General features: G+C 42.0%; 5 protein-coding genes, 1 long non-coding RNA gene and 1 pseudogene across 8 annotated transcripts; 4 read left to right on the top strand and 3 right to left on the bottom strand.

Moving 5' to 3' along the window:
* Window positions 1–8,794: 8,794 nt before the first annotated feature.
* LOC118388960 (uncharacterized) lies at window positions 8,795–15,607 on the bottom strand. The gene is made up of 3 exons (XR_004826642.2): window positions 14,809–15,607; window positions 14,143–14,261; window positions 8,795–14,010 (listed from the first exon to the last, which is right to left on the bottom strand). It is a non-coding gene; the product is annotated as an uncharacterized LOC118388960 (long non-coding RNA).
* An 11,512-nt stretch (window positions 15,608–27,119) lies between these two features.
* LOC118388959 (ubiquitin-conjugating enzyme E2 variant 1-like) lies at window positions 27,120–33,691 on the top strand. The gene is made up of 4 exons (XM_035778603.2): window positions 27,120–27,257; window positions 30,138–30,286; window positions 30,407–30,532; window positions 32,449–33,691. The coding sequence occupies exons 1-4, from the start codon at window positions 27,227–27,229 to the stop codon at window positions 32,593–32,595; spliced, it is 453 nt and encodes a 150-aa protein (XP_035634496.1). The 5' UTR covers window positions 27,120–27,226; the 3' UTR covers window positions 32,596–33,691.
* A 20,717-nt stretch (window positions 33,692–54,408) lies between these two features.
* On the top strand, window positions 54,409–58,705 carry LOC118389548 (transcriptional repressor scratch 2-like). Its single transcript, XM_035779446.1, has 2 exons — window positions 54,409–55,010; window positions 57,232–58,705. The coding sequence occupies exons 1-2, from the start codon at window positions 54,863–54,865 to the stop codon at window positions 58,062–58,064; spliced, it is 981 nt and encodes a 326-aa protein (XP_035635339.1). The 5' UTR covers window positions 54,409–54,862; the 3' UTR covers window positions 58,065–58,705.
* Window positions 58,706–74,886: 16,181 nt separating this feature from the next.
* LOC118388958 (transcription factor 15-like) lies at window positions 74,887–78,860 on the top strand. The gene is made up of 2 exons (XM_035778602.2): window positions 74,887–76,056; window positions 78,499–78,860. The coding sequence occupies exons 1-2, from the start codon at window positions 75,559–75,561 to the stop codon at window positions 78,562–78,564; spliced, it is 564 nt and encodes a 187-aa protein (XP_035634495.1). The 5' UTR covers window positions 74,887–75,558; the 3' UTR covers window positions 78,565–78,860.
* A 7,108-nt stretch (window positions 78,861–85,968) lies between these two features.
* LOC118388957 (casein kinase II subunit alpha-like) lies at window positions 85,969–110,905 on the top strand (annotated as a pseudogene).
* slc2a10 (solute carrier family 2 member 10) lies at window positions 103,559–109,481 on the bottom strand. 3 transcript variants are annotated; one of them, XM_035778600.2, is made up of 7 exons: window positions 108,980–109,481; window positions 107,863–107,945; window positions 106,210–107,466; window positions 105,915–106,037; window positions 104,440–104,575; window positions 104,226–104,325; window positions 103,559–103,962 (listed from the first exon to the last, which is right to left on the bottom strand). In XM_035778600.2, the coding sequence occupies exons 2-6, from the start codon at window positions 107,864–107,866 to the stop codon at window positions 104,226–104,228; spliced, it is 1,620 nt and encodes a 539-aa protein (XP_035634493.1). In that variant the 5' UTR covers window positions 107,867–107,945; window positions 108,980–109,481; the 3' UTR covers window positions 103,559–103,962. The 3 variants fall into 3 exon arrangements, with proteins under 3 accessions (XP_035634493.1, XP_035634492.1, XP_035634494.1); XM_035778599.2 differs by having other exon boundaries at window positions 103,559–103,922; window positions 108,980–109,479; XM_035778601.2 differs by having other exon boundaries at window positions 103,559–104,325; window positions 108,991–109,069.
* A 4,217-nt stretch (window positions 110,906–115,122) lies between the features above and the next one.
* On the bottom strand, window positions 115,123–140,177 carry LOC118388955 (serine incorporator 1-like). Its single transcript, XM_035778598.2, has 10 exons — window positions 139,738–140,177; window positions 136,567–136,728; window positions 135,681–135,859; window positions 131,536–131,615; window positions 130,541–130,678; window positions 129,922–130,091; window positions 121,020–121,110; window positions 120,453–120,654; window positions 119,941–120,186; window positions 115,123–118,269 (listed from the first exon to the last, which is right to left on the bottom strand). Exons 1-10 carry the CDS (start codon window positions 139,774–139,776, stop codon window positions 118,131–118,133), a joined length of 1,446 nt encoding a protein of 481 aa, XP_035634491.2. The 5' UTR covers window positions 139,777–140,177; the 3' UTR covers window positions 115,123–118,130.
* Between the last annotated feature and the right edge of the window lie 4,002 nt (window positions 140,178–144,179).

Raw genomic sequence — 144,179 nt, 5'->3', positions numbered from 1 at the left:
TCACTCAAAATTAAAGTGGAAAACCACACTACATGCTGATCCAACTTTGATTTATTGTCCTTAAAACAAGTCAAAATGAGGCCCAGTAGTGTGTGTGGCCTCCACGTGCCTGTATGACATTCCTACAATGCCTGGGCATGCTCCTGATGAGGTGGTGGATGGTCTCCTGAGGGATCTCCTCCCAGACCTGGACTAAAGCATCCGCCAACTCCTGGACAGTACAGTCTGTGTGCAACGTGGCGTTGGTGGATGGAGCGAGACATGATGTCCCAGATGTGCTCAATTGGATTCAGGTCTGGGGAACGGGCGGGCCAGTCCATAGCATCAATGCCTTCCTCTTGCAGGAACTGCTGACACACTCCAGCCACATGAGGTCTAGCATTGTCTTGCATTAGGAGGAACCCAGGGCCAACCGCACCAGCATATGCTCTCACAAGGCGTCTGAGGATCTCATCTCGGTACCTAATGGCAGTCAGGCTACCTCTGGCGAGCACATGGAGTGCGGCCCCCCCAAAGAAATGCCACCCCACACCATGACTTACCCCCGCCAAACCGGTCATGCTGGAGGATGTTGCAGGCAGCAGAACGTTCTCCACGGCGTCTCCAGACTGTCACGTCTGTCACATGTGCTCAGTGTGAACCTGCTTTCATCTGAAGAGCGCAGGGCGCCAGTGGCGAATTTGCCAATCTTGGTGTTCTCTGGCAAATGCTAAACGTCCTGCACGGTGTTGGGCTGTAAGCACAACCCCCACCTGTGGACGTCAGGCCCTCATACCACCCTCATGGAGTCTGTTTCTGACCGTTTGAACAGACACATGCACATTTGTGGCCTGCTTGGTCATTTTGCAGTGCTCCTCCTTGCACAAAGGCGGAGGTAGCGGTCCTGCTGCTGGGTTGCTGCCCTCCTAGGGCCTCCTGCACGTCTCCTGATGTACTGGCCTGTCTCCTGGTAGCGCCTCCATGCTCTGGACACTACGCTGACAGACACCGCAAACCTTCTTGCCACAGCTCGCATTGATTGATGTTCCATTCTGGATGAGCTGCACTACCTGAGCTGAGCCACTTGTGTGGGTTGTAGACTCTGTCTCATGCTACCACTAGAGTGAAAGCACCGCCAGCATTCAAAAGTGACCAAAACATCAGCCAGGAAGCATAGGAACTGAGAAGTGGTCTGTAGTCACCACCTGCAGAACCACTCCTTTATTGGGTGTGTCTTGCTAATTGCCTATAATTTCCACCTGTTTTCTATTCCATTCCACAGCATGTGAAATGTATTGTCAATCAGTGTTGCTTCCTAAGTGGACAGTTTGATTTCACATAAGTGTGAGTGACTTGGAGTTACATTGTGTTGTTTAAGTGTTTCTTTTATTTTTTTGAGCAGTGTATATCAACCGGAACAGTTGGCTTTTCAGTAGGACCGGGAGGAAAAATGGCTGCCTCTCTCTTTTACGCAAGAATGACTCTGAGAGCCATCAGCTGGCCACTTACGCGGGGAGGCCAGCCAAGCGTACCGGATGGACCGAAGGAGCAGACAGGGCCGACGACGCGCATCGTCCGTTCGCGTGCCTCGTCCCATACACGTGGCCTGTGTAAGCTGGCCGTAGAGGCTACTAATATTGTCAGGAAGAAGAAGAAAGAAGAAGAAGAAGAAAGAAGAAGACGATGACAACGACGAGGAGGAATAGATAGGACCCCGCCGAGCGTGAGCCCTCCGCCTACGACTGTAAGCCGGCCGTACAGAGGCTACTAATATTGTCAGGAAGTAGAAGTAGAAGAAGAACAAGAAGGAACAAGGAGAAGGAGAAGAAGATGAGGACCATGATGTGGACGACGACGACGAGGAGGAATACGACCCCGCCGAGCGTGAGCCCTCCGCCTACGACGCCTCGCAGTCCTTGTTTCAGCGCGGCTCAGGTCCTGGAACAGATCCTCCCGACTGGATGCCTGGGAAGCGGAACAAGAGGAGGGTGTTCCTGGAGCAGCTCGGAAAGGCACTCGTCAAGCCCTTGATCCAAAGAAGGCATCGTCTCCCCCGCACCCAAGCCGCGTCCGCACTTGTCAAAGACCTACAGAGTGCCACCGCCGAGGCTCGTCCGCCAGCCCGGGAGCAAGCCGCTGGCTCGGCCGACGCCCCGCAGGTGGCGAGTAAGAGGAAGAGGTGTCAGCTCTGCCCACCCAAGAAGGACGCCAAGACACACACCACGTGCTGTAGGTGTAAAAAATACATCTGCAAAGGCTGTTCACACGCAAAATTTTAAATAAAACTCCTAATATTCCATATGTGAGTGTACCCCTTTAAAGATATCTTGTCTCTGGGCAACATGGAAATCCCCTTAAACCCAAACGTTTACTCAAAGCTATAATGCACACAATTCCCTCTAAATGACACAAACCATTTTCTCTGTCACCCTCACTCACAACATCCTTGCCCGACTGCAAAAGTGCATTGTAAGTGATCTCAGCAACATGCGCTCAGCCCAGCCCAGACCGCAGCAACTTTCAACGAATTGTAAATCATTGTTGGCTAACTGCAGCAGCAGTAGTGTACGGGTTCGATCAACCAAACCAAACCCAATTTATCACAACTGTTGGATCTTGAATAGAACTTACAACATCAATCAGCATTTCTCAATCAAAATTGTACTGCCAGAAGTACAGAAAAGAGTGTACCTGAACAATGGTCAAATCAATTTGAGTAACGTTATTGTGTATCCAACGTAATGACGCAGTTTTACTTTCCACCTTCTTCTACCCCAAAATTTAAACATACCATGTACTTCGCTAAATTCATAAGAACATTTCGATGTGCACAAATCTAATTGTCTCTTCAGTATTATTTAGAATTCATCAGATTTAGGCAACTATCTCATCTTATTATTCAGCATTTTAAAATACGACTCCATTCCCAATAGGTTATTCCAGCAGATCATTTGGGAAACTCAATGTATTATATAGAAATTGCCTCGCCATTATTTTTGAATGAATTAATCTCTCAATTCAACCTAAACAAACTATTAAAACATTCAGTTCAGATCTTGAACAAACACTAACAACCGTATTTTTCCGGGCAAAACCTACAAATATTTGAATTACAATCTGAATTAATTTTAGTCTATCAGTGTCAAGGCTGAGATACGAACCCCAGTATCCCGCATTGTAGGCAAAAAGTTGACCTCTGAACCACCAACGCTATTGAGACAATTCCCAGAATATATTACAATTCAAAGGTCCAAGCTTTTCCCCAGCGAGGATTCTCCTTACTCTTTCTATCTACTCCGAACTGCTTTTATATGTTTTTCGTTTCAGTGTCTCCAGTATTTTACCAAGCTCCCCATCGACTGGGAGCCCGTTGGGCTCGGCAATACTGCCCTCTTCTGTCCATTCTCTGTATAATTTTTCCCCTCGTTTCTTCCAGTCCTTTCCATCTTTACCTCTGTTAGTTTCCAGTGTTGATTTCAATGTTTTCAACACCTTCTCAGCCTCCTGACTAGTCATTGTTAAGTATATTTGGGGTGTTTATCATATAATGTTTAGAATTATTTCCAACACCAATTCGCCACTTTTTATTTAACGTTGCTACCTCCTTAGTCAATTAACAGTATGTATGACTTCAAGAAATACCCGTAGGTCGTTCAAACTGGTATTAGCTATTCCCACTCAATACCCAATGTACTACATTCATTCAGTGAACTTATCTTATTTCCAATAAAAACCCATCTCATTACCCTTAGGTCATTCAAACTGTTATTGTGTGCCGACTAATAACTAATGTACCACAGTCACTCGATGAACTTATCTTATTTGGAATACAACACAGGTCTCTTGCCTGTACTATTATCCGTAGATCATTTAGCCCGTCATCAGTACGCCGACTGACTAATGTACCACAATCATTCGATTTGTCCTTGTCAAATCTTCATTCACACCAGTAAGTAGGCCGACTCACCCACACACCAACCAGTAGGTACGCCGAGCCACCGAGTACATTACATTCGCTGTTATATTGCCGTTCATCCACACTCACACCAGTAAGTTCGCCGACCCACCTTCATATAAACCAGTAGCTTCGCCGAACTACCTAGTACATTACATTCACTGTCATACCATAAAAGTGATCGATCAGTTCAAAATTGCATTTACCACTATGTATTCCCTATGATCCTTTACCAATATAAACTAATGAAATTTGGTCACTTACATCATACAGGTGTCTCACAAAAATACATTTGGATAATGCCAATATGCAGAACTTTAGTTTATTCACAATAGGTGTCTGCTTACCTTTTTAGTTGACCGGTCTAGTTTGTACACCGTTCAACGACAGCAATGGTCAATTGGCTGGCACGCCAATGTACAGCGAAGTCGTTCACCAGATCACGTTCAGGATAAGTATGACGCTGAGTCATCGATTGTATACTATACTTTTTATTAGCTAAGCAATAAGTGGTAAATGCAATTTACGTATAGACTGGGCATGGTTTAAACTCACTCAGCCTATCGTTGATTGTTGGCGCCCAAGCTGGTCCCAGCCCCCTAAGCGCTTCAGCGGTCAGTCGTTGTAGTTGTGTAGAATATCTATGTGCTCACACACTCAATACAGTTATCTCACACCTGGCTCCTGTTATCTAACAAAATAATGTTTGTTCTCGCAACACTACGTTCTGAATGTGCCCCCCCACAACTCATTGCACAGTTCCTGTCTTCATGTTATTCTGTATTTTTCCATCACGAGAAAGGCCCATGGCCCTGAAACTGTTAACAATGTCTCAAGTCAGCTATGTTGCATAACACATATACATACCCACAAAAGCCAACACTAAATAATATTCCATCACATATGATATGGTAAGGGCTATAGTGTATAACACAGAACCTCACACATCACCGTCTCACCCCGGTCTCCGTGATCTCACCTACCTCTTCGTTTATCATTCAGCTGACGCGCTGCTGTAACTGGCGAACTGCCTTTGCAACCTACTGCTGTCTTTCCAGATTGCGCGCTGTTGATGACGGCATGAGAGAGCCTAACATTTCCAGCTGAGGAACAATTTTAGGGTTTTCTAATAAAGTTTATAGTTTTAGACTGCAGTTGCAATTTATTTTACAAAAAATGATATCCAACCATACAATGTAGCTATTTTGAATCATTTTGTAATTAATCAAACCATTGAAATAGATTTTTGATGAATTTCAATGAAGAAGCTAGCTATCGAAACGTTTCAGCGTGTGTCGTGAAGTTAGCCTGCTAACGTCTTCATAGCTAGTAGCATGGAATCAGGACATGACCAAACTGTTGCTGAGATAATGGTTGTTGAAACTTCCGAGGAGAAAATAGGCATTGTCGCTCAAAAAAGGGGGTGAATGTGATTCATACCCGAATACCCCAACCAAGGAGCAACTTCCAAAGAAGCTGAGAAGTGAACCATCTACAGGACAACATCGTCCGCACCCTCATGGCTAAAATCAAAGAGAGCGCAGATGACATTATGGATTTGGTGAAAAAAAAGAACACTATCAGTATCGTTAACCTGAAGAAATCGATTGATTTCAATGCTGAGGAAGTAAAAACTCTGAAGCAGCAGAACGCAACATTAATATTCAAGTTGCAAAGCAGAAGAAACTCACTGAAATGGAGTCAAAGGTAAACGAGAATGACCGGTTAGTCGGAGATAGAGTATACTTTGCTGAAGCCAAGGCTTTTGTTAATGAAAGGGAAATTCACGCTGATTCCAAGCTTGATGACTGCTGGATTTATCAAGGGAGTTGTGCAGGACTGAGTTTTATTTGCATCTGATACAACTTTATATTTCTTGAGGAAAGAGCATTGTGTTTGTGTGAGCCAAATATTTTATATATACAGTGGGGCAAAAATGTATTTAGTCAGCCACCAATTGTGCAAGTTCTCCCGCTTAAAAAGATGAGAGAGGCCTGTAATTTTCACCATAGGTACACTTCAACTGACAGACAAAATTAGGGGGGAAAAATCCAGAAAATCACATTGTAGGATTTTTAATGAATTTATTTGCAAATTATGGTGGAAAATAAGTATTTGGTCAATAACAAAAGTTTATCTCAATACTTTGTTGCCAACAAAGGGTAGATAGCAGAGGTCAAACGTTTTCTGTAAGTCTTCACAAGGTTTTCACACACTGTTGCTAGTATTTTGGCCCATTCCTCCATGCAGATCTCCTATAGAGCAGTGATGTTTTGGGGCTGTTGCTGGGCAACACAAACTTTCAACTCCCTTCCCTCCAAAGATTTTCTATGGGGTTGAGATCTGGTGACTGGCTAGGCCACTCCAGGACCTTGAAATGCTTCTTACGGAGCCACTCCTTCGTTGCCCGGGCGGTGTGTTTGGGATCATTGTCATGCTGAAAGACCCAGCCACGTTTCATCTTCAATGCCTTTGTTGATGGAAGGAGGTTTTCACTCAAAATCTCACGATACATGGCCTCATTCATTCTTTCCTTTACACGGATCAGTCGTCCTTGTCCCTTTGCAGAAAAACAGCCCCAAACAAAGCATGATGTTTCCACCCCCATGCTTCACAGTAGGTATGGTGTTCTTTGGATGCAACTCAGCATTCTTTGTTCTCCAAACACGACGAGTTGAGTTTTTACGAAAAAGTTATATTTTGGTTTCATCTGACCATATGACATTCACCCAATCTTCTTCTGGATCATCCAAATGCTCTCTAGCAAACTTCAGACGGGCCTGGACATGTACTGGCTTATTAAGCAGGGGGACATGTCTGGCACTGCAGCATTTGAGTCCCTGGCGGCGTAGTGTGGTAGGCTTTGTTACTTTGGTCCCAGCTCTGCAGGTCATTCACTAGGTCCCCCCGTGTGGATCTGGGATTTTTGCTCACCGTTGTGATCATTTTGACCCCACGGGGTGAGATCTTGCGTGGAGCCTCAGATCGAGGGAGATTATCAGTGGTCTTGTATGTCTTCCATTTCCTAATAATTGCTCCCACAGTTGATTTCTTCAAACCAAGCTTACCTATAGCAGATTCAGTCTTTCCAGCCTGTTGCAGGTCTACAAGTTTACAACAGGTCTACAAGTTTATGGTGTCCTTTGACAGCTCTTTGGTCTTGGCCATAGTGGAGTTTGGAGTGTGACTGTTTTGAGGTTGTGGACAGATGTCTTTTATACTGATAACAAGTTCAAACAGGTGCCATTAATACATGTAACAAGTGGAGGACAGAGGAGCCTCTTAAAGAAGAAGTTACAGGTCTGTGAGAGCCAGAAATCTTGCTTGTTTGTAGGTGACCAAAAACTTATTTTCCACCATATTTTGCAAATACATTCATTAAAATTCCTACAATGTGATTTTCTGGATTTTTTTTCTAATTTTGTCTGTCATAGTTGAAGTGTACCTATGATGAAAATTACAGGCCTCTATTTTTAAGTGGGAGAACTTGCACAATTGGTGGCTGACTAAATACTTTTTTGCCCCACTGTATATATTTTATGGCAGGGAAATTTGCACTGACACTTAATGTTAGCTTGATGGCTATTCGTTTTACCAATCTATGGTACAATGTTATTTGCAATTGTATAAAAATATATATAATTTAGGTCAAACACTTGCGTGGTGCAAAGGACTGGTTTTATTTGCAACTAGGTAAGAACTTTTCTTTTTGTGAGAACCCGATTTATGTGAATGTATACAAGTTTAATATTCTTCATATAGTCACTGTGATGGTAAATGTCAATTTCTGTTTTATCTATTAATGCCAGGGGAATCCGTAATATTTTGAAAAGGAAATCTTTATTTTTGTATTGTAAGGGTAAGAGTGCCGACTTTTAAAATTGTATTCAAGAAACTCATACCTGTTCCACAGATACTGCGTTTTGGAAGTGTCAGTGGGGGAATACTATTTGGTTTTCATTTGGTACTAATCGGTCAGCAGGTGTCGCTGTTTTAAAAGGCAACTTTAAGGGTCATATTGAGTCATTAAGCAGATAATACTGGGTAGATGTCGACCGATTAATGGGAATGGCAGATTAATTAGTGGCTGATTTCAAGTTTTCATAACAATCAAAAATTGGTATTTTTGGGGCGCCAATTAATTTAACCAATATAACAGACATGTTTCATTATTTACTTGAGGCTAAATAGATTTGATTGATGTATTATATTAAGTTAAAATAAGTGTTCATTCAGTATTGTTGTAATTGTCATTATTACAAATAAATAAAAATAAAAATCGTACGATTAATCGGCATCAGCTTTTTTGGTCCTCCAATAATCGATATCGGCATTGAAAAATCATAATCAGTCAACCTCTACAGGGAGATGGATTATACCATTGGTAGATGTCAACCACGTTCAATTACTACCTCTTGTAAATACTTATGCTTCCAATAACAAGTTATTTTATTTAGAGACATTGAAAAAGTAAAATTATGTCTAAATTTCCATTGGCCAAAGAAATATTGGGTGGAGATTTTAATACAGTGTTACATGATAATCTAGATAGATGGCCTCCTAAGGATAGCAATTATGTTTGTGAGATAAGCGATATATGTATAAGGTTAGGTGTTCTATATATTTGGAGACATAAGAACACAGATAAGATTGTTTACATTAAGTACCAAAGATTTATCTATACAATCCTGTATTGATTTCTGGCTGATATCTGAAGATATGGCTGACAAGGTTGATACAGTCTCGATTGAACCATCTATTTTAACAGACCACAAAGGGATCTCAATAAAGATAAATATGCATGGTTTGTCAACAAAGAAAAGTTAGTAAAGGTTACTAGAAAATGAAGACTTTTACTAGAGAATTAAGTATTTAAGAAGGAGGTAGCATGAATTATTGATAAATACTGGAATTGTGCCTGTGTTATGAATACGTTTGGAAGTTACTGGGAGTTAATGAAATTTGATATAAGGCTTTTGGCCATTTCAATGGGGAAATAAATTGCTCGTACAAAGAGAAAGAAAGAATATGACATAAAGGGAATAATGGATTATACAACAAAAAAACTGAATTTACTAATCAGGAATTACTGGAGCTATGATCATTGCAAATACAGTTAGACTGTATCTATGAGGAAAAGGCCCAGGGAGCATTTGTAAGAACAAGATGGAAATGGATGGAAGAGGGAGAGAAAAATACAAAATATTTATTTAATTTAGGGGGGGAAAGGCAGGCGAAAAGACTTCCATATGTAAATGAATGATTAATAATACTCCCAGTGACAATCCAAAAGAAATCTCTCGGCATGTTGCCCAGTTTTATCAGAGTCTATACATCAGCCCAGTCAACATGGATCTTTTCTTAGAAAATGTAGCAAACATTGCTAAGAAGATAGATCATGATTTCAGGGATTTTTGTGATGATGAGTTATCTGAAATTGAGATAAAAGACTGTATTAAAAGCCTTAAGGACAATAGGTCCCTGTAACAGCTTTCTTCCTGGGAAGGAGAGGACCAAAGCGCAGCGAGTGTTCATCTTCTTTAATAATAAATCCCAACTGAACACTCCAAATTACAAAACAACAAATGTGAAAACTGGTGCATAGACACAAAGACAGGAAACAATCACCCACAAACCCCAACACAAAACAAGCTACCTAAATATGGTTCCCAATCAGAGACAATGACTTACACCTGCCTCTGATTGAGAACCATATCAGGCCAAACACAGAAATAAACAAACTAGACACAACATAGAATGCCCACCCTGCTCACGTCCTGACCAACACTAAAACAAGGAAAACACACAAGAACTATGGTCAGAACGTGACATTCCCCTGGAAATTATGGTTTAATAAGCAAGTTTTATGAAGCATTCAATGATAAATTGATTCCTTTCATTCTTGCTATGTTTCAAGAATCAATATAAAAAGGGTTGTTATCGGGTTCCTTAAAGCAAGGTGTAATTACTTTGATTTCCAAACCTAATAAGGATACAACTGGAGACCCATTAGCCTGTTGAATAATGATGGGAAATAATTTGCCCTTGTATTTGCTAAGAGGTTGAAACAAGGCTTGCATCATATAATTCATGAAGAACAATCTGGTTTTATGCATGGTCGACACATTAGTAATAACATCAGGTTGGTCTTAGATATGATTGACTAAAATGACCTCATTCTTGATGATAGATTTCTTATATTTGTTGATTTTATAAAGCTTTTGACACTGTAGAACACGTTTTTGGGGGTTTGGTGACATTTTTTTTTGAAAGCATTCTTAACTGTATATAGAGGTTGTTCTAGCTCTAAAATTAGCTCACGGGACATCCCAACGATTTGATATTGGCTGTGGCATTAGGCAGGGCTGCCCAATTAGTAAATTTTTATTGGTCACTCAAACTATGGCTCTTCATATCAAGCAAGGGAATTTTCAAGGTGTTTCAGCACTTGGCAATGAATTTAAACTATCTAAACTGGCAGATGATCACCATATCTTAAGAGACAGGAAGGAGGTTTCTAAAGCAGTTTCCTGTATTGAAGCATTTTCCTTAGTTTCAGGTATGAAAATTAATATCGATAAGTCAGTCTTATTTCCACTCAAGGATTGTGTTTTACAGGAAGTATATGTTATCCCAATTAAAGATAAGGTTACTTATCTTGGAATTGTTATATGCAAGGATGAAATACAAAGGAGTGAATTGAACTTTAACCCCATTATTGAGAAAACGAAGAAGAAGTTGAACCTCTGGTTGATGAGAGATATTTCATTATACGGTCGGGTTTTATTGTCCAAAGCTGAAGGGTTATCCAGATCAGTGCATGTCTCGTTATCACTTAACTTACCCCCTAAAATTGTAAAGGACTTAAATAAGCTTCTTTATAATTTTATTTGGAGGAACAAGCCTCACTATCTACGAAAATATATTCTCACAAATACCCAAGGACAAGGAGGTCTTGAGGTTTTAGATTTCAATACTCTAAATAATACTTTTAAAATAAATTGGATTCTGAAGTATGTTAAGAACCAGAACAGTATTTAGAATGTCTTCCCTAAGTATTTATTTGACTCCGTTGGTGGTTTAGAATTTTTGCTTCTATGTAATTTTGATAAAATCCCAGTAAAATTGGCCAAATTCCATAAGCAGGCAATTTTAGCTTGGATGTTAGCATATAACCACAATTTCCCCCTCACAGATAATATATATGGAACAACAAAGATATACAATCTAAAAATAAATAAGTCTATTTTTTGTCGTAATTAGTTTGATAATAAAATTATTTTGGTTGGTCAGTTACTGATTGAGGATGGATATCTACTCTTTCTTGATTAGTTTAATATTCCAATAACCCCGAAAGAATATGCAATTGTTTTTGATGCGATTCCAAGGGGGCATGTATCTCTTTTAAATTCCTCTGTGGTTGATTTAAGTAACATAGATTCACATGAAAATATATTCATTAGCAATATTAACATCAAAGATAAATGTAGTAATAAACTGATTAGGAATATTGTTTGTGATACTACAATTCCCTCAGCAAGATTATTTTGGACAAATATCTATGGTGATATACAATGGGGGAAAGCATGGAAAATTGCTAACAAATATTGTATTAGTAACAAAGTTATATTTAAAATGTTACATAGAATTTATCTTGTGAAACATGTTTTGGAAAGTTTCAAGCTAAATATAGACTATAACTGTTGTGATTTCTGTGGAATGGAGAAGGAGACAATTTTGCATTTGCTTTTAGTAGATTTTTTTTGGATTGACATACAGAATTTTGTTACGAAAAAATAGGACCGGTTGTACTATTTGATGGTTGGTTGATATAATGATTTATTTCAGAAATTCTGACATAGATAAAAATGTAGTAGATTTAATTCAACTGCTAATAATACTAGGTAAATTTCATATTCACAAATGCAAATGGTCTAATTCAAAAATCTAACATTTTTCACTTTATAAATGAATTTAAACAATATGGCACTACTTTAACTAAAATGAAAAACAAAAAGGCAATTAAAACGTGTTGTATTATTAATACATATGATTTGTTTGTTTCACGGCTTCAATAAGTAGTGAGTGCAGGAGTCAGGCGCAGAGAGCAGGGTAGTTCAAAAGATGTGGATCTTAAACAGTGGTGTCTTTACGATGTAATGACAAATGTTGGGGACAAAGACGGGATAAATATATAATCTATAATAATAATATCATCTATAATATATCATCTATCTATATTTTAATCCATTTTATTGAAACTTTCAGGCTTGTGCTGTTTCTGGAAAAGTTACATGAGTCTGTCCTAGTAATCTCTCCAGCCTGATGTTAAGGTTTTAAAATGTTTTGCAGAGGTTTTCTACAAAGCACTCAATGGATATACGTATGCCTGACATGAAGCTTCTCCGCGTCTCAGAAACGTATGCCAACTTTTCTCCACTTACTGCCCCTCTTGTGAAAACAATGGAAATGTCAGCTGATGTGCCCCTGGTTGAGTCCGCCTTTGGGCCAGTGCAAGCTGGCAGTGTGCTTTCCTATCTACTTCCACAGCCAAAGACCCGTGAAATTGTGAAGATTGCAGATGCCCCTTCTCCACTAATAGTTCCATTAGATGGCAACAGGCTTCAGTCTTCCCAGTGTGCTTACGTCCTTAGCCATCAGGAGCAGTTCCACGTTAAGGCATTAGAGACAACCTACGAGATGTCACACAAAGTCGAGGTTGCTACATGGGAGCAGAGCAGCAGCCTGGAATGGCATCCTCTCGTTTCCGAGAGGTTTTCCATGTCCGGGGAGAGACCTCAGCTTACCACCGAGCTGAGCGGATGTTCAAGGGATCTGGTGTGCAGACCGTGGAGATGAAGAGGGGGCTAGCCATGGAGCCAGTGGCTATACAGTAGTATTGCACACTGAATAATGTTAACTTCTTTCCGTGTGGCTTCGTAGTGCACCCAGATGCTCCGTGGTTAGAATGGAGAGCTGAAGTTGAAGAGATTTCATGCTTACTACTGGCAGGTGCAAGGTCAAATTCTTCTCGCAGGTTGTAGCTGGTGTGTTCTGTCATCTGTGCACAGGAGGACATCCTAGTTGAAAGGATATCTAAAGATCTACATGTTTCAAAAACTATAAGAGAGAAGGTTTAACACTTTTATGTTTACTACTACTTGCAGAAGTGTCTCTCACCTGAATGGATCCCCTGCATGGGTGCCGAGTTTAGTGGTTTTATGAAAAATAACTTGATGTTCTTGTGAAGAAAACTGCAGTAGAATATATTTGTTTAAAATAATGTATTTAAGCAAATGTTCAACAGTTCAGTTAATCAATTACACATCTCTAACATTGTATACAGTCTTGTATTCTGGCTATTCTGTGTTTACTAGATTTCTTTCCCCCACCCCTAAACTCATTGCCTAATTAAAGCCAATAAAAGATCCACACAAACTGATATTCACTACAACACAAATGATTGATGCATGTTGTAGATTAACAAATTATTATTTTGCTGCTAGAAAATAAACACATGTACATTTACACTGGCTTGGCCCATGCTCTGACCGAAGGTCCGTTTTGATAGTTGACCAACAGGCAAATAATTGGTTGATGGTGCCTGAGATGGTCAGGGGGGTGATTGTGTCAAACAGCTTGTGCTCCTTTACTCTGCAGATCATTCTTTCAACATGTACTCTCAGCCTGGCAATGGATTGGGTCTCCCTAACCTCATGCACAGATCCAGCACACAACGATGACATAAAAGTGACAGCTCCATGTGGTGACATTCCTAACATCTCACTCTTCAGTAGTAGTGAAGATGTTGTCTGGCAGCGGAGTTCAGTGCAGTCGATCACTATCTGGGTATCTGGATAGTCCTTGAACTCGGGTGGCAGGTGGGCTTTGATGGTTTCCCTGGGGATCCATATCCGTGCTGATCCAAGCAGACAGTAGAGGAAGTTGGCCCAAGAGATGATAATCCGTCTCACTGTCGATTGGTGGATGCTGAATCAATGGGCCAAATCCTTCTGCTTCAGACCCAGCGACAGATGAGTCATAAACAAGAAGAACTCGTCGATTGATAGCAGTGTCTGAACGAACGTAAAGAAAAACGTTTTAGTACAATATAGTCCTTACATTCGGTCCATAACAAAGAAGTTAATGTTTTAAAATTACAGTAAGATCAATTAAAATTCTAAGTAATTAATGAAGTTGTCCCTTACCGGTTTTCTTCGAGTAACACTTGTTTCAGATGGATTGGTGCTTGTGACTTTTAAACCTGGTCTCTGCTGGCTGCTCAGTCAAGTGCCAGAAGGCCATCGGGTGGGTGTAGCTTGCAAATCTAAAGACAGACCCACCAGAGTATTTGAACACTAAAAAACCTCATTACTATTATTGCCCATCTTCTCTAAGCATCAAGTAGCACTAGACATGACCAAGCTGCTATTGTAGCCTGTTTTACTTGTTACTGTAATTCTACTGTAATTCACAGCAGCTATCATCACATCAGTGAATTTGTTTTAAATGTTCTTTAAAATTGTAAACATTGGTTTACATTGGTTGTGAATTTGTTTTAAATGTTATGTTATTTAACCTGGGAAGTGGACTAAGTGTTAACCCCCAAAAATGCTCCCAGGATGTTGCAGCAAACAAGATTTGGTTCTTAGTCCACTTCCCAGGTTAAATAACATAACATTTAAAACAAATTCACAACCAATGTAAAGACAATATACATTCAATGTGCCTACTTATGCTACGATATGCTAGCCTAGTTTTAAATAACATTGAACATGTTCTTAAAGGTAAGATGGACTTTGGGATAATAATAATAATAATTCATAGTAAATAAAACAAAAGTAATGCTGGATAATAATAAATAATTCCTATACCTTGTGTAAAAATGTATATCCTCGTCAGAACCAGCAGATCGCTGTAAACCAAAGCCATGTTGAGCGGTCAGTTTCTCCAGCTTGGCTCAAAGCTCCTCAATTTCTCTTACATGCTCATGGTTTGTCATTAGGGCGTGTCAAGGGCTGCAGGTTCAGGGACTGCCCAGTAATCATGTGTCTGGACCTGATCAGAGACGGCACAGTCCATAGGCAGCAGCGCACCTTGTTATTCATCCTCCTCAGTTGGAGCAGGAGGTTTCAATCTTCTTTCCCAAACACCGGGTCTCTTTTGAATGTGCCAGTTCCATGCGAAGACTAGGTATTGTTGCCCCCCAATTTTTCCCTCAACAAAGTCACTCTCGATGAAATGTGTAGTACACACCTTTGTGTGTTAGGTGACAGTAAAGTTGTCACAACGTACTGCCACCAACCACCTTTTTCTCTCTGAGCTCTACACCGACCGGGAAACTATGGAAACTCACAATACCATTACATTTGGAAGAAACTGAACAATGTTCATTAGTGTTAGAGTTGCGTAAATTCAAATCTGATATCAGGATAAATATGACAATGAGTCACCGATTGTATACTATGTATTTTTTATTTGCTAAGCAATAAGTGGTCAATGCAATTTTCGTATATACGGACTCTCTGTCCCACCTCGCAGGGCAAAACAGAGAACTGACAAGATGTATGTAAACAGTATTCTTTATACTGTGATAGACAGTTCCAACCCGTCTGGCCTATCACAGTAGAGGCTGGGCGTGGTTTAAACTTGCTCAGCCTATTGCAGGCGCTCAGGCGGGTCCCCGCCTCTTGGCACTTCTGTTGATAGATGTAAGTGTTGCTGTGAAGAACATCCAGGCTCTCATGCTCCATACCGTTATCTCGCACCTGGCTCCTGTTATCTAACAAAAGACCGCTTGTTCTGCAACCCCACGCTCTGAATGTGCCCTGTCTTCTGTATTTTTCCATCATGAGATAGTCCCCTGGCCTTGACACTTTTAACAATGTTTCAAGTCAGCTATGTTGCATAACACATACATACACAAGCCAACAGCAGATAATATTCAATCATATATATGGTAATAGGCTATAGTGCATAACACAGAAAACTCATATTAGCACCCCATTCGCATGGCTGTAATTTAAATGTAGTCAACTATTTCAGTCAGAAATGCATCGACAACAGTTAGATAGCAAGCTAATGATAAAACAATAGCAGAAATCGCTCTGTAAGTCATCAACCCAGTAGGAAGTCAATTAGAAAGTTGGAGGCGGTATAATGCATAGAATAGAGCCTATTGGTTATATCTTCAGTCGCGTGCTGCATTCTGTTGTTATGTGAATGATTGGCAGAGCCTTGAATACAGACAGTAATGCTCCAAATGCGCGTCACTCATCGGATCTACACGATTCACGTAGGTCACCTATTTTGGATTCAAAACAGCGAATTATGCCAAGAGCTGACTAGTTTGTATCCCTGTGTTTAGTCATTGGCCCACTGTTACTGCAAGGAATTCTAATTGTTCACCCACAGGCTAGGGTTGGGGGTTATAAATTACATCCTGTCCCTTTGTTTGTGGAGGAATCACTGAAGACAGGGGAGAATGAATACTACCTCTCAGCATAACATCTATGATTTGTCCTTTTTGAATAAAACTATTTTTCTCCCCCTGATTCTCCCCCTAATTTGCCTTGGGGTCTGTGTTATTGGAGAGTAACGTCAACTGCTAACAACAGATTATTGGTAATGGTGAGAGGTTAGCATGTCTTGGGAGTATGTTCCTCTGTAACTTTCTCAATCATCATTATTCACGATTCATTCATAATCCTCCGTAATCATGGTAGCATCCACATAAATCAGAAACATACTCTATTCTTATTTACAATAAAATTACTCCAAAATGAAACAATACATTATTTACCATTCATTACCCTGAAATATCTCAATCATATCACGTGAAAGGAGTTCCCATAGGTCGTTTGGTGACCCGTTACTCTACTCAGAGAACCACGGTTATATCCGTAGCCCAGCATTTTCATGTATGTATTTATTCAAATGGAATACAGCTGGAGAATAACTTCAACATATACTCATAGCATCTCTGAATCTTTAGAAGGCTCCATAACATCAGCTGCTTCCCTTTGTTGCGTTTCCTATTAGGACTGGCCTGAATCCCAGACGATAAAGCTTCCTGAGCAGAAAGCAAGACTTACAACGGTTATCAGAATTATCTAAATTAGATTCTTACATTTGTTTGTCTTTATTGAAATTGCATGGCATGCACAAGTCATCTCCCGACATCCTGGGGACCTCGGTCAATGTCGAATATTGCAGTGCATCCGGTGTGACATTTGTTATATAAATATATGTAAACATTCATATACATAGTTCATATATTATACAGCGCCAAGCCAAACCGCCTGACTCAAGTCATCTACGTACCCCTGCTAAAACCGGAACTAGCTCACACAGCCAGCAATAAAACTACCCCCTAACTCTATCCCCTCAGCTCTGTTGTCTTACGACCCCAGGAAACAAAGACATTCCATCGCATGAACACATACACCCAGCCATAGTAAACTGCCCCTCTACCTCACGAACCCCTGACACAAACATCTATTATAAACACTCTTTCCCCCTTCTACTGGTCGGGTGCCCAGAACAGAAGACTGCTGTGCACCAATGGAGGTTTCTACTCTGGCTAGAGCGGGTCCGCCTCCAACTCTTCAGGACCAGTCAGAAGACCAACACGACAAGACTCCACCTATATATTCCATGTATAAAATCTGCTGTGACCAATGTCTAGCTCTCTTTTTCACCTGACTCCTTACCGAGTTATATGAACTAGATCCGTGCACGTAAAACTGCAGGACAAGATATCTTTGACCAATAAACTGCCTTTTTGATACACCTGATTCCACTCTGTCCAGCGTCGTTGATTTGCATTCCCTCTCCAGTATGAAACACTAACACCATGCTGAATAAGTGGTTATACAAGACAGTGTATTTCACAACAAGAGGATTTCAAACTAAACCAAAAAGAAGGGATGCAATCAATTTTTGACATGCGTTTTTCTGGATTTTTTTGTTATTCTGTCTCTCACTGTTCAAATACACCTACCATTAAAATTATAGACTGATCATTTCTTTGTCAGTGGGCAAATGTACAAACTCAGCAGGGGATCTAATACTTTATTCCCTCACTGTACATATAAAGAGCTGCGAAAACGCGGTCACTTGTCTGAATTGCTCTGGTCCATACAGCTCCCATACATCACTAAAGATGTCTGAGAAACATTTGAATTTGTAGCTTCCAGCTTCTCTGTCTGCAGGACTGTTTTGGGAGTGGGTGGTTTTGGAGCAAGAATAGTGTTGTGGTGCCATGACCTACCTGACTTTCGTTCCAGGATGGAGTAGCAGTCGGGTGTCTGTTTTGTTTGTCTTGTCCCATCCCGTGTATATAGAATTTTCTTTGTATATATTTCATACATATTTTTTTATATTTTTAATCTCAATTTCCATGTACGGACTGAACATACTCTCCTGCAACCCGCCTCACCCAATGTGGTTTGGATCTGCTTTTTTATACTTTAGAACCGGAACCCCCATCGGAAGCAAGCCAGCTAACTAGCTAGTAGTCAGTTAGCTACTGCTAGCGGTCATCACCGTTAACTTGGACATCAGCCAGCCTCAGCCTGATCAATTCCTGCTAGTCTGCACAGCGTGATTTCAACCCAGAGCATATCGGAATGCTTTTTCTATACCCCATCTCTGGATTCCTACCGCAAGCGCTGAACCTTTACTCCAGTTCATCGCAGCTAGCTAGCTGCTATCCGAGTGGCTACTCCTGGCTAACGTTTCTGTCCCGACACAAGCACCAGTTAGCCTGGAGCTAACCTCGTGCTAGGCCCATCTCCCGGGTAGCCGAAGAGATCCATCAGACAATACCTGGGTTTCAATGCCTCTTGCCAATTGGCCTGGACCCCTTGCTGCCGACACGGAGCCCCGCCGATCCATCACGACTGGTCTGCCGATGTAACCACCCGAGGGGGTTTCAACAGGCTCTTCCGTTGCGACGTCCCCCTGAGGCCCGCCTGCTAGCCCCGGCCTGCTAGCTGTCTGAATCACCGTGTCCCCAGCTCGCCTAGCTACTCACCTGGACCCTATGACCATTATGCTACACATGCCTCTCCCTAACGTCAATATGCCTTGTCTCTTGCTGTTTTGGTTAGTGATTTTTGTGTTATTTCACTGTAGAGCCTCCAGCCCTGCTCAATATGCCTTTGATAGCCCTTTTGTTCCACCCCCCACACATGTGGTAAGAGGCTTAAATGGTGCCTCCAGAGACAAAACCTCTTTCATCGTCACTCAATGCCTAGGTTTACCTCCACTGTACTCACATCCTACCATACCCTTGTCTGTACATTATGCCTTGAATCTATTCCTCCATGCCCAGAAATCTGCTCATTTTACTCTGTTCCGAACGCACTAGACGACCAGTTCTTATAGCCTTTATCCGAACTCTTATCCTACTCCTCCTCTGTTCCTCTGGTAATGTAGAGGTTAACCCAGGCCCTGGCGCCCATTCCCCAGGCGCTCTCATTTGTTGACTTTTGTAACTGTAAAAGCCTTGGTGTCATGCATGTTAACATTAGAAGCCTCCTCTCTAAATTTGTTTTATTCACTGCTTTAGCACACTCCACCAACTCGGATGTCCTAGCGGTGTCTGAATCCTGAAATTTCCTGAAATGTCCAACTATAACCATTTCCGACAAGATAGAACTGCCACAGGTGGCGGGGTTTCAATCTATACTGCAGAGATAGCCTGCAGAGTTCTGTCATACTATCCAAGTCTGCCCAAACAATTCAAGCTTCTACTTTTAAAAATGCACCTTTCCAGAAACAAGTCTCTCACCGTTGCCGCTTGTTATAGACCCCCTTCAGCCCCCAGCTGTGCCCTGGACACCATGTGTGAATTGATTGCCCCCATCTATCTTCAGAGTTCGTACTGTTAGGTGACCTACACCGGGACATGCTTAACACCCTGGCCATCCTACAATCTAAGCTAGATGCCCTCAATCTCACAAATATTATCAAGGAACCGACCAGGAACAACCCTAAATCCGTAACCATGGGCAGTCTCTTAGATATCATCCTGACAAACTTGCCCTTTAAATACACCTCTGCTGTCTTCAACCAGGATGGCAGCGATCACTGCCTGTGTGCATAATGAGTCCCCTCATCACGGTCAAATATTCCCTAAAACACTTCAGCGAGTAGGCCTTTCTAATCAACCTGGCCCAGGTATCCTGGAAGGATATTTTTTATTTATCTGTTATTTTACCAGGTAAGTTGACTGAGAACACATTCTCATTTGCAGCAACGACCTGGGGAATAGTTCGAGGGGAGAGGGGGATTAATGAGCCAATTGTAAACTGGGGATTATTAGGTGACCGTGATGGTTTGAGTGTCAGATTGAGGTTTAGCCAGGACACCGGGGTTAACACCCCTACTCTTACAATAAGTGCCATGGGATCTTTAATGACCTCAGAGAGTCAGGACACCTGTTTAACATCCCATCCGGAAGACAGCACCTGACACAGGGCAGTGTCCCCAATCACTGCCCTGGGGTATTGGGATATTTCTTTAGACCAGAGGAAAGAGTGCCTCCTACTGGCCCTCCACCAGCATCTGATCTCCCATCCAGGAACTGACCAGGACCAAACCTGCTTAGCTTCAGAAGCAAGCCAGCAGTGGTATGCAGGGTGGTATGCTGCTGGCAATTGACCTCATCCTGTCATTAGAGGATGCCTGGTTGCTCTTCAAAAGTACTTTCCTCACCATCTTAAATAAGCATGCCCCGTTCAAAAAATGTAGAACTAAGAACAGATATAGTCTTTGGTTCACCCCAGACTTGACTGCCCTCGGCCAGCATAAAAACATCCTGTGGCGTTCTGCATTAGCATCGAATAGCCTCCGCAATATGCAACTTTACAGGGAAGTCAGGAACCAATATACTCAGTCAGTTATGAAAGCTAAGGCTAGCTTTTTCAAACAGAAATTTGCTTCCTGTAGCACAAATTCCAAAAGGTTTTGGGACACTGTAAAGTATATGGAGAATAAGAGTAGCTCCTACCAGCTGCCCACTGCACTGAGGCTAGGAAACACTGTCACCACCGATGAATCTACGATAATCAATCATTTCAATAAGCATTTTTCTACGGCTGGCCATGCTTTCCACCTGGCTACCCTTACCCCAGCCAACATCTTAGCACCCCCTGCAGCAACTTGCCCTCCCCGCTTCTCCTTCATCCAAGTGCATGCTCTTCAACCGATTGCTGCCCGCACCCTCCCGCCCGACTAGCATCCCTACTCTGGACGGTTCTGACCTAGAATGTATGGACAACTACAAATACCTAGGTGTTTGGTTAAACTGTAAACTCTCCTTCCAGACTCACATTAAACATCACCAATCCAAAATTAAATCTAGAATCGACTTCCTATTTCGCAACAAAGCCTCCTTCACTCATGCTGCCAAACATACCCTCGTAAAACTGACTATCCTACCGATCCTTGACTTCGGCGATGTAATTTACAAAATGGCACCCAACACTCTACTCAGCAAACTGGATGTAGTCTATCTCAGTGCCATCTGTTTTGTCACCAAAGCCCCATATACTACCCACCACTGTGACCTGTATGCTCTCATTTGTTTATGTGTAACTCTGTGTTGTTGTCTTTGTCACACTGCTTTGCTTTATCTTAGCCAGGTTGCAGTTGGAAATGAGAACTTTTTCTCAACTGGCCTACCTGGTTATTATTAAATAGGTTACATTTGAAAGAAAAAATTATAATAATAAAAAAACAGCAGAGGGCGCTGTCTTTGGCCTCTTCAGGTGGGCTGGCGAGGGTCTGGGGGGTGGACACCCGGATGCTGGGGGCCTGGTTGGTGAGGGCCTGTGGACTGGCACTGTGCAGGGGTGACACCATGTCCTCCAAAGGAGACAAAAGGAGAGGAGACTGGGATGGCACTGTACTTATTTTATTTTTTGCTTGAATCACCTGATCATCATTTTGGCTGGTGTCTCCATGATGGTTCAAAAGGGTTGGTAGGAGAGAGAGATCGAGGGCGGGACACCACTGGAGAGGATTTCACTAGGGAAGGGTGTTTGGCAGGTGACCGGGGGAGAGAGGGCTGTTTAGCAGGAGAGCAAGACTGAGAGGAACAGGAGAGGGAGGAGAGTTGGTCAGAGGGTGAGGGGTCAGAGTTGGCGGAGGCATTCCGTTGGCTTTCAGTCGTTTTTTCTGTTGACAAGAAAATGTGTTAGTGCTAAATACTTTTTTCCCCGATCCCCAACCAATGGAGAAAAAGAATTGTGGCGTGGGTCATAATAATAGGAATGAGTAGGCCTAAATTAGAGGAACTTAGCTGTCTTTTCTAAACCTCAAATAACACAGCATAGACAGGTTACATTGAGTGACATATGCAAAAGCCGAACTTCATGTACATTTTATGTACACTTTTTATGCATTCGTCAATTAGAATGTACTTTTACTTTTCTTCTTACAACTAGGTCTAAGAGAAAAATACTACTCCAGAATTTAAGTAGTTGTTTATCGATTAAATGACCTGATTTCATACCTTTTTGCACCAGCAGAAACAAGACATGTCAATTACCAATGACTGGGCTAACCCAACCCCTACTTGCCTTTAACTTAACCAATCACATGTATTGCCTAAATGTAACCATTCACATTTGTTTGTGCCTTTATAACAAGATGGAGTAGGCTGCCAGATGGCTGACGTGTTTCGTGACATTGGCAAAAGTCAAACCATTTTCCAGAATGTCAGTTAAATGCATATGCATTCTTCAATCAACATTAGGTGCACAATAGTTGTCAAGTCGATTAGGTGAAATAACCTGGTTTAAGTCCCAAATACATATCAAGGTTGTATTATTAATTACAGTCGGATGTTTACATACACTTAGGTTGGAGTCATTAAAATTTGTTTTTCAACCACTCCACACATTTCTTGTTAAAAAACGATTGTTTTGGTAAGTCGGTTAAGGACATCTACTTTGAGTACATTTACATTTAAGTCATTTAGCAGACTTACAAATTGGTGCATTCACCTTATGACATCCAGTGGAACAGCCACTTTACAATAGTGCATCTAAATATTTTAGGGGGGTGAGAAGGATTACTTATCCTATCCTAGGTATTCCTTAAAGAGGTGGGGTTTCAGGTGTCTCCGGAAGGTGGTGATTGACTCCGCTGTCCTGGCGTCGTGAGGGAGTTTGTTCCACCATTGGGGGCCAGAGCAGCGAACAGTTTTGACTGGGCTGAGCGGGAACTGTACTTCCTCAGTGGTAGGGAGGCGAGCAGGCCAGAGGTGGATGAACGCAGTGCCCTTGTTTGGGTGTAGGGCCTGATCAGAGCCTGGAGGTACTGAGGTGCCGTTCCCTCACAGCTCCGTAGGCAAGCACCATGGTCTTGTAGCGGATGCGAGCTTCAACTGGAAGCCAGTGGAGAGAGCGGAGGAGCGGGGTGACGTGAGAGAACTTGGGAAGGTTGAACACCAGACGGGCTGCGGCGTTCTGGATGAGTTGTAGGGGTTTAATGGCACAGGCAGGGAGCCCAGCCAACAGCGAGTTGCAGTAATCCAGACGGGAGATGACAAGTGCCTGGATTAGGACCTGCGCCGCTTCCTGTGTGAGGCAGGGTCGTACTCTGCGGATGTTGTAGAGCATGAACCTACAGGAACGGGCCACCGCCTTGATGTTAGTTGAGAACGACAGGGTGTTGTCCAGGATCACGCCAAGGTTCTTAGCGCTCAGGGAGGAGGACACAATGGAGTTGTCAACCGTGATGGCGAGATCATGGAACGGGCAGTCCTTCCCCGGGAGGAAGAGCAGCTCCGTCTTGCCGAGGTTCAGCTTGAGGTGGTGATCCGTCATCCACACTGATATGTCTGCCAGACATGCAGAGATGCGATTCGCCACCTGGTCATCAGAAGGGGGAAAGGAGAAGATTAATTGTGTGTCGTCTGCATAGCAATGATAGGAGAGACCATGTGAGGTTATGACAGAGCCAAGTGACTTGGTGTATAGCGAGAATAGGAGAGGGCCTAGAACAGAGCTCTGGGGGACACCAGTGGTGAGAGCGCGTGGTGAGGAGACAGATTCTCGCCACGCCACCTGGTAGGAGCGACCTGTCAGGTAGGACGCAATCCAAGCGTGGGCCGCGCCGGAGATGCCCAACTCGGAGAGGGTGGAGAGGAGGATCTGATGGTTCACCGTATCGAAGGCAGCCGATAGGTCTAGATTCAGGATGAGAGCAGAGGAGAGAGAGTTAGCTTTAGCAGTGCGGAGCGCCTCCGTGATACAGAGAAGAGCAGTCTCAGTTGAATGACTAGTCTTGAAACCTGACTGATTTGGATCAAGAAGGTCATTCTGAGAGAGATAGCGGGAGAGCTGGCCAAGGACGGCACGTTCAAGAGTTTTGGAGAGAAAAGAAAGAAGGGATACTGGTCTGTAGTTGTTGACATCGGAGGGATCGAGTGTAGGTTTTTTCAGAAGGGGTGCAACTCTCGCTCTCTTGAAGACGGAAGGGACGTAGCCAGCGGTCAGGGATGAGTTGATGAGCGAGGTGAGGTAAGGGAGAAGGTCTCCGGAAATGGTCTGGAGAAGAGAGGAGGGGATAGGGTCAAGCGGGCAGGTTGTTGGGCGGCCGGCCGTCACAAGACGCGAGATTTCATCTGGAGAGAGAGGGGAGAAAGAGGTCAGAGCACAGGGTAGGGCAGTGTGAGCAGAACCAGCGGTGTCGTTTGACTTAGAAAACGAGGATCGGATGTCGTCGACCTTCTTTTCAAAATGGTTGACGAAGTCATCTGCAGAGAGGGAGGAGGGGGGGAGAGGGAGGAGGATTCAGGAGGGAGGAGAAGGTGGCAAAGAGCTTCCTAGGGTTAGAGGCAGATGCTTGGAATTTAGAGTGGTAGAAAGTGGCTTTAGCAGCAGAGACAGAGGAGGAAAATGTAGAGAGGAGGGAGTGAAAGGATGCCAGGTCCGCAGGGAGGCGAGTTTTCCTCCATTTCCGCTCGGCTGCCCGGAGCCCTGTTCTGTGAGCTCGCAATGAGTCGTCGAGCCACGGAGCGGGAGGGGAGGACCGAGCCGGCCTGGAGGATAGGGGACATAGAGAGTCAAAGGATGCAGAAAGGGAGGAGAGGAGGGTTGAGGAGGCAGAATCAGGAGATAGGTTGGAGAAGGTTTGAGCAGAGGGAAGAGATGATAGGATGGAAGAGGAGAGAGTAGCGGGGGAGAGAGAGCGAAGGTTGGGACGGCGCGATACCATCCGAGTAGGGGCAGTGTGGGAAGTGTTGGATGAGAGCGAGAGGGAAAAGGATACAAGGTAGTGGTCGGAGACTTGGAGGGGAGTTGCAATGAGGTTAGTGGAAGAACAGCATCTAGTAAAGATGAGGTCGAGCGTATTGCCTGCCTTGTGAGTAGGGGGGGAAGGTGAGAGGGTGAGGTCAAAAGAGGAGAGGAGTGGAAATATGACACAAGTAATGTTTCCAACAATTTCTTACAGACAGATTATTTCACAATTATAGTGGGTCAGAAGTTTACAAACACGAAGTTGACTGTGCCTTTAATCAGCTTGGAAAATTCCAGAAAATGATGTCATGGCTTTAGAAGCTTCTGATAGGCTAATTGACATCAGTTGAGTCAATTGGAGGTGTACCTGTGGATGTATTTCAAGGCCTACCTTCAAACACAGTCCCTCTTTGCTTGACATCATGGGAAAATCAAAAGAAATCAGCCAAGACCTCAGAAAAAAAATGGTAGACCTCCACAAGTCTGGTTCATCCTTGGGAGCAATTTCCACACGACTGAAGATACCACGTTCATCTGTACAAACAATAGTACGCAAGTATAAACACCATGGGACCACGCAGCCGTCATACCGCTCAGGAAGGAGACGCGTTCTGTCTCTTAGAGATGAACGTACTTTGGTGGGAAGATGCTGGAGGAAACAGGTACAAATGTATCTATATCCACAGTAAAACAAGTTCTATATCAACATAACCTGAAAGGCTGCTCAGAAGGTTGAAGCCACTGCTCCAAAAACGCCATAAAAAAAGCCAGACTACGGTTTGCAATTGCACATGGGGACAAAGATCATACTTTTTGGAGAAATGTCCTCTGGTCTGATGAAACAAAAATATCACTTTTTGGCCATAATGACCATCGTTATGTTTGAAGGAAAGGGGGAGGCTTGCAAGCCGAAGAACACCATCCCAACCATGAAGCACGAGGGTGGCAGCATGTTGTGGGTGTGCTTTGCTGCAGGAGAGACTGGTGCACTTCACAAAATAGATGGCTTCATGAGGAAAGACAATTATGTGGATGTATTGAAGCAGCATCAATCAGTTAAAGCTTGGACAATGACCCCGAGCATACTTCCAAAGTTGTGGCAAAATGGCTTAATGACAACAAAGTCAAGGTCTTGGAGTGGCCATCGCAAGGCCCTGACCTCAATCCTATAGAACATTTGTGGGCAGAACTGAAAAAGTGTGTGCGAGGAGGCCTACAAACCTGATTCAGTTACACCAGCTCTGTCAGGAGGAATGGGCCAAAATTCACCCAACTTCTTGTGGGAAGCTTGTGGAAGGCCACCCAAAGCATTTGACCCAAGTTAAACAGTTCAAAGGCAATGCTACCAAATAGTAATTGAGTGTATGTAAACTTCTGACCCACTGGGAATGTGATGAAAGAAAAATAAAAGCTGAAATAAATCACTCTACTATTATTCTGACATGTCACATTCTTAAAATAAAGTGGGGATCCTAACTGATCTAAAACAGGGAATTTTTAGTCTGATTAAATGTCAGGAATTGTGAAAAACTGCATTTAAATGTATTTGGTTAAGGTGTATGTAACTTCCGACTTCAACTGTAGGCTGTTTTGTACACATTTGCAGCTAAAATATTTTTTGCAGCATTCAAAAAAAAAAAGAGGTTGTGCATTGTGTACGGTATAGGGTGCTAATGGCACCAGCTGAAACAAGCCATGTTAGTAACTAATGAAGACTGATTCATATCCACATGACTAAATTGGCTTTCAGACCATGGTGACGTCATATGTCATTTATGGTCGTTTTTAGTGGTAATGTGAATTTAGTTTTATTTTGACAGTCGACTCCACACAAAAAATAATGCTCAAACAGTGGTGTATTCATTCCGCCAAAAACAGCTGCACAACGAGAGTTTCTATTGGACAAATTCAGGTAGGTCCCGCCACGTTTCCTTCCGTTTAAGAAACGTTTTGCAACAGAATCGGCGGACTGAATTACACCCCAGAACACTTGATTTGCACTGACGCACTTAAACGTGCGCGTCCCCGCTATTCAATGATAAAAATGGCGGCCGCCGCCGGATCAGGTAAAGTAATTCCCCGTTCACACATTTGTGATATTCATTTGATAAGCTATTATTTTACGTTTACTGTAGTAGTGGTTTATTTTACCTTCCAATATGAGCCATTCATCTCAAAAACTCCACATTTCCCCAGACAGCATGTTTATTAATGTTAGATTAATGTGGGTGTTAGCTCAGCCAGTATTGCGCGCTAACTAACGTTAGTTTAGCTGGCTCTTCGGTAATTTTTCTGTTTTTGCCCAACTCATGTGCTTTTAAAACATGACTTGATTCTACCATAAACGATGTTATCGTCATAATTGACTATTGGTGAATGTATTGTGGTTGTTTAGCCATCTGCGCATGTAGCTAACGTTAGGTAGCCTATTCAACTGCAGCGTCATGTTTCTGCAGAGCTAACGTTAGCAAGCTAGCTAACGACACTAGCTGAACCGACACAATTTGCAAAGCGAGAAACAGAACTAGTTAACTAGCATACATGTTTAGAATAACTAAGCTAACTATATCGCTGGAATCTTTCAGAATAGATGTATCCTACTTAATATCAGCGGTCAGTTGAGTGAAATGTTCATTTTAATCAGCATTGAGTATTGAACTATTTTTGGATACGTTGATGCTAGCTAACGTTAGCTAGTTTTGTCAACTGGTCATTAACTTTGGTACACACCAGGGGCTATTCATTACGCTAATAATGTTGCAAAACGTGTCTTAAACGGAAACAAACGAAACCAAGATGCCTACCTGAATTTGACTCATATAAACTCTCGTTTTAGTGACTAATGATTACACCCCAGTGGTACACACCCATAACCTGAGAAATGTGTAGCTCCAGGCAATTGCACGTGTCATATTAAGGTGCAACTATTGTTGATTGATAGGGGATAGCTAGTTAAAGGCCCAGTGCCGTCAACGTGATTTCCTGAATTTTATATTTCCACACGGAGGTTCGTATAATACTGTGAAAATGATTTAAAATTTAAATTATTTTAATGCCCTATTAGTGTACGACAGTGGTCACCAACCCTTTCTATGTCAAAATCGCTAGAGCGTCTGCTAAATGACTTAAATGTAAATCTATAGCTTTTCCTCCTTTTTTTCATGACTTAAACATAAGCCCACGCAACATGAAAAACAGCACTGTAGCAGTGGAGTTTAGGCCCAATACATTATCATCGCATATAGGCTTTGCTTGAATTGTCCTGCCAAAACATTGTTCTTCTTTGAGGTTGGCTATATGATTGCACCGGTAATGGATCGGTTGTATTGCTTGAGGCACAGTTAAGTGACCATAAAAGTTAATTAATTTGCTATTTTGATTTTACTGGGCTGATAGTGCCTGCATCGGATGGTCAGTCTCAGGGGGAGAGAGCTTCCTCGTGCATAAATTCTAGTTTTTACTCCAATGATCAGAAGATCCAATATTATTATATATTTTTAAAAATACCTATGCCTTTTTTTTAATGCAAGCAAGCCCTAATCGATACAATTTCCTACTCATTCATTGCGAGTGGCAGTAAGGAAGAACGCATATTTTATGACAAGTGTTGACAGTGCTGAGTATAAACACAAACCCAATCATAAAAACAGCAGCTCTGTGCTGTGTTAATTGCTGTGACTAATGACAACTAAGATTTATTTTACGCCTGCTACGTTAGGTTACTGCAGACTTGGTAATCTGAGTCATTTGATTGGTCAAGCACTAGATCAATAGGTGCATTTGATTTTCTTTCGGACCCGTCGGGATAGCAGTTTGTCCTTCAGACACCTCAAATAGTTCAAAATAGGAATACTTCGCCTACCTGGCACGCAGGGCAGCTGAATTGGGTGCACCTACCGCCAACAACGCGAGACACAAAAAAAAAATATTTTGTGGGTTTTTACTGAAATGTTTGATCAACTAGGAATGCCTTGGAGATTGACCAGTTGACACTGCTAGCTAGCTTGATAGTTAGCTAGCACAGTGTTGCTCCTGCCTACTCTGTACCTGAGTCCTCCTTAGGACTAGCTGGCTAAGCTAGCACGCCGTGTCCTTCATTCCAGCCTGCCGAACACCTGACCTCGCCAATGTTAAAATAACTGATGGAAAAGGGTGCCCGACGGGTGGGGTGGGGGGGCAAAGGACACTGTTTTTTACTAGCCACCATTGTCGCCCCCTTTCTCTTCTGTGTGGTTTAACGGCGATTGGTATCCACTGTTATGGTGCATTACCGCCATTTACTGTACTGGAGTGCCCCTGCTTCCTGCATATGTACTGGAGTCATAGCTTAAAAATGAACCAATATAAGTATAAAGAGGGGCTCCTGCTAATGCAGAAATGCACATGCAGGAACACCCCGAATTGCGGGCTGCAGTTGCAACTTTCTCCTCCGACCACTCCCAACAGTCCTAGCAAAGTTCTTGCTTAAGAAATTGTCCTTCACTAAGAAGATTTTAATTTTTTTTTAGCATTTTTAATTGAAAATGCTCCCCCAAAAAAGCTACTTAGTAGTTACCCAGAATTTATTTGATATTTAGATCATGTCTGCATTGGACCTTTGACATTACATGGCTCCTACTATAATGTATTTGATTAGCTGAGGGTTGTGGGTTTTAAATTCATCACTATCGAAATACATACTTACATGTGTGCCTGAAATTGGATGAAAGGACTGCATAATCAGTAGACCTGCCAAATTCTCATGTTTGGCAATGGGGCCAAATTGAAAGCTTATGGAATGGACATTTTTATTAAAATGACTACTATGTTCAGTCTTGCGTCATGATTGACTTGTTTTTTATATACGTAATTCAATAGAACCAACATGGCACCCTTGTTTGTGTGCTGTAGCTACTAGGCACGTGTGGTTGAAAAATGTCTGCTTTGAACCTTTTCTGTTTAAAAAGGCGTCAAAGTACCCCGTAACTTCCGGCTGCTGGAGGAGCTGGAAGAGGGCCAGAAAGGCGTTGGAGACGGGACGGTGAGTTGGGGACTGGAGGACGATGAGGACATAATGCTGACTCGCTGGACAGGCATGATCATAGGGCCTCCCAGGGTAAGAAAAAAAGCTAACACCACACACACACACACCATAGGGCCTCCCAGGGTGGGAGGGCTCAAACGCACACCAAACAACGCCACATACAAATCCTTTTTTCTGATGTCTTTCTTCCAGACAATCTACGAGAACAGGATGTACAGTCTAAAGGTAGAATGTGGACCCAGATACCCGGAGTCTCCCCCTTTTGTCCGATTCGTGACCAAGATCAATCTGAATGGCGTACACAACTCAAATGGTGTGGTAAGTCCCAAGTCATACATTTCCTGTTCGGGTTGGATCAATTACCACAAATCAAAAGCAACCTTTGTATTTGAGTGTGTAGCCTGAAAGACTTCAGCCTCCAGCTAGCGAAGCACATCTGATTCATTACCTACAGACGTAGGACTGGTTTTCCAGAACCAGATTTACCCTACTCCTAGACTAAAACGCACTTTAAACTGAACATGTTTTTAGTCCAGGAATCAGGATTGTTTGTATTGAGGGAACTTTTGTCTCAGCTAAAGTCACCAATCAGCCACATTTTAAAATAAGCCAAGCGTTGAAACACAATTTTCTCAAAAAGAGGCTATGTCCTTTCCAAGTGATGTCTGCATATAAACTCAGCAAAAAAAGAAACGTCCTCTCACTGTCAACTGCATTTATTTTCAGCAAACTTAGCGTGTACATATTTGTATGAACACAACAAGATTCAACAACGGAGACATAAACTGAACAAGTTCCGCAGAAATGGAATAATGTGTCCTTGAACAAAGTACTGCAGTGCATCTCCTCCTCGTGGCCTGCACCACTCTTCCACCAAGGCACCTGCAAGTTCCCGGACATTACTGGGGGGGAATGGCCCGAACCCGTATCCTCCGATCCAACAGGTCCCAAACGTGCTCAATGGGATTGCGATCTGGGCTCTTCGCTGGCCATGGCAGAACATTTACATTTAAGTCATTTAGCAGACGCTCTTATCCAGAGCGACTTACAAATTGGTGCATACACCTTATGACATCCAGTGGAACAGCCACTTTACAATAGTGCATCTAAATCTTTTTAGGGGGGGGGGGGTGAGAAGGATTACTTACCCTATCCTAGGTATTCCAGAACACTGACATTCTTGTCTTGCAGGAATTCACGCACATAACGAGCAGTATGGCTGCTGGCATTGTCATGCTGGATGGTCATGTCAGGATGAGCCTGCAGGAAGGGTACCACATGAGAGAAGAGGATGTCTTCCCTGTAAACGCACAGCGTTGAGATTTCCTTGCATTGACAACAAGCTCAGTCCGATGATGCTGTAACACAACGCCCCAGACCATGACGGACCCTCTACCTCCAAATCGCTCCAGAGTACAGGCCTCGGTTAAACGCTCATTCCTTCGACGATAAACGCAAATCCGACCATCACCCCTGGTGAGACAACTACGACTTGTCAGAGAAGAGCACTTTTTGCCAGTCCTGTCTGGTCCAGCGACGGTGGGTTTGTGCCCATGGGTGACGTTGTTTCCGGTGATGTAAGGCAGGTCCTCACCAGACAACAGGCCTACAATCAGTCAGTCCAACCTCTCAGCCTATTGCAGACAGTCTGAGCACTGATGGAGGGATTGTGCGTGTAACCTGAGCAGTTGTTGCCATCCTGTACCAGTCCTGCAGGTGTGATGTTCGGATGTACCGATCCTGTGCAGGTGTTACACGTTCTGCCACTGCGAGGACGATCAGCTGTCTGTCTCCCTGTAGCACTGTCTTAGGTGACTCAGTACGGACATTGCAATTTATTGCCCTGGCCACATCTGCATGCCTCCTTGCAGCATGCCTAAGGCACGTTCATGCAGATGAGTAGATACCCTGGGCACCTTTCTTTTGGTGTTTTTCAGGGTCACTAGAAAGGCCACTTTTGTGTCCTACGTTTTCATAACTGTGACCTTAATTGTCTACCGTCTGTAAGCTGTTAGTGTATTAACAACCGTTCCACAGGTGCGTGTTCATTAATTGTTTATGGGTCATTGAACAAACATGGGGAAACAGTGTTTGAACCCTTTACAATGAAGATTTGTGAAGTTATGTAGATTTTTACCAATTATCTTTGAAAGACAGGGTGCTGAAAAGGGGACGTTTTCTCGTTTAGCTGTGTAAGTTTTGAGCCTCACATGTATGTAACCTCCCATTCTCAGGTGGACACGCGGGCAGTGGCGGCACTGGCCAAGTGGCAGAACTCGTACAGCATCCGTGTGGTGCTGCAGGAGCTCCGGCGGCTCATGATGTGCAAAGAGAACATGAAGCTCCCCCAGCCCCCCGAAGGCCAGCTATTCAGCAACTGAGTCCCCTGACCCTGACTAGCCCTGCTATCTCAACTCTCCTTCACTCTCCCTTCATCCAACACACAAATAAATATACACATTCAATACATGCACATAATGATTCAACGATTCCTCACATGCACACAAATCCGCACATGCAGCGTACATGTACCCCTCTTATTTTTCAGAGACTCTTGAAACCTCTGTTCTCACGTAAGCTCTTTTTGCCAGGCCCCATCCCCTTTGTCCTAAGTCATGGCCACTTTGTCTTTCGATACCTTCTCGTTGGACAGAGAGATGGTTGCACAGGTGGACTCCACCCATACCCTACCCTGACACCCAATGCTCACCACTGTGCAGACCAGACATTGATACAAATTACTTCATCTTTTTTTTTTTATCTTTGTGTTCTACATCCAGATTGTAAAATAACATAAATGATCTTATTGAGTGTACCTATCTTATGTGTGTGCTGGGTTCTTCAACCAAGGATGATGGCATTTGCTTTGTACTGTAGGTATAACAAGGGTGGAAATCAAGATGACTTGCTGCTCCACGAAAGAAAAATAGACCTGTGCCCCCACCGCAATGTGGCCGATAAAGTTTTCACTGTTTCTGCTCCCCCAGTTGGACTTGTCAGAGGCAGTGGTTTGGGATTGACAGCGTAGTCTTGCCAGTGTGTTTCAGAAAGCTAATAAATAAACCCCCCTTAAAACATTTAATGTCTTTCAGGATAGCTTTGGTCTCAAACTGAGTAACCAGCTTTTTGATCCCGAATATGTGAATTTGTTGGCCTTGGCACGTCTACGGTACATGGGATTGGGGGGGGGGGAATAAAGGTTCTCTTGGTTTCTCTTAAAGTACATGGGGTTTGAAATGCTCATCTTTTGTGCTTTGCACCTTTTTTCAGGTTCACCACATTACTGTGGCCTCCTATGTGGAGAATGAGTTTTTGTTTTTGTCTTTAGGGTTGACCTGTTTACTCAGAGGTCATCGCATACAGTGGGCTCACTGACTGCAACGTATGGCTTTAGTTGTTTATTTCATAACGGGTGTGAATCTGGGTGAAGGTGACCTGTGCATGGTTTTATTTGAATTAAACCTCGTTACTTTTGCATGTGTTTGTCTTCTGATTTTCAATCCATTTTTGGTAAGGCCGGCGTTCAGTCAAACCTGCACCGTGAAGTGATAGGATTGGGTCTACTCTTAACAAACTGCATGTTTGACCTGAATTCAAAATAAGTGCTTTTTTTGTTTAGTGTATTATCACATGCCGTAGAATGTTCCTGTGCTACAATAATGCACATTGTTACGATGCCAAAGTGGTATCCATTTGTATTTAAAGGGTGGTTAATTCAAGTTCTATTTACCCAATCCTATGGATACCTAATAGGTCTTCTATGAAATTTGCACAGAAATGTTACGCTAGAGAGTAGAAGTGTATACTACTAAAGTATAGGGTCTCCCTGCTCCTGATGGTTCTGTTTTCTTTTTCACTTCAAAACATCTCAACTTTATAACTATAACAAATGTTAACACTTTGGCGTAGAGTCACATAGCTTAGTAGACTTTCATTGGGTATTATAAACATTTACTGTACAGTTTCTTTCCATATCTTATATTAATCCATAATTAATACATGTGTGCCTAATGTGATCCCTGTAGTGTTTCCAAAAAGACTGCAGACACCTTGCAAACAAATCTCAGGATGTTCTACAAATTTTTCTGTCATGTGACACTTCGCTTTGACTGAAAGACTTTGTCGTGTCATGCAGATTTTCATGCTATTAGAATGGCTCTCCTGATCTGATTCTGCTGGATTTTTTTTCTCTCCATTTTTGAAGCCAGATAGTGTGCAGCAGCATTAAATCAGGCCACCCACCCTGGTTAGATAGGGAAATATGGGGGGGACTCATTTAGGAAGTAAGCGGTCATCCCTGAGCAGGAAACGCGTCTGCTAAGAAAATGGGGGTTGTTCTCATCCATCTTGATAGAGTGACTTGCAAGGTGCAGCAGCTCTATGGGAAGCAGACCACTGGTCCCTATTCAACAGCTGTTGCCTCTTGTGGCTGCTCCTCTCCTGCAAGGCTAACGTGGAGACAGGACAAAGAGAGTCACGTGACTGGGGTGGTTTTGATGGGATAGCAGCACAAAACCATCACAATGAGAGAGACAGCTGGGGGTGCCCCAGTCTCCTATAGGCTACATCACACAATATGGAGCACTGTAAACTCTTAAGGGCTGGCAAAAGTAGAGTACACCGTTATTTCAGCGGCATTATTCATGTGCCTCAACGTAGGAGCGCTGATCAGGTCCCTCCTGTCCATGTAGTCTCATTCATTATGATATAATAGGCAAATCCAATCCTAAATCAGCACTCCTGTGACGATTTATGAATACAGCCCCAGGAATTGTTAGGTATTCTGTCAGGAAAAATGTATTTTGTATTGTGGTTAGGTAATTATTTGCATTCACAGGAAAGTCCTAGAATCACATAATTCAAGATTAGTTATGTTTGTGAATTTCCATCTGAATGTCCCATGGTAAGAATTCTAAGGAAAGAATACTTGTTTTTTTGATGAACCATTGGGTAACACTTTACTTAAAGCCTTCAGGTATAACGCATCGTAAGGCTTCTATGCTTGTATATGACCCTTTACAATGTCTTACTATGATCTCATAATTATTTAGACAAAATTCAAACGGTGAACAGTTTTTTTCCTCTGTCCTCTCACTATCTGCCTCACACCTTGCTTTCAATTCCGTTTCGCAAATGGCAACCTCCAGGAAATGTCCAGTAAACCAAGCCCTCCCCCAAAAAAACAAATCTCCCTGCATTTGCTTCATGACAAGACACTTTCGAATCAGATTATAAGTATTGGCTTTATTTAGACAGCCCTGTGTGGTAAGGGAAAGGAAAATAGACATCCTCGTCCATCACCCTAAATGTATGTGCTGTGATGACCAATCCTTCCATCACCTTGACTGTATCTGATATAAAAAATGTATTAGTCACATACACATGGTTAGCAGATGTTAATGCGAGTGTAGCGAAATGCTTGTGCTTCTAGTTCCGGCAGTGCAGTAATATCTAACAAGTAATTAACAATTCCCTAACAACTACCTAATACACACAAATCTAAAGGGATGGAATAAGAACATGTACAGTGGGGCAAAAAAGTATTTAGTCAGCCACCAATTGTGCAAGTTCTCCAACTTAAAAAGATGATGCCTGTAATTGTCATCATAGGTACACTTCAACTATGACAGACAAAATGAGGGGGAAAAAATCCAGTAAATCACATCGTAGGATTTTTAATTAATTTATTTGCAAATTATGGTGGAAAATAAGTATCATCACCATAGCAGTATGGAATTCTCAATCATTGAATGAGTCTAATTGGGAAGCAGGACACAGGTGTGTGTGTAGGATGCAGAGTCAGGGACTATGATGATGAAAATGAACGCGTAGTTATTTGGGTATCATCGAAAAACCTTCCACATTTTCTCCTATTTTGAAATATACAGTACATTTGGAAAGTATTCAGACCCCTTGACTTGTTCATACATTTTGTTACATTACAGACTTATTTTAAAATTGATTAAATTAATGTTTCTACAACTTGATTGGAGTCCAACTGTGGTAAATTCAATTTATTGGACATGGTTTGGAAAGGTACACACCTGTCTACATAAGGTCCCACAGTTGACAGTGCATGTCAGAGCAAAAACCAAGCCATGAGGTCGAAGGAATTGTCCGCAGAGCACAGAGACAGGATTGTGTTGAGTCACAGATCTGGGGAAGGGTACCAAAAAAATGTATGCAGCAGTGATGGTCCCCAAGAACACAGTGGCCTCCATCATTCTTATATGGTAGAAGTTTGGAACCACCACTTCTTTTCCTAGAGCTGTCCTCCCAGCCAAACTGGGCAATCAGGGGAGAAGGGCCTTGGTCAGGGAGGTGACCAAGAACCCGAAGCTCACTCTGACAGAGTTCCTCTGTGGAGATGGGAGAACAACCATCTCTGCAGCACTCCACCAACCAGGCCATTATGGTAGAGTGGCCAGATGGAGGTCACTCCTCAGTAAAAGGCACATGACAGCCTGATTGGAGATGGTAAAATGCACCTAAAAGACTCAGACCATGAGAAACAAGATTATCTGGTCTGATGAAACCAAGATGGAACTTTTTGGCCTGAATGCCAAACGTCACGTCTGGAGGAAACCTGGCACCATCCCTACGATGAAGCATGGTGGTGGCACCATCACGTTGTGGGGATGATTATCAGTGGCAGGGACCTGGAGGGAAAGATGAACGGAGCAAAGTACAGAGAAATATTTGATGTAAACCAGAGTGCTCAGGACCTCATACTGAGGCGAAGGTTCACCTTCCAACAGGACAACGACCCTAAGCTCACAGCCGAGAATGCAGGAGTGGCTTCGGGACAAGTCTCTCAATGTCCTTGAGTGGCTCAGCCAGAGCCCGTACATCTCTGGAGAGACCTGAAAATAGCTGTGCAGCAAAGCTCTTCATCCAACCTGACAGAGCTCGAGAGGATCTGCAGAGAAGAATGGGACAAACTCCCCAAATACAGGTGTGCCAAGCTTGTAGCGTCATACCCAAGAAGACTCAAGGCTGTAATTGCTGCCAAAGATTCTTCAACAAAGTACTGAGTAAAGGGTCTGAACACTTATGTAAATATGATATTAGTTGTTTTTTTACATATAAAAATGTGTACAAATTTCTAATGACCTGTTTTTGCTTTGTCATTATGGGGTATTGTGTGTAGATTGATGAGTAAAAAAAACATTAAAATTAATTTCAGAATAATGCCGTAGCGTAACAAAATATGGAAAAAGTAAAGGGGTCTGAATACTTTCCAAATGCATTGTAACTATATTCAGAAACTATTCATACCCCTTGACTTATTCCACATTTTGTTACAGCTGGAATTCAAAATTGATTACATTGAAAAGTCAAGGAGTCTGAATATTTTCCGAATGCACTGTGCATTCACCTGCCAGTTTATTTGGTACACCACCCCGTTCATGAAAATGGATCACTACAGACAGTGAGTCACAGGGCTGTGGCTTGTTATATAAACCTGGCATCGAGGCATTCAGTTACTGTTTATTTGAACGTTAGAATGGGAAAATCGAGTGACCAAAGTGACTTTGAGCGTGGTATGATCGTTGCAGCCAGGCTCTCCAGATCCAGTATCTCAGAAACGGCCACCCTCCTGGGCTTTTCACGCAAGACCGTGTCTAGGGTTTACCGAGAATAGTGTGACAAACAAAAACATCCAGTCAGCGGCAGTCCTGTGGCTGAAAAAAACAGCTTGTTGATGAGAGACTTCGAAGGAGAATGGCAAGAATCGTGCAAGCGAACAGGCAGGCCATAAACAGACAATTACCGGCACAGTACAACAGTGGTGTGCAGAACGGCATCTCGGAACGCACAACTCGTCGGTCCTTGTCACAGATGGGAAATTGCAGCAGATGACCACTCCAGGTTCCACTGCTATTAAGCTAAAAACAAGAAGAATCAGCTTCAGTGGGCATGTGATCACCAACACTGGACAATTGAGGAGTAGAAAAACATTGCCAGAAACATGTCAGTGAATTCATTTTACTTGAGTGGTCTGCGCAGTCCCCAGACCTCAACTCAAAAGAGCATCTTTGGGATGACATGGAACGGACTGTTTGCCAGAATAATTCAGGCTGTTCTGGAGGCAATGGAGGGTCTGACCCGGTACTAAATGGGTGAACCTAATAAACGTCATGTGTTCATCAGACCAACTGCCTGATTATCATATGAAATATCTGTATTCGCACACCATCTCAATAATTAACTCCATTCCTTGATTGCACTCCATTTGTTGCATTCACATGTAAAGCACAGACCACAGAGAGCGGACCATTTGTGGGCGGTGTCAGATGGTCTACTGACACACACATACTCCCACACCATTCTCCAGCATGACCCGGTGTGCGGGCTGCGCCGAGCAGTTTCGAGAGGCCCATCTGCTCGTGGGGTCAATACCACTCACACACATTTATACACTCACTCTCGCCCAAAGAGGGAGAGAGAACCATGACTAAAGTGCCACTTAGCTGAATGGGAAAGATTGTTTGCTTAGTGTTGAGTTTCATTTCGAAGGACGTGCACATGCATGTATCATTTTGGGTCTGCTGCTTTGAGATTTCTGTTGAATATATGCTGTGCCGTGCTTGGTGAAAGTCCTGTGTACCGTTGATTGAAACAGCTGCTGATTAAGTTGATCGTCCTCTGTCATATGTCCCTGTAGACCAGGGCTGCCTCACCCTCTTCCTGGAGATCTACCGTCCTGTGGGTTTTCAGTCCAACCCTAATTTAACACACCTGATTCTATTAATTAGCTGCTCAACAATACCTTAACTAGCTGAATCAGATATGCTTAATTAGGGTCGGACTGAAAAGGCAGCCCTGCTATAGACGCTCTCATTATATAAACAAACTTCTTGATTTTGTTTCCATTTTGGGGCATTGGAGAAAAACGTGAAGTGGGAAGTGAGTTCTTCCTGCCCTGATAACAATGACCAATAAACATGTGATCTATTGGGAGACTGAGTGCTAGTTCAGCTTATTTGGGGGCTGCAGAGGAGCTGTTGACTAAGTTGCCAGTCTTCTCTCATCTATAGCACATCTCATTTATATATAAGCACCCATTCTAAGAAAATGGACTTCTCTATTATCAGAGATAACCTGAGTTCCAGTCAGTTTCGACTGGAGCAAGCTGCTTTGTCAGTGCTGTCATGCCACACGTCTGAACCCAGGCTAGTTGTTTCCCATTTCCCCGTTCTAATCAACTACAGAAACTAAAATGGCTGATAATTCAATTAGACTGATTAGGGAAATGGAGTAATTTATGCGAGGTCACTTGGGCACTGTAAATCTCCCTCTCCATGTCACAGCCCCAGGGCTCAGCCCCTATAGCCTGGGCTCAAGGGGAGCAGCTGAGGTGCTGGCTGTCGCATGGCTTTAAGGTGACGGAATGTAGCCCTCTACCATTCTCTGACCCCTCCACCCTCCTTATACCCCCTCACACTGCCACACGCCCCATTATGAAACCCTGAGCAGATGGCCCGGGACAAAAAGTGTGAGAGATTCCTCCCCCCTACACACACACCCTCCCCTCAAGCACACAGCTCAGCACTACAGCTGGCCCCTATCACACCCATTGTAATCTTTCCTCGAACCCCCCCAACACACACACACACACACTTTCCTGAAGCACAAGTTAGCCACGTGCCCCTCAATTAGGCAGAATTGACGACACTTTCGAGAAACCTTCCCTTTTCAGCATATGCGGATACAGTGATTATTCTACCGGTACTTCATTTTGCGAAAATGTGCTTTTTTAATGCGGACATTAGCCAAACGTCATGTCCTCTGCAGGTAATTCTCCCTTTGGCAGTGCAATTGAACAGCGAGCGCTGAAGGGCTTTTTGGCAAAGAGCCATTTAATGTAAGTGCTCTCAAGGCCACCGAATGACACTTGTAGATACAATGACACCATCAGTTGATTGTATATTGAATAGGGACAATTGAAGTGATATATGCTCCTCAGGGTCAAAAATATGCATTATTATTAGCAACCATGAAGTCCAAGGCAAGTGTCCTCCTAGGAAAGTTAATTAACTGTATGTGTCCCAAATGCCACCCTACTCCGTATGGGCCCTGCTCAAAAGTACTGTAGTATAGGGAATATGGTGACATTTGGGACACAGCCTCTGTGGCAGAGGGTGGAGGCCTTTATCAATATTAGGACGACAATGGGACTTTTAGGCAATAAACTCTGGTTATTTCATTAATGCAGTTTTCACAAATGGTACGACATAATACATTTTATGGGGGCATGGCTTATAGTGGACACCTGTCCTTTTTCTGAGACACAACAACATGCATCAAATAGGCACTCGTCTGCCTTTCCAATGTTGTATAATGTCAATGATCTACTGTCTGAAGCTGACCTTCGCATGTTGTTTGTACATTCATTTAGTGTTTTTTCTGTTTGTAAAATGGCCGCAGTCCTTGTGTTTTAGAGCTATCAACAAAAAAAATCACATTTTCTTCTACGCTGCCTAGTATTCACACCCCTTGACTTTTTCCACATTTTGTTGTGTTACAGCCTGCATTTAAAATGGATTACATAGAGATGTTGTGTCGCTGGCATACTACACAATACCCCATCATGTCAAAGTGGCATTATGTCTTTTGACATTTTACTAATGAAATGAGCCAGTCCTCTTCTGGCTGTGCCGGGTGGAGATTATAACAGAACATGGCCAAGATGTTCAAATGTTCATAAATGACCAGCATGGTCCTGTAATAATAAGGCAGAACAGTTGAAACTGGAACAGCAGCACAGCCAGGTGGACTGGGGACAGCAAGGAGTCATCATGTCAGGTAGTCCTGAGGCATGGTCCTAGGGCTCAGGTCCTCCAAGAGAGAGAAAGAAAGAGAGAATTAGAGAGAGCACACTTAAATTCACACAGGACACCGAATAGGACATGAGAAGTACTCCAGATATAACAAACTGATCCTAGCCCCCCGATACATAAACTACTGCAGCATAAATACTGGAGGCTGAGACAGGAGAGGTCAAGAGACACTGTGGCCCCACCCGAGGACACCCCCGGACAGGGCCAAACAGGAAGGATAACCCCACCCACTTTGCCAAAGCACAGCCCCCACACCACTAGAGAGATATCTTCAACCACCAACTTACTATCCTGAGACAAGGCCGAGTATAGCCCACAAAGATCTCCGCCACGGCACAACCCAAGGGGGGGTGCCAACCCAGACAGGAAGATCACATTAGTGACTCAACTCAGGTGACCTACCCCTCCTAGGGACGGTAAGAAAGAGCACCAGTACGCCAGTGACTCAACCCCTGTAATAGGGTTAGAGGCAGAGAATCCCAGTGGAAAGAGGGGAACTGGCCAGGCAGAGACGGCAAGGGCGGTTCGTTGCTCCAGATCCTTTCCGTTCACCTTCACACTCCTGGGCCAGACTACACTCAATCATATGACCCACTGAAGAGATGAGTCTTCAGTAAAGATTTAAAAGTTGCAAGGAGGAATAGGAAAAAATGTCAGTCTCTCGATGTGCAAAACTGATAGAGACATACCCCAAGCGACTTACAGCTGTAATCGCAGCAAGAGGTGGCGCTACAAAGTATTAACTTAAGGGGGCTGAATAATTTTGCACGCCCAATTTTTCAGTTTTTGATTTGTTAAAAAAGTTTGAAATATCCAATAAATGTCGTTCCACTTCATGATTGTGTCCCACATGTTGTTGATTCTTCACAAAAAAATACAGTTTTATATCTTTATGTTTGAAGCCTGAAATGTGGCAAAAGGTTGGAAAGTTCAAGGGGGCCGAATACTTTCGCAAGGCACTTTAAATCTGTAAAAAATCTGGCAAAGAAATTAACTTTATCTCCTGAATACAAAGCGTTATGTTTGGGGCAAATCCAACACAATACATCACTGAGTACGACTCTACATATTTTCAAGCATGGTGGTGGCTGCATCATGTTATGGGTATGCTTGTCATCGGCAAGGACTAGGGAGTTTCTTTTTTAATAAAATGAAACGGAAGCACAGGCTAAATCCTTGATGAAAACCTGGTTCAGTCTGCTTTCCAATAGACACTGGGAGACAAATTAACCTTTCAGCAGGACAATAATCTAAAGCACAAGGCCAATTATACACTGTAGTTGGCTTAGTTAGAGTTCTGACTTAAATTGGTTTGAAAATCTATTGCAAGACTTGAAAATGGCTGTCCAACGATCAACAACCAATTTGACAGAGCTTGGAGAATTTTTGTCATAATATTGTGCAAATATTGTACAATCCAGGTGTACAAAGGGCTTTGATACTTACCCAGAAAGACTCACATCTGCTTGCTTCGTTGCCGAAGGTGATTCTAACATGTATTGACTCAGGGGTGTGAATACCTATGTACATTTGATATTTCATTTTCAATAAACTTGCAAAAATGTCTAAAAACATGTTTTCACTTTTTCCTTATGGGGTATTGTGTGTAGATGGGTGAGAGAGAAACATCTATTTAATCCATCTTGAATTCAGGCTGTAACAAAATGTGGAATATGGGGTATTTTTTCACATTTTGTTACGTTACAGCCTCATGAATCTACTACACACAATGCACCATAATAACAAAGTGAAAACAGGTTTTTAGAAATGTATGCAAATTTATATTTAAAAAACTGAACCCTTGGAGCACGTGATGCCGCGGAGCTGAGCAGACGTTGACAAACCGAGCTCTTCAAAGTTATTCTATTTTTACCTAAATAACAATGTTGAAACAATATTCTAACATCAGCTGATGTTCGTCCCTAACCCGGACGAAGCTAGGCCAATTGTGCGTCGCCCCAAGGCCCTCCCGGGCACGGCCGGTTGCGATAGAGCCTAGGCTCGAACCCAGAGTTTCTGGTGGCACAGCTAGCACTGTGATGCAGAGCTGTAGAACCTTTTGAGGATCTGAGGACCCATGCCAAATATTTTCAGTCTTCTGAGGGGGAATAGGTTTTGTTGTGCCCTCTTCACGACTGTCTTGGTGTGTTTGGACCATTCTAGTTTGTTGGTGATTTGGACACCTAGGAACTTGAAGCTCTCAACCTGCTCCACTACAGCCCCGTCGATGAGAATGGGTGCGTGCTCGGTCCTCTTTTTCCTGTAGTCCACAATCATCTATTTTGTCTTGATTACGTTGAGGGATAGGTTGTTATTCTGGCACCACCCGGCCAGGTCTCTGACCTCCTCCCTATAGGCTGCATCATCGTTGTCGGTGATCAGGCCTACCAATGTTGTATTGTCTGCCAACTTAATGATGGTGTTGGAGTCATGCCTGGTCATGCAGTCGTGGGTGAACAGGAGTGCAGGAGGGGACTGTGCACGTACCCCTGAGGGGTTCCAGTGTTGAGGATCAGCGTGGCAGATGTGTTGCTACCTACCCTCACCACCTGGGGGGCGGCCTGTCAGGAAGTCCAGGATCCAGTTGCAGAGCGAGGTGTTTAGGCCCAGGATACTTAGTAGCTTAGTGATGAGCTTTGAGGGCACTATGATGTTGAACGCTGAGCTGTAGTCAATGAGTAGCATTCCCATGTAGGTGTTTATTTTGTCCAGGTTGGAAAGGTCAGTGTGGAGTGCAATAGAGATGGCATCATCTGTTGATCTATTTGAGCAGTATGCAAATTGGAGTAGGTCTAGGGCTTCTGGGATAATGGTGTTAATGTGAGCCATTACCAGCCTTTCAAAGCACTTCATGGCTACGGACATGAGTGCTACAGGTCTGTGGTCATTTAGGCAGGTGACCTTAGTGCTCTTGGGCACAGGAACTATGGTGGTCTGCTTGAAGCATGTTGGTATTACAGACACAATCAGGGACAGGGACAATGTAAATCAGGGACAATGTCAGTGAAGACACCTGCCAGTTGGTCAGGACATGCCCGGAGCACACGTCCTGGTAATCTGCCCAGCGGCCTTGGGAATGTTGACATGTTTAAAGGTCTTGCTCACATCAACTGTGTAGAGAGTGATCACACAGTTGTTCAGAATAGCTGATGCTCTCATGCATGCCTCAGTGTTGCTTGCCCTCGAAGCGAACATAGAAGTGATTTAGCTCGCGGCTGTGCTTCCCTTTGTAGTCTGTAATAGTTTGCAGGCCCTGCCACATCCGACGAGCGTCGGGGTCGGTGTAGTACAATTCAATTCCAGTCCTGTATTGGCGCTTTGCCTGGTTGATGGTTCGTCGGAGGGCATAGCAGGATTTCTAATAAACTTTTGGGTTAGAGTACTACACCTTGAAAGAGGCAGCTATAACCTTTAGCTCAGTGCAAATGTTGCCTGTAATCCATGGCTTCTGGTTAGGGTATGTACAGTGCCTTGCAGATGTAATCACCCCCTTTGGCATTTTTCCTATTTTGTTGCATTACAACATGTAATTTAAATGGATTTTTATTTGGGTTTCATCAAATGGACATACACAAAATAGTCCAAATTGGTGAAGTGAAATGAAAAAAATAACTTGTTTAAAAAAAAAAATCTAAAGTGGTGAAACCGAAACAGCCCTATCTGGTGCAACAAACACAGAGACAGGAACAATCACCCACAAAACCCAACACCAAACAGGCTACCTAAATATGGTTCCCAATCAGAGACAATGACTAACACCTGCCTCTGATTGAGAACCATATCAGGCCAAACATAGAAATAGACAAACTAGACATGTAACATAGAAGGCCCACTCAGATCACACCCTGACCAAACAAAACATAGAAACATACAAAGCAAACTATGGTCAGGGTGTGACAAAAGTGGTCAAAATTGAAGGAATGATGGATGGCGCTAAATACAGGGCATTCTTGAGGGGACCCTGTTTCTGTCTTCAAGAGATTTGAGACTGGGACAGAGGATCACCTTCCAGCAGGACAATGACCCTAAGCATACTGCTAAAGGAACACTCGGGTGGTTTAAGGGGAAACATTTAAATGTCTTGGAATGGCCTAGTCAAACCCAGACTTCAATCCAACTGAGAATCTGTGGTATGACTTAAAGATTGCTGTACACCAGCGGAACCTATCCAACTTGAAGGAGCTGGAGCAGTTTTGCCTTGAAGAATGGGCAAAAATCCCAGTGGCTAGATGTGCCAAGCTTATAGAGACATACCCAAAAAGACTTGCAGATGTATTGCTGCAAAAGGTGGCTCTACAAAGTAAGACTCCGGGGGGTGAATAGTTATGCACACTCAAGCTTTCTGTTTTTTTGCTTTGTTTTTTTGTTTGTTTCACAATAAAAAATATTTTGCAACTTCAAAAAGGTAGGCATGTTGTGTAAATCAAACGATACAACCCCCCAAAATCTATTTTAATTCCAGGTTGTAAGGCAACAAAATAGGAAAAATGCCAAGGGGGGTGAATACTTTCGCAAGCCACTGTACGTAAAGTCACTGTGGGGATGACGTCCTTGATGCACTACCAACGGGACATTCAAAACTGTAATATCGTATGCTTCACGGAGTCGTAGCTGAACGACAACATTATCAACATACAACTGGCTGGTTATACGCTGTATCGGCAGGACAGAACAGCGGCGTCTGGTAAGACGTATTTTTGTAAACAAAAGCTGGTGCACGATATCTAAGGAAGTCTCAAGGTTTTGCTCGCCTGAGGTAGAGTATCTCATGATAAGCTGTAGACCACACTATCTAACTTGAGAGTTTTTATCTGTATTTTTTGTACATACCACCACAGACTGATGCTGGCACTAAGACCGCACTGAATGAGCTGTATTCCACCATAAGCAAACAAAACTCTGGACCACCTTTACTCCATACACAGAGATGCATACATAGCTCTCCCTCGCCCTCCATTTGGCAATCTGATCATAATTCTATTCTCCTGATTCCTGCTCACAAGAAAAAATTAAAGCAGGAAGCACCAGTGACTCAATCAATAAAAAGTGGTCAGATGAAGCAAATGCTAAGCTACAGGACTGTTTTGCTAACACAGACTGGAATATGTTCCGGGATTCCTCCGATGGCATTGAGGAGCACACCACATCAGTCATTGGCTTCATCAATAAGTGCATCAATGACATTGCCCCATAGTACAAAAGTTTGTGGTCACTTGACATGTCCTTGTTTTTGAAAAAAAATACACATTTTTGGTCCATTAAAATAACATCAAATTGATCAGAAATACAGTGTAGACAGTGTTAATGTTGTAAATGACTATTGTTTTATATACAGTACTAATCGAAAGTTTGTACACACCTACTCATTCAAGGATTTTTCTTTATTTTTACTATTTTCTACATTGTAGAATAATAGTGAAGACATCAACACTATGAAATAACACATATAGAAAGAATCATGTAATAACCAAAAACGTGTTTTATATTTGAGATTCTTCAAAGTAGACAACCTTTGCCTTGATGACAGCTTTGCACACTCTTGTCATTCTCTCAACCAGCTTCACCTGGAATGCTTTTCCAAAAGTCTTGAAGGAGTTCCCACATTTGCTGAGCACTTGTTTGCTGGTTTTCTTTCACTTTGCGGTCCAACTCATCCCAAACCACCTCAATTAGGTTGAGGTCCAGGGATTGTGGAGAACAGGTCATCTGATGCAACACTCCATCACTCTCCTTACTGGTTAAATAGCCCCTACACAGCCTGGAGATGTATACGGACGGTCATTGTCCTGCTAAAAAAACAAATGATAGTCCCACTAAGAGCAAACCAGATGGGATGGCGTATCGCTGCACAATGCTGTGGTAGACATGCTGGTTAAGTGTGCCTTGAATTCTAAATAAATCACGACAGTGTCACCAGCAAAGCACCCCCACACCATCACACCTTCTCATTGCTTCATGGTGGATATCATCAATGTGGAGATCATCCGTTCATAAAGACGGTGGCCGAACCAAAAATCACACCAAAGGACAGATTTCCACCGGTCTAATGTCCATTGCAACTGATTCTTCGCCCAAGCAAGTCTCTTCTTATTATTGGTGTTGTAAGGATATGTCGGAAATAAATACACAACGCAGAGGACGAGAGGACTAGAATGAACGATCAATGGAAATAGTGTTTTTTTTTTCTTTAATATCAATGGGTCATCGAATTTCAGTCCGGGACTCATAGCTACATGGCAAGTTCTCATTGGTCCAAATTGTTTATACGTCGAATCTGAAATAGGATACTTGTTATTTGGCCATTGGCCCAGTTTTATTGCAAAGAATTCTAATTGGTCAACCACAGGCTAGGGCTGGGTTATAAAACTACATCCTGTCCCTTTGTTCTGTGGAGAGAATCACAGGAGAGAATCACTGAGCACAGGGGAGCATGAACATCTACCATCTACCTCCCTGCATGATTTGCTCTTTTTGAATAAAACTATTTTCCTCTCCCTGATTTGCTTTGTGGTCTGTATTATTGAAGAATGACATCAACTGCTAACAGTTGTGTCTTCTCTGAACAGTTGATGTTGAGATATGTCTGTTACTTGAACTCTGTGAAGCATTTATTTGGGCTGCGATTTCTGAGGCTCTGGGTCTTCCTTTCCTGTGGAATTCCTCATGAGGGCCAGTTTCATAATAATTTCAAAAGTTCTTGGAATTTTCTGGATTGACTGACCTTATCTTAAAGTAATGATGGAATGTCGTTTCTCTTTGCTTATTTGAGCTGTTCTTGTGTTTTACCAAATAGGGCTATCTTCTGTATACCACCCCTACCTTGTCACAACACAACTGATTGGCTCAAACGCATTAATAAGGAAAGAAATTCCACAAATTAACGTTTAACAAGGCACAACTGTTAATTGTTAATTGAAATGCATTTGAGGTGAGAAGCTGGTTGAGAGAATGCCAAGATGGTGCACAGCTGTCATACGGGCAAAGGTTAGCTACTTTGAAGAATCTCAAATATAAAATATATTTTGATTTCTTTCACACATTCCATGTGTGTTATTTCATAGTTTTGATGTCTTCGCCATTGTTCTACAATGTAGAAAATAATAAAATAAAGAAAAATTATGGAATGAGTAGGTCTGTCCAAACCTTTGACTGGTACTGTATATACAGTCGAAGTCAGAAGTTTACATACACTTAGGTTGGAGTCATTAAAACTTGTCAACCACTCCACAAATTTCTTGTTAACAAACTATAATTTTGGAAGTCGGTTAGGTGCATAACACAAGTAATTTTACCAACAATTGTTTACAGACAGATTATTTCAATTATAATTCACTGTATCACAATTCCAGTGGTTCAGACGTTTACATACAGTAAGTTGACTGTGCCTTTAAACAACTTGGAAAATTCCAGAAAATGATGTCATGGCTTTAGAAGCTTCTGATAGGCAAATTGACATCATTTAAGTCAATTGGAGGTGTACCTGTGGATGTATTTCAAGGCCTACCTTCAAACACAGTGCCTCTTTGCTTGACATCATGGGAAAATCAAAAGAAATCAGCCAAGACCTCAGAAAAAAAATTGTAGACCCCCACAAGTCTGGTTCATCCTTGGGAACAATTTCCAAACACCTGAAGGTACCACGTTCATCTGCACAAACAATAGTACGCAAGTATAAACACCATGGGACCACGCAGCCGTCATACAGTTCAGGAAGGAGACGCGTTCTGTCTCCTTGAGATGAATGTACTTTGGTGAGGAAAGTACAAATCAATACCAGAACAACAGAAAAGGACCCTGTGAAGTTGCTGGAGGAAACAGGTACAAAAGTATCTATATCCACAGTAAAACAAGTCCTATATCGACATTAACTGAAATGCCGCTCAGCAAGGAAGAAACCACTGTTCCAAAAAGCCAGACTACGGTTTGCAATTGAACATGGGGGCAAAGATCATACTTTTTGGAGAAATGTCCTCTGGTCTGATGAAACAAAAATATAATTATTTGGCCATAATGACCATTGTTATGTTTGGAGGAAAAGGGGGAGACTTGCAAGACGAAGAACACCATCCCAACCGTGAAGCATGGGGGTGGCAGCATCAAACATGGGTGTGCTTTGCTGCAGGAGGGACTGGTGCACTTCACAAAATAGATGGCATCATGAGGCAGGAAAAGTATGTGGATATATTGAAGCAACATCTCAAGACATCAGTCAGGAAGTTTGGTCGCAAATGGGTCTTCCAAATGGACAATGACCCCAAGCATACTTCCAAAGTTGTGGCAAAATGGCTTAAGGACAACAAAGTCAAGGTATTGTAGTGGCCACCACAAAGCCCTGAACTCTATAAAAAATGTGTGGGCAGAACTGAAAAAAGAGGCCTACAAACCTGACTCAGTTACACCAGCTCTGTCAGGAGGAATGGGCCAAAATTCACCCAACTTATTGTGGGAAGCTTGTGGAAGGCTACCCTAAACATTTGACCCAAGTTAAACAATTTAAAGGCAATGCTACCAAATAATAACTGAGTGTATGTAAACTTATGACCCACTGGGAGTGATCTGGCATTTCACATTCTTAAAATAAAGTGGGGATCCTAACTGATCTAAGACAGAGAATTTTTACTTGGATTAAATGTCAGGAATTGTGAAAAACTGAGTTTAAATGTATTTGGCTAAGGTGTATGTAAACTTCCAACTTCAACTGATAATATATACAATTGTAAAAAATGATAGAAAACAGTTTTGCTTTGTCATTATGGTGAAGTGTGAGTAGATTGATGAGGGACAATGTTTTGAATACCCTGTATTTTGTACCTGTTTTGTATCATTATTGTTCAATAAGAAAGAAAGAAATCACAAGTACTATTTAAATGAATGTCTCATGTAGTACAGTTCTCCTGTGTTTCTCCTATTGTCTGTCTGTACTGCTCTGGCATCATGTCACAGCTTTCTCATTATAATGCACCTCATTCTCTCTTCTTCTGCACTTTTCATTTTCGGCAGCATCTGTAGCGTGGGCCTCCCAGTTCCCCGGAGAGCCGGTTTTCCTCACGCCACGACAACGGGCGGATGCCTCGGAGAGAGACCGGTGGGACAGAGGGAATGACAGGTTTGATTGATGACCCCCGAAACGGAGAGGAGAGAGAAGGACAGAATCTTTTTTTTATCAGGATTGAGGCTCGACTAGATTAAAATGTAGTTGTACAACCCCCTTTTGGCCCCGGCAGCCCCCCATCATAACACCCAATGAATAGAAGTTTTTCTCATCCTCTTCCGTAACTTCTCATCAGACCTTGCTTTAATATCTTTGGGTGGGATGAGGGTGGAATGCCTTTTCAAGTTACTTTTCAAGCATGGGTTTTGTCATGTGCTTGTCCAATATGCAGAACCCCTGTTGACATTGTAGTATTGTTTCTCCAAACAGAAATTCAAACTAATGTTTGGAGTGGCAGGGTAGCCTAGTGGTTAGAGCGTTGTACTCGTAACCGGAAGGTTGCAAGTTCAAATCCCCGAGCTGTCAAGGTACAAATCTGTTCTTAACTGACTTGCCTCGTTAAATAAAGGTAAAATAAAAAAGTTGAGGTTTTGCCATGTGTTTGTCCTGTACAGAATCCCCTAGAATTGTCTCTCCCAGCAGACATAGAGCTGAAGTCAACAAAATGTTTGTATGCGTTACGTTAAGTGTATGACCAAACTAAAATATATTTTTTTATTCTCCATTTTCAAGTCAGCACATACTCAGAAATGAGTGAGTTAAGGGAACAAGTGTCGTGAAAGTGAAAGCAAGTTCATTCTTCTCTTTTCTCCGATTCACTCACTGGTAACTGCTGATTAAATGGAAAAGACAATCAGGCTCATTCATTGGCTTGCAGCTGTCTCATTGTCAGGTGGTGAAGAAAGCGACTTTAGCGAAGTGCTGAAAAGACATTCTTAGTGAAAAGGACCAGGATTTGTTTTGCAGAGGGTCCTCCACTAATGACTGGATGCGATTAGCACAAATTATCTCACTTATCGCTACTAAAACAGACCCCAATAGCCACTCTCCCGTTACACACTCTATGGCCCTATTTACTATGCAGTAAGCTAGTCAAATGGGGCACAGTCGCACACAAGATTAATCAATTATGTTTATAGAGGAAAAACACACAAATGTGAAAACCAAACATGTGCAATGTTGTATTTTGTGTATATCTTCACCGATTCGCAGGGTTGCACATTTTCTACAATTCACTTGTGCCTTCTATGAAAGAGTCTTGTTTTTCCCCTAAGGGAAATAAAACAAAATAAGGCATATTGGCTATATATATATATACAGTACCAGTCAAAAGTGGACACACCTACTCATTCAAGGGTTTTTCTTTATTTGTACTATTTTTCTCTTTGCTTATTTGAGCTGTTCTTGCCATAATATGGACGTGGTCTTTTACCAAAATAGGGCTGTCTTCTGTATACCACCCCTACCTTGTCACAACACAACTGATTGGTTCAAACGCATTAAAAAGGAAAGAAATTCCACAAATTAACTTTTAACAAGGTATACCTGTTAATTGAAATATATTCCAGGTGGCTAGCTCATGAAGCTGGTTGAGAGAATGCAAAGAGTGTGCAAAGCTGTCATCAAGGCTACTTAAGGTGGCTACTTTGAAGAATCTCAAATATAAAATATATTTTGATTTGTTTAACACTTTCTTTGGTACATCTTTAGTACATGATTCAAAAGGTGTTATTTCATAGTTTTGATGTCTTCACTATTATTCGACAATGTAGAAAATAGTACAAACAAAGAAAAACTCTTGAATGAGTACGTGTGCCCAAAATTTTGACTGGTACTGTATATAAAATGCATATTTTTCCTTTTTTTTTGTACACTGTTTGTGTATTTTCAAAAAGCCATCCAGAGACATTTCAAGCCACGTATCCATAATAGCAGCTGTTGTGGCGGCACTGATGGCAGTATCTCTGTCAAGTATGTGAATGTAAAATGTATGTAAACAACATATCAAAAGCATTACCAATGTAGAATATTCAGCGGTGGTTTATGCTCAAAGGATACACATTGTAATATGACACCCTCCATTCTTTACATCTAAATCAATCTGTATGGGTGAAAGCTACAATCACATTTTAAAGCATCTGTCTTCAGAAAGTATTTATACCCCTTGACTTATTCCACATTTTGTTGTCTTACAGCCTGAATTCAAAATGGATGAAATGTATTTTTTTCCCCCACCGATCTACACACAATACCTCATGATGACAAAGTGAAAAGATGTTTTAGAAATGTTTGCACATTTATTGAAAATTAAATACAGAAATGTAATTTACATAAGTATTCTCAACCCTGAGTCAATACTTTGTGGAATCACCATTGGCAGTGATAACAGCTGTGTCTTTCTGGGTAAGTCTGTAAGTGCTTCCCACAACTGGATTGTGCAACATTTGCCCATTATTCTTTTCAAAATTCTTCAAGCTTTGTCAAATTGGTTGCTCATAAATTCTAGACAACCATTTTCAGCTTTTGCCATAGATTTTTAAGGAGATTTAAGTCAAAACTGTAACTCGGCATCTCAGGAATATTCACTGTCTTCGTGGTAAGCAACTCCCATGAAGATTTGGGATTGTGTTTTAGGTTATTGTCCTGCTGAAAGGTGAATTCATCTCCCATTGTCTGGTGGAAAGCAGACTGAACCAGGTTATCCTCTAGGATTTTGCCATTGCTTTTCTTTTTTATCCTGAAAAACGAATTTAATGATTACAAGCTTACCGATAACATGATGCAGCCACCACTATGCTTGAACATATGGAGAGTGGTACTTAGTAATGTGTTGTATATGGATTTGCCTCAAACATAACACTTTGTATACAGGACATGAAGTGAATTGCTTTGCCACATTTTTTTTAGCAGATTTACTTACAGATTTACTAGTGCCTTGTTGCAAACAGGATGCATATTTTTATTCTGAACAGGCTTCCTTCTTTTCTCCCTGTCAATTAGGTTAGTATTGTGGAGAAACTACAATGTTGTTGATCCATCCTCAGTTTTCTCCTATCACAGCCATTAAACTTTGTAACTTTTTGAAAGTCACCATTGACCTCATGGTGAAATCCCTGAGCGGTTTCCTTCCTCGCCGGCAACTTTTCGGAAGGAGGCCTGTATCTTTGTAGTGACTTGAGGTATTGATACACCATCCAAAGTGTAATTAATGACTTCATCATGCTCAAAGGGATATTCAATGTTTGTTTTGTTTTTTTACCCATCTACCAATAGGTGCCCTTCCTTGTGGTTGAATCTGTGTTTGAAATTCACTGCTCGACTGTGGGACCTTCCAGATAATTGTATGTGTGGGGTACAGAGATGAGGTAGTCATTCATAAATCATGTTAAACAGGCAGCTATTTCCCCACTGTTTTTTTATGGGATCTTGTTTATGAGTAGTTGGCTGTGAGCACTACTTAGCTTCACGTTTCTATTTGATTGTTTTGTGCGTTTCACGATAGAAAAGATGTGGAACCCATATCACACCTTGCTCCGAATGTTATTTGGACGATCGTGACACTATTATTGCACACAGAGTGAGTCCATGCAATTTATTATGCGACTTGTTAAGCAACTGTTTACTCCTAGACTTATTTAGGCTTGCCATAACAAAAAGATTGAATACTTATTGACTCAAGACATTTCAGCTTTTCATTTTTGATTCATCTGTAAAAAAAATAATAATCTAAAAATATAATTCTACTTTGACATGATGGGGTATTGTGGGTAGGCCAGTGACAACAAAAATCTCATCTTAATCCATATAAATTCAAGCTGCAACACAACAACATGTGGAAAAAGTCAAGGGGTGTGAATACTTTCTGAAGGCACTGGATATTGCCATTTGTTCAAATCCATATCCCCACTTATATAATCATGATAAATAAATGATAAATACATTATCAAAGAAGATTATAATTATGAAATTAAATTATTTTAATCCGCATTTAGCCTTTGAAGATTAAAATATCAGAAGGTGGGGAGGAAGAGGCACATAACAGTTTTTTTTTTGGGGGGGGGGCAGTCAGCAATAAACTGTTAGCTACTTCATTGGAAGACAATAGGGGACAAGATGTTGTGTGTAGTGTCACCCACATGCTTCAGCGGTGCTATTGTCTGCTCTCTCTCTCTGTGTGTGGAGCGATGAAGGGGTGAAAGAGACGGGGTGAGAGGAGGGGGAGTTGCCTGGGGTTGGCTGCAGTGTGTGTGCTCGTGTGTGTGTGTGTGTGTGTGTGTATGTGCGTGTGTGTAGGTGCTCGTGCGGGGATGCACAGACGGCTCGTGGTAATTTGATGTGTGTCCCCGGGGATGTTTGATGGATTAATGCTAAGTAGGCTCCCTTTTCCAAAGGCACCACCTGATCTTTGGGGGTTCGTGCCCCATATAAAAGCCTGCGCAAGTGCTGAGCTCAGCTAGTCTAGCCATCTCCTCTCTCTCACACGGTCTCTATCTTTCTATCTCCACTGTCTTTCTTCCTCTGTCTTTACTTTCTCCTTTGGCTTTCACTTTTTCCTAGCACTTTCTCTTCCGTTCTTCCGGTTTCCATTCTTTCTGGCATTCAGACTGACGCTATTCAGACTATTCAGGCCTGGGAGTTTTAGTAGTGAGGGAAATCTCAGAGCATCCGTTTGCGTCATTCACCTCCATTTTGGCTTTCTTTGACTTGGGGCCTTTTCTAAAGGGCTGTCCTGAAGTAGCGTGCAGGTCTTTGGCTTTTTCCTGCGTTGTTTTTTTTATTCATATGTGGCATTAGGACCAGCCCGTCAAGAAAATGCCACGTTCCTTTTTAGTGAAGCAACTGAAGGTCCACGATTACTCCTCCTCCTCCAATCATCAGCATCACTCGGACGGATCGTACACGCTCACACGTGCCATCACCGAGTCCGCCACCAACTTGGCGGTCCGTTTGAGTGAAAATGGTGAGTTGAGATGACTTCACTTTTCTGTCTACACATTGCAAACATGTAGTAAAAAAAAACACATTTTTATTGTTAATGTGCTTATTGTTAATGTGCTTGTTGTATATAGTTTAGAGTTGTAGGTTTCAAGAAAAATTCAATAGTGTATTTGTTCAGAAATGGAATGAAAAACATACTTGTTAAATTTGTTTTATAAATGGACCCAACCCCTTGATACATGTTTTTCCTTAAGCCTGTGATGTTGCTATTTAATCCCTCCGCCGGCCAACCCTCCCCACCCCAGTCCGCCCCCATGCCTCCAGTGACGCTAAAGAGTATTCAGGTCACTCTGGACTAATCAGTTTAATACAGAGCAGATCACACAACAGGCTTTGGCTTTAATACTATTGTGTACATGCATAATGGTACACATGGATGCGTGCATTAGGCTCGAAATCCCATCCAAGGCCTTTGTGAGGTCTATAACCTCTCCACCACCACCAGAAAGCAGATATCCACATGCGACTGGTATGTCCTTGAGGCTTTTACCTGTTATCACCCCCACCCCCTCCAGTCCTCTAGCTCTTCATCCCTTCATCTCATCTGATCTTACAGGATGCGAGATACCCACGGGGAGGTCAAATTGTAGCAATTCAAACCCCTCTCTTTCTTTCTTTCTCCAAAATCCATTGACAAAATACAGTTTCTTTTCTGATAAACCGACAAAACTCAATGTTAAATGGGTCAAAAAAAATGTATTCATTAGAAAATATCAACTTAAATGGAAAAGGGCAACATGCTTTGTAACATCCTTAGTTTATCATTGATACATCCTTAGTTTATCATTGATACATCCTTAGTTTATCATTGATACATCCTTAGTTTATCATTGATACATCCTTAGTTTATCATTGATACATCCTTAGTTTATCATTGATACATCCTTAGTTTATCATTGATACATCCTTAGTTTATCATTGATACATCCTTAGTTTATCATTGATACATCCTTAGTTTATCATTGATACATCCTTAGTTTATCATTGATACATCCTTAGTTTATCATTGATACATCCTTAGTTTATCATTGATACATCCTTAGTTTATCATTGATACATCCTTAGTTTATCATTGATACATCCTTAGTTTATCATTGAGAGGGGAGTGCAATCAACCTTAGATGTATATGAGGTTTTGTCAATTGATGCTATGATTTCAGGGAAAAACACTTCCATAGAAATGTGTGGTGTGTTGTTAGTGGAATGTCCATCATAACCACAGAGCTTTGGCTTGCCGGATCATTTGTTCCCAGAATTAGGATGCCAGCTGTCTGGTTCCCTTTGTGTTGCAAGGGGGAGCATAATATATTGTGCACTGCTGTAAAGATCAGCCTATAACCCCCCTTTGCCTTCCCCTCTCCATTCCCATCCCCAAATCACACTGCACCTGTCATTCAATCTACCCATTACCATACTCACAGGCACTTTCAACACACCACAGATGGAGAATGATCTGATTAAAATGATTTAGCGCTTTGTGGGATTTCTCTACTGAGACATTCATTTTTGTTTTGGCCCCCGCTACGATAACAGATTTAGATATGGTGGCATGGGATGGGATGGCGACAGGTGTATCAGTTGTGGAGAAGTGTGTTTAATTTTATGACTGTTGTGTCCATGTCAGTGCATAGAACTTGCATTTAGTCTGTGAGGGTCTTTTTGATAGCTAGTAATGATAGTCCTTGTATGTGTCCCAAATGGCAACCTATTACCTACATAGTGCACTAGTTTTGACCAGAGGCCTATGGGCCCTGTTAAAAAGCAGTACACTATATAGGGAATAGGGTACCAATTGGGGTGCATAACTTGTTTTGAGCCGGATGAGTATTGATCGGTGCAAGACTGTGCACTGTAGAGTCATTCATATTTAATTCGCAATGCTTGCTGAACCAAGCACTTGCAAATGGTTTCCTGTATACAGTTTCATATTGATCCGCAATGCATGGAAGACTCAGATCAGCTGTCTTTCACTCAATGGCTCAACAATAAAAATAAAAAATGCTTTCAACTGGAATCAGAAAGAATGCTGGAATCATAAAACCATAGAATCTAAGACAAAAAACATATCTTGTGAAATGCATTTAGCTAAAAATCTGTATAAAGGCTATACATTTAAAATGCCACAATTATTGCCAAAAATGCACTTATTTATTCCAAATCTTCCTCTTCCAAACCTGCTACAGGCTACATCCAGGATTACGTCATCCCCTCAATATGCCAGAGCACAAAGGACCCTGGCTTGAGGAGGCAGACCGGGCTCTCCGCGGGGCCCCTGTACTCCCCAGGGAGCACAGGGGGCAGCGGGGGGGAGGACTACTCTGACCATGACATGGAGCAGCCCGACAGCCCCTGCTCAGGCATGACCACCGAGTCGGACAGCAGCAGCTACACAGTGGACGCCTTCCTCATCTCTGACGGCCGCTCTCGGAGAAGGGCCAACCACGGGAAAACAAAAACTAAAGGCGAGGAGAGAAACAGCATTGCAGAAGTGGGCTCCACAGGATCCACAGGGTCCAAGGCTGCCAAAGGAAAGCCCGGAAAGTCTAAGGGACCGGGGCGCCACACGTGCAGCGAATGCAGCAAGACCTACGCCACCTCGTCCAACCTGAGCCGTCACAAGCAGACACACCGCAGCCTGGAAGGCCAGCAGGCCAGGAAGTGCCCCACGTGCCATAAGGCCTACGTGTCCATGCCGGCACTGGCCATGCACATGCTCACCCACGACCTGCGGCATGAGTGTGGAGTGTGCAGCAAGGCGTTTAGCCGACCGTGGCTGCTGCAGGGTCACATGCGCTCGCACACGGGCGAGAAGCCGTTTGCCTGTGCCCACTGCGGCAAAGCGTTTGCGGACCGCTCCAACCTGCGTGCCCACATGCAGACGCACTCGGCCTTCAAGCACTATGATTGCAAGCGCTGCGGCAAGAGCTTTGCACTGAAGTCCTACCTGATCAAGCATTACGAGTCGGCCTGCTTCAAGGGCTCCGGAGACGAAGAGGACTGCTGTCCCGAGGACTGATCAGAGATTTACACGATATCAGCTTATTTACCCAGGTCTGTTTCACTGAGATAATATCTCCTTTACAAGAGAGACCAATGTTGTGTTCATTCGGGCAGTGTTTCCCAACTCCAGTCCTTGAGTACCCCCAACAGTACACATTTGTATTGTATTCCCAGAGAAATACACCTCATTCAACTCATCAAGGGCTTGATCATTAGTTGACAAGTTGAATATGTTGGGAGTACTCGAGGACTGGAGTTGGGAAACATTAGGGCATGTAACAGAAATGTTTTAAAACACATCGCAACTGAAAACTAAAATGAAGGTTAAACTTTTTTTATTATTGGACTTATCCAGATAGTCCCTTGCCTTGTTTCAGTCTGTTTTCTTCCATTTGGTGCCTAATGAACACAACCCTGGTCAAAGACTGCACTCCTCACCACTCGTCTTTCTCTTCCTGCTTTTTGATAGAGAGCAATAATAATGAAAATGAGGGTTGTTCAAGAACATAGAAGATAACTGACGATGATGACTGAATAACATTCAAATGTTAATATTTTTTATTCTATAATTGTTTTATGGATTCGTATTCATTTATTTGCAATAATTTACATTCCATTATGTTTTAATATGCCAATTAGCTCTTAATTTCCCTGCAACATGGCTTCTACGATAAACATTTGTGTATTTATTAATTTTATGTATTTATGTATTTATTTATCAAATGATAAATGTATTGGTTAACTAGGTTGTTAATGAATTCTAAATGTATTTATTTGATTTGATTTATGAATTGAACATCTTATAAAATGCTGTAATATATTTCAGAGATAAAGTAGCCCTATATCTGGTCTCATTCACAACAATTGTTGATGTATTCATGTTCTACATAGGAAATGCTCAATATGCCCTTTTGTTTTTGAATCTATGCACAGGCTATAAGTGTAAGCTACATTGTAATACTTAGACACGAGAATCCAGTTAATTTGTTACACCATTATTATGAAGGATTGGTCCCATTAATTATTTGCCCCATGTAAAGCTGTTGAATTTGAATTGTACTAAACTTTGTATGTAATCGGAAAAGCGATGAACTTTTCAATTACCAAGTCATATCAATAATTAAAAGATGATATTTTCACTAAGTTGCTTTCTGTGCCTTGTGCCATTTTCAAGGCGTCAACTATCATCAACTCAACACACATGATCACTCGAGCAGTGGTGGCCGGTGCCGTTTAAGATGAGGGAGGATGATCATTTTTTTATGAGCATGGCTTTGGTTTCTATTACAGCATACTGGATGACTGTCATTCATATTCCATTCACCCAGCTCAATGTAACATTGATTGTTTTGGGCTACTACACGATACTCAAAATGTCCCTATACCCATCATGAGGTTGCTACAACCTAGCCTATGAATGAAAGTTTACAACGCAGGTCGAGAGAAATTTGAGTAATCAAGGTGACAGACAGTGACATATTCAATACCGCCTTGCACACTCTTGCCAGCATCTAGCTGATTTAGGGCGTAATCATAACTCCAACAGTTGCAAATGAGAGTTGGACAAATTCAGGAATGTTTATTCCCATTTCGTTACGTTTGCATCCGTTTAAGAAACGTTTTTGAACAGAATCGGGGGAATGAATACGCCCCTGATCAAATGCAAACACAGTTCGCTTTCATACCAATCACGTACAAACAGTATGGTCATTTGCTCATTGTATACAGTACCAGTCAAAAGTTTATATACACCTACTCATTCCAGAGTTTTCCTTAATTTTTACTATTTTCTACATTGTAGAATAATAGTGAAGACATCAAAACAAAATATCTTTTAGATTTGAGATTCTTCTAAGTAGCCACCCTTTGCCTTGATGACAGCTTTGCACACTCTTGCCATTCTCTTAACCAGCTCCATGAGCTAGTCACCTGGAATGCATTTCAATTAACAGGTGTGCCTTGTGAAATGTTAATTTCTAGAATTTCTTTCCTTCTGAATGCATTTGAGCCAATCAGTTGTGTTGTGACAAGGTAGGGGTAGTATACAGATGATAGCCCTATTTGATAATTGACCAAGTCCATATTATGGCAAGAACAGCTCAAATAAGCAAAGAGAAACAACAGGCAATCATTACATTAAAACATGAAGGTCAGTCAATGCAGACAATTTCAAGTTTCTTCAAGTGCAGTCGCAAAAACCATCAAGCGAACCTGGCTCTCATCAAGACCGCCAAAGGAAAGGAAGACACAGAGTTAACTCTGCTACAGAGTATAAGTTCATTAGAGTTACCAGCCTCAGAAATTGCAGCCCAAATAAATGCTTCACAGAGTTCAAGTAACAGAGACATCGCAACATCAAATGTTCAGAGGAGACTGGGTGAATCAGGCCTTCGTGGTCGAATTGCTGCAAAGAAATAACTACTAAAGGGCACCAATAATAAGAAGAGACTCGCTTGGGCTAAGAAACACGAGCAATGGACATTACACCGGTGAAAATCTGTCCTTTGGTCTGATGAGTCCAAATGAGAGATTTTTGGTTACAACCGCTGTGTCTTTGTGACACGCAGAGTAGGTAAACGGATGATCTTTGTGTGGTTCCCACCGTGAAGCATGGAGGTGGAGGTGTGATGGTGTGGGGGTGCTTTGCTGGTGACACTGTTGTGATTTATTTAGAATTCAAGGCACACGTAACCAGCATGGCTACCACAGCATTCTGCAGCAATACGCCATCCCATCTGGTTTGTGCTTAGTGGGACTATCATTTTTTTCCCAACAGGACAATGACCCCGCACCTCCAGACTGTGTAAGGGCTATTAGACCAAGAAGGGGAGTGATGGAGTGCTGCATCAGATGACCTGGCCTCAACCCAATTGAAATAGTTTGGGATGAGTTGGATTACAGAGTGAAGGAAAAGCAGCCAACAAGCGGTGGGAATATGTGGGAACTCCTTTAAGACCGTTGGAAAAGCATTCCAGGAGAAGCTTGTTGAGTGAACGCGAAGAGTATGCAAAGTTGTCATCAATAATCTAAAATCTATTATGATTTGTTTAACACTTTTGGTTACGACATGATTCCATATGTGTTATTTCATTGTTTTAATGTCTTCACTACTATTCTACAACGTAGAAAATATATATTTTTTTTTTAAACTTGAATGTGTATGTGTCCAAACTCTCTTCCTCTCACCAGCACATCAGCTGTCTGTGATCAGAAGAAAAAAACCTTTCCAAGCCAAACATTCATATCATAACCGCTAACTGCTACACATAGCCTACATCGTTGTCACCACATTAGCTAACGCCATAGTCAACATACAGTGCCTTGCGAAAGTATTCGGCCCCCTTGAACTTTGCGACCTTTTGCCACATTTCAGGCTTCAAACATAAAGATATAAAACTGTATTTGTTTGTGAAGAATCAACAAGTGGGACACAATCATGAAGTGGAACGACATTTATTGGATATTTCAAACTTTTTTAACAATTCAAAAACTGAAAAATTGGGCGTGCAAAATTATTCAGCCCCCTTAAGTTAATACTTTGTAGCGCCACCTTTTGCTGAGATTACAGCTATAAGTCGCTTGGGGTATGTCTCTATCAGTTTTGCACATCGAGAGACTGAATTTTTTTTCCCATTCCTCCTTGCAAAACAGCTCGAGCTCAGTGAGGTTGGATGGAGAGCATTTCTGAACAGCAGTTTTCAGTTCTTTCCACAGATTCTCGATTGGATTCAGGTCTGGACTTTGACTTGGCCATTCTAACACCTGGATATGTTTATTTTTTAACCATTCCATTGTAGATTTTGCTTTATGTTTTGGATCATTGTCTTGTTGGAAGACAAATCTCCGTCCCAGTCTCAGGTCTTTTGCAGACTCCATCAGGTTTTCTTCCAGAATGGTCCTGTATTTGGCTACATCCATCTTCCCATCAATTTTTAGCATCTTCCCTGTCCCTGCTGAAGAAAAGCAGGCCCAAACCATGATGCTGCCACCACCATATTTGACAGTGGGGATGGTGTGTTCAGGGTGATGAGCTGTGTTGCTTTTACGCCAAACATAACGTTTTGCATTGTTGCCAAAAAGTTCAATTTTGGTTTCATCTGACCAGAGCACCTTCTTCCACATGTTTGGTGTGTCTCCCAGGTGGCTTGTGGCAAACTTTACACAACACTTTTTATGGATATCTTTAAGAAATGGCTTTCTTCTTGCCACTCTTCCATAAAGGCCATATTTGTGCAATATACGACTGATTGTTGTCCTATGGACAGAGTCTCCCACCTCAGCTGTAGATCTCTGCAGTTCATCCAGAGTGATCATGGGCCTCTTGGCTGCATCTCTGATCAGTCTTCTCCTTGTATGAGCTTAAAGTTTAGAGGGACGGCCAGATCTTGGTAGATTTGCAGTGGTCTGATACTCCTTCCATTTCAATATTATCGCTTGCACAGTGCTCCTTGGGATGTTTAAAGCTTGGGAAATATTTTTGTATCCAAATCCGGCTTTAAACTTCTTCACAACAGTATCTCGGACCTGCCTGGTGTGTTCCTTGTTCTTCATGATGCTCTCTGCGCTTTTAACGGACCTCTGAGACTATCACAGTGCAGGTGCATTTATACGGAGACTTGATTACACACAGGTGGATTGTATTTATCATCATTAGTCATTTAGGTCAACATTGGATCATTCAGAGATCCTCACTGAACTTCTGGAGAGAGTTTGCTGCACTGAAAGTAAAGGGGCTGAATAATTTTGCACGCCCAATTTTTCAGTTTTTGATTTGTTAAAAAAGTTTGAAATATCCAATAAATGTCGTTCCACTTCATGATTGTGTCCCACTTGTTGTTGATTCTTCACAAAAAAATACAGTTTTATATATTTATGTTTGAAGACTGAAATGTGGCAAAAGGTCGCAAAGTTCAAGGGGGCCGAATACTTTCGCAAGGCACAGTAGCTGTAGCTTATGCTTTAGTACTAGATTCATTCTCTGATCCTTTCATTGGGTGGACAACATGTCAGTTCATGCTGCAAGAGCTCTGATCGGTTGGAGGACATCCTCCAGAAGTTGCCATCATTTCTGTGTAAGTCTATGGAAGGGGGTGAGAACCATGAGCCTCCTAGGTTTTGTATTGAAGTCAATGTAGACAGAGGAGGACACTACCCTACAGAGTGCTGTTGAGGCTACTGTGGACCTGCATTGCAAAACAGTGTGTTTTAATCCATTATTTGGTGACATTAATATATTTGGTATAGTTTTATCTAAAAAGGATACTTTTTTTCTATTGTTTCATTATTTTTATGAAATTCACTTAGGAGGATGGTTCACACCTCCCTCCTCTGAGGAGCCTCCACTACACTCGAGGTAACATTATTCGACACATAAACCATCAAGGAAACAAAAAGTATTAATACATTCAGAATATATCTTACTTGAATCATAGTTGCTTTACCTAACAACTTTGTGTTAAATAAACTAACAAATAAGGCAACAGTAAACATGTCGTCTCCCAATCCAATTAGTAACAACAATTCAAGCTCAAAGGGGACAGGAGACATGTTTGTTCAAAGTTTCGAATTTCAGTTGATTACTATAGGGCCCCTCTTGGGCCAATCAATGTCATTTTATAAATATGTATCTCTATGGTAAGATGCATCATACATCTAAGTTTTTTTTTTTTTTTTTTGTCCATTGTTGTCTTAGATATACTAAAGGACGGAGACGGATCCATAAATTGGTCATCAAATTTGATCTGATCATCTAAGTCACGACAATGGACAAACTTTCTGCTTAAACTAATAATACACAAACAATTATAAGTTTTATGTCTTTATTGAACACACCATATAAACATTCTCAATACAGGATGGGAAAAGTATGTGAACCTTGGATTTAATAACTGGTTGACCCTCCTTTGGCAGCAATAACCTCAACCAAATGTTTTCTGTAGTTCTTGGACCATGTTTTTATACAAAACTGTTTCAGTTCAGCAATATTCTTGGGATGTCTGGTGTGAACCGCTCTCGAGGTCATGCCACAGCATCTCAATCAGGTTGAAGTCAGGACTCTGACTGTGCCACTCAAGAAGGCATATTTTCTTCTGTTGAAGCCATTCTGTTGTTGATTTACTTCTGTGTTTTGGGTTGTTGTCATGTTGCATCACCCAACTTCTGTTGAGCTTCAATTGGCGGACAGATAGCCTTACATTCCTCTGCAAAAATGTCTTGATAAACTTGGGAATTCATTTTTCCGTCAATGATAGCAAGCTGTCCAGGCCCTGAGGCAGCAAATGTTAGCTCTTGAGTGGCACAGCAGTCTAAGGCACTGCATCTCAGTGCAAAAGGGGTCACTGCAGTCCCTAATTCAAATCCAGGCTGCATCACATCTGATCGTGATTGAGAGTCCCATACATAGGCGGCGCACAATTGGCCCGGGTAGGCCGTCATTGTAAATACGAATTTGTTCTTAACTGACTTGTCTAGGTAAATAAAGGATAAAAATAAAAAAGCAGCCCCAAACCATGATGCTCCCTCCACCGTACTTTACAGTTGGGATGAGGTTTTGATGTTGGTGTGCTGTGCCTTTTGTTCTCCACACATAGCGTTGTGTGTTCCTTCCAAACAACTCAACTTTAGTTTCATCTGTCCACAGAATATTTTGAAAGCAGCGCTGTGGAACATCCAGGTGCTCTTTTGTAAACTAAAGACATGCAGCAATGGGTTTTTTTGGACAGCAGTGGCTTCTTCCGTGGTGTCCTCCCATGAACACCATTCTTGTTTAGTGTTTTATGTATCGTAGCCTTGTCAAAAGAGATGTTAGCATGTTCCAGAGATTTCTCTAACTCTTTAGCTGACATTCTTCTTAACATTGAGCATTCTACGCTGTGCTCTTGCAGTCATCTTTATAGGATGTCCACTAGTAAGGAGAATAGCAACAGTGCTGAACTTTCTCCATTAATAGACAAATTGTCTTACCGTGGACTGATGAACATCAAGGCTTTTAGAGATACTTTTGTAACCTTGTAACCTGCAAGTGAACAATTCTTAATCTTAGGTCTTCTGAGATCTCTTTTGTTCGAGGCATGGTTCACATCAGGCAATGCTTCTTGTGAATAGCAAACTCCAATTAGGGCAGGGCAGCTCTAACCAACATCTCCAATCTCGTCTCATTGATTGGACTCCAGGTTAGCTGACTCCTGACTCCAATTAGCTTTTGGAGAAGTCATCAGCCTAGGGGTTCACATACTTTTTCCAACCTACACTGTGAATGTTTAAATTATCTATTCAATTTAGCAAAATACAATAATGTGTGTGTTAATAGTGTAAGCACACTGTGTTTGTGTATTGTTGTGAGTTAGATGAAGGAAATGTTATGACCAATTTATGCAGAAATCCAGGTAATTCAAAAGTGTTCGCATACTTTTTCTTGCCACTGTATCCAATTGCATCCTGGTGGGACACTAATAGCAGACAACCATCAAAATGATTTACTCTAACAGTACTCTTCCCCTGGCCAGTAGAGGGGGCTACAACTTTTATGAAAGGATACAGCACATTATAAGGAGCAGTGCTCGAGGTAGATGTGTCTATCCTGAGAAATCAGAACACAAACATGAAAGGGAAAACCCCCAATGCTGCTCTTGAATAGGGTGTGAGATCAATGTGTTTCCCCCCTCTATGCTTGTGCATGCTGTCTTTAGGTCCAGCCCTTAGGTCCAGCCAGAGAGCCACCCAGATCTCCTTTGGGTCAGAGGCTCTCCACCGGCCCAGCTCGGCTCCCTGACCACACCACGCTGTGGGGCTGAGGACAGGATGTGGACTGGGTCAGGTGTCGTGAGAACCAGGCCCCTTTCCCCCACTCTGTCCCAGACGGGGCCCTGAGACCTCCCTTCTCGGCCCCCAGCCACTGGCCCCCCCATGGGAAAGTCCAGCTATCTGTTTCAGACTCTCAGTGCACTCCAGCTGACTATTTTGAGACACAATGCGGTCCGTACACACACACAAACACATACACACACACACGCTTGTCTGAACCACAGTCCGTGAAAAGGATGTAGCCATTAAAAACAGCCGAACCCCACACACTATACATAAAAAAAACATGAACACAGTGAACAAAAAAGTCAATCCGTGGTATCCCCACTCCAGGTCTTTCCTCAGCCAATCACGACGGAGGATTCAACCGCCCCCAAATCAAGAGCATGTAGGGTCATCAGAGGGATAAAGCGGAAGGGCCTTTTATAGCCTACCTTTATCAAATCTTATCAAATCATAGGATCATAAAAGAGGAGGTTCTTGTAGATTCTCTGGCCTGATAAACTCGCTGGCCCGTGAACACGGTAGAGTTGAGACAAGGGTCCCAAGGTCCCAAGCGACCCGAGAGGAAGCTGTATATTGCTGCTCAGAGGAACCGCAGGAACGGCCGGGCGACCATTAAGGCCTGTTAGTTGGCTTCTCCAAAGAATTGTCGCGTGTGAGAAGACTTCCTGTTGTGATAAAGAGGTTGACATTCTAACTGTCTGAAAGAGACAAGGTTCCTCTGTTTGGATATCCGTCAGTCCCAGCAAAAATACCACCAAAATGTCCCCATGTCATTATGTGGCCATGAAAGTGTAACCTCAGAAACTGTCGCCTATAAAAGAGTATAGATAACGTTTGCCATTTACAACTTCGATTTGGACAACAATTTCTACTTCAACGAGTCGTCATCTCTGGACGTTCAGCTTACTCTGGACCAGGCCCTAATCCCCGGGACTAGAAAGAGGAAGTGGTGACGAAAGAGAGGCAGGCGACCCGGCACCATGACGAGACTAAGTCAGCAAGCAAATAGACCGACAATGCCCTCTGTTCTATTGGACAAACGTGCATTCACTTAAGAACAAACTGGATGAGCTCCATTCGAAACAATCCTATAAATGGGAGCTGATATCCTTCATTTCTCAGAGTCGTGGCTGAACGAGGAACTGGATATATCTTGTTGGGTTTTCTATGCATCGTCAAGACCGGATGGCGGACTCGGATAAGATGAAGGGAGGAGGGTGTGTCTCTTTGTTAACAACAGCTGATGCAAAATCTCTAATGTTCAGGAAGTCTCTCGGTTTTGCACGCCTGAGTTAGAATACCTCATGATAAGCTGCAAACCATACAATCTACCAAGAGAGTTTTCATCTGTATCTTTCGCAGCTGTCTATTTACCACCACAAACTGATGCTGGCACTAAGAACGTATTCAACTAACTGTATAAGGCCATAAGCAAACAAGAAAATGCACATTCAGAGGTGGCGTTTCTCGTGGCCTGTTATTTTTACAAGCATGTCACATGTGCAACTAGAGGTGACAAAACTCTAGATCACCTTTATTCCACACACTGAAACATACAAACATACAAAGCCCTCCATCACCCTGCCTTTGGCAAATCAGACCATAACTCTATCCTCCTGCTTCCTGCTTACAATAGTGCTAAGTGATTAGTGTTTTTTGAGGTTGGTTTTGAGAGTTACACATCGGTTATTAAAAAAGAATCCGTTATTTTTTGGGGGGGGTTGATAAAAAAAAATAACATTAAATGCACTATGCAGTATGTGGGTTGAATGCTGTAACAACACATAATAAAACAATTAATAAACTCCCATGATGGTAGTGACTGCCCATTACTGCTTATCACTTATTAACCATCATTTGTTCAAATTATTTTACTTGAATCAAATATTTCAGTTGTTGTGTAAATTGCATTTGTTTTATTTGATGACTTTATTATTTAATTCCAAGTCATCATCTCATCTCTATAGAGCTGCTGCCTATGCTGTCTGACAAAATCACTATTTTGTATTTCTTCAAAGTAAATAAGGCATACCTTTATGACTGCTGAATACCAACTATCAATCACTTATATCATTTATTTTCAGGTAGAGATACCTCGCAAAGCAACAGCTGTTCTACAGTATATCACCTCATGATTGTGCTATCTTCTGTCTCTTCTGGAGCAGGCATAAAATAAACACAGACCGGACAAGTAGATGGATTAAGGTCATTGCAATTTTATGTGCTACATTATGTAGACTATTGGCCAGTTGGAAACCACAACTCCCTACTACATCGCACAGTTCAGGTTGGATCTGATTTATCTGTAGAGAAACTGTGCAATTATGAACATTGAGCCCACAGAAAAAAACTGAACGAAATGGAATTCAAATAAATGAAACGACATTGGTCAGTTGATCAGTTGTCAGTTGTTTAAAAAACAAATAAATATAAGAAATAATCACTCAGCACTAGCTTACAAGCTCAAAACTCAAACAGGAAGTACCAATGGCGTGCTCAATATGGAAAAAGTCAGTTGAAGCGGATGCTAAGCTACAGGACTGTTTCGCAAGCACAGATTGGAATTCTTTTCTTTTTTTCTTTCACCTTTATTTAACCAGGTAGGCCAGTTGAGAACAAGTTCTCATTTACAACTGCGACCTGGCCAAGATAAAGCAAAGCAGTGCGACAGAAACAACAACACAGAGTTAGTTACACATGGAATAAACAAGCGTACAGTCAATAACACAATAGGGGTAAAAAGTATGTCTATATACAGTGTGTGCAAATGGCATGAGGAGGTAAGGCAATAAATAGGCCATAGTAGCAAAGTAATTACAATTTAGCAGATTAACACTGGAGTGATAGATGAGCAGATGATGATGAGCAGATGATGCTGTGTAAAGTAGTGATACTGGTGTGCAAAAGAGCAGCAAAGTAAATAAAAACAATATGAGGATGAGGTAGGTAGATTGGGTGGGCTATTTACAGATGGACTATATACAGCTGAGACGATCAGTTTGCTGCTCAGATAGCTGATGTTTAAAGTTAGTGAGGGAAATGTAAGTCTCCAGCTTCAGCCATTTTTGCAATTTGTTCCAGTCAATGGCAGCAGAGAACTGGGAGGAAATGTGGCCAAAGAAGGTGTTGGCTTTGGGGATGACCAGTGAGATATACCTGCTGGAGCGCATGCTACGGGTGGGTTTTGTTATCGTGACCAGTGAGCTGAGATAAGGCGGAGCTTTACCTGATAGATGACCTGGAGTCAGTGGGTCTGGCGACGAATATGTAGCTAGGGCCAGCCGACGAGAGCATACAGGTCGCAGTGGTGGGTGGTATAAGGCGCTTTGGTAACAAAACGGATGGCACTGTGATATACTGCATCCAGTTTGCTGAGAAGAGTATTGGAAGCTTTTTGTAGATGACATCGCCGAAGTCGAGGATCGGTAGGACAGTCAGTTTTACTAGGGTAAGTTGGGCGGCGTGAGTGAAGGAGGCTTTGTTGCAAAATAGAAAGCCGATTCTAGATTTGATTTTGGATTGGAGATGTTTGATATGAGACTGGAATGAGAGTTTACAGTCTAGCCAGACTCCTAGGTATTTGTAGTTGTACATGTATTCTAGGTCAGAACCGTCCAGAGTAGTGATGCTAGTCGGGCGGGCGGGTGCAGGCAGCGAACGGTTGAAAAGCATGCATTTGGTTTTACTAGCGTTTAAGAGCAGTTGGAGGAGTGTTGTATGGCATGTTGTATGTAACAAAATACAGTACATTGTTATTATTATATAGGAAGTGTACAAAACATGAGGAACACCTGCTCTTTCCAAGACATAGACTCACCAGATGAATCGAGGTGATTGATGTCACCTGTTAAATCCACTTCAATCAGTGTAGATGATGGGGAGATGACCGGTTAAAGAAGGATTTTGAGACAATTGATACATTAGATTGGATAAAATATTTAAGTGCCTTTGAATGGTATACGGTAGTAGGTGCTAGGTGCACTGGTTTGAGTGTGAAAACTGCAACGCTGCAGGGTTTTTCACACTCAACAGTTTCCTGTGTTTATCAAGAATGGTCCACAACCCAAAGGACATCCAACTGTGGGAAGCATTGGAGTCAACATGGGCCAGCATCCCTGTGAAACGCTGTGAAACGCTATATTTCATGATTTAAGGCTGTTCTGAGAGCAAATGGGGTTAGAAAGGTGTTCCTAATGTTTTGTACACTCAGTGTAAGTCTTATCATAAACCAGACCAGATCTCATTAGAAGTATGTCAGAATGTTGACATATACCATTGTAGTAACATGTAATTTATGCTGACATATGGGTTTTTTGTGGCTCTACAGACTCAAAAAAACTTTTTTAAAGTAATCCTCAAATAAAGTGAAAATACATTGGAGTATAGTCAGGCTACTGAAGTATAGTATTTAATGCTGAATTTAACTAGCAGTCCCACCTGATAACTCAACATGTAGAAAGCTGTGTAAGCCGACCAGTATCTTTGGGAGGGAGGGAGGGAGGGAGGGAGGGAAGGAAGGAAGGAAGGAAGGAAGGAAGGAAGGAAGGAAGGAAGGAAGGAAGGAAGGAAAAAGAGAGGAGGAAAGGAAAAAGAGAGAAGGGAGAGTTAGATCTGAGGCCTAGGCTCATCTTTAGGTCACATTTGAGGGTAAAAAAAAGTATAGGCTTCTGTTGCTACTTCACAGTCCTACCAACTTGCATAAATTGAGAAACACACTGGATATACTGTACAAAAGGAAAAGCGAAATTGAAGTAGAATAAAATATGTTTTGTTCTTATAATTAACAAGTTATATAACAATAATGACAACGGATGTGTTTCATGAAATGCCTTAACCATGCTTTTCCTCCCCAAAATCGAAGGGATGTTTGTAGCATTACCCACTTCTTAAGGCAGTCACTTTAAATCAGCAATACGGGCACCTGAAATGTTATTCCCGACCTCTCATATCCTAACATATGCATATATTTTTTTCCACACAAAAACCCCATGTTGAATGTATTGTCAATATTAAAATACATTTTATGCCCCAATATTCCAGGAGATCTGCAGCTGGCTGGGTGCTCTGTGGAGTAGCTACTCTAGCCTAGTTCCAGAATGGTTTGTGCTGTCTTGACAACTCCTTTGGTTTCATAACCATAGGAGTTGACAAAATAGCACAAACAGATCCGGGACCAGGCTAAAACTGCTCTGGGTCTGAGTCTGGGCCTCTGCACTCCCCTGTGCAGCTGCGTCCATGAGTCAACACGTCTCACCACAGAGAGTATCTAACCCAGCAGGCCATCATGGCCGCACTGCTGGCATTAACACAATATTGGGGCTGACTCGCAATGTGGTCACCGTGTCATCACTCAAAACAGTGCAGGAGTTGTCCAAGAGAGAAAATGGATTTGAGGTGTGGGGGAGGCGATGGTGAATTGTCCTAAAAGGGAAGTTTATCAGGCCTGTTGTGATACACTGTTCAGCTGCCTGCTTATTCAGCAGACATTACTTAAAACATGCCTCTCATTTTTCATTGTCCCCCACGATGAAATCAGGGAGGGGACTGTGGATCTGTCTCTGTTTGTTTGTTGGGGAGGCAGGGTAGCCTAGTGGTTAGTGTGTTGGACTAGTAACCGGAAGGTTGCAAGTTCAAGCCCCCGTGCTGACAAGGTACTAATCTGTCGTTCTGCCTCTGAACAGGCAGTTAACCCACTGTTCCTAGGCCGTCATTGAAAATAAGAATTTGTTCTTAACTGACTTGCCTAGTTAAATAAAGGTAAAAAATAAAAATGTGATATCTCAGATGATATCTCAGACAGAACTGGGATGATTTGGTGAAACTTGGGTGAATGATGTGTCCTGCCATAGAGATTCAGCATTTACTAAACTGATTGGCCAGATGGTGGCAAGCGATTGAAAATGTACATTTTGAGAGGTCACGCACTTAACCCCGTTTGATCAAAAGTCATAAGATTTGGTACTCTCATCACAAGTAACACATTTGTCTCAACATGATGGACTTTTCACCATTTCGAATTTTGTGAAAAGCATTTTAAAAACGCTACCGATCTGCACGAAACTTGATATGTGGCATCTATGGACTAAGGTCACGCAACGCAATACTTTCCAGACTAGTACCTAAAACAACATGGCCATTATTGACCAATAAACATTCACATGGGCGTGGTCTGGCACACAAATGCATAGAAATCAGTCAAGGGTATTCATATTGTAATGAAATGTCATACACATGTTGCAAACACTGAAGACTTAACATATGCAAGAACATTCATATTGACCACATGGTGGCACTATAACGGGCACATGTTTATATCTCTTGATCTGTTTGACTCAGAGTGATGAAATTTGGCACACATGCTCAGGGACATGAGTCTAGCTAACCCACGTGATATCTCAGACACCACTGGCACATTTGTTATGAAACTTGAGTGATTGAGATTACAAAATTACACTGATTGGTCCAAGGGGGGGATATAGTCATCAACTGTACGTACGTTAGTCACACTCGATATGTCAGACACCATTCCCCTGATTCTGACGAAACTCGGGTGAATGATGGGTCTTGCCATAGAGTGCGACACACCGTGACTGCAAACTCAATATCACTTAGTTAATCGCCTCAACAGGTTTTTAAATGCATTCCTTGGTGCGGGGGGCCAAAGTATTTACGGTTCCAAACTGTGAGGTTGGGGAAAGTGAGCAAGGGGTCGAGTTGGTCGCGGCTGAGTAGCAGTAAAAATAATCTTGCTGTGTCACGGTTTACAAGCGGGGACCGGGTCTTCTGCAGGTCGCCATTGTTGGTGCAGCTGAGTTAGGACCAGAGCCAGCAGGGCCTGCTGGTGGCTTGATGTGGCTTGAGGTTGTGATTGTAAAAACAGGCCAAAGAGGCCCTTTGATGTCACACACCAGCAAATCTGGAAGCCATTTGCTTTTCCACAGTCAGTGATTGCATCCCAAATGACCAAGGCCCATCACAAATAGTGCACTATATAGGGAAAAGGGTGCCATTTGGGACGTATTTAGAGAAAGTGGAGGGCTTGATCCCCTCCAGCATCTGCTGCCTGTTTATTTACCCAGCTCACTTAACCCATTAGACAAACTAACCAGGGCTCACCGTTGCGCCACTGTTAGATTGGCCTCTGAGGACAGGATCTGTCACAGGGGCTTTAGACTGTAACAGTTGAAAATACCAAACATAGAAAGACGTAACATATCATAAGCCTTGATATTATTAAGGTTAGAAATCTTTCAAAAAGTTATAAAGCATCATACATTGATGGTTTAAGTAGTGTTATTATCTCTAAGAGGAGCATAGACAACACCTATAAAATGTTTCTTTGTAGGTGTACTTTAATTGGATTACATGAAAAGGATCTCTAATAGGCCGTCAGAGCTGTGGTTTGAGTTGTTTTGCATTGCAGCAGCTTTTCATGTGCTGCACAAACAACAGAACATCACTACGTTTTTAATCTCACTTTATAGTATGTGGTGAGAGTTTCACGCCTCACATTCCTATGCATAATCACACTAATGTAATCTTTTGTATATACAAAAATGGCAATAGGCCTATTTAAATAAGTACAATGCTGGTAAAGATATATGTTGTAATTGTAGTACATAATAAATTGGCAATAGCGGCCTCCAGTATCAAACACTGTTTAATGGAAGCCTCTCCAACATAATCCAGGTAGAATCAGGATTTTCCCAGGGCAACTGTCTAGGCCCCTTGTTTTTTTCAATATTTTTTCAATCTTTACTAACAAGTTAAGCCAGTGTGTCTATGTACGCGGATGACTCGACACTTTACATGTCAGCTACTACAGCGACTGAAATGACTGCAACACTTAACAAAGAGCTGCAGTTAGTTTCAGAATGGGTGGCAAGGAATAAGTAAGCCTTAAATGTTTTGAAAACTAAAAGCATTGTATTTGGGACAAATCATTCACTAAAGCCTTAACCTCAACTAAATCTTGTAATGAACAATGTGGAAATTGAGCAAGTTGAGGTGACTAAACTGCTTGGAGTAACCCTGGACTGTAAACTGTCATGGTCAAAACATGTTGATATTAGCTAAGATGGGGAGAAGTCTGCCCATAATAAAGTGCTACTCTGCCTTCTTAACAGTACTATAAACAAAGCAGGTCCTACAGGCCCTAGTTTGGTCGCACCTGGAATACTGTTCAGTCGTGTGGTCACGTGCCACAAAGATTACAATTGGCTCAGAACAGGGCAGCACGGCTGGCCCTTAAATGGACACGGAGAGCTAACATTAATGATATGCATGTCAGTCTCTCATGGCTCAAAGTGGAGGAGAGATTGACTTCATCATTACGTGTTTTTGCAAGAAGTGTTGACAAGCCTGCATGCACTGAGCTGTCTGTTTAACCTACCAGCACACAGCTCGGACACTCATGCATACCCCACAAGTCATACCACCAGAGATCTCTTCACAATCCCCAAATCAAGAACAGACTATGGGAGGCGCATAGTACTACATAGAGCCACAACGACTTGGAACTCTATTCCACATCAGGTAACCGATTCAAGCAGTAGAATCTGATTGAAAAAAACAGATCAAAAGACACCTTAAGGAACAGCGGGGAATGTGAAGAGACACACAGGTGCAGACACACGCATACACACACATGCACTAGCACACAGGCACTAGCACACAGGCACTAGCACACGCACATTGTAATATTGTTGTATGGTGGTATCATACATTTTGTGTTGCAGATATATGGTGGTGTAACAATGTTATATGATGTACTGTTTTATCTTTTGTTTTATGTGTAATGTAAGTGCCTTAATGTGTTTGGATCCCAGGAAGAGTAGCTGCTGCCAGAGGATCCCCAATACATACAAATACAAATGGGGATTGAAGAAATTACTATCCAGCCAAGTTCTTCAACTCCTCCACAGAGTTGATCACAGACTAGAGTTTTTTTTTTTATGAACCTCTGACTCCTTTGAGTCACTAGGCGTCAAAGCTTAAAACATGTTCATTCTTAAACCTTTTCAATAAAACGTGAACCAAACACAGACATTTCCTCATTGCTGCTGATCAAGATGGCAGCTCAGCAAGAAGGTGCATGTGCCAATTGAATCTCAACAAGGAAACAGATGGCGGTTGTTTTATTAAAAAGTATGGATTTCAGCAAACAAAGACAGGCACGCAACAACAGAGGACAAACATATGTACACGGTAAGGGTTTAAGAACTTACATGTTTGAAGAGTCAAAGCATATCGACTCCAAGGAGTCTGAGGTTCATTTAGAAAACTAGTCACTTGGCTTCACCATATCATGCAAATAATGCTTCAATTTATTAAAATGATACTGACCTATTAAAATAATACACGCTGTTTATAGTCTATAATATAATTTTGGAGGGCTATGGTTCCTATTGGACTGTAGCCTAATTGGTCCTTTTGGACAGATTGGTTTGCATGTCCCAAACAACCCATCCCCTTCTGCTGAGCTACCGTGGGCTGGCTATAAGAGCTTACTCAAGCACTCACTGTTAACCATCCGGCAACACCATACTATGAGGATATGTCAAAACACTTTTTTCCTATTCGAGGGGGTATTCCTATGCAAGTTCTGACCCCAACGGCTGTCCATGAGCACATATTAAACTGTAGGCTTATTATATAAGGAATACTACATTCATTGTAATTGGGTTAAACTTTAGTTTATAATGGCTTTTACAATGCTTCGGCCGGTGGCAACTCACCCCTTCTCCTCCTACCCTCCTGATCTCAACATGATCTCGGACGACGAGGAGAACCGCAGCGAGAGCGACGGCAGCTCTGACCAGAGCTATGAATGCTGTGCCTCTTCAGATAAGACTTGTCGGCAGCTTTCCCGCATGGTGGGAGTCGGTGGGGTTGTTGTGGTCAAACAGCGCAACACAGCCAACGCCAGGGAGCGAGACCGGACCCAGAGCGTCAACACCGCATTCACCGCGCTCCGGACACTCATACCTACGGAGCCGGTGGACAGAAAGCTCTCCAAAATTGAAACGCTCCGGTTGGCGTCCAGCTACATCTCACACTTGGCCAACGTTCTGGTGCTTGGTGACGGGCGTGAGGATGGGCAGCCGTGCCTGAGTGCAGTGTACCGCGCGCAAGGACATGGAGAGAGGAAGCAACCCAGAACTATCTGTACCTTTTGCTTGAGCAACCAGCGAAAAGGGGTAAGCGTGCATGACAGTGCTATGTCAAGTATGAATTCCAAATATATTTATACTATTTTACATAGTAGACTAGACAGACAGCATGGCACCCCTGCAAGCCTAGTAGTGTACAGTGCCTTCAGAAAGTCTTCATACCCCTTGACGTATTCCAGTTTGTTGTATTACAGCCTGAATTCAAAATGGATTACACAAACAAACTATTCTCACCCATCTACATACAATACCCCATAATGACAAAGTGAAAACATGTTTTTCGAAATGTTTACAATCTTATTGAAAATGAAATACAAAAATATCTCATTTATATAAGTATTCACACCCCTGAGTCAATGTTAGAATCACATTTGGCAGCGATTATAGCTGTCTTCTGGGTAAGTATTTTAGAGCTTTACACACCTGGATTGTACAATATTTGCACATTATTCTTTTTTAAATGATTCATGATCTGTCAAGTTGGTTGTCGATCATTGCTAGACAGCCATTTTGAAGTCTTGCCATAGATTTTTCATGCCAATTTAAGTAAAAACTGTAACTAAGCCACTCAGGAACATTCTATTTCGTCTTGGTAAGCAACTCCAGTGAATATGTTTTAGGTTATTGTCCTGCTGAAATATTAATTTGTCTTCCAGTGTCTATTGGAAAGCAGACTGAACCAGGTTTTCCTCTAGGATTTTGCCTGTGCTTAGCTCTATTCCATTTCTTTTTAACCTGAAAAACTCCCAAGTCCTTGCCGATGACAAGCATACATAACATGATACAGCCACCAACATGCTTGAAAACATGAAGAGTGGTACTCAGTGATGTGTTGTGTTGAAATTTGCCCCAGACATAGTACTTTGTATTCAGGACATAAAGTTGATTTCTTTGCGACATTTTTTGCAGTTTTACTTTAGTGACCTTATTGCAAACAGGGTGCATGTTTTTTAATGTTTTATTCTGTACAGGCCTCCTTCTTTTGACTCTGACATTTATGTTAGTATTGTGGAGTAATTACAATGTTGTTGTATCCTCAGTTTTCTCCTATCACAGCCATTAAACTTTGTAACTGTTTTAAAGTCACCATTGGCCTCATGGTAAAATCCCAGAGGGGTTTCCATCCTCACCGGCAACTGAGTTAGGAAGGACAGCTATATCTTTGTAGTGACTAGGTGTAATGATACACCATCCAAAGTGTAATTCATACCTTCAACATGGTCAAAGGGATCTCCTTTAAAAATATATATATATATGTTATTATAAACTGGGTGGTTTGAGCCCCGAATTTTGATTGGGGGTATATGGTATATCAGACCATATACCATGGGTATGACAAAACATGTATTTTTTACTGTTATAATTACATTGGTAACCAGTTTATAATAGCAATACGGCACCTTAGAGGTTTGTGATATATGGCCAATATACCACGGCTAAGGGCTGTTTCCTAGCACTCCTTGTTGCGTCGTGCCTAAGAACAGCTCTTAGCCATGGTATATTGGCAATATACCACACCCCCTCAGGAATTATTGCTTAATTATAGTCTACTTTTGTTGCATTCAATATCCTCTACTAATAGTATCATGTTTAATTAACCCTAGACTTGTTTTGATTGGCCACTTAAAATTAGTATTAGGTTTGTAGTCTAGTTATTCCAGTATATCCAAAGAAATAAATGTCAAACGTAGTTAATGTCACAATGATAATATGGCATAAACATTACTAGGACGATAACAAAATACTTTCTTGCCAGCTCACATGAAGATTCTTCATAATAGGTATCCATCAGTTCAGCTTCAATCTGTCAAACATCTTCTTGAGAGAAAACAACCGAATGGCAAATTATCCCGTTTGGGACGTCATGTATTTATTCATTTCATTTTCAGTTTGCAAAGATATCCTTTAAATGAAAAACTGAGGAGGGGCTGAGGGGTTGTTGATATCAATTACACATATACAGTCTCAGTGCTTAAAAATCCTTCTTTAACCTGTCTCCTCCCCTTTATCTACCCTGATTGAAGTGGATTTATCAAGCGACATCAATAAGGGATCATAGCTTTCACCTGGATTCACCTGGTCAGTCTATGCCATGGAGGTCATTTTATGTCTTTAAAAAAGTGGTTAAATATGTGTTAAACATTTTTTTGGGGGGGGTTTCCTCATCTTTCTTATTCTGTAATGCTCAGATAAAGTCCAAACACTTCAAAACAAACTTCCTTTAGAATTGTTTTTTTGAATATCTGTTTTTCCATGTTATTCAATGCATTTCTATGGGCTAATAGCAGTAAGGCCAAATTCAATGTTTCAACAAATAATTTGTTATAGGCTCTTCTTAAGCCAAAAGCAAATATGCATGTAGTATTCATGTTTTGGTCGCAGATGTTTCCAACCACAGAATTTTCAGGACAGAAATCAATTCTAATGTAATTGCAACTTTTTGGCCTAACATGATATTTGTTTTTGCAGGGGAAAGATGGTCGGGGTTGTCTGAAAATGCGTGGAGCCAGTGCACTACGAATGAGCCGAAAATAGACGGCTCTCAGACTTCAAGGATTGTTGAATTCAAGTCAGCACCTCAGGGAAAAAACTCTAGCTAACACTCCCACTGTACATATACCGACACATAGGCCAGAATGCCCTCCAACTTTGGGAAAAGACTGTCAAAAAGACGCGTTTCAGGAATTTGTTTGTGTGAGAAAAGGCTACTCCTCTCTGCCGCAATGCTGGTTATGGAAAATGTGATTTTGGAGGAACATTGTCATAAATGACACTTTATTTGGTTGCCTTTTCAACACCATTTTAAATTTTGCTTTAAAATTATATTTTTACATAGTTGTCCCTAGTCTTTATTTCAGCCCCTCAATACCAACAATATTGTGGTGTTATTTTGATATAACTTACAAAATGTCTACCAACAAAAGATAAAGTATGTCTGGGAATTTCCGATACAGTTTACCTTGTCCTTCAGCAATGCTAAGGAATCTTTGCTAAGGAAGTGAGCGAGATAGGGCCTTTCCAAAATTTCTGAGATTGGCCAACCAAAGGCCTTTTGAGCCTAATAAGGATAGGACATGTCAGTGTGTGAGGAAAAACATGAATCACTCTGAAACATCACGCTCTGAATTTGCTCTAAAAACTTCAAGGGAAAACAGGAAAGGCAACATGAATAGTGTCGGTAGATCTTTTGTCAAGACTAATGATTACTCATGGAAACTATCAAAACGTATGGCACATTGCTGGACCGATGCCCAATATCAGGAAAAGATGGTAAAAGCCAAAGGTAGTGAGTTGAACAATTGGTAACACTTTAGTTAAATCCTGCACTTTAGTTAATGCTTTATAACATGTTTCTGTAAACACATATAGGAGCCTCTATTAATGTCTTATAATAAGGCTTAAAAATGTCATGTCTCTATGAGTTATTTTTGAGGTTGGTTCAGTTTCAGATCGACTATAAAAAAAAATGTATCATGGTTTTCAGTTTCTAATATAAGTGTTACATTAAATGCACTTTGCATTATGTGGGTTGAATGCTGTAACACAGAATAACACAATTAATACAAGTCAATGGATGGTTGTGACTGCCCATTACTGGGTATCACTTAATTGACCATCATTTATTCAGATGAATTTCATAAAATAATTGTTTTTTTTTATTCCTTTATTATTTCAGTCATCATCTTATCTCTATAGAGCAGCTGCCTCTGCAATCTGACAAAATACGATTTTAGTAGTTCTTCAAAGTACATAAGGCATACTTTTATGACTGCTGAATAACTATCAATCGCTTAGATCATGCATTTTCAGGCTCATGAAGCAACTGCTTCCCTCTCGGTCTCTCTTCTGTCTCCGTGTCTGCGCCGCACAAGTTTAAATTGAACCAACGTTGGTCAATTATTTGTTTAAAAACCGAAACATATGTTGGTTTAATTGTTCAGCACTACTATATATATATATGTATCAACATTTCCACTGACTCAAACTCATTATGAGATGATTAAAAGACATTATAAAGGGGTCAGTCATGCATTTTCAAGACAAGGTTTACAATGATTATCACATAATGCATTGTCTCTGTTGGCTTAAAGTAAAGTGTTACCAATTGAACAAATAACAGTGTTTGAGTTTCAGATCCATGTCTAGCAATTCGCAAGTCTGCAGTAAAGTGCACTTAGAGTATAAACCATTCAATGGTTTTGGCTTATTGAAGCTGTATTTCAACAGCTGCAGAGGATCCCAGGAAGCATTAAGCTGCAGGGCTTTAACACTGGTGTGTTTGAGTAAATCTTGCTGGTTTTAATGCACATGTGCTATTAATTAGTCACACCTAATATCACCTAGCAGCCTGTGTTGAGCAAAACACAGCTGCTGATATGTTAATGGCGTAAATCACAACTCTCCGGAGCTGGAGAGGTATGGAGGGGCCAGAGAGCTGTGTGTATGTGGGTGGGTGTGTGTGTGTGTGGTGTGTGTGTGTGTGTGTGTGTGTGTGTGTGTGTGTGTGTGTGTGTGTGTGTGTGTGTGTGTGTGTGTGTGTGTGTGTGTGTGTGTGTGATTGCATGCCTTTGTATGTCTGAGTGTGTCAGTGAGAGAGAGAAAGATAGTTTATAAGAGGTGAGTTATTGTTTTGTAAAGCACCTCTAAACCTGTGTAAGATGAGATTTAGTCATTTCTTTAAGTCCTCTGTCATAAAGCCAACTTGTAATTTCAAATAGATTTATATGATGTATTTTCCTCATAACACACATGCTGTGACATTGTTTGAGTGGTTGGTTACCTCAACTCTGATAATATAAGGCCAATAAAAGAATATCGGTAGCCTGGTTGTCTGTCTGTTAAGCTAACATTCCACTCCTTGTACTCCATGTTATGTGCCGTGGAGTGGAATGTTAGCTAAACAGACTGGCAATCAGGCTACAATATCACAGCTCCCATTACCAGATTTGGAATGTTGTCATGTCTCCACAATTACTACGTTACTGCAAGTGTTACAAAGTGCCATTGTTGTAGTTACAGCCACAACCCATCAATAATGTACAATTAATTGTGCACTTGCATAAAAAGCACCCCCAGTCCCTTCTCCACCTGCTGTCCAACAGACCTGGGTTCAAAAACTACTCAAAATCATTTGACATACTTCAACTGGGCTTGATTGAGCTTGCCTGGCGCAATTGAATCAATAGAATAGTCGCAAAGATGCAAACCCCGTCCACCTGGCACTCCAGGCAGACTAAAGCAAATGCTTTAAAGAATATGAAACATTTCAAAACACTGTCAAAACGGGGCTAATTAGAAACTGCTGTTTGACTGAGCTTATTCTGTAACTCTGGGTCTTGGGGCCCACCAGGGCCCTTTCAAATGGCTCCCAGAGGCCCCCGAGGCAGGAAGATGTCACGGAGGAACAGGAAGGAAAAGCAGGAACAGCCGACCCGGCAAAGGCCCTCCCTGTGGGGCCAGCAGGTCCTGGGTCAGTGCCAGTCCTGACATCAGCCTGCAGAGCTGGGGTCCAGATGTCCAGCTTCTAATTTTAATTAATGGGTGGGAAAGCCTGGCATTCCATCATGTATTATAGTCCAGAGGAATGTACTGTTTCACAAAGTCCCTAACAGCTGGTAAGGTTATGAGAGAAAATGTGTTACACTGTTACAGTACAACAACCTGCAGGCTACTGTAACACCGCCTGGTATGGAGGATGCTGTTGTTACTTACCTTTATTATTAAGTTGACATTTACAGCAACAGCCTGTATGTATGTTGTTGAGAACAGAACATTTAACTGCCATTGAGTTGAGACGGAATAAAAGGAAGATATACACTTTAAAGTAAATTGTCTTGTCAAAGGAGCCCCCATGCAGCACTTACTCAATTCCTGTCCAGCCACATGCTAGACATTTGCTGAAGGAACCATGGGACAAGTAGGGCTAATATTGTGATACAGTTCCCTCCACCATGCTTCGACCAAAACAAACCCTTTTTGTGCCTTATCTCACACAATCCACAATCCCCCCGTTCAACCTAAAACTTCCTGTCCAACCTGCATGTCAGAAGAGCTAATCGCCTTCAGACACGCACTGCAGCCCTTTCAAGAGACAGGGCCTTGGATACAATGCTTCTGATTTTTTATGATGTCATGATCCTTTTTTTCCGTGGAAGAGGGATGGGAGTGTGGGGAGCAACTGAATCCAGCCAAGCGGGCCTAACCAGAGCCAGACAGAGGGAGGGAAACAGTGTGTGTGTGTGTGTGTGTGTGTGTGTGTGTGTGTGTGTGTGTGTGTGTGTGTGTGTGTGTGTGTGTGTGTGTGTGTGTGTGTGTGCGTGCGTGCGTGTGTGCGTGTGTGCGCGTGCCTGCATGGGTGGGTGTGTGTGTGCGCCAGCGTGGGTGTGCGTGTACTGTAAGAGCGATACTGTTGACACACTCTCCACCCGGTGGACACACTGGGGGCTATTGTTTCCCTACAGTACGCAAAGGGAGGAAGTGAAGGAATGCCCTGAGACATTAGCCTAGAGACAATGTCAGTCTGCTGGGGCCAGGGCCTTGATTGCTGTGTTTCCCTGGCTCCCGCTCCTGCCGCTGGGCGGGGTCCTTAATGCTGAGGTGAAAAGGCGGCTAATTCCGAGCCCGATTTCTCCCATCAAAATAATAAAACAATATGAGTGCGCAAGCAGCCCTTCAGGAGGAAAGAGGCTTCCATCCTTAGTAACCATCCATCAGGGCGTAATAGTTCATTATTGTTTTGAGCAGGAGCATGGGGTCACTGGGGGTCAAGTGCTTGTATAATATCAGAAACTGTCTGCACAAAACACTCTCAGAGTAGCACTGCAGATCTAGGATCAGGTCCTCTCTGTCCATGTCATCTTATTCATTATGATATATAATATATATATATATCCTAGATCAGCACTTTTAGGAGCTTTATGGATACGGCCTTGACGTCCATCTACCATAAACACAATCCTATGAGTCCTCTGTAAGTTAAATGAATAACTCAGGGCATGGAATGCTTGTCTTGTTTAGCATTCTCTCGCTCTCTCTCTCTCTCTTGTAAACATTACTTTTACCTATCTAATGGTTTCATCACCACAAATGTTTAACTCTGTGCTTGTTGAGGCAAAAGCTTACAGTATGTAAATCACCCACTCTAGAAATGTATTAAACTACATGCCATACCCTCAATGACCAACTATTTTCTGGATATCCTAACCTCGACATGAGATGATCTAAATGACTTAAAGGAATGAGTTCTCAATATGTAAGTTGCGGTCTAAATCTATTTTGTTTTCACTCAAGACGGCTGACACTTTCACACCTTTCTCCAATGTTTGTGAGTGTGTGCATTTTATTTCTGTTTTTACAGTAGATTGGAAACCCTTCTGGCGAACTGAGTGTAGACGACTAGATGTCTGAAACTTAAAAGGTGGTCCATATTTCATTTCGAAACCAGGAGCAATTGTTAGGAGGATATCCTCAATCAAGGACCCACGGAGCGCAATGAATAGCCTCACTAACAGAAGCACACTGACCCATAACCTCTGGGACCGACATGTAAACGTTAGGCTACCTACATTGGAAAGAGAGGAGCTCCTCCCTAAAATAAAAAATAAAAACATAATCTGGGATACTTTCTGTTTGTTGTTTGTAAAAATGGTCATTTTACCGTATCCAGTCAAACCCCTAGATGCATATCTGAAACATCTGCAAGGCCTGGGTGACATTTCATATGGATCCAGTCTAGCCTAACCATTTTGAAGTGGGAAGTGGCAAGCAAGACTGAAAGTAGACAGCAACACAACCCGCATTTACAACTGTGTGCGAACACAGGTTCAGTAGGCGTACTATAGCCTTTCTGTAACTCACAGTGAGAACTTTCACAGATGCAAGTTACATATCGCCCCCTTGGGTTGAAAAATATATATGGAGTGGGGTGTATTTGTTTTATGCTTTTATTCATTTCTCTTTAAATTAATTAACATTTGACTGTTGTCTGTTAGATGTCCAGATGCCTCTTAAAATACAGTTGAAGTCAGAAGTTTACATACACCTTAGCCAAATACATTTAAACTCAGTTTTTCACAATTCCTGACATTTAATCCTAGTAAAAGTTGCCTGTTTTAGGTCCGTTAAGATCAGCACTTTATTTTAAGAATGTGAAATGCCAGAATAATAGTAGAGAGTGATTTATTTCAGCTTTTATTTCTTTCATCACATTCCCAGTGGGTCAGAAGTTTACATACACTCAATTAGTATTTGGTAGCATTGCCTTTGAACTGTTTAACTTGGGTCAAACGTTTTTAGGTAGCCTTCCACATGCTTCCCACAATAAGTTGGGTGAATTTTGGCCCAATTTTGGCTCCTGACAGAGATGGTGTAACTGAGTCAGGTTTGTAGGCCTCCTTGCTCGCACACACTTTTTCAGCATACAAATGTTCTATAGGATTGAGGTCAGGGCTTTGTGATGGCCACTCCAATACCTTGACTTTGTTGTCCTTAAGCCATTTTGCCACAACTTTGGAAGTATGCTTGGGGTCATTGTCCATTTGGGAGGCCCATTTGCGAGACTTGTGGAGGTCTTTTTTTTTCTGATGTCTTGGCTGATTTATTTTGATGTTCCCATGATGTCAAGCAAAGATGCACTGAGTATGAAGGTAGGCCTTGAAATACATCCACAGGTACACCTCCAATTGACTCAACTGATGTCAATTAGCCTATCAGAAGCTTCTAAAGCCATGACATAATTTTCTGGAATTTTCCAAGCTGTTTATTAAAACCAGAGTCAACTTAGTGTATGTAAACTTCAGACCCACTGGAATTGTGATACAGTGAATTATAAGTGAAATAATCTGTCTGTAAACAGTTGTTGGAAAAATAACTTGTGTCATGCACAAAGTAGTGGTTAAAACCGAGTTTTAATGACTCCAACCTAAGTGTATGTAAACTTCCGACTTCAACTGTATCTGGGTAGTTGCCATGTGGCCAAAACAAAAGTGAAAAAATAACTTCCTCCAAAATAATTGTCAAAACATAGTTACAATAAACTGTCTAAACAACTCAAAATGTTATGTGGCCACTTTACATTTTTTGTTCATATCCTATTTAAATGAACCATTTAATGCATTAGTACCTTGCATGTGGGGGTTCTGCCCCACCTGCCCTGAATGACAGATCGCCACTGGTTCCAGGAATTTATATTTCAGCTCATGAAACATGGGACCAACATATACAACACTTAACCTTCCCATTTCTCCCACATTCACCTTTGCTTTACACTGAACAACTACATATTCCATTATTTGGCATTCAAAACACTGCAGTGGGAATGGGACAAATTCTCTGACATCGAAACTAAGGAATCTTATCTGTACCTTTCCAGACAAAACCTTCTCAAACCTCAGCAGCACCGACACGCTTCCACTTCTTTGACCCTCTTTCCTACTGATCGAACTTTAGGCTTCAATCACTCTTCCTCCTATCACATTTTCTTTAATATCATCTATGGACATAGATATTTAGGCCCCAGTGATGACTCCCCTGAACCTGGCACCAGAGACATGCTTTTAATCTTCTTCCCATTAAGCTCTTCACCATCACCATTTTCCACCCAAACACATTATAACTCTTGCTTCATACCTTGGCCCTCTTTATGCTTTCTTTACGAGACGTGCCACTGCTTTCAGTATCATGAGCTCTCTTCTCTCCATGTACAATAGTTCCACTGCAGACCATTCAGGTCCTCTACCCTCATCCTCCACTTCCATGGCTTTAGAACTTAGGGCCATATATAGTTTGCATTCCAGCACAGCTGTTGCTTCTCCAACGTTTTCTCCATTGCCATCCCAAGCGCATTGTCAAGCCCTCTCTCACACTGGCTAGCCTTGTCCAGATTTATTCGTAGATTTTTTTTTAAGCCTAAAAAATGGCCTTGATATCAAGAAACGCCCCTATCAGAAAACGCCCAGAAATGCTGTCTGCAATTACACCCTTCGCGGTAGTCCGCCATATTGTCTCTGAGACAGCAGAAATCATACAGAAGTACACCGGCGAGAGGAAAGAAAGCGAACCTGCCTTCACTTGGATCCCATATTTGATCAAAGAGGTAGCTATATACAATGGAAGTTTGTCCTCTGGTTTAAATGATTTTATGAAATAAGCAGTCAGTTAGACATGCTAAACGATTTAGCAAGCCAAGCCCGCAGTGGGACCCGGTGACTAGTTAGCTACCTACTAACGTTACGCATGTAAGTTGGGGCGAGAGTTTGATGGTGGGTTAGGGAGACTACCGGTATCTATCCAATTGGATAACAATTTACAGCTGACACTTTGATTTCGCAAACTTTTGCCAATTAACGTTAGCGAACTTTCGTACCTCTACTTGAAATCTGGGGCACTGGGCTAACACACTTTTGTTATTCCTCAATACAACGAGACGCGTTTCTTATCAAACATGGCATTAGTTAACTATTTTAGCCAGAGGGCAGAAACACCACTTTTCCCCAAGAGATTGCATCCATTACAGAAGGGGACTAATACTAGCCACATTTTTTTTCAATTATAACTAGCTAGTGTAACTTCATCATATTATGTATGATATGTAGTGGATGTGAAACTCTGTGGCATGTTTACTCTGAAACCAAACAGAATTTGTCCAATAGAAACTCAGGTTTTCGTTTAACGTTTTGCAAGGTACTCCGCGAAATTAATACACTCTATTAATATCACACCGTCCCTGAATTCTAAAGGCAACTGTTGCGCACATAGTGGTAACTGGTTCTCTCCCCATCACTTATTGAGCAACAGTTGATTTTAGACCTCAGGGAAGGTATGATGTACTCCAGGTGATTTTTCACATCCACACCCAAATGGTGCGGTGACCCGGATCTACAGTTGGGCTCTGCCCGGCTGCTGGTGTTCGGAGGTGTAGGAAGGGGTCAAATGGGATGGGTGTGAAACGCGACTGGTTGCTGGAGTACATTGGTGATATCACACCTTCCCTGCGATCTTAAAGCCAACTGTCGCTCATGGAGTGACTGACTAGCCTGTTGGGGGCGATGAAACAACAGAAGCCATTCAGTTTAAATGGAATATCAAATTGTATTTGTCACGGGAGCGTGAACAGGCCGGGACTAAAGTTGGAAAGCTGAACGTTGTGCAAATACTCTGCCATATCAGGGGGCGATTGACCAATCGAAGCTCATTTATGGCTTCCAGACCCTACTGGATTGACTTTTGATCCCTAGCACTACCTAGCATGCTGTTGGCTTGCTAGCACCCACATAAGGAGACACTCTGGGTGAAGCTAGCAGGGCTAGGTGAGGTACTGTGTCAAGTGCTTAGTAGTGGACACTCGCGTTACTCTGTTGGCTATGACGGTTGCCTTTAAGATCCATGTGTTGATGGTGCAGAAGTTTGGTGGTTCACATCCAGCTCCTGGCAGAACAAAATGTGCTCTGTTGTAATGACATGAGGACAAATTGAAGTGACTGCAGCTAGCTGAGATCCTTGTCCTACATAGCTGACAAGTTGTAACATTATGAACACTAGTCAGTGAGAGTATTGTGCAATGAATGTTGCAGATCTTATATTCTTGCCTATCCCAGAAGATGGTACTTCAGTTCTTAAAACCTAGTGTAATCTGAGGTGTAAGAGCGAGGTGTAGGCACGTGTACCAGGCACAAAGCGAGGTAAAAGGAGCCCCTGGGTAAAACCGTTGAACCACAAATGCATTGACTGCTTTGTTAAGTTGGCTCAAGTGAGGATATCTATGACAGGAACCACGGTTATGACCGTTTGTCCATTGCTGGCAAAGATAAGCGAAGGCTTGACTGACAATATTGCAGATGAAATTGGTCTATTGGCAAGAAATATGGATGGAAATCATAATTTAGCAATACATACCTGTATGAGTGTTATGAACTTTTTGCTCAACAAAAGGAATTTTTTAAAGTTAAAAAATAGAATAAAAAGCCAAATGCTATATTATTTGTCTTAAAAAAGAAGTTAATGAGGAATTTCCATCAAACATATTCATGATCATGGATGTAAGAGATGCAGAGTTTTTTTCTGGACAAAAATGGGGTATTGGTGCTGGGCATGGCCATTGGTGCAGTCGGGCGACCAAACATTTGAGGTCTCGTGTTGGCCGCAGTTGACAACATTTTTCCGTTTTAAAGCAAATTTCCTGCAATTCTACACATTTTGCTATGACTTATGCAATCTGAATTGATCAAACATTATAACAAATTCATACCATGACAAAAATACTCCTGAATGCATCATTCTTGGACTTTTTAATTCTTCCTGTGCAGCATTTCCTTTGTTGATTGTTTGTTCTCAAAGATGCTCTTATTAAAAAATATATAGGTCCATTATCCTGCAGGGTGGCAGGTAGCCTAGTGGTGAGAGTGTTGGACTAGTAACTGAAAGGTATCTGTAGATAAAACCCTGGAATGGATTTAGCATGAATTAATTTAACTAGGCAAGTCGGTTAGGAACAAATTCTTATTTACAATGACGGCCTACCCCAGCCAAACCCTAACCGGGACAACGCTGGGCCAATTGTGCGCCGCCCTATGGGACTTCCATTCACAGCCTGGAATCGAACCAGGGTCTGTAGTGAGGCCTCTAGCACTGAGATGCAGTGCCTTAGACCGTTGCGCCACTAAGTCAGTAGTCATATAGCTTATCCCCGCCAGCCTTAGTAATTTAACATTGTGTCAATACTTTGGCGGTGGTGCACTTTAAAAACAACCTACTGGTAGTCAGGCCTGGAATTTTGTATGCAACAATCCATAGCCTTCTTGCTACTTCTTCACTTTTTTTTTTAGACTTATGGTCAACAAATGCAGTGTTGTAAATGTAACTGTGCATCAAATAGATTTTACACACACTTGTCGAAACTTTGTGATTGTCTGCACTGGCCATCAGTTCTTCGGGAAGTCCTTTTGCTTTTTCGCACATGTAAATGATGCTTATTTGATCTGGCCTTGGCGATGGTCTCAAATAAGATAAATAATAATAATATATGCCATTTAGCAGATGCTTTTATCCAAAGAGACTTACATTCATGCTTGCATACATTTTTACGCATGGGTGGTCCCAGGAATCAAACCCACTATCCTGGCGTTGCAAGAGCCATGCGCTACCAACTGAGCTATAGAGGTCCACGAATATAACTGACATTGTTTATTTTGTCCCCTCTCTCCCCCTGTTGTCTCAGCTGTCCAGAGGTTCCCCTGGTGGCTCCCCTTGCTTACAGCCAAAGCCCCCCACCCCCCTTACCCCCTGCCCTGTCACGAAGAGGCCCCACCCCACCTTCCCTCCTCTCCCTCTTCCCTCCTTGTCCTTCTCTGCAGTAAGTGGCCCCTCCCCCTCCTCTGCCAAGCTGTTGGACATGCCAGGACCTGTGAAGAGTCGGGCCCGTGTGTACACAGATGTCAACACACACCGGCCCAGGGAGTACTGGGACTACGAGTCCCATGTGGTGGAATGGGGGTACATACCAGTCTCTCAAGTCACAGCGACATTGGTGCTTGCTAAACTATTATGAGAAGTCTGAAATTACTATTTCTCTTCATTCCATGTTAAATCTCAAGGCCAGATCAAGGTCTGCTCCCTTTCTGTCATTTGCAGTTTAATTTTAATTACCTTGAATGGTGTAATTGACAAAACAATTATTCCCGCAGAAATCAAGATGACTTCCAGTTGGTGCGGAAGCTTGGACGCGGGAAGTACAGTGAAGTGTTTGAAGCAATCAACATCACCAACAACGAGAAGGTTGTGGTGAAAATACTCAAGGTAAGGGCCACGATGAGAAATCAACATCATTCAGATCATAGATTGCCATTCGATGCAGACTCGCATTGGATTCATATTGAATTAAAATCACCCAGACGATCAATACAATTGGTCTTTATTTGTGTTCATAGCCCGTCAAGAAGAAGAAAATCAAGCGTGAAATTAAGATCCTGGAGAACCTCCGCGGGGGCCCTAACATCATCTCCCTCAAAGACATCGTCAAAGACCCAGTGGTGAGTAGGAATGGCGGGAAAGATGTGAAAACGCTGTTCTTTTAGAGCACGCCATGACTTTGATGCAACAACCCTTTCTCTTCTTTCAGTCTCGGACACCCGCCTTGGTCTTTGAACATGTCAACAACACTGACTTCAAGGTAAGCCAGAGCATCTGTTTTTTTACACCTGAGTCTTATGCACATCGCAGCAAAATGTTTTGCAACGGAAAATTGTTATTGGACAAGTTCTGGGGTGTATTCACTAGGATCCAAGTGGAAGCAAACTAAACGGGGAGGGAACTACCTGAATTTATCCAGTAAACTCTAATTTTCAACTGTTTGGACTAATGATTACACCCCAGGTAATCCCTCTCCGGTTTAGTCTGTTTTCTTCCGTTTGGTACTTAATGAATACCACCCTGATTCTTAACTGTGTACATCATCTCTATTCTGAAAAAAAGCCCTGTGAAACCTTCGTTCTTGGCATGCATGCTGTTTCCCCAGTCTCCTGTGTGTGTGTGTGTGTGTGTGTGTGTGTGTGTGTTGAGGCACAAAAAGGTGCAGTGCCAGGATGTTTCTTGTCTTCTGGTTCTATTCTCAGTCGCTGGTACACTATGAGCAACTTTGGTGTTGAATTACTTAATAACAGACTTAAATCTTACCAGTCAGATGCCCAAGTTGATAGCTTTTGATTTGAATATGTGAATTCTTTGTATTGGATAATGTGTTCAGGTTGCAAAGACCTATACGCTTGTTATTTAGATTTTTTATTTGACTAGGCAAGCCAGTTTAGAACAAATTCTTATTTCCAATGACAACCCACTGTTCCTAGGCTAACTGCCTTGTTCAGGGGCAAAACGACCGATTTTTACCTTGTCAGCTCGGGGATTCGATCTACCAACCTTTCGGTTACTGGCCCACGAGGTCCATTATCTATCTGCATGTAATGTTCAGGGTGTAGTTAAATCACTGTGTTGATTCACTGCATCTGTTTATACTTGCAGCAATTATACCAGACCCTGACAGACTATGACATCCGGTTCTACATGTTCGAAATCCTCAAGGTTAGTCTCGTAATGTTGTAATTTGGGTGAACTATCCCATTAATTTGTGTAAGAAGCCCAGAGGCTTTGCCAGACATGAGTCAGCATTTCCCCCTCTCAAAACAAGAACATTCAGGTGCTTAGAGTATAGGCCCCTTGTTTTGTCTTTGTCCAATGGTTACATACCAGCTCTTTCCCATCAACATGTTTGTGCACCAAGACGGGTAGACAACATCTGTTTAGTCATTTCTGCCTTTATTGCATTACTGTGTTGAGTAAATCCCCAGCCTCATCGTTGCTAACCAGCGGCCATTTTGGCTCTGTGCACAGGCCCTGGACTACTGCCACAGCATGGGAATCATGCACAGGGATGTGAAACCCCACAACGTGATGATTGATCACGAACACCGAAAGGTGAGTGTTTACAACCAATGCGGCGGAGACACAATAACTGTCTGATTCGCCCTAGTCAAGACCTTTGTCATCCGTTGAATGTGACTACAATATGTAGGTTAGTTTAAATAGAAATTGGATATTGTACCACGACAATCCTCAATACAATACCACAAAGTCCAAGTAGTCTCTCCCAGTTTCACTCTGTTTGGTGCCCTAATGAGCACAACCCTGTTGTATTTCTCTCAGTATTGACTTGCCTCTGTTTTGTGTATTCTTCCAGTTGCGCCTTATTGACTGGGGTCTGGCTGAGTTCTACCACCCGGGACAGGAGTACAACGTCCGAGTGGCTTCTCGCTACTTCAAAGGACCCGAGCTTCTGGTCGACTATCAGGTATGTTTTCCTGCTACTGTTATGAATTGTGTGACCAGCTCAGTCTATATGATATGCTGTTGTGTACATCCCATATATATGCATATAGATAACCTTTTCACAATACTGAGCTGTGCTGGTTACTCATCCACCATAGTTACAGGGCAGTGTGAAAACAAAATATCTTCACCTTTTTTCTCTCTTTTTTTCCCCCCACTGTCTTCGTCCAGATGTATGACTACAGTCTGGACATGTGGAGCTTGGGCTGCATGTTGGCCAGCATGATCTTCAGGAAGGAGCCTTTCTTCCACGGCCACGACAACTACGACCAGGTAAACACACACTCTCCGATACTTTGTCCACCATGTCTCAAAGGTCACACTCATTACCAGTGAAGAACATAACCGTGGGCCTGTTCAGGAGGGTGTAAGGTTACAGAACAAACAGCTAGAAATAGACTGTGTAGAACAGATATGATTCTGTTGGGGACAACAGGGAATCCTGTCGGCTCTATTCATTCCATTTCTATCTGCAACGTTCAGAGCGTTTCACGTCACTGGATACGCCCCAGGTGAGATGAATTACCTGGTGTTGTTTCTGACTTTGTAGTTGGTAAGAATAGCCAAGGTGTTGGGAACGGAAGACCTGTATGACTACATCGACAAGTACAACATTGAGCTGGAGCCTCGGTTCAATGACATTCTGGGGAGGTACGTTGTCTGTCTTCACTAGTGTGTTTTTTTTTACACTGGGTTTGTAAACTTATACTCCTTTCTCATAGGGTTTACGGTATGTAGATTGTAAAAAAATAAATGCAAGCAGGCCCATTTTTTAAATTAGATTTTTTTCCATATTCTCGCCTGAATACACTTTTTTACACCCGTTGTGCGCATGCCGGTGACGAGTGTGCAGATGTGGGTGGGGCGTCTATTTTAATAAGTCCAATGAATATACACCATCACAAATAAAATAATTAGTTTAGTCGGGTCATTATTCATTAGTTAAGACGAATAACATGTGTTTTTAAAAGAATAGTATATTTTGATTTGAATTGTTACTGGTCTGTGCAGCCTATAGGCTACATGGCAGCACCATGCAAATTAAATCACCAGTTTATTTTGTTGATTAAAGCAGACAATACACACCCACATTCCCCTGCCCTGATAAGTCAACACTCATATATTTTATAGTAAGCATAGAATAGAATATAACAAAATACGGGATCGTGTTGAACTGTGGTCATGCAAAAAAAAGTGATATTTTTAAAGGGAGCCCAAGCCAACACCTTTTTGAGAATTTGTATGTGCTTGAGAAACCTTAATCTGCTCTTTCTGATCATGTAACTAAAATCCAAATCGGTCCTGAATGAACCTGTGTAATTTGAAAGTCACTTTTGATCCAGGTTTCATTTTTTCCTATCCTCACTCTGCTTTTATTTTTTTAAATCACTCCCAAACAACGCAATCTATATTTTGAAAAGCATGCGAGTCTCGTGTTCATATTTCACAACCTATGCAGGCTTTTGGAGTTGCCTGTACCCGATCGAGCGACACAATCGGCCTACACTTGATTTTAGGCTTCATTGTTGCATGCTAAATGTTTCTGATCAGTGATGGATGACTAGATGAGCTACCACCTCCATGTATTTATTTGCCCAGCCAGGGACCAATTAACCAAATTTACAAAAATATTATGTGAATCAAAATCGCATTGCTTGATTATCAGGCAAGTCACGAGCTTTTGGTTGGGAGTAGGCTACTGTGTGAGTGAATAGCAAAATAATAAATGTGTTAAGCTACATAACTTGCGAGCAACATGTTCTGACTAGTGCTAATACAGCCAACTAGACTAAAAATGATCACGAGCAGCACTCACCTCAACCTAGCTAACATTTCTCCAGCCTAATTGTAACCAAATATCCAAACAGATTCAGCGAAAACAAACACCTGACATTGACGCGGTCCCAGTCAAAACAGTGCTGAAATGATCAGCATTACTGCCATTTTTGTGTTTAACATTTTTCATAATGGCAAGAACAAGTTTGATGTCGGACAACAACAATAGAACATGATTTAATGCATGCCAAAGACGGTAAGATGAAAGGGGACTTTTATACCGAGGGGTTGGTGAGGCTTTTAAACTCATTGCAGCAATCATGACTAGGTCAGTTGGTGAGAAAAATAAAAGTACAGGCTTTGTTGCTGGAAAAAGCCCCCCTTGCTAAAGGGTTTCGTCTTAGTTTGAAAGGGATATTAGTTGTTCCTGCCTTAAAAAAACACCTGAATCTAGACCCTGCTGTGCATAGGTTTTTTTTGTGTGTGTTTATTTTGCACTGCTGCTAACCTGCTCTCCCCTTCCAGACACTCTCGTAAGCGGTGGGAGCGCTTCGTCCACAGTGAGAACCAGCACCTGGTCAGCCCCGAGGCCCTGGACTTCCTGGACAAGCTGCTGCGCTATGACCATCAGGCCCGGCTCACCGCCCACGAGGCCATGGCTCACCCTTACTACTGTAAGTGCGAGGAGGGATCCAGTTGCCAGTACATTTAGCCCAACTGCAAAGTCAAAATTGTCTATAACGTGAAAAGAAAATGTAAGGTTAGGGGTATGGTTAATTAGACCATGGTCCCATATTGATGCGATTGGAAGGGACCTGTGGGTTTATCGCAGGGGTGTGCAAAATACTGCAGATGTTTTTTTTGGGCCCTCGGTGGATTTAGTTTTCTGAGCAGGGTGGAAATGTTTTATTTTGGTTTAGAAAACTCCAGGGCACAATTGAATGCCTAAAACGCAATAGAAAATGATGTAAAATTGACAATGGACCTACAGGTAACTGACAAAATAATGGAAACACTTAAGTAAATGAGGGTTACAAAGTATATTGAAAGTGGGTGTGGTTCCTGAGTTAATTAAGCAATTAACATCCTATCATGCTTTGGGTTATGTGTGAAAATGCTGGACAGGCCATTATTTTGGCAACCATGGCCATGCCCCCTTCCACAGGGCACGAGTGGTCACTGAATGGTTTGATGAACATGAAAACGATGTAAACCATATGCTGTCTGTCATCAGATCTCAACCCAATTGAACAGTTATGGGAGATTCTGGAGTGGTGCCCGAGAAAGCTTTTTCCATCAACAAAACACCAAATGATTGAATTTCTCTGTGGAGGAGTGGTGTCACATCCCACCAATAGAGTTCCAGACACTTGTAGAATCTACGCCAAGGAGTATTGAAGCTGTTCTGGCTCGTGGTGTCCCCACACTCTAAGACACTTTGTTGGTGTTTCCTTGATTTAGTCAGTTACCTGAATATTAACTGCTGTTTTTCTGCCCCGCAAATGTATTTTGACACAAATCAAAGGCTTGTTATGACTGGGGTTACTTGGCATCTCAACCAAATGTCTCTGTTGAATGCAACTCGCAGCTAAAAGATATGTTATTTTCATGTAATGAAGGAGCAGGAAGTTTGTCATTCGTAGGCTGTATGTCATGCTATAAGAAGATTATTTTGTTTGTTCTAATCGGGGTCTTGTTCATTCGGGCACACTAGCAAAACGTTTTACAACGGCAAACAAAAACAAGCGTGTCATGTTGGAAACGTTCAGGTAGCGCCGCCTCGGTTTACTCTGCTTTCCTTCATTTTGTGTGTAATGAACACGACCCAGTTCACTGGTTATCTGCAGTTCCTTATGACCATCTACTTGCAGTGACTAGGAACTCGAGACTAGAGGTTGTTCAGTGTTTTTAATGAGTTCTTTTTTCCACAAAGATACCGTTGTCAAAGACCAGGGTCGCATGCCGGGGTCGGCTAACCCTGCCGGCGGAAATACAGCTGTAAGCACAGCCAACACGGTCACTGGTGAGTGCAAACACACACACCCTAATCATCCTAACCCTCCCACCCATGCATCCTCATCTGAACTCCCAGAGACTCCCATCACTCAGTGTTAAGGAGGATGTTTTGTCTGCGGGAGGCCAAGTTTGGAAATTAAACCAAATCAAGCAGCCGACTTGGTCTGTGTTAAGATTGAATTAAGCGCCTATATTGGTCCACACAAATTGGACAATCTTCTTATCAAGGGTTATCACATTGTCATAATTGACATACTGTAATTCAATCCAATACATTTCATAAGAGCTAAACTCACCATATGCCAGTGCATCCCTTGTCATCTTTCTTATGTAACTCATTGGTTATACAGACCTGCCAACATGTACGCAGTTTGCGTACCAACTACGCAATTCTCTGTCCATGTACGAGATCCGAGTTAAAAGTACACAGAAATAAATACAGCCTGATTTTTAAAAAATTATATATATATTTTTTTTACATTTCAATAATAAAAACTAAATCCACTGAGTGAATCTAACATCCCGATTCTTGAGCTGCAACACACGGACATGGAGATGAATACATCATTTTTGTACGTAGCTATTATTGGACGTCCTCCTGTTTTGTTGTGATGCTGAGTTCGCCGACCGTCAGCTGTACGTAAACTAATGGACAAATCCCGTTCTCGACTCTGTGCGGCGTGGAAAGGTAAATGCATTGTTTCAAGCTAACGTTTGCGAACACAAGATGGACATTCAGTGGGCTCTAAAGTGCCAGCAGTTCACTCGCATTTACTAGTGAAAGAAATTAAGTGCATATGCGAAAAATAACTGGTCGCATTTGTTCGAGTGTGATATACATTTTAATTCTGCATCCCATTAGTTGTATTTTCCACGTAACATTACGAGGATCACGCAACCTGACAGACAGCAACTGTAATTATGATCCACGTCACAAAAAGCATTACAAAAGTATAATAAAAGAATAAATCTAACTTCTTGGCATTTAATAGAAAGTTGGAAGTTTAGAAGACTGCTCGGTGAAGAATGAATAAGCGTTCGGTATTAGCTATAGAAGCAATGCTTCTAAAATGCCTTTGCACTCGATTTGATCAAGTTTGAAAATCTGAAATCATGTATGCGCCTCAAAGAAACACAATCGGGACCTTGGCGTAGGCTGAAACACCGGGCTCTTCTAGCAAACAGCGGGCAGATTCCCTTTGCGGTAGCCTACTTAAGTTTTGTGTAGCCAATTTGCGGTCTGTGTGGACACGATCATTTGTTTTTATCTTTTCAAAATGATTTCTCTTTTAGTGTTGATTATAGGAACCGTGTCTAAAAAGCCCATACTTGTGAGCTGGCCCTGTTTGAGAGGTGACAAGCGTTCCTCTACTATAGAGACTATGGGGGCATGTGCGAAGAACAACGTTATAGATAATTATCTCCATTCTACACTGCATGTAAGTAGAATAAACATACAATCTGTGCTAATTACACAAAACATATATTTATTTTATGTTCTGTACTTATCAGTATGAATCTTTGATTTATGTTTTGTACATGCCTTTTTAGAGGACTGAACTGAACCAGTCAGTGTGTGATCCATAATGTTTGTCTAAGCACACAAGTCTCCAATTTGCCACGCACGTCTAAAGTTGGACCAGGTTGGCAGGTCTGGTTATACTGTAGCTCACTGCATCATCAGGACTCCCTTGGGAGAGCGTTTTCTAAGTAACCCTGTGGTTATCTCTGAGGTGGTTAAGCTAAATCCCCCCCTTTTCCCTCTCAAGGTATATCTGCCTTGCCAGCTGCTGCTGCCCTGGGCACCCTCACCGGCTCGCCCGTCCTCTCTGCTGCCACCAACACCCTGAGCACCCCTGTGCCCGCCTCCATTAGTGCCCCCCAGTGATGGCACCCCCAGGAGAGCAAACCTATAGGTGCCACTCATGCAGGCACGCACCAACATCTGTACTTACTCAGTCAGTCCGACTGCCCTGAGATCCAGGAAGGCCAACCTCTGAAGGCTATCTCGCCTGAACAATGTTTATTTGTTTCTCCTTGAATGAACTTGTGTTAACCAGACATGAAATGAATGTTCTGTGTAATCGACACATGCAGGTATTTATTTAATCTTGATGGCTGTGTGTGGCTGGCTATGTCCACAATCTGAGAATGAGTCACGAATCCAAGGGTGATGGGGGGTTTCTCCCCCCGAACATGTTTTGTTTTTGTACATTACTGACAAGTACTTCATTGGAAGGTAACAGGAAAGAGACATTGGCATTTAGACCAAAAGGAACAGTCTGCAGTTTACTAATGCAACCTTGTCAAACGAGCGCTGGCGAGCACACCTTAAGCAATTCCCATATTTAGTCCAGTCTACTACTCTATACCACCATTATGAAAGACTTCCCGATAGTATTTGGAAGTGTTTGGTGCTGTTCTTGTGCTCCAGTGGTGAGTTGAAACACTGAAGCTGCCTCACTCGACGTATCCTAATGACACTTCAGCCTGAATAGTATGTCTTGCCTTTCTACTGTACTGGATACCTAGTTTTTGACGTAAGGCTTCCCTGACAGTTTTCCTTTTTTAATATTTTTTTTTAACGGAAATGCTGTGGTGTGCTGGATGGGTTTAATTTACTGCGGCAATGGTTTGATGTCAGTATTGTCATTCGATCCCTTCGAAAGCCAGGCAAAACTATCCGTTCTGTTATTTTGAAAAGTTTCTCTCAAATGTGCTGCTTTGCAGTTCCTTAAACTATGTTCACTCAATCGCTTAAGAGGAGACCGACTAAACATATTTGTTTTCTCGGAGAGTTAGTTATATGTGGAGAAAATATGGATGGTTGTTCACAACTGAATATGAAGGCACCAGAGTTCTGGTTAAGTTGGCTTGAAAATGTGTTTGTATTTATCAGCTGTTGCTACCTGAGGAGAGTGGTTTTCTTTTTGTATTTAGTTTGTTTCGGGGATACGTTTCTTGGATTGATCACCTGTTTGGCTAACACTTACGGTGGCAAGAATAAGTATGTGAACCCTTTGGAAATACCCGGATTTCTGCATAAATTGGTGATAAAATCTGATCTTCATCTTGGTCACAACAATACACACACAGTCTGCTTAAACTAATAACGCACAAACTATTGTACGTTTTCATGTCTTTATTGAGCACACGGTGTGAACATTCACAGTGCAGGGTGGGAAAAATATGTGAACCCTTGGATTTAATAACTGGTTGATCCTCCTTTGGCAGCATTAACCTCAACCAAATGCTTTCTGTAGTTGTGCATCAGACTTGCACAAATTTTGGACCACCTCTTTACAAAACTGTTTCAGTTCAGCAATATTCTTGATGTCTGGTGTGAATTGCTTTCTTGAGATCATGCCACAGCATCTCTAATGGAATGAGGTCAGGACTCTGACTGGGCCACTCCAGAAGGCGTATTTTCTTCTGTTGAAGCCATTCTGTTGTTGATTTACTTCTGTGTTTTGGGTTGTTGTCCTGTTGCATCACCCAACTTCTGTTGAGTTTCAATTGGCGGACAGATAGCCTTACATTCTCCTGCAAAATGTCTTGAAAAACTTGGGAATTCATTTCTCCGTCGATGATGGGGCCTGGACAGCGTGCTGAGGCAGCAAAGCAGCCGCAAACCATGATGCTCCCTCCACCATACTTTACAGTTGGGATGAGGTTTTGATGTTGGTGGGCTGTGCCTTTTTTCTCCACACAGTGTTGTGTGTTCCTTCCAAACAACTCAACTGTAGTTTCTTCTGTCCACAGAATATTTTTCTAGTAGCGCTGTAGAAAATCCAGGTGCACTTTTGCAAACTTCAGAAGTGCAGCAATATTTTTTTTCCGACCGCAGGGGCTTCTTCCGTGGTGTCCTCCCATGAATACCATTCTTGTTTAGTGTTTTACGTATCGTAGACTCGTCAACAGAGATGTTAGCATGTTCCAGAGATTTCTGTAAGTCTTTAGCTGACATTGGAGCATTCTTCTTAACCTCATTGAGCATTATGCACTGTGCTCTTGCAGTCATCTTTGCAGGATGGCCACTCCTAGGGAGAATAGCAACAGTGCTGAACTTTCTCCATTTTATAGACAATTTGTCTTACTGTGGAGTGATGAACATCAAGGCTTTTAGAGATACTTTTGTAACCCTTTCCAGCTTTATGCAAGTCAACAATTCTTAATCTTAGGTCTTCTGAGATATCTCTTGTTCAGGGCATGGTTCACATCAGGCAATGCTTCTTGTGAGTAGCAAACTCAAATTTGAATGAGTTTTTTTTTTTACAGGGCAAGGCAGCTCTAACCAACATCTCCAATCTCGTCTCATTGAGTGGACTCCAGGTTAGCTGACTCCTGACTTCATTGGCCTAGTGGTTCACATTCCAACCTACACTGTGATTCTTTAAATTATGTATTCAATATAGACAAGAAAAATACAATAATTTGTGTTATTAGTTTAAGCACACTGTTTGTCTATTGTTGTGACTCAGATGAAGATCAGATCAAATTTGAAGACCAGATCAAATTTGAAGACCAATCTATGCAGAAATCCAGGTAATTCCAAAGGGTTCACATACTTTCTTGCCATTGTAGATACTGGAAGATGTATTGAACACTTTCTCTGCGTTTTAGTGCCATAAATGTTCATCTTGTATAAGGATACATATGCATCCTTTTTTTTTCGTAATTTGAAATCTCAATATATGAAAAATACATGCATACATCGACAAATTTGAGTCTTTACTTCACTGTATATATTTGTATGTCCTTTGAAAATATTTGTGTAAATTAAACAGGTGTTTTATTTATCAAGTAAATCTGACTGTATAGGTGTTTTTTTTTTCAATGTCTCCTGATTGTAAGGTTTTATTAACATTACTTTCCTTATAGTATTCTTTTGAGAGGTCACTTACAGTGCATTTGGAAAGTATTCAGACTCCTTGCCCTTTCCCACATTTTGTTACAACCTTATTCTAAATTGTATTAAATAGTTTCTTATCAATCTACACACAATACTCCATAATGACAAAGCATAAACAGGTTTTTAGAAACAGTTACACATTTATAATATTTTTTTTAAATCTCACATTTCCGTAAGTAATCCGTCCTTTTACTCAGTACTTTGTTAAAGCACCTTTGGCAGTGATTACAGCCTCGGGTCTTCTTGGGTATGACGCTACAAGCTTGGCACACCTGTATTTGAGGAGTTTCTCCCATTCTTCTCTCCAGATCCTCTCGATCGCTGTCAGGTTGGATGGGGAGCATCGCTGTACCGCTGTTTTCAGGTCTCCAGAGATGTTTGAGTATTTTGGTGTTTTATTAGGATCCCCATTAGCTGTTGCAAAAGCAGCAGCTACTCTTCCTGGGGTCCACAATAAAACATGAAACAATACAGGAAACATAATACAGAACCATATAGACGAGAACAGCTCAAGGACAGAACGACATACATTTAAAGTCTGGGCTCTGGCTGGGCCACTCAAGGACTTGTACAGAAGCCACTCCTGTGTTGTCTTGGCTGTGCTCTTTAGTGTTGTCCTGTTGGAAGGTGAACCTTCGCCCCAGTCAGGTCTTGAGCGCTCTAGAGCAGGTTTTCATCAAGGATCTCACTGTACTTTGCTCCGTTCATCTTTCCCTCAATCTTGACAAGTCTCCCAGTCCCTGCCGGTGGAAAAACATCCCCACAGCATGATGCTGCCACCACCATGCTTCACCATAGGGATGGTGCTAGGTTTCCTCCAGATGTGACGCTTGGCATTCAGGCCGACGATTTCGATCTTGGTTTCATCAGACCAGAGAATCTTTTTTCTCTTGGTCTGAGTCCTTCAAATGCCTTTTGTCAAACTCCAAGTGGGCTGTCATGTGCCTTTTACGGAGGAGTGGCTTCCATCTGGTCACTCTACCATAAAGGACTGATTGGTGGGGTGCTGCAGAGATGGTTGTCCTTCTGGTAGGTTCTCCCATGTCCACAGAGAGACTCTAGAGCTCTGTCAGAGTGACCATTGGGTTCTTGGTCACCTCTCTGACCAAGGCCCTTCTCCCCTGCTTTCTCAGTTTGGCTGGGTGGCCAGCTCTAGGAAGAGCCTTGGTGGTTCCGAATGTCTTCCATTAAAGAATGATTGAGGCCGCTGTGTTCTTGGGAACCTTCAAAGCTACAGAAGTTTGTTGGTATACATGCCCAGATCTGTGCCTCGACACAATCCTGTCTGAGCTCGGTGGAAATCCTCATGGCTTGTTTTTTGATCTGACATGCACTGTCAACTGTGGAAGCTTATATAGACCGGTGTGTGTGCGCCTTTCCAAATCATGTCCAATCAATTGAATTTACCACAGGTGGACTCCAATCAAGTTGTAGAAATATCTCAAGGATGATCAATGGAAACAGGAGGCACCTGAGCTCAATTTCGAATCTCATAGGCAAAGGGTCTGAATACTTATGTACAGTTGAAGTCGGAAGTTTACATTTAGTTTGGAGTCATTAACTCATTTTCAACCACTCCACATTTCTTGTCAACAAACTATAGTTTTGGCAAGTCGGTTAGGACATCTACTTTGTGCATGACGCACATTTTTCCAACAATTGTTTACAGATTATTTCACTTATAATTCACTGTATCACAATTCCAGTGGGTCAGAAGTTTACATTCACTAAGTTGACTGTGCCTTTTAAATAGTTTGGGAAATTCCAGAAAATTGTCATGGTTTTATAAGCTTCTGATAGGCATCATTTGACATCATTTGAGTCAATTGGAGGTGTACCTGTGGATGTATTTGAAGGCCTACCTTCATACTCAGTGCCTCTATGCTTGACATCATGGGAAAATCTGGTTCATCCTTGGGAGCAGTTTCCAAATGCCTGAAGGTACCACATTCATCTGTACAAACAATAGTGTGCAAGTATAAACACCATGGGACAACGCAGCCGTCGTAACGCTCAGGAAGGAGACGCGTTATGTCTCCTAGAGATGAACGTACTTTTGTGCGAAAAGTGCAAATCAATCCCAGAACAACAGCAAAGGAACCTTGTGAAGATGCTGGAGGAGACTGGTACAAAAGTATTTATATAAACAGTTAAAGTCAAGGTATTGGAGTGGCCATCACAAAGCTCCTGACCTCAATCCTATAGAAAATTTGTATGCAGAACTGAAAAGGCGTGTGGGAGCAAGGAGGCCTACAAACCTGACTCAGTTACACTAGTTCTGGCAGGAGGAATGGGCCAATATTCACCCAACTTATTATGGGAAGCTTGTGGAAGGCTACCTGAAATGTTTGACCCAAGTTAAACAATTTAAAGGCAATGCTACCAAATACTAATTGAGTGTATGTGAACTTCTTACCAACTGGGAATGTGATGAAAGAAATACAAGCTGAAATAAATTCTTCTCTCTACTGTTATTCTGACATTTCAGATTTTTAAAATAAAATGGTGATCTTAACTGACCTAAGACGGGGCATTTTTACTTGGAATAAATGTCAGGAATTGTGAAAAACTGAGTTTAAATGTATTTGGCTAAGGTGTATGTAAATTTCCGACTTCAACTGTAAATAAGATGTTTTTGATTTTGATTAAATATGCAACAATTTCTAAAAACCTGTTTTCACTTTGTCATTGTGGGTTATTATGTTTAGATTGAAGAGCATGTTGTAGAATAAGGCTGCAACGTAACATGTGGAAAAGTCTAGGGGTCTGAATACTTTCCGAATGCACTGTATATTCATTTTGCTATGTTTGAAATTAATTGTGACAATTGTGATACATTTTCATTGTAATGCTAGGTTTAGTTAGACTACTGTTTTAGAGCTTCATTATCTGGCAGAGTGCCATTTGATGAATTCTAGTGAACTTGAAAGACTAATGACTTTGAATGACTCATTAGATTAGATCACCAATTGCGCCGTAACGGCCCAGTTAAGGAGCCCCATGCGGCTATGGAGTCGAGGTTATAGATTTATTTGATTTCAAACACAATACAACCACACGTGGATAATGCATTTAAAATCTTTGAGGATGACAAAAAACGTTTGAAAACGTATTTCCATTATGGTTCTCTAAATGGTTAAACATTTTACAAACATAAATATTGTAGGCTAGGCATACTTGGGTTATACATAGAACAAAGTGAAGGATAGGACAACATTGTCATTGGTTAGAGCAAGACTCCCTCAGTGGATCAGCGATCTCAGACTCCTAAACTGATGATGGTGATGCCAGATGATGACCTCCGTATAGGTTGACTCTTGATGGAAATGGAAAACTGCTGTTATTTTTCTTGCAGACTTGAAAAGTAGTAGAAAGAGCAGAGTCACTTGCAAAAACATTGTGTTTCATTTTCATTTGTGAAAACAAGTGACAGAATTGTTCACAAGCATTCGAAAAATAACTTTGAAATACCAGTGCGATGAAAACATTGTTCAGTCATGTCGTAAGCTCTGCTATGGTAGCTGGACGGATCACTATGCTAAACTTTTCAATACCGCCATTAGCATCAGTCCGTTGTTTCAGTATATATACTTAGAATGTAACACTTGGGTAGACTTACTCAACATTGGGTTGCTGAGCTAACAATGTGCACTCTTTGATACCCGGGGGAAGTGATTCTCCTGCTAAGGATGTTACAGCATTCTTCACTGTTGTGTACCCTACAAAAGAAATAACAGATAAGTTCCTAAATCTAACTGCATTTCAGATCATGTTGAAAATAGCATTTCTATTTTTACTGCATAATGATAGACTGAAGTTTGTTTGAGTTATACCTTTTCAAACAGAGCTCCCTGTCTATTTGCTCCAGTGATTTCCCTTTGGTCTCTGGTAACATGAAGTAAAAGAACACCACCGCTCCCACTCCAATCAGACCATAAGAAAGGAATGTCCCAGACAAACCAATCACATCTGGTGACGAAACATAATCAACTTAATTGCCAGGTAGATACTTTTTAACTGAATACTGCACTGCATTCTAGGTTGAGCGCCATACAAGGAATATAGTTCAATCTTTGAAGATTTAACCCTTGAATGAGTAGATGTGCTCAAACTTTTGACTGGCACTATATACAGTACATTCAGAAAGTATTTAGACCCCTTGACTTTTTCCACATTTTGTTACGTTACAGCCTTAATTCTAAATTGTGTTTTATTTCTCATCAATCTACACACAATACCCCCATAATGAAAAAGCAAAAATAGGTTTTTAGAAAATACATGAGTATTCAGACCCTTTACTCAGTACTTTGTTGAAGCACTCTTTGCAGCGATTACAGCCTTGAATCTTCTTGGGTATGACGCTACAAGCTTGGTACACCTGTATTTGCGGAGTTTCTCCCATTATTCTCTCCAGATCCTCTCAAGCGCTGTCAGGTTGGATGGAGAACGTTGCTGCACAGCTATTTTCTGGTCTCTCCAGAGATGTTCGATTGGGTTCACATCAAGGCTCCGGCTGGGCCACTTAAATTCAGAGACATTCAGAGACCCGAAGCCACTCCTGCGTTGTCTTGGCTGTGTACTTAGGGTCGTTGTCCTGTTGGAAGGTGAAAAGTCACCCCAGTTTGAGGCCTTGAGTGCTCTGGAGCAGGTTTTCATCAAGTGTCTCGCTGTACTTTGCTCCGTTAATCTTTCCCTCAATTCTGACTGTTCTCCCAGTCCCTGCAGCTGAACAACATCCCCAGGTTGATGCTTCAACCACCATGCTTCACCGTAGGGATGGTGCCAGGTTTCCACTAGACGTGATGCTTGGCTTTCAGGCCGAAGAGATCAATCTTGGTTTCATCAGACCAGAGAATCTCATGGCTTGGTTTTTGCTCTGACATGCACTGTCAACTGTGGGACCTTATATAGACAGGTGTGTGCCTTTCCAAATCATGTCCAATCAATTGAATTTACCACAGTTTGACACCAATCAAGTTGTAGAAACATCTCAAGGATGATCAATGGAAACAGGATGCACCTGAGCTCCATTTCGAGTCTCATAGCAAAGGGTCTGAAAATGTATGTAAATAAGGTATTTTATTTTTTATTTTTAATAAATGTGCAACAATTCTAAAAACCTGTTTTTTGCTTTGTCATTATGGGGTATTATGTGTAGACTGATGAGGGGAAAAAATATTTAATCAATTTTGGAATATGGCTCTAACGTAACAAAATGTGGAAAAAGTCAAGTGGTCTGAATACTTTCTGAATGCATGGTAGTAAACCGGACTTGTTTGAATGTGAATTCATAGAGGTAGACACTTACTGATGACATTCAAGAAGGAGAATGTGACAATTAAGTTGGCAGCCCAGTTGAAACAGTTTGTGAAGGCAAACGCTCTCCCTCTGACCGCAGCAGGAAATATTTCACTCAAAATGAGCCAGGTCACTATGCAACGGGAAAATTCACAAACATTAACCTCTAGTCATTCACAAGACAACGCCATATGATTGTCAAAAGCAAGTTCTAGCAAAGCTTAACAATAATCTTGTGGCCCCACATTTAGATAATTTGCCAGAAAACACAATAATTATGAATAATCCTAGGAGAAAGTACTTACTTGGTCCAAATCCAACTGAGTATGAACTGACGACTGCCATCATACAGAATAAAATGATCCAGTTCACCACTCCATTGTGGACAGCTGGAGAAGCCACTGGCATCAAAGTACCTATTGCTCTCTCAGCATCGTAAGCGATATGCCTTACTTCGGTCCTATCGTGACGTCCAAGGCGTTGACTGACAGAAATGTCAAAGCTTGATTGATTTTCCACCGTTAGCTGCGATAGGGGTGTGCTGTTATTGACATAATCCCCAGCATTACAGGGTGTGTTGGTGTTGACCACTGAATGCCCGCTCAAAAGTCCTATGGTCATCAAACACACGGACATTACTATACATCCACCAATGAGCAGAGGCCTCCTGCCAACCCTATCGGCAAACACCATGGAGACCAAGGTGGCGATCACCTTGACTACCCCCAAGCCCAAGGACGCCAGCACTGCCGAGGCATTGCTCTTGAAGCCCACTGATTGAAAGATGGTTGAGGAGTAGAAGAGCACATTGGGCTGACCTGTGAACTGTTGAAAGATCACCAAGCCTAGCGCAATGGTAGTCCTGGTCCTCATGTTGTCCTTCTGTTGAAAGAGGTGCAGAAAGCTGTACTGTGGGTTATCGAGTATGTTGGAAACATGTGCCGAATCCTCCACTTTGTGATTCTCAATGGAGTGAATAAGACCTCTTTGGACTGCTGCAGGTGTTCCGGCATTGGACGGGAGAAACCAAATGGAGACAAACTGAGCCAAAGTAGGCACGATGGCTAAGCCAAACATATACTTCCATCCCTGCCTGGCATCGGACAGGATATAGTTTATGGCGTAAGCTCCCAGGATGCCCACAGTGATACCAACTTCGTACAGAGTCACTAAAAAACCTCTGTGCTTGGGGGTGACCATCTCCGATACAAAGATACAGCAGGACATGGAGGAGATGCACATGGCAAAGCCCACTGTGATTCTGCCCACCACCAGTGCCAAGTAAGAGTTGCTGACCAGAATCAAACTCCCGGCCAGGATGAGGACGTTGCTGTGGAGGATGGAGTTCCTCCGGCCGTAGCGGTCGATCAGCCACCCACCAACCAGGGAGGCCAGCAAGGCCCCGATCAGAAGGGCACTGACCACAGCCTCCTGCTGGACACAAGTGAGTCGGAACTCGGCCTGGAGCTGGAGGAGAGCCCCGGAGATAATCCCCAGCTCGTAGCCAAAGACCAGGCCACCAAGCGTGGACACCACACTGGAGAGGGCCAGGGTGGAGCAACCTAGGGAAGAGGAAAAAGGTTTGGAGTATATAAGTATACAATTCATTATGTGAGTATAGGATTAATTTCGTTAACATTTGAATGATCTTTGGATGATGTGATACAATTGATAATGGTTTCCACAGAAGGTAAAAAATATTAAGGTGCAACACAATGTAATCGTTTGTGTCTATTTTCATATTACTGTATGTGTGCCTGTATATGTACATATGTACATAATTGGGTTTTATGCACATCCAATGAAATAACGAGCTGGACAGTAGAACATAGTGGCAATGTGCAAATATTTCACCTGGATTTTACAATTAGTGGTCTCATAAGTTATTTTGTGTCATTTCATAACAGCTTGTCTTGATGTTGTAAGATAATTAGGTTGAAATAATTAAAATAACTTACCCATAATATTGAGTTGCTATTCCTTCAACTAAAAACACATTTCAGTTCAAGCAAGGCTCAGTCCATGTTGGCATTTCTCGACTCTAAAACAGAGGCAAAAATAATCCATGAAACATACAAAATTCTGTTTATAAATAGAGAAATAAAACGCTTATGACCTCGCGCGCCCAAAAGGAGATGTCCTGCGGCGCATGAACAAAACCGCGAGCGCAAGAGGCGGCACAGCTCTGTAGTCATGACAACTCCCCTGTTTATGCCACTGATTTCATTAGACAAGACCACTTGAGATTGGCTCAACAAAATGCACTCTGGCCGTTAATCAGATCATTGCTCATTTTCTCTGTTTGAAAAAGCACCTTGTGCACTGGTAGCAAATGTAATATTCCTTGCAAATAGGCTGCAGAGAGAAGATGACAATGCATTGATGAATTTAACATGTCCTTTCAAAAATACTGCAGCAGCGTTGTTTCAATTAGAATAACGGTAATACATTGATTACAAGACCTTTTAATCTATTATATCCCATCTATTCTATTCAATTTACAGTATAATAATATTATATTCTATTCTATTCTGTCACCATCCAAACACCACAGTTTTATTGCTTGCTCAAAACAAACAGGCCTATTTGGTTCATACTAATGGCTATATGGAAAATAAGAAATACATTGAAGGTACAAAATACATACGATATTCACCACGATTTTACCTGTTGCCATTGTTGATGCGCTTATCAGTAAAACACCAGTATGTTTTATATTTATCATATCAGAAGTGTAAAATAAATTATTGCTTGATTGTACATCTTTGGACGGAAGGCATCATTGCTATCATGGAATACCGTTATTGAATGTTCGCATATTAATAGGCTAAAGCACAGATATAGCCTAGACAGTAGACTACATACACTAACTACCCTTGCCAAAATTGGCTGAAAGTTCAAATCAAAGAAGAAACGACGAGGTAAAACACAATGTAAGATTTCCCATCATGAGGATAGACTCAAAGTAAAGTATCCCGTTAAACTCCAGAGAACGCGCTCGAGTGCACTCATTTACGTAAGGCAATGACTAAGATGCTTTGTTTTTTGTAGCCTTTTTGTAGTAAATTTGCTTACCATGTTCTTACAATGTTTCTGGTGAAGATGCATTTGGTTAACTTCGGAGCAACACAATGTATGACTTTACATCAGGAAGTTGAAGCTACGTGGCAGAGAAAAGCGTCTCAAATTGCAAGACTCCATTTCAAAGTTTTGACACCAGGGGCCGACATCTCGACAACATTTAAAATATTCAAAAGAAATCGAACTCCGAATGAAACTTTTCCCATGCTTCACTTAGTAAAACTATCATTGAAAAATGGTAGGCCCATACCATAGGCCTAGCATTAATTTCAACTCATACATCGATTAAGCCCATATGAACGACAACACGTATGGAAAAACGTAATGTGTGATAGTTATTTTATGAAAACATTTAAAAACATCGCAGTAGGCTATCATTTGCCTTCGTGAATTATTCCTACAGATGTGATAGTGATAGCATATGTGACCTGGCTGAATCTCCAGTCTTTTTACATTTCGACTGTTGAAATATCCCTGTCAGTTTTACACTGAAACTAAGGGTGGCAGAACTTTTAAATAAATGCAATTGTGCCACTTGTCTGCAAGCAGAAAAAAACAGTGATTTGTAGACATGGCTGTTGAGGCGAACAGTATGGCCCTACTGCAGTTTCTCAAGAAAATTGAACTGATGAAACAGGGTGCAGAAGCTCGTGTATATCGGGGACGTTTTTGGGCAGGCCGACCATTGTAAAGTAAAGGTTTCCTAAATTGTATAGGTACCCGGTGCTGGATGAAAAACGCACACATCGCAGAACCATGCAAGAGGTGCTCTCAATACTTCGCTGTTGAAAAGCTGTTGAGTGACTGCTGGGGATCTACATGGTTTCAAATCATGAAATAAATTGAAGTTGCAGAGCTGCACCGCACTGCAGAGATGTTGCTGTGGTGTCTTTGTGAGCTGGACAACTGTGAAATACTTCCAATTTACAGGATGTTGATGATTGGAATGTCTATACGGTAAGTATTTTATCTTATTTATATGAGGTCATACATATCAAATAATATATTTAAACAATATGGCCCAACAGGTTGTGGTATTTGGCCAATATACTACGGCTAAGGACTGTACCTGGATACAGCCCTTAACCATGGTATATTGGCCATATACACCAAAGTCCGATGTGCCTTATTGCATTATAACCTGGTTACCAACGTAAAAATAATAAATGTTTTGTCATACCCGTGGTATACCGGTCTGCTATACCGCGGCTTTCAGCCAATCAACATTCATGGCTCAAACGACCCAGTTTGTAATATACATGCCTGCCTACCATTGATCTTTATTAGTGTCTAATATTCCTCTCTCTCTCTTTCTCTCGGTTCCTCTCTCTCTCCCTCTCTCTCTCTCTCTCCAGGCATATCTGCACCAGTCGTCTACTTTGTAGACCACACCTTCCACTGCATCTTTCTTGAAGACATTGTGGGCTACATCACCGTCAGAGACCACATCGCCTCCACGCAGCTCTCCTCCACCCAGAAAATCCCAGAGGACCGTCTGGAACAGCTCGCTAAGAAGATGGGTCGGATTCTGGCCAAAATGCGTGACGAGGACGCCGTCCATGGAGACTTGACCACGTCCAACATGCTGCTGAAGGCTGGAGAAAGCTTTCCTGAGCATCCACCCCAACACAGAGGTTCTGTTCGAGAAGCTGCTTGAAGGCCTACACAGCTTCGTCCATGAAGCCCCACGCCGTTGTCAATAAGCTTGATAAAGTTCGGGTGAGTGGTAGAAAGAGGTCGATGGTCTGTTAAAGGGAACCTATGAGATTGTTTGTACCAATGCATTTACAAGGACATGGCCCGTTTGGTACTGATTTGTTAAGTGTTCTATTTGATATTTAGATGGTAGCATATAGGCATAGACCGTGGAGAATCTGTCGGTCCGACAATGTTATGTTACTACAAATATTTGTTATTGAAATAAAAAAGACCCTTGGCTTTATTTGTTTGTGTTTTTTCTTGACATAATAATATACACTATTTAGCAGACACTTTCATGCAATGTGACTCACAGAGTCATGCATTCTAAGGATGGGTGGTTCCCGGAAACAAACCCACTATTCTGGCGTTGCAAGCACTACGCTCTACCAACTGAGCTACAGAGGACCACTTCTTTCACTGGTTAATTCAATGTAATGAGAATCTAGAATGAGGTTCTTCATTCTGCCCCACACAGTGTGCAGGCAGGCAATGATTCCTCGATCCAATTTCTATTGTGCCTTTCTGATGGCCCACAATCATATCCCTTGTCATGTAAGGAAGGCCTTACTTGGGATCTTTTATAAACGTTCTTGTTTCAATTGGAGCTGGGAAATCACATGACTGAGATAGGCGTGTAAATGTTTACATTCAGAATTGCTCTCCAGTCCTGTCACGGTAAACATCCCAACCAAACGTGAATCCCAATGAATAGCTGCTGGGATATTAACAATGCCATCACAATTATGCTCATCCTTTTGGATTGTAAAGGTATGAGGAAAAACGCTCAGTATTTTGATTGTCATGGCAATATCACTAGGGTTTTCTTAGAAGTAACGTTATTGGGACAAATGTCAAAGTCAGCCCTACAAGCAAACAACAGTACTTGTCTTGGCTATGAAACAAGTTCAGTTTTTATTACTGTTGTATTACTAAATGTATGCGAATACATCCTAGAGTAGCTGTTTATGCTATGCATGTTTTTTTTATGGTGATATCTTGCCCGCAGGACCCTCACACAATACGTGTGTACCGGAATGGCTGTGTTCAATCCAGACGGCACCTACAGTTTGAGCAGTTGAATCAATTCCAGGCTACAGCCGCAGGGAGTGGAGAAGCCATTGACAGTGCATTCGGAAAGTATTCAGACCCATTGACTTTTTCCACATTTCATTACATTACAGCCTTATTCTAATCAGGTTTTTAGAAATGTTAGCAAATGTATTACAAATGTAAAATAAATAACACATTTACATAAGTATTCAGACCCTTTACTGAGTACTTTGTTGAATCACCTTTGGCAGCGATTACAGACTCGAGTCTTCTTGGATATGATGCTACAAGCTTGGCATGGATTTGGGGAGTTTCTCCCATTCTTCTCTACAGATCCTCTCAAGCTCTGTCAGGTTGCAGCGTCGATGCACAGCTTTTTCAGGTCTCTCCAGAGATGAATGGGTTCAAGTCTGGGCTCCGGCTGAGATTTGTCCCGAAGCCACTCCTGTGTTGTTTTGGCTGTGTGCTTAGGGTGGTTGTCCTGTTGGAAGCTGAACCTTTGCCCCAGTCTTACTTCCTCAGCAAGGATCTCTCTGTACTTTGCTCCGTTCATCTTTCCCTCGATCACTGACTGGTCTCCCAGTCACTGCAGCTGAAAAACATCCCCACAGTATGATGATGCTGCCACCAACATGCTTCACCGTAGGGATGGTGCCAGGTTTCCTCCAGTTGTGACGCTTGGTATTCAGGCCAAAGAGGTCAATCTTGGTTTTTATCAGATCAGAGAATCTTGTTTCTCATGGTCTGAGCGTCCTTTAGGTGCCATTTGGCAAACTCCAAGTGGGCTGCAATGTGCGTGCCTTTTAACTGTGGGGCCTTATATATACAGGTGTGTGCATTTCCACATTATGTCCAATCAATTGAATTTACCGCAGATGGACTCCAATCAAGTTGTAGAAACATCTCAAGGATGATCATTGGAAACAGGATGGACCTGAGCTCAATTTTGAGTCTCATCGCAAAGTGTCTGAATACTTATGTAAATAAGTTATTTTTGTTCTTCAGTTGCAAAAATGTCTAAAAACCTGTTTTCGCTTTGTCATTATGGGGTATTGATTTAGGAAGAAAAATAAATATTTAATACATTTTAGAATAAGGCTGTAACGTAACAAAATGTGGAAAAAGTCAAAGGGTCTGAATACTTAGACTTAGAATTAACACACTCTTTTCACTCTTCACTTTCCCTCGTTCTTAAAAATGTCCAGCATTCCTCAGATCCCAAAGGTGGAGAGGTTTGCTGGTGCTATGCTGTCGGGTTGAGAAGTTCTACCCGGACAAAGTCCATCTCGAGTGGTCGAGAAACAATTGGGAGCAGGTGTATAGCGTGTGGAGTAAAATCGAGATGACCATGGCTCAGGAGGACAAGAGGGCGGTCTACACGTGCCGCGTGTATCACTCCAGTTTCTCTGGGCCAGTATACAAAATACGTTGTTGATCATATCAACACACAAGGTAACTAACTCATCAGAGACATGGTGGCCATTTTAGCTCTGGGTTACATGGTGGCACACAGGCCGCCAGTTTGACTCCTGTTTATCTCACAAATGTATTCTGCCAATCAGAGCTTGGCTATATCATGGTAATTGTCATAAAGATTGAGTGTAGATGAAACACAAGTTAGTGGAAGTCTTCATCCTGGAAATTCAATTGAATTCTACATGTTTGGTTTTCATAATGTTGGTCAGGAGAATGCATCAACAGAGACAGAATATATCTGATGGAGCTGATATTCAAGATATATATTCAAGTGTCTTCTTATAACTTTTTAGTGCTAGGGCTTACAAAACAAAAAGTCCAGCTACTCCATCCCTGTTTCTGTAAATTCTCTTCCATTTTGTGCCTAATCAATAAGACCCATGTGTGTTTTTCAACAGGCACCCCTATGAATGTGAAATTTATCAAGTGTGAGCCACTCCGCCCTCTGCAGGATGAGGAGTGCACGCTCAACCTCTGTGTCCTGAACAAGTGTCGGTCAGCTGGTCTAAGGACGGACCGAGGGTCTTCAACTCACCGCCCAGCATGAACGTCAACGGCCTGTACTCTATGTGGAGCTTCCTCAAACTGAGTCCCACCACGGAGGACTTTACGTCTCAGAGTTCAGGTGCCGTGGAGAGTGTTCACACTGTCAGATATCACAGGCACATGATAATAATACTTTTGTGGGTGCTTATATTTATCCTATTTCACGCATGTACAAGTGTGTATTATACCAATGTGTGAATAGGAAATGTTTTTTTGTTTTTTTGTCCCCATGACACCCTCAGAGAGTGTGGTCATAGGCCTAGTGTATACTCAAGTTGTACAACTGACACTCAGGTTGTACAACTGACACACTCAGGTTGTACGAAGCATTTGACACAATGGTTGTGATACAATAGTTGTGTGATGTCTGCAAAAACACCAGATGTATCACGACCATTGTGAGGATGGGTTGTACATCAGTTGTACAACCAGAGTGCTAAGGCATAGTCAAAGGATGTATAGAAGGATATTACCGCTCAAGTTTGTAGCATTATGTAGAGTTATTTTTGTACGTTCAGTAGTTTGATGTCTTTAACCTTGTTTTTGTTTATTTCATTCGCTCTATTCATCCTCAAAAGATGGGAAATGTTGACGTGAGTCTGAGTGCTGATCTATGATCAGATGATCTAAAAGGCTAAACTGATCCTGGATTAGCACTTAATGAATACGGGCCCTGATCATTGAGAACATGTCCTGCTTTGTTGATAGAGAATTACAGTCAGCGTTAGTTACTCGTAATTCTCTTGTTGCTAGACAGTCTATTATGGCACAAGGCGAGACCCAGATGCAGACACAGGAGGCAGATGGTTGGAGTCGTACAATGTTTATTAATCCAAAAGTAGGCAAGAGAATGGGCGTGGACAGGAAAAAGGTCAAAACCAGATCATAGTCCAGGAGGTACAGAGTAGCAGACAGGCTCGTGGTCAAGGCAGGCGGATACAGAGTCCAGAAACAGGCAAGGGTCAAAACCGGGAGGACTAGAAAAAGGAGAATAGAAAAAAGCAGGAGAACAGAAAAACGCTGGTTGACTTGAAAAAACATACAAGATGAACTGGCACAGAGACAGGAAACACAGGGATAAATACACTGGGGAAAATCAGCGACACATGGAGGAGGTGGAGACAATCACAAGTGAAACAGATCAGGGTGTGACACAGTCATAGTATGTAGTATATATTATATAGTATATGTAGTATATATTTTTAATTTAACCTTGATTTAACTTCCTTGCTCAGGGAAGAACAACAGATTTTTTTTACCTTGTCAGCTCGGGGATTCGATCCAACAACCTTTCGGTTACTGGCCCAATGCTCTAATCACTAGGCTGCATGCCGCCTCAAATATAACTCACAGTTGCGCCAAACATTTGTCATAAACTTTATTTTTATTTATTGTACAAGACTTTCCAAACAGTTGTGGTTCACTGGGAACTGAAGCAGGTTCCATAAGCAGACTCTCCTCACAACTACAGCTTACAGAAGGTTTTGGTCTCAGAATGAAATTAAATACTTATGATACATTTTCATCAATATCACAATGGCAGTGTTAATCTATAAACCATCGTGCTCCGATCAAGTGCATCAACATTTTTTCTTCTTTGTATTTGCGGTCATAACTGAGCTTGAGGATATCATTCTAATTATGTCATATTTACTAAATATCCGGTAACATTTTGTGGTATGTGAATATGACATAATGTATGTCCATTTGGAACTGAACCGTAGGCCTAAATGCAAAGCATAAATTGCAAAAACATACCTAGATGGCTTGTGGAGGCCTATATTTAAAAACAAATTACGCTGGGTTTTTGTTGTAGATACTGCACATGCATTTCAAAATATGCTTAAATTCCTTCAGTAAGCATTATTGATTCAGTCAATTACATTCAATCTCCAAGACACGAACATGATAAGATAACACAAATATTTGGCAGAAGCATAAATCATTTAAGTCGATTGTGGATCGCTTTCCAAAAACATAATTTTTCAAAACACTGATTGCTAAGCTCTCTTATTTTGTGATGATTTCAATTCAAAATACACAAACATTTACAGATATGTAAGGCATTGGAAGGCATAGCAGCTTACTACAATATCAAATAATGTAAGGATAAACCCATGCAAATTCAATTACGACTGAACAGTGTTGGCTACAATTAAATAAGCATCTGTAAGACTGAAAACTTTGAGGGTATAAGTGCAAACAAAACAGTTACCGAAAATCATGTCACCAAAGGTCATACTAAGCAGCTTCTTCAAGCACAAAGATAAATATAACAGAAAAGGGAATCAATGCTTTTGAAAATAAAAATTGAACTCAGATATCAAGCAATAATTGTGACATAGTCAATAGATGTGATTATAAATGCTAAATATTTGTGGGCCAAATATAACATTGGTTGAACAGTATTTTTTAAATTCTCCTTACACCACTTATGGTACTTGGAGAGGGTCAGGACTGGTCAGATTCGTAGTTTGAGTCTATTGTTAACCCAACATTTCCCATAATGCAGGAATATAACATCCATAGACGTACAGTGGCAAGAAAAAGTATGTGAACCCTTTGGAAATACCTGGATTTCTGCATAAATTGGTCATAAATTTGATCTGATCTTCATCCAGGTCACAATAGACAAACACAGTCTGCTTAAACTAATAACACACAAACAATTCTACATTATCATGTCTTTATTGAACACACCGTATAAACATTCACAGTGCAGGATGGAAAAAGTATGTGAACACTTGGATTTAATAACTGGTTGACCCTCCTTTGGCAGCATTAACCTCAACCAAATGTTTTCTGTAGTTGCGGATAAGACTTGCACAATGGTCAGGAGGAATTTTGGACCACCTCTTTACAAAACTGTTTGGGTTCAGCAATATTCTTGGGATGTCTGGTGTGAACCGCTCTCTTGAGGTCATGCCACAGCATCTCACTCGGGTTGAGGTCAGGACTCTGACTGGGCCACTCCAGAAGGCATATTTTCTTCTGTTGAAGCCATTCTGTTGTTGATTTACTTCTGTGTTTTGAGTCTTTGCCCTGTTGTATCACCCAACTTCCGTTGAGCTTCAATTGGAGGACAGATAACCCAACATTCTCCTGCAAAATGTCTTGATAAACTTGGGAATTCATTTGGCCGTTGATGATAGCAAGTTGTCCAGGCCCAAACAACTCAACTGTAGTATCATCTGTCCACAGAATATTTTGCCAGTAGCGCTGTGGAACATCCAGGTGCACTTTTGCAAATTTCAGATGTGCAGCAATGTTTTTTTGGACAGCAGTGGCTTCTTCCGTGGTGTCCTCCCATGAACACCATTCTTGTTTAGTGTTTTACGTGTCGTAGACTCGACAACAGAGATGTTAGCATGTTCCAGAGATTTCTGTAAGTCTAACTGACACTCTAGGATTCTTCTTAATCTCATTGAGCATTCTGCGCTGTGCTCTTGCAGTCATCTTTGCAGGACAGCCACTCCTAGGGGGAGTAGTAACAGTGCTAAATGTTCTCCATTTATAGACAATTTGTCTTACTGTGGACTGATGAACATCAATGCTTTTAGAGATACTTTTGTAACCCTTTCCAGCTTTATGCAAGTCAACAATTCTTAATCTTATTTATTTCTTCTGAATGCTCTCTTGTTAGGGGCATGGTTCACATCAGGCAATGCTTCTTGTGAATAGCAAACTCACATTTTGTGAGGGTTTTTTATAGGGCAAGGCAGCTCTAACCAACATCTCCAATATCGTCTCATTGATTGGACTCCAGGTTAGCTACCTCCAATTAGCTTTTGGAGAAGTCATTAGCCTAGGGGTTCACATACTTTCCCCAACCTACACCGTGAATGTTTAAATGATGTATTCAATATAGACAAAAAATATAATAATTTGTGTGTTATTAGTTTAAGCACACTGGTGTGTTAATTTTTGTGACTTAGATGAAGATCAGATCAAATTTGATGACCAATTTATGCTGAAATCCAGGTAATTCCAAATGGTTAACATACTTTTCTGGCCATGAGATAAAGGACATTTTTTTAAATGAAAGATGTTCCTTTGACATGAAGGTCAACTATCCCTGCGTTTGGTCCCAAATTGCATAAAATGTCAAATGTACCACAAGGCTGGAGATTTAACACCAGGTTCACGTGTGAATCTATCTACTGTAATAGATCTAAAACACTAACTAAAGAGATATTTTTCTGAAAAACCATCAATAATACACAAAACAACACAGTCCATTTTGACTGAAAATCACGTGAAATGTACATTAGGCAATAAGGTCAATGTTTATGTAAAACGTTAAAAAACGAAGCAAAATCAGGAATCAAGATAAGGAAAGTGAAAGAAGAATACTGGGTTAGCGGAAACCTTTTCAGCTAAAGTCCCGGTTGATGAGTATCATGGGGGCGACCAGGGTCCAGACATAGAGGGTGAGACACACCCAACTGGAGCTGATCTTCACCCAAACCGCCGGCCACTTGCTGGTCATGGCATTGTATTCTGCATCAGGACTGTATAGGGAAAAAAGTAAGATTTCTATATTAATATCTGAACAAATGCAATGGTGTGGATCTTTAAGAGAAACATCTATGGTTGAAGTATTGCGTTGCAGCATTGCTGTGTTGCTTTGCGGTCACTTTCATGTTAGAGAGCTAGAGCTGCCTTGTGTTGCGTGAGAGAGTTTAAATATAAATGTTGAACTATACAAGATGTAAAGAGGCGACTCCGGGATGCTGGCCTTCTAGGCAGAGTTGCAAAGAAAAACCCATATCTCAGAATGGCCAATAAAAAGAAAAGATGAAGATGGGCAAAAGAACACAAACACTTGACAGAGGAACTCTGCCTAGAAGGCCAGCATCCCGGAGTCACCTCTTCACTGTTGACGTTGAGACGGGTGTTTTTCGGGTATTATTTAATGAAGCTGCCAGTTGAGGACTTGTGAGGCGTCTGTTTCTCAAACTAGACACTCTAATGTACTTGTCCTCTTGCTCAGATGTGCACCGGGGCCTCCCACCCCTCTTTCTATTCTGGTTAGAGACAGTTTGCTCTCTTCTGTGAAGGTGGTAGTACACAGCGTTGTACGAGATCAGTTTCTTGGCAATTTCTCGCATGGAATAGCCCTCATTTCTCAGAACAAGAATAGACTGACGAGTTTCAGAAGAAAGGTCTTTGTTTCTGGCCATTTTGAGCCTGTAATCTAACCCACAAATGCTGATGCTCCAGATACTCAACTAGTTTAAGGCCAGTTTTATTGCTTCTTTAAGCAGGACAACCGTTTTCAGCTGTGCTAACATAATTGCTAAAGGGTTTTTTAATGATCAATTAGCCTTTTAAAATGATATTACTCGGATTAGCTAACACAACGTGCCATTGGAACACAGGAGTGATGGTTGCTGATAATGGGCCTCTGAACACCAATGCAGATATCCCATAAGAAATGAACCATTTCCAGCTACAATAGTCATTTACAACATTAACAATGTCTACACTGTATTTCTGATTAATTTGATGTTTTTTAATGGACAGAAAATGTGCTTTTCTTTCAAAAACAAGGAAATTTGTAAGTGACCCCAAACTTTTGAACGGAAGTGTATATACTGTATTCTATACTATTCTACTGTATCTTAGTCTATGCCACTCTGACATTGCTCATCCATATATTTATATATTCTTAATTCCATTCCTTTACTTAGATTTGTGTGTATTTGGTATATGTTGTGAAATTGTTCGATATTGTTTGTTAGATATTGTTGCACTGTCGGAACTAGAAGCACAAGCATTTCGCTACGCCCGCAATAACATCTGCTAAACACCTGTATGTGACCTGTATGTGACCAATAACATTTTATTTCATTTTATTTGGAAGTCAACTTCACTTCAATCCAAATCTGCATAACCAAACTTGACACCATGGCTGTGTCTGAAAATGTTACTAGCTGTCAAATACTTGCTTCCTCCGTCCTTATTTCCTCAATTACTTTTAAAGCTCATTGGAGAAGGATGTGTGAGGGAGGGACCTTGGATCCTCTCCAAGGTCTGTCAAGAACAAATCCTTAAGGGGGAATTAAGGAAACAAGGGCGAAGGAAACAAGGGCGAAGGAAGCAAGGACTTGACAGCTAGTAACGTTTTCAGACGTAGCACTTCACGACGTTGGTAATCTGTGTAGTTTGGCCTTACTGACCTATACCAGTTGGTGAGAGTCATCATGATGTAGAGCGAAGCCAGGAAGAGCATGAAGTGGAAGAAGGAATAGCTGTACTGGACCATGTCCCTCTCGTTGTCCTCCACACGCCCGGGTCCATTCCTCCCCGTACCCGTCCCTCCCACCTCCTCGTCCGGTGTGCCCGCGTTACTCTCCTCCAGGGTCACCGTGTCGTTGGAGGCCATGGTCAACTTGTTCACCTGGCTGGTGTTGGATGAGCGGATGCTACAAGGACGTGAGCATTTACAATCATTATAAGAATTACAATTCATGAGAAATTCTAACATTTATAATAACTTTGAAAGCATTTATAAGCATTTGTAAATATTTGTAAATATAAGCATGTATAATTATTCAATAAAGTTGTAATTAAGTATAACACAATCATGGATTGGATTGATAAAGCTCTTTTCAGAATGCTCAAACTGCAAACTGATATTCTAATTTCATGAACGGGGGGGGGTCACCAGTCACCAGTCACCAAATCATACCTGGAGTAGAGGATGCATAGAACGAAGATGGCCAATCCCACGATGCTCTGGGCGTCCCACCACTGCAGATAGGGAGAGGACAGGATGGGCTCCTCGGTGCCGATGATCACCACGGCCGTCTGGTTCTTAATCTCCAGAGGGGCCAGCGTGGGCACCAGTGTCTGCTGGAAGATGCTCAGCAGGCTGGGGTTGCATGTCCGGTCTGAGAGGGGAATTTAAAAATATATGTATTTTTTCTTATTATTTCTTTTGTTTATATTTTAATATTAATAATGACTTTTTTAAGAGGGGGTGGTGACTTTTGAGTTTAACTTGAGCTGAACAAATACATTTGCATTTAGCGTGGAGAATGGCGATGTGTTTGCAATTCATGGGCAAATGTTTCAAAGGATGTCAGTCTGACTGAGAAGCTATTTGATCGTTCCCATTAATTATGAATATGATTGCATTAGATATATGAACAATGAACTGTTAATTCTTTTGGTATTAAATGAATAATGAACATAGATGAACAAGTCAGGGAGGCAGTGCTGTTCGGTCAGCAGCTTGTATAACAGTGGCTCTGACCAGGCTCGTTGGTCATGGCAGACCAGGTCAGATACATGGTGTACATGGTCATGATGGAGGACTGGAGTAGACCAGATCGGGGCTGGGATTCCTAAAAAAACAAACAAAGTAACTGTGATTTACAAAGGGATACCAAACATGGAAATACTGTCTGACTAGGCCTCAGTGGGGGTTTCTCCACGTAGCAAAGGGAGGATGGACCTCCGTTTTAAAACAACAATTAAAAACATATTTAAAAATCCTCCTTGTAATAAATATTTTTTTAAATACTTTTCATCTGTTAACCGCCACAAGTTTTTAAATCATCAGCCGCTACTGGCAGACGTGTGTTATAATTAGGGCCTGGATTTGTTCTTGACCACATGACATTTTAGTATGTACTTTAAGCTGTACTAGGCCCACTGTGACATTTTTGATAATTTAAATTAGGCTGTGGCTGCGCCTTGCATCACAAAGTTGGTCACAACTCAGAATCAACTGAATATGAGTTGAAACTTAGTTTAGGCACGTCTCTCCACGAGATGCACACTGACTCTTGCAAATGGGTGGCAGGGTAGCAAAGTGGTTTGAGCATTGGGCCAGTAACCTAAAAAGTTGCAAGTTCAAATCTCTAAGCTGGCAAGGTCAAAAATCTGTTGATGTGCCCTTGAGCAAGGCACTTAGGCCTGATTGCTCCAGGGTTGCCGTTGATAATAGGGAGAGTTGGGATATCCAATTCACACGTGTATTAATACACCCGTGTACATGTGTGAAATAGGACAAATATCAGCACCCACCAAATCAGTGAGCATTCTTTGTGTCAATGGTGTGCCCTTTGTTTGTCAATGTTTATCACTTCCCCGTTAAATATATACTCAGTATTGAAGTTACTGTTAATCCCCGCATTTCCCCAGTAATCTAGAATGTTTGGTTATGGTGACTTCTGCTAATTCATTGAATATAATATTATTCATATACCATTCTCATTCTCGTAGTGGACACGTTGTTTGGAGCGCTCAATAACTGTGCAACACTTTTGATGGAGAAGCTTAGCTTTATTTCATTCTATTTACCAGTTTTCTGGCAATTTCTTAATTATCTTTGTTTGGAACACGTCTGGTTTCCCAGACGCTTAAGCGAGCATAGATGTACCTGGCCTGCGTGCCAGGATAGGTGTGGCTTATGGTATTTACAGTGCCTTTAGAAAGTATTCATAACCCTTGACTCCTTCCACACTTTGTTGTGTTACAGACTGAATTCTAAATGGATTACATTTATTATTTTTCACACCCATCTACACACAATATCCCCATAATGACAAAGTGAAAACATGTTTTTAGAACTTTTGGCAAATGTATTGAAATAGAAATACAGAAATATCTAATTTACATAAGTATTAACAGCCCTGAGTCAATACATGTTAGAATCCCCATTGGGAGCGATTCCAGCTTTGACTCTTTTTGGGTGAGTCTCTAAGAGCTATGCACACCTGGATTGTACAATATTTGCCCATGATTATTTTCAACATTCTTCAAACTCTGTCAAATTGGTTGTTGATCATTGCTAGGTAACCATTTTCAAGTCTTGCCATAGATTTTCAAACAGATTTAAGTCAAAACTGTAACTTGGCCACTCAGGAACATTCATTGTCTTCTTGGTAAGCAACTCCTGTGTAGATTTGGCCTCGTGTTTTCGGTTATTTTACTGCAGAAAGGTGAATTCTTTGTGGAAATGTGGAAAGCCGACTGAACCAGCTTTTCCTCTAGGATTTTGCCTCTACTACGTTTCTTTTTTATCATGAAAAATTCCCCAGTCCTTAACGATTGCAAGCCTACCCATAACATAATGCAGCCACCACTATGCTTGAAAATATAGAGAGCAGCAATCAACAATGTGTTGTATATTATTTGTCTCTGGTTTACTGATCCCTGCCTGCCTTGACCTGTCTATTGCCTACTCCTGTTGGAATATTAATCTATTGTTGATTCAACGTGGTCTGCATCTGGGTCTTACCTTCATACCTGATAGTACGAACTGGCCATGACTGACCCAGCACACCCGGACCAGCTGCGCAATGCCATCTCCTCCCAAAGAGCCTCCATTGGTAGGTACGAGGTATTGCTTCGTGGGCTGATGGAGGGGGTCCAAACGTTGGCTGAGCCCCATGCCCAGGCGTTGGAAATGCTGTTAGAGCAATTCGGTGGGTCGTCTGGGGGGCAGCCTGCCACAGTGGTAACCCCACCGCCTCTCAGCAACTTGGCGGTTAGCAGCGCCGCCCCACCGGCCACTCCACCTTCCCGGGAGCTCCAATTACCTCCTCCAGAACGCTTTAATCGAGAGATGAGCACTTGTTGGGCGTTTCTAGCTCAGTGTGCCCTCATTTTCGAGATTCAGCCCTCCTCCTTCCCCTCGGATCGCTCCAAATTAGCCTACCTCATAACGCGGTTGTCTGTAAGGGCTCTCAACTGGGCTACCGCTGTATGGGAACAGCAGCCGGTCATATGCTCGAGCCTGGAGGGGTTCGTAGAAGAGGTGAGGAAGGTCGTTGATGCCCCGTTCTCTGGGAAAGAAGCTGCCCGGAAGCTAATCCAGCTCCAGCAGGACGCCCGCACTGTGGCCAACTATGCGGTGGATTTCCATACGTTGGCAGCAGAGAGTGTGTGGAACCCGGAAGCATTGTTCGACATGTTCCTCCACGTCGTCTTGGAGGAGGTTAAGGACGAGCTTGCGGCTCGGTTGTTACCCACAGATTTTGACTCCCTCATCGCTTTGACCATCCGCATTGATGGCCATTTGCGGGAACGACGGATGGAGAGTAAATTTGATTTCACTCCACACCTCCGAGTCATCCCGGAAGTCCCCGACGGTCCCGTGGCCAAGAGGACCCAAGATTTCCCGACCTTCCTCGAGAGTCACCGAGGAGGGCTGAGGCACTGTTTCCCGAGCCCATGCAACTAGACAGGGCTGGGCTGTCACCAGCGGAACGGCAACACCGGATCAGCACAAGGAGCTGTCTGTATTACGGGACTTTTGGTAATTTTGTGTCTTCGTGCCAGATAAAAGACCAGGATTACAGGTAGGAGCGAGTACTCTGGTGGGCCATGTGGGGAACTTTTCTGCTTCCCTTACTCGTACCCCTTTTCATGTCATTCTGCTGTGGGGAAACCAGTCCAAATCTCACCGGGTCCTCATTGACTCCGGGGACGATGAGAGCTTTTTGGACGCCACTCTGGCTTCCGAGCTGAACATCCCCACTCAGCCCCTCTCCATTCCCGTGGATGTTAGAGCGTTGGACATGCGCTCTATAGGTCGGGTCACACATAACACCACTCCCATCAACCTACGTGTGTCAGGGAATCACAGTGAGGCCATTCAGTTCCTGCTCATCAAGTCCCCCCAAATCCCCACGGTTTTGGGATTCTACTGGCTACAGCGACACAACCCACTCAACTGGTCTATGGGTGACATAATGGGCTGGAGTCCGTTCTGCCACGCCCCGTAAACACGGGCACCCTCATAGATATCCTTCTAAACCTGCCCTCTAAATACACCTCTACTGTCTTCAACCAGGATCTCAGCGATCACTGCCTCATTGCCTGCATCCGTAATGGGTCTGCGGTCAAACGTCCACCCCTCATCACTGTCAAACGCTCCCTAAAACACTTCAGCGAGCAGGCCTGGCCCGGGTATCCTGGAAGGATATGGACCTCATTCCGTCAGTAGAGGATGCCTGGTTATTCTTTAAAAGTGCTTTCCTCACCATCTTAAATAAGCATAACCCATTCAAAAAATGTAGAACCAGGAACAGATATAGCCCTTGGTTCACTCCAGACCTGACTGACCTTGACCAGCACAAAAACATCCTGTGGTGTACTCCATTAGCATCAAATAGCCCCCCAGATATGCAACTTTTCAGGGAAGTTAGGACCCAATATACACAGGCAGTTAGGAAAGCAAAGGCTAGCTTTTTCAAACAGAAATTTGCATCCTGTAGCACAAATTCCCCAAAATTCTGGGACACTGTAAAGTCTGTTAAGAATAAGTGCCCCTCCTCCCAGCTGCCCACTGCACTGAGGCTAGGAAACACTGTCACCACCGATAAATCCACGATAATTGAACATTTCAATAAGCATTTTTCTACGGCTGGCCATGCTTTCCACCTGGCTACCCCTACCCTGGTCAACAGCCCTGCACCCCCACAGCAACTTGCCCAAGCCTCCCCATTTCTCCTTCACCCAAATCCAGGTAGCTGATGTTCTGAAAGAGTTGCAAAATCTGGCCCCTACAAATCAGCGGGGCTAGACAATCTGGATCCTCTCTTTCTAAAATGATCTGCTGCAATTGTTGCAACCCCTATTTACTAGCCTGTTCAACCTCTCTTTTGTATCATCTAAGATCCTCAAAGACTGGAAAGCTGCCACGGTCATCCCCCTCTTCAAAGGGGGAGACACTCTAGACCCAAGCTGTTACAGACCTATATCTATCCTATCCTGCCTTTCTAAGGTCTTCAAAAGCCAAGTGAACAAACAGATCACCGACCATTTCGAATCCCACATTACCTTCTCCGCGATGCAATCTGGTTTCCGAGCTGGTCATGGGTGCACCTCAGCCATGCTCAAGGTCCTAAACGATATCATAACCGCCATCGATAAAAGACAATACTGTGCAGCCGTATTCATTGACCTGGCCAAGGCTTTCGACTCTGTCAATAACCACATTCTTATCGTCAGACTCAACAGCCTTGTTTTCTCAAATGACTGCCTTTCCTGGCTCACCAACTACTTCTCAGACAGAGTTCAGTGTGTCAAATCGGAGGGCCTGTTGTACGGACCTCTGGCATTCTCTATGGGGGTACCACAGGGTTAAAATCTCGGGCCGATTCTTTTCTCTGTATACATCAATGATGCCACTTTTGCTGCTGGTGATCCTCTGATCCACCTCTACGCAGACAACACCATTCTGTATACTTCTGGCCTTCTTTGGACACTGTGTTAACTAACCTCCAGACGAGCTTCAATGCCATACAACTCTCCTTCCGTGGCCTCCATCTGCTCTTAATTGCAAGTGAAACTAAATACATGCTCTTCAACCTATCGCTGCCCGCACCTGCCCGCCTGTCCAGCATCACTACTCTAGACGGTTCTGACTTACAATATGTGGACAACTACAAATACCTAAGTGTCTGGTTAGACTGTAAACTCTCCTTCCAGACTCACATTAAGCATCTCCAATCCAAAATTAAATCTAGAATCCGCTTCCTATTTTGCAAAACAAAGCATCCTTCACTCATGCTGCCAAACATACCCTCGTAAAACTGACTATCCTACCGATCCTTGACTTAGGTGATGTCATTTACAAAATAGCCTCCAACACTCTACTCAGCAAACTGGATGCAGTCTATCACAGTGACATCCGTTTTGTCACCAAAGCCCCATATACTACCCACCACTGCGACTGTCACAATCGCTGTCTTGAAAATGACCGGACCAAGGTGCAGCGTTGTGAGCGTACATTTTCTCTTTATTTCTTTAAATGTCGCCAACAATAATTAACAAAAATGAACATGAAGCTCCGTGAGGCTATACCTGCATCAAACGAAGACAACAACCCACAAATACAAAAGGAAAAAAGGCTGCCTAAGTAGGATTCCCAATCAGAGACAGCTGTCTATCGTGTTCTCTGATTGGGAATCATACTTAGGCAGCCTTTTTCGCTCTTGTGTTTTGTGGATAGTTGTTTTCTGTATGGTTTATGCACCTTACAGAACTGTTTAGGTTTTTTCACTTTGTTATTTTGTTCAAGTGTTTTGGTTAATTTTTATTTAATTTTTTATTTTACCTTTATTTAACTAGGCAAGTCAGCTAAGAACAAATTCTTATTTTCAATGACGGCCCCTGAACTGCCTGTTCAGGGGCAGAACAACAGATTTGTACCTTGTCAGCTTCCGGTTACTAGTCCAACGCTCTAACCAACGCTCTAACCATTAGGCTACCCTACTTACCATGCTGCGTTTTTGTCCGATCCTCATTACGATGAGAGCCGTGACAATGACCTGTATGCTCTCATTGGCTGGCCCTCGCTTCATATTCGTTGCCAAACCCACTGGCTCCAGGTCATCTATAAGTCTTTGCTAGGTAAAGCCCCGCCTTATCTAAGCTCACTGGTCACCATAACAGCACCCACCCATAGCACACGCTCCAGCAGATATATTTCACTGGTCACACCCAAAGCCAATTCCTCCTTTGGTTGCCTTTCCTTCCAGTTCTCTGCTGCCAATGACTGGAACGAATTGCAAAAATCACTGAAGCATCAGCTGTCAGAGCAGCTCACAGATATTGCACCTGTACATAGCTCATCTGTAAATAGCCCATCCAACTACCTCATCCCCATATTGTTATTTATTTGTTTTGCTCCTTTGCACCCCAGTATCTCTACTTGTACATTAATCTTCTGCACATCTATCACTCCAGTGATTAATTGCTAAATTGTAATTACTTCGCCACTACAGCTTATTTATTTCCTTACCTCCCTAATTTTACCTCATTTGCACACACTGTATAAAGATTTTTTCTATTGTTTTATTGACTGTACTTTTGTTTATGTGTATCTCTGTGTTGTTGTTTGTGTTGCACTGCTTTTCTTTATCTTGGCCAGGTTGAAGTTGTAAATGAGAAAATGTTCTCAACTGGCCTACCTGGTTAAATAAAGGTTAAATAGTTCAATTGAAGTCGGCGCAACCAGCCCCGGGACGTCTTCCTGGGCCCTCTGAGGTGGTTCCGGATCTCTCCGCCATTCCCGCGGAGTACCAGGATCTCCGGGAGGTGTTCAGCAAGTCCCGGGCCATTTTCCTTCCGCCGCGCCGCCCCTATGACTTTGGGATTGACCTTCTTCATAGCACCACGCCGCCCCAGGGGCATCTGTACTCGCCTCCAAGGCTATGGAGGACTACATTGGGCACTCCCTAACTACTGGAATTATCCATCCGTCTTCCTCTCCCGCTGTCTTGTCCTTCATCTCCACGAAGAAGAACCCTGCATCCGTGCATTGACTACCGGGGCTCAGTGACATCACTGTAAAGAACCGTTATCCCCTACCACTCTTTTCCTCTGCCTTCGAGCTGCTCCAGGGGGCCAATGAGTTCTCCAAGCTGGATCTACGTAACGGCTACCACGTGGTGTGGATACGAGAGTGGGATGAGTGGAAGACCGCCTTTAACACAGCCAGCGGCCACTACGAATATCTGGTCATGCCCTTTGGCCTCACCAACGCCCCTGCCGTGTTCCAGGCTCTGATGAATGACGTTCTCCGCGACATGCTGAACCAGTTCGCCTTCGTCTACATTGATGACATCCTCATCTTCTCCCGCGCCTTCTGGAGAACCAGTTGTTTGTTAAGGCGGAAAAGTGCGAGCTCCATCGCTCCACCATTCCCTTTCTGGGCTACATCATCTCTGCTGGGAGTGTCAACGATGGATCGGGGAGAAGGTGAAAGCGGTGGTGGGTTGGTTTCAGCCTATGTCCAGGGTGCAGCGCGTACCCTTTGTATACAGTACACCTTTCAGCCCCTTTTCTCCCATTCTCTGTTTGTCTGTTGCCAGTTCGTCTTGTTTGTTCAAGTCAACCAGTGTTTTGTGTCTCAGCTCCTGTTTTTTCCAGTCTCTCTTTTCTCACCCTCCTGGTTTTTGACCCTTGCATGTCCTGACTCCGAGCCCGCCTGCCCGACCACTCTGCTTGCCCCTGACCCTGAGCCTGCCTGCCTGCCGACCTGCACCTTTGCCCCCCTCTCGATTACCGACCTCTGTCTTACCCTGAGCCTGCCTGCCGTCCGGTACCATTGCCCCACCTCTGGTTCACTGACCCCTGCCTGCCTTAACCTGTCTATTGCCTCCCCCTGTTGGAATATTAAACTATTGGTTATTCGAAGTGGTCTGCATCTGGGTCTTACCTTCATACCTGATATGTGCCTTTGTAGTGACTGGGTGTATTTATACACCATCCAAAGTGTAATTAATATCTTCCCCATGCTTAAAGGGATATCCCACTCAATATTCACTTATTTTCTTCCAATAGGTACCCTTCTTTGCGAGGCATTGGAAAACCTCCCTGGTCTTTGTGGTTGAATCTGTATTTGAAATGCACTGCTCGACTGAGGGACCTTACATATAACTATTTGTGTGGGTTACAGGGATGAGGTAGTCATTCAAAAATCATGGTAAACACTATTATTGAAAAATTAAAGGAGAGCTGCACACTCTAGGAGCTCAGATGCAATAATTGAATAACCAACGTTTCGACAGACAAGCTGTCTTCATCAGGGTATATAACACTATTATTGCACAAAGAGTGAGTCCATGCAACTTATTAAGCACATGTTTACTCTTGAACTTATTTAGGCTTGCCACAACAATGGGTTGAATACTTGACTCAAGTTATTTCAGCTTTCCATTTTTGTACAAATGACATTATGATGTATTGTGTATAGGCCAGTGACAAAATAATCTACATTTAATACATTTTAAATTCAGGCTGTAACACAACAAAATGTGGGAAAAGTCAAGGGGCGTGAATACTTTCTGAAGGCACTGTAAGTGCCCGCTTGGGTATGTTCTGGTCAGTTCTGTTTGACAATTCGTTTGGGTAGGATGCAACTGAGTGTAGTAGACCCCACCTGTTTCTTTATGCTTAGGACAGGTTATGTCTGATAGGAGGCTTTTTTATTTTTCAATACTGACATTTTGAAGTCAGATATTTGTAAATATATCTACTTGTGAATTGATCACCGTCATCACCAGCGCTGTCTAAATAAATACAACATTCATTTCCACCTCTACCTCCCTGCCTCATGCTGATTTTTTTGTCCTTGCGACTGCTACAAGGTCCCTATTTTACACTCTAATAGTCCTATCTGTTGAATGAGGGCTCACCTGTACTCTGGGCATGATAGACACAACAGAGGCTACGGCACAGAGGAGCAAGTTGAAGCTGATGAAGAACTTGTTGAGTAGACAGCCCTCTGACCGAGTGTAGAACATGTACATCAGGATGATAACGATAAAGGCCATGACGTAGTTGAGTCCAGTAACAGCGAGCAAGGCTAGAGACGAGAGGATAGACCGAATCAGATTCAAGTTGCGTTGTTATTATGAAGCAAAACATATTCTGTCTAAGAGCATTATACAGAGTGTGAGCACTATTGACACCTGCACTTACTGTATGTTACGGTTACCATTTATTTAGCTGGTATTTAATACTTATACAGTAATTACTCTTTTGGAATCATTCAAATAATTACTGTTATGTGCTGAATTGATATCACTTACTTTAAAAAAAGGTGAATACTTGCTAAAACATCAAACTAAACCTCCCATCAGCATTCCTAATCACCAAAACATAATTCATTTGGCTAATCATTCTGACTGTTTGAGTGTGTGTGTGTTTATGTTCTTTTCACCCCCGCTTTCATTTTATTGCTTTACTGTTTACTAAGTGTGTTGCGATCGTAAGTGGATTTAAAAGTGGATTTGATTTGCCAGGAAGACTCACCTGCGTACCAGCCCCTGGAGTTCCCTCTCTCCATGTTGTCCACCCAGGATTCATTCCAGGAGTGGGCAAAGTCCACCAGCAGAACCAGCTGGATCAGGATGAAGCAGAACGCCCCACAGGTACCCACCACAAACCACGCTAGACGCACGCACGCACGCAAGCACGCACGCACGCACGCACGCACGCACGCACGCACGCACGCACGCACACACACACACACACACACACACACACACACACACACACACACACACACACACACACACAGATAGAGACCATCATCACATGACACTTAAAAAAGAAAGAAATTAATTATACTTTTTTTTACCACCTTCTCTCCCCAATTTCGTGATATCCAATTGCAATCGAAATGCGATCTTGTCTCATTGCTGCAGCTCCCCAACGGGCTCAGGAGAGGCGAAGGTTGGGTCATGCGTCCTCCGAAACATGACCCGCCAATCCACGCTCCTTAACACCCACCGGAATCCAGCCGCTCCAATGTTTCGGAGGCAACACCGCTCAACTGATGACCGAGGTCAGCCTGCAGGCGTCTGGCCCGCCAGAAGGAGTCGCTAGAGCGCGATGAGTCAAGTAAAACCCCCACGGCCAAACCCTCCCCTAACCCGGACAACGCTGGGCCAATTGTTCGCCGCCCTATGGGACTCCCGGTCACGGCCGGTTGTGACAAAGCCTGGGAAAGAACCCGGGTCTGTAGTGATACCAATCGGGAGGCCCTCATCATTATATTACACGTATCAACAAGCAGTTTCAAAAAATATTACTATTACATGATTATCATTGTGTATATCAATAATTAATAGTGTTAATATTACACTACATTTTAATATCAAAGACTAATTGTATATCACTCATGTATGCTGATTGTGCATGGTATGCATGGTCAAAGGCTGCATTGATAAATCATAATAATATACAAATATCAACTATCACAAAATAATCTATGACCGAAAGGATTTAAATTGTGTCAATCTTACTGCGAGTAAAAGGCCCTTCAGGAATGTAAAAGGCACCGACTGTCACGGCAACCATGGCAGCCACCTTAAAGAACCAAAACCTGGGGGGGGGGGAGAGAGAGGTAATTTATCAACTAGTAAATATACGTGAATAGGCTTATGATGTCTAGCTGCTACGGAAAACTCTAGTTCAGTTATTCTCCTCGGGTTCCTCAGCACGGTGGCCTGAAGCACGTTAGCTGAGTGACCCGTTGTGTATGAGATTATTTCACTAATATTGCCCTTGGTTGCGGCAGTGTGATAATCATATGAGTGAAAGTTGTCAGTGTCTTACCAGTCCCCCATTATGAGAATTGTAGTACAAGCAGTGTACATGCTTTTTTGAGGTAGCACATTACAATCGGACCTGTATATGGGTTGAAAATGGCAGATTTGGGCACTTTTTTAAACTTCATTGGGATAGGGGGCGTTATTTTGACGTCCGGATGAAAAGCGTGCCCAAAGTAAACTGCCTGCTAATCAGGCACAGAAGCTAGGATACACATATTATTGGTAGATTTGGATAGAAAACACTCTAAAGTTTCTAAAACTGTTAAAATAATGTATGTGAGTATAACATAACTTATTTGGCTAGTGAAACCCAGAGGACAAATCGTGTTGTTGTTGAGGTGACTGTGTTTTCTATTGGTTTTATATGGGAAACTAGATTTATGAGGCACCTGTGGTTGCAGTTCTTTTGGCTTCCACGAGATGTCAACAGTCTTTAGAAATTGGTTGATGTTTTTCCTTTGAGAAATGAAGAAGTACGGCTGTTCAGACTGAGTGTCAAGCCAAATGTACTTTAGTTTGGTGCCATGCGCTCCACGTTGATTTTATCCGCTATTGAACACCAGTATATTCCGTCTTAAATTGTATCGATTATTTACGTTGTAGGATACCTAAAGTTGGATTAGGAAAGTTGTTTGAAATGTTTGGACCAAGTTTACAGGTAATTTATTAGATCATTTGTAGTCATGTTGGGTGAGTTGGAACCAGTGTTTTTCTGAATCAAACGTGCAAATAAATGGACATTTTGGGGATATAAAGAAGCAATTTATCGAACAAAAGGACCATTTGTGATATTTCTGGGACATTTTTTCTGGGACAATTTGGAGTGCCAACAGAAGAAGATCTTTCAAGGTAAGGCATGACTTATATCGTTATTTCTGACTTTCGTGTCGCACCTCCCTGGTTGAAAAATGTTTGTCATGCATTTGTATTATGGGGCGCTGTCCAGATAATCGCAGGGTTTGCTTTCGCCGTAAAGCCTTTTTGAAATCTGACATGGTGGCTGGATTAACATGAAGGTCATCTTTATTTTTATGTATTACACTTGTGATTTCATGAAAGTTAAATATTTATAGTAATTTAATTTGAATTTGGAGCTCTGCCATTTCACCGGATGTTGTCAAATCCTTCCCGCTAAAAGGATTTGACCCCTAAGAAGTTTTAACCTTTATTTAACTAGGCAAGTCAGTTAAGAACAAATTCTTATTTTCAATGACGGTCTAGGAACAGTGGGTTTACTGCCTTGTTCAGGGGCAGAACGACAGATTTGTATCTTGTCAGCTCGGGGATTTGGTCTTGCAACCTCTCAGTTACTAGGCCAATGCTCTAACCACTAGGCTACCTAGCCACCCCATAAACACCTTAATTGGAACACAGTGGCTGTACAGTAACATGCTATACATGACGTAAGAGCCCTGGCTCTGCGCTTCACAGCGCTGTGTGGGTTTTGACTGACAGACGTTCTGAACTTGAGCATCTCACGCGACAAGAAGTTGCCCCCATCCCTCCTGCTAGTTTGGCAAACTTGCACATACTTTATTGTCTGTAAATGCTGGGAAATTCTGTAAATTAAGGAGGACAATGTATTTTGAAAGATGAGACGTTGAGGATTATAATAAATACCGCTTTGATGTCATAAAAGCAAGCCAAACAGCCGTGAGTCCAAATGTGCACTTCACAGTTACATACAGTGGGGCAAAAAAGTATTTAGTCAGCCACCAATTGTGCAAGTTCTCCCACTTAAAAAGATGAGAGAGGCCTGTAATTTCCATTATAGGTACACTTCAACTATGACAGACAAAACGAGTGGAAAAAATCCAGAAAATCACATTGTAGGACTTTTGCAAATTATGGTGGAAAATAAGTATTTGGTCACCTACAAACAAGCAACATTTCTGGCTCTCACAGACCTGTAACCTCTTCTTTAAGAGGCTCCTCTGTCCTCCACTCGTTACCTTTATTAATGGCACCTGTTTGAACTTGTTATCAGTATAAAAGACACCTGTCCACAACCTCAAACAGTCACACTCCAAACTCCACTATGGCCAAGACCAAAGAGCTGTCAAAAGGACACCAGAAACAAAATTGTAGACCTGCACCAGGCTGGAAAGACTGAATCTGCAATAGGTAAGCAGCTTGGTTTGAAGAAATCAACTGTGGGAGCAATTATTAGGAAATGGAAGACATACAAGACCACTGATAATCTCCCTCGATCTGCGGCTCCATGCAAGATCTCACCCCGTGGGGTCAAAATGATCACAAGAACGGTGAGCAAAAATCCCAGAACCACACGGGGGGACCTAGTGAATGACCTGCAGAGAGCTGGGACCAATGTAACAAAGCCTACCATCTGTAACACACTACGCCGCCAGGGACTCAAACCCTGCAGTGCCAGACGTGTCCCCCTGCTTAAGCCAGTACATGTCCAGACCCGTCTGATGTTTGCTAGAGAGCATTTGGATGATCCAGAAGAAGATTGGGAGAATGTCATATGGTCAGATCAAACCAAAATATAACTTTTTGGTCAAAACTCAACTCGCTGTGTTTGGAGGACAAAGAATGCTGAGTTGCATCCAAAGAACAGTATTGAGATAAACTTTTGTTATTGACCAAATACTTATCTTCCACCATAATTTGCAAATAAATTCATTAAAAATCCTACAATGTGATTTTCTGGAATTTTTTCTCTCTAATTTTGTCTGTCATAGTTGAAGTGTACCTATGATGAAAATTACAGGCCTCTCTCATTTTTTTAAGTGGGAGAACTTGCAAAATTGGTGGCTGACTAAATACTTTTTTGCCCCACTGTATCATGAAAGTCATGTCATATACTGTCAACATTTATGATCACTATGCTCGATGTAGTTACAAGATGACATGGTGTTATACCATTGGTTGTTCTGAACAGAATGAGCCTATGTTTGTCTATTGTGATTTTTTTTTGTGTCTTGGCACACACACCTGAATGCACTCATTACTCCTTTCTATGGGCACCAAAATGAAGATCTTATTTCCATTAATTACACTGTGAAAGCCTAAAGGTGTAATTTCGGATATTTTATAACTTAGCTACTCACGTTGGCAATAGACCAGGCTTTCAAATGATGCCCATCTGAACCAGATTGCGATTCATAATGGACCGTTTTTTTGGGGATTGTGTAAACAACATCAGTAATTGTGTGAGAGCGGAGACGCACGGTTGTGTTACAAACAAAACAACTACAAGTGTGCTTGCTCTGGTTCCTCAACGGCAGGAGGAGGAGAAAGCAAAACAACAACAAAAACGCATAGTTGAAGTTTCTTCTTTGAGTCATAAAAGTGCCATGAAATGACTTAGGAACTGTGCACACTTTGGAGAGGTGTGTGGCTACTTGGAGACACCGGTTAGTCCTCTCACTCTAACCCTTGTCATGTTTTTTTGCCTTATGTTGCACCTACCACACATTTTACAGGAATATTCTTAACATGTTCCTGGTGAAAAGTACAGTAAATGTCAACTTAACATAAAATCAACAGTGTAATGTTTGGATTCAGTCTTGTGTCAGGTGAACTGTTGTGTCCTCACCTTTGGTCTAATCATTTTACCATAATCTCAAACTGTTCCCTTTCCACTGTTACCATGGTTATGCATATAGGCTTTCCATATTTCATCTGTAAGAAACATGTCAATTCAGCCCTACCCATATAGACCAATTCCCACAAGTGTAAAAGGTTACTAATAAAAGGTATTCAACGAAATACTGACTTTAAAGTCAAAGTTGGCATTTAAGTTTAATGACATGTAGCATGTGGGCCCTTTTTATTTTTCTGATGGGTGCGTTGCGTTATGGGGTGGTTACCCGTTGTGGATGGCGGAGCGCGGGTCACGACTGTTCTTCACGTTGATCATGATCAGAGCGAACGCCAGGAAACACATGCTCATTCCGAAGCACACCCGGTACACGGCTTTATAGCCCACTAAGATCGTACAGTTGATGTTTCCATTGATGCCTGCTCCGTCTTCACAGAACCCAGGAATCTACAGGCACAGACGGACATAGGCACAAACCATTCAGGTAAGTCTTATCTACTGTCCATTTCCATAGTCTGGCTGTGTGAGTCTGCAATTCAATAACATTACATTTTTGCTTTGGTACTGTAAATCAACAAGTTGGCTACTATCAGTACTGTACCACAAAACTGTCACAATTTATAAGTAACCAACCATAGTCATTCAAAATTCCCATTTGGAATGAATATATGTCAATGTTTCAATTTAGACAGAGTTGCAATGTTAATGCAACCTTAAACATACAGTAAGGTTGCATTGGAAGTTGCAACTCTGTGTGTAGCCCCCCCCCCCCGTTTTAGGTATGTGTGACTTGACTCTTTTCACCAATAGCCTCCCCATGTATTCAAGCATTATTAAATAACAAATTATCATTCACCATATCCACAAACATCTACTGACACAGCATGATTCATCGTCTCCATAACACCTCCACACACACACACACACACACACACACACACACACACACACACACACACACACACACACACACACACACACACACACACACACACACACACACACACACACACACACACACACACACACACACACACACACACACACACACACACACACACACACACACACACACACACACACACACACAAACACACTTCATGTCTCACTCAGGAAGTGTGTGTATGAATTCAATTGATTGGCCCGTCTCCTACCTTTTTTAGCTGCTCGTCCACTCCTGGTGACAGCATGATACAGGCTATAATGGTCCCTAGCAACAGGATGAAGGCGTAGATGACTCGCGTTACCGTGGAGTTCTTGCTCTGGGGACAACATCTGCACAACAAGCATGTCGCACTGCTACACAGACACGGCACCTAGAGGGAAATAGAGGAGGGAAAACCATTGTCAAACGTTCCTGTGCGGTTGTAGATAGAGGGGGAAATCATTGCGAAACGTTCCCCTAACATTGTAGGTCAGCTAGGGACAAGCCAGAGTCAGTGCAGACACTGAATGGACTGATTAACCTTCGTCTTGGCACTTGAAACACTACATACCGCAGCAATGTGGTGGTAGGCCTGAACCTAATCCAAACGCAATAAAAACAAGTCAACAACTGTCTTTTTGACCGTGGGGGTAAAATCAAGTGTACTTAGGAGAATTCGAGATATTCAACCAAGACAGAGAAACAAAAAACATGTCTAATCCACCACAACAGTGATACAACAGTGTTATAGTAACCATTACAAAGGCATCACGGCATTGTACCTTTAAGACACCTGACTCTGTCAGCCCTAAGTAGCCTACTAGCTTGTAAACAACGTAATACCCCAGGCAGACAGACACAAGGTCAGCTTAGCCATGGGTAGCCAGAATATGGGCAAGCCGGCAAGACAAATCTTTTACACATGACTGATGAGAACCCTTACCTGTTCACCGGATGTGCTACCTGTCCCAGACCTGCAGTTTTCAACTCTCTAGAGACAGCAGGAGCAGTAGAGATACTCTCAATGATCGGCTATGAAAAGCCAACTGACATTTACTCCTGAGGTGCTGACTTGCTGCACCCTCGACAACTACTGTGATTATTATTATTTGACCATGCTGGTCATTTATGAACATTTGAACATCTTGGCCATGTTCTGTTATAATCTCCACCCGGCACAGCCAGAAGAGGACTGGCCACCCCTCATAGCCTGGTTCCTCTCTAGGTTTCTTCCTAGGTTTTGGCCTTTCTAGGGAGTTTTTCCTAGCCACCGTGCTTCTACACCTGCATTGCTTGCTGTTTGGGTTTTAGGCTGGGTTTCTGTACAGCACTTTGAGATATCAGCTGATGTAAGTTTGATTGGATTTGATGAGGCCTTCCTGTGGTTAACATAAACTTGACCTGCTTTAGCTGGGTCAATGTGGAGAAGAACCAGGAATCACAAGTTGACTGTCTAATAGCTAGACAGTTAAAATGGAGGTCGGAAGGCATTGGATTAGGCTTGTTGTTGTATGCGTTTGTCTCAATCCCAATACTACTCCCCAGCAAAGCCTAAATTCATATGTCTAGCGGCATGTACTAGAGTAGCTACTGAACGTCCTGGCCTACTAATGTTTTTGAAACTATTCATGGCAACGTTGTGGGGTGGATGTGTATTTGGTTGCTTGGCTGACACTTATTAGTTGGGTCTGAGATAAAGTACGACTGTATAACTTATCTCTGAGCTGCGCCCAATGCAGGACAAATGCCCCTTTGTCCTCTTGTTGTTACATCATAACATATTTTGCTCTAGTCTCTAGTCTAGGCTATAATATGACGATAACACTGTATGAGATTGACAGAGATACATGTATTCCATGTAGACTATTATATGTATGTTATTCCATGTAGACTATTATATGTACTTTATTCCATGTAGACTATTATATGTATGTTATTCCATGTAGACTATTATATGTACTTTATTCCATGTAGACTATTATATGTATGTTATTCCATGTAGACTATTATATGTACGTTATTCCATGTAGACTATTATATGTACGTTATTACATGTAGACTATTATATGTACGTTATTCCATATAGACTATTATATGTCTGTTATTCCATGTAGACTATTATATGTCTGTTATTACACGTAGACTATTATATGTACGTTATTCCATGTAGACTATTATATATTCGTTATTACATGTAGACTATTATATGTCTGTTATTCCATGTAGACTATTATATATCTGTTATTACATGTAGACTATTATATGGACGTTATTCCATGTAGACTATTATGTATGTTATTACATGTAGACTATTACATGTACGTTATTACATGTAGACTATTATATGTCTGTTATTCCATGTAGACTATTATACGTACGTTATTACATAGACTATTATATGTCTGTTATTCCATGTAGACTATATGTTTGTTATTACATGTAGACTATTATATGTACGTTATTCCATGTAGACTATTATATGTCCGTTATTACATGTAGACTATTATATGTACGCTATTCCATGTATACTATTATATGTATGTTATTCCATGTAGACTATTATATGTATGCTATTCCATGTAGACTATTATATGTACGCTATTCCATGTAGACTATTATATGTTCGTTATTCCATGTAGACTATTATATGTACGTTATTCCACGTAGACTATTATAGGGAAGTTATTCCATGTAGACTATTATATGTCCGTTATTACATGTAGACTATTATGTACATTATTACATATAGACTATTGTATGTACGTTATTCCATGTAGACTATTATATGTACGTTATTACATGTAGATTGCTCCACATACATATTATGGCAACAGTTTAAGCATGCCATGGTCTTTGTTTTTGGACTAGGACAAGGCAGCAAGCACTGTTAATCCAATTAATCATGAGTAGAGCAGATGACCAGTAGTAGCATGATTAACCCTTTAGGACTTACAGTAGCCCCATAATATGTGTGTATTGTGGGCTACTTGGGAGAGGAAAATCGTTTGTTTCCCTTTTCCCTATGAAAATGTATATTCTAGTCTATAACTGTGAACACATATTGAGACCTGACATTTGTGGAGACCAGAGCAAGCCAGAGCAAAAGCAGAGGCAAATCAAAACCTTGTTTTTCACACAAGCAGATACATAACCAACTCCTAGTCAATCACATAGGCTACCACCATTCGAGTCCGCTAGTTCAGGTAATTCGTTTCAAGATGAGTGGCAGGCGCTTGCGCCTCCTCATGATTCTGACCTGTTGCTTACGTCACATCATCCTGACAACCTTGTATGAGTTCAGTCGAAGATTGATACTATGCCATTCTTTATGTTTGTCACATATGTCAACCTGGTTCTTGTGCACAAATATGTTCGTGATATCATATGAGAAGAAACGTACCCAGCTTGCGACAGAAAAGGCCGCCAAAACAGCTCCCATAATATTCCAGTTTCGGCTAAATCTATAGCGTTTTTCTTCCAGTAACGGCACCCGTTACGTTTCTGTCCCTCCAGGTTGAATTGTAAATGTAGATACAATTAGAGTACCAACTTTTGAAAATTGTAAATATTTGAATTAAACGATTTTGTTGTCGTGTCGTACAGGCGAGCCCTACTTCTTCAACTCGCGCAATCGTCTATGCTTTCTTGGTTACTGCAAACAGGGATACTTGGGACGTCCACACCCTAAATCCTAACCTTAACCATTATCCTAACCCTAACCTGAACAACAACCCTTACCTAAACCCAAACCTTAACCTATACTTTAACCGTTATAGATGTCAACTTCAGTGTGGGGACGTCAGAGTATGGACCTCTAAAGGATACCGCATAGCAAGGTGCGTGCTTTCTTTGCGGTGAATTCTTTTTTACTATGCGTAACACAGGATGATGTCATTACGTTAACATCAGTACAGTCGATGCAACGTCGATGTTGCGGTGGTTGTGAATTCGAATGTCATTTTACTTTAGAGAGAACCTTGTTGCAATCGGAATCATCCCGTAATGCTGTCTGATATTGGTGTAAAATCAAACGTTTGAATTCCAACCTCAACATACAGTTTAAGCTACAGTTGACATTTTATTTAGTAACCTACACAAACACAAATCTGTCATTAATAAAATGTAAATATGAATGATTTCCTCTGTGGAGGCTAATTGTCAGATGTAATTTACACGATGTTGATTAAATATATTGTAGACCTAATAAAGCTTCCATTCAATATCCCATGAGAAAACAACAACAACATAAAAAAAACACATGTTGTCAACTTTAGGATGACATGTTAGCCTTCATGAACCCGAACCATACATTGGTAACAGTTCATTTGAACTTTACGTCATAACATGGTCATAAACATGACATAACAAATGTCAAAACCTGTCATGACATCTTATGTGACAAGGCTGTGTCATTTTGTAATCGTTATAACAGGAGTAATTACATAAGTTGACCAAACAATACTACTTACCCACTTAAGTAATTTTATGCCAATATTATGACACTGTTATGATGTTAATTCATAAAAAGTGTTACTCATAGCTACAGTGCATTCGGAAACTATTCAGACCCCTTGACTTTTTACACATTTTGTTACGTTACAGCCTTACTCTAAAATTTATTAAATCGTTTCCTCCCCTCATCAATCTACATCAAATTCCCCATAATGACAAAGCAAAAACAGTTTTTTAGAAATTTTTGCAAATGTATAAATAAAAATAGAAATATCCCAATTTGCATATTAACTATTCAGACCCTTTACTCAGTACTTTGTTGTAGCACATTTCGCAGCGATTACAGCCACGAGACTTCTTGGGTATGACGCTACAAGCTGGGCACACCTGTATTTGGGGAGTTTCTCCTATTCTTCTCTGAAGATCCTCTCAAACTATGTCAGGTTCGACGGGGAGCGTCGCTGCACAGCTATTTCCAGGTCTCTCCAGAGATGTTTGATCGGCTTCAAGTCCGGGCTCTGGCTGGGCCATTCAAGAACATTCATAGACTTGTCCCGAAGCCACTCCTGCCATTGTCTTTGCTGTGTGCTTAGGGTCATTGTCCTGTTGGAAGGTGAACCTTCATCCCAGTCTGAGGTCCTGAGCACTCTGGATCAGGTTTTCATCAATGATTTCTCTGTACTTTGCTCCATTCATCTTTCCCTCAATCCTGACTAGTCTAGTGTTACCAAACTTCTTCCATTTAAGAATGAATGAGGCCCCTGTGTTCTTGGGGACCTTCAATGCTGCAGAAATGTTTTGGTAGCCTTCCCCAGATCTGTGCCTCGACACAATCCTGTCTCGGAGCTCTACAGACAGTTCATTCAACCTCATGGCTTGGTTTTGGTTCTGGTTCTACCCCTTTGCAGAATCAACAGCGATGCCTCTGTAATAGGGCCAGACAGCTCAGTCTCCTGGTCAACAGCTCCCTAGTGTGACCACATTCACAACACCTTTGACCAGCCGAGCACCACAATCCTTGAAAACCTAAAGAGAGAAGAGTCATTAACAAAACAGATGCTTCTCATCCTATTTATCATCCTACCAAAACGGCCACCTTTACTAAAAGAAAAGTAATGTCGGCAACCATTACATTGGTCCAGTGGCGATTCTAGCATGTGCATCTTGATGGGGCAAACTCCCCTAATTGTTTGTAGATGCATGCCAGCAAAGCCACTACACAACTCTAAACAATACATTAATAGCACTAATATTGTGACAAATGGTGCCCACAAACTGCTAGGGCTTACATAAAGCTGTCCCAACAGCAGAGCTTTCTTTTCAGCACCATGGAGTGAGTCCTTACCAAATCAGATCAAATTGTATTTGTCACATACACATTGTCAGCAGGTGTTATTGTGGGTGTAGCGAAATCCTTGTGTTCCTAGCTCCAACAGTGCAGTAGTATCTAACAGTGCAGTAGTATCTAAAAACGATTCACAACAATACACACAAATCTAAAAGTATAAGTAATTAAGAAATATATAAATATTAGTTTGAGCAATGTCGGTGTGGAATTGACTAAAATACAGTATATACATATGAGATTATTAAAGCAGTATGGAAACATTATTTAAACATTATTAAAGTGACTAGTGTTCCATTATTAAAGTAGCCAGTGATTCCAAGTTTAGGTATATAGGGCAGCAGCCTCTAAAGTGCAGGGTTGCATAACCAGGTGGAGTCCGCCTAGTGATGGCTATTTAACCGTCTGATGGCCTTAAGATAGAAGCTGTTTTTCAGTCTCTCGGTCTCAGCTTTGATGTACCTGTACTGACCTCGCCTTCTGGATGATAGCGGGGTGAGCATGTTTGGCTCGGGTGGTTGATGTCCTTGATGATCTTTTTGGCCTTCCTGTGACATTGGATGCTGTAGGTGTCCTGGAGGGCAGGTAGTTTGTCCCTGGTGATGCTTTGGACAGACCGCACCACCCTCTGGAGAACCCTGCGGTTGCAGGCGGTGCAGTTGCAGTACCAGGCGGTGATACAGCCCGACAGGATGCTCTCAATTGTGCATCTGTTGTCACGCCCTGACCTTAGAGTTCCTTATTATTTTCTATGTTTGGTTAGGTCAGGGTGTGACTCGGGTGGGAAAGTCTATGTTTTCTATTTCTTTGTTTTTGGCCATGTGTGTGTTTCCCAATCAGAGGCAGCTGTCTATCGTTGTCTCTGATTGGCGATCACATATAAGTTGTCATTTTCCTTTTGGGTTTTGTGGGATCTTGTTTTCTATATAGTTTCTTAGCCTTACAGAACTGTGCGCTTTCGTTTTTTGTATTTGTTTGTTGCAGGTTTAGCACTACTAAGTTTTACGTTCGTTGTGTTGTTTATTGGTTTTTGGTGGAATATTAATAAAGGTAATGTACGCCTACCACGTTGCACCTTGGTCCGGTCATTCTCCAAACGAGGAGCTTAACATCTGTAAAAGTTTTAGGGGCCAAGACAAATTTCTTCAGCCTCCTGAGGTTGAAGAGGCACTGTTTCACCATCTTCACCAAACTGTCTGTGTGGGTGGACCATTTCAGATTGTCAGTGATGTGTAAGCCGAGGAGCTTGAAGCTTCCCACCTTCTCCACTGCGGTCCCGTTGATGTGGATAGGGGTGTGCTCCCTCTGCTGTTTCCTGAAGTCCACGATCAGTTCCTTTGTTTTGTTGACGTTGAGTGAGAGGTTATTTTCCTGCACCCCTCTCCCAGGGCCCTGACTTCCTTCCCACAGGCTGTCTTGTCATTGTAGGCGAGTTTAACTCGGGTTGGAATTGGGGCCTAAATCACCATCTGAAGTGTAACTGCCAGTTACAGTTAACAGAGCCTGACTTGAGTGGTTAAAGTCACGTGATTCCATGAAAGTGAATATAATGTACACTTACTTTTTGGTTGTAGTTCTTTTTTTAACTGTTTTGAATATGATTTGTTTATGTTTTGTTTTAGAAATTGAATATGCCTATATAAAATAATTTTAATAAATTCCAAAGGAACATCAGGAGAAACTTGATTAAAAGTGTTACAATTGTGCCATCTAGAGGGGATATAACATAGTGTTATTGACCAGTTCTAAAATGGAAAAGATTTGATAAATAAACTCATCTTCAAGGTTATGATGTTTTTATTTGATAATTCAGGATTCTCCACTAACGAACAGCGGGAGTTAATTTGATTATAATTTGTGCCACATATTACATCCGTACATTTTAAAAAAAATGTATTTTGTTGTTGTAAGAAAGTAAGCTCTAAGAAGAAGTGTAGCACAAGGTCATGAAACTGCAGAATGCGGTGGTAGCCATGCTGGTTAAGTGTGCCTGATTCATGCAATCTCCGCTGAACAGTTGATGTTGAGATGTGTCTGTTACTTGA

The sequence above is a fragment of the Oncorhynchus keta genome, chromosome 10, assembly GCF_023373465.1.
Source record: "Oncorhynchus keta strain PuntledgeMale-10-30-2019 chromosome 10, Oket_V2, whole genome shotgun sequence".
Taxonomy (NCBI): Eukaryota; Metazoa; Chordata; class Actinopteri; order Salmoniformes; family Salmonidae; genus Oncorhynchus; species Oncorhynchus keta.
The sequence above is the reverse complement of the archived record's forward strand: the minus strand, read 5'-3'. Positions and strand labels throughout refer to the sequence as shown.

Excerpts from the sequence above, each read along its gene's own strand:
- LOC118388955 (XM_035778598.2), bottom strand. The coding sequence starts at position 139,776 with ATGGGAGCTGTTTTGGCGGCCTTTTCTGTCGCAAGCTGG. Across the intron at positions 136,729-139,737 it reads CCTTTTCTGTCGCAAGCTGG|GTGCCGTGTCTGTGTAGCAG; the intron begins GTACGTTTCTTC and ends ATTTCCCTCTAG. Across the intron at positions 131,616-135,680 it reads CGCTCCGCCATCCACAACGG|GTTTTGGTTCTTTAAGGTGG; the intron begins GTAACCACCCCA and ends CCCCCCCCCCAG.
- LOC118388958 (XM_035778602.2), top strand. The coding sequence starts at position 75,559 with ATGGCTTTTACAATGCTTCGGCCGGTGGCAACTCACCCCTTCTCCTCC. Across the intron at positions 76,057-78,498 it reads TGAGCAACCAGCGAAAAGGG|GGGAAAGATGGTCGGGGTTG; the intron begins GTAAGCGTGCAT and ends TTGTTTTTGCAG.
- slc2a10 (XM_035778600.2), bottom strand. Across the intron at positions 104,576-105,914 it reads CTCCTTCTTGAATGTCATCA|ATGTGATTGGTTTGTCTGGG; the intron begins GTAAGTGTCTAC and ends TTTCGTCACCAG. Across the intron at positions 104,326-104,439 it reads AGGGAGCTCTGTTTGAAAAG|GGTACACAACAGTGAAGAAT; the intron begins GTATAACTCAAA and ends TTTCTTTTGTAG.
- LOC118389548 (XM_035779446.1), top strand. The coding sequence starts at position 54,863 with ATGCCACGTTCCTTTTTAGTGAAGCAACTGAAGGTCCACGATTACTCC. Across the intron at positions 55,011-57,231 it reads GGTCCGTTTGAGTGAAAATG|GCTACATCCAGGATTACGTC; the intron begins GTGAGTTGAGAT and ends AACCTGCTACAG.
- LOC118388959 (XM_035778603.2), top strand. The coding sequence starts at position 27,227 with ATGATAAAAATGGCGGCCGCCGCCGGATCAG. Across the intron at positions 27,258-30,137 it reads GGCGGCCGCCGCCGGATCAG|GCGTCAAAGTACCCCGTAAC; the intron begins GTAAAGTAATTC and ends CTGTTTAAAAAG. Across the intron at positions 30,533-32,448 it reads TACACAACTCAAATGGTGTG|GTGGACACGCGGGCAGTGGC; the intron begins GTAAGTCCCAAG and ends TCCCATTCTCAG.